A 121,252-nucleotide genomic window follows, 5' to 3' on the forward strand; every position below is an offset into this window, starting at 1 on the left:
GGAGGACAAGTTTGCAGGGCTGTGGGGAGAGAGTGGGGGAGTGGGATTGAATTGGATAGCTCTTTTCAAAGAGCCGGCGCAGACGCGTTGGGCCCCAATGGTCTCCGAGTGGCCTCCGATCGACTGTGGAACGCTACGATTCTGGGCGTTCGCAAAGATGTCCAGAGGATCGGTTGGGAGCGCCATCGCTCTCGCGGCCAAACTGTGATCCGTGGCCACGTTCGGTGCGACATTTTCCCCTATCGCAAGAGGCCGGGGCGGCGGCGGGTGGTGGGCGAGGAAGACACTGGCATCGCCCACGAAATAAATACCCGGTCGGTGCATCCACTTCACACGGTGCATTCTGCGAAGCGCTTTGAGACGTCTCGGAAGACGTGGTCAGGCGGGGAATCGAGCGCCAGGGATCAGGATTATTGCCGTCGTCGTCGGCGGACAACGTCGCACCCCGACTCCTCCACAGCGGAACATAAACAACAACTTTTTAGAAAAAGAAACGCACAGAGGTGGGTGTGGGGGGGAGGGGGGTAACAGGACTTTGTGAACACCCTGCAGAGCCCCTCCTCCTCCACGACCGGTGGCCGCCGCTGGGCGGCAGCACTGAGAGAGGAGGAGGAGGGAGAGGGGGAGGAGCGGGGGGGGGGGAAGGGGGAGGGGCTGTAACCGGAAGTGGCGCTTCCACGCGGACGGTTTCCGGTGTGAGAGAGAGAGAGAGAGAGAGACAAGATGGCGCTGTAGCCGCGGCGGCATGAACCGGGCACAGGAGGAGGAGGAGAAGAAGAAGAAGCAGCAGAAGGAGGAGGAGGAGAAGATTTCTGAGGTGTTTTTTTCCCCCCCCCCCCTCTCCCTTCCCTCCCTGTCTCCCTCCCTCCCGCCCGTTTCGGTATCGCCTCCAGCGCTCGGCCGGTGATCATGTGCGCGTGAGGCGGGCGGGCGAGGACTCGGAGCCCGGACAGTGACCTCGAGCGCCCGGTGTGGAGATTAACTCGAGCGGCCTTTATCCCGGGCCCGGGCCGCTCCGGCCGGCATCGCTTTTTTTATCGGAGATATTTCGCCACATCAGGACCCTTTTTTTTTTCTTCCCCCCCACACACACACACACACACACCTATATATATATAATATATATATATATTGAACTGTTTATATATTCGAGTCATGGCTTCGGCGTCTGGCAACGACGACGATTTGACCATCCCCAGGGCGGCCATCAATAAAATGATCAAAGAGACGCTGCCCAACGTGCGGGTGGCCAACGAAGCCCGGGAGCTGGTGGTGAACTGCTGCACCGAGTTCATTCACCTCATCTCCTCCGAGGCCAACGAGATCTGTAACAAGTCGGAGAAGAAGACCATCTCCCCAGAGCACGTCATCCAAGGTGAGCCGGGCTTCACCAGCGGTGGGGTGGGGGGGTGTGGGATGGGGGATACCTCCCTGTCCATTTAAAAAAAACTTTATAGCGTCTGCTTGGTAGCATTCCCCCTCCTCACCCTCAACCCACTTAGCATGTGGTCTTTGCTTACAGTGGGTTATGTCTTGGCATATCTTGGCAAGAAATAAGAGAAGTTGGTAACCGGTTCCTTTTCAGCGTGTGGGTGGTTTATTATTTGACTGGAATGCTGGAGAGATGAGATCAGATCGCCTTCAAAGGCTGCCTTCTTTGCTGTCGGTTCTCGCATCCTCTCTTCCGAAAGCGTTTTTGACTATTTCTTCCCCCACCCCCCCCTTCAGGGGAATGCCGGCGTCGCTTTCTGTATCGTCCTTTTAAATTTTGCTATTCGAACTTAGCGTCACCGGTTTTAACTCGTGTTTTGATGTTTCAACGTTTCTTTCGAAGCTTTTAAGTTTCATTCAGTCATAAAATTCTCAATTGAGTGTACGTATGGATAGAATTTGTGATCTCTCTGGGCTGGCCCAAAATTAGTTCATGATCATTTTGACTGTGATGGAAGATCTAAGAGAAAGGTTTGTTGGTACCATAATGGCAATTAGCAAAACATTGTTGATGAAAACAGAATTTAAGCCCTTTTATAAATCATAATTAACGAAGGAAAGTAAGCAACGTTGATGCTTCAGATGCACCAAAAATTATGTCAGCTTTGAGGACTCCACTATGAAATGTTGGTAAAGCTGGAGTCAGCCTGTTGATGGAATGTTAGATTTATAAAAATATACATAAATTTTAAGTGTGATTTCGGTTGGCTCTACTTGCCAATACGCATTAATTTTTTATTTAATACTCTACCGTGTAAAGAAAGAGAACATTTTTAGAGTATCTTATTGTGCTAGTCGCTCAAAGCATGACAAGTGTTACTGTTTTGTAGACAAAACAATGTACATACAAGGTTCTACAAACAGACAGCCATGAAGTGAATAGCATATTAATTTAGAATGAATGTTGGCCAAGAAAGTGGGAACAATTCCCTTATATCCCTGAGTACAATTTTATGAGGTATTTTTTCTGCCTCCATTAATAATCATTTACTAGTGGTTCCTTGAAGGTGAGTGTTTTCACAATGCAGGAGGAAGATTTGTTTGTAAAAATGTGCTCAAAATGTGAACTGTGGCGGTTACTGTATACACTATCTGGCAAAACTGGTCAGTCCCTTTTCAGTCTTCAAATGTGGCTGCAAAAAGGTCATGTTGGCCAGATGCAGCAAGAATTGGTAAGGAGTTACAATGACCACATAAATACATTGGTCGTTGATGTAAAAATCCGGCCATTACGTTTATTCTGATTAATCTTCAAACTGCAAAATGCAAGCGCTCAACCAATGATGACTACAAACGTATGTGAGTACATCAGCAATCTTTAGAATAGGACCCAGTGCTCTTGTGTGAGTAGTCATATCTTGTTCGTGTGTGTTAGTTAGTGTGTAAATACAGTAAACTCTGGATAACTCGTCACTCTAAAGGAAAGGGCTCAGTGGTGAGTTATTGTGGAGGTCTGTAGCTTAGTGGTTAGAGTACTTGTCTTGAAAGCGAGAGGTCCTGGGTTTGATTCCTGGGCAGGGTGAAACGTTGGACAAATTTCCTTACCCTACACACCTGTGTTCACCTAGCAGTAAGTAAGTGGTAACCCGGTTGTTAGTCGATTGGTGGATCCAGGGATAATGTGTTCAAAAATGAAATTGGTTCTCACTCAATTCATGACTTTTTGTGGGACACTGCTGTGAGCAATTGTCTGATGCGTTTTGCCCACAAAATATACAGTCAGTTCACTTTACAGGATATTTTGTGAAGCGCTTTGAGACGTCTTGAAGACGTGGTAAGGCGCTATATCAAATGCAAGGATTGTTATTATTATCTGATAGCTAGATCCTCCCTCCGGCCACAAGGAACGGTCTGAGCATGTTTTCACCAACATGTGCTGCAGGGCCTGTGCAGAATGAGCAGCTGTCAGTGTGATGGAGTGGCCCCAACCCCTGCTCCAGGGCCATTTAGAGCTGCTGTCTTTAGCTCAATCAGCCTGCATTCGCTCGTCATGGACACCGCATCTGAGCATGCATGCCCAACCTCCGCTGAGTGCCCACAGCGGTCGCAGCATAGGACAAAGTGCGGCTGTCCTATAGACCAGAGGCCTCTGATGCAACCTCTGACGAGCCCCCACATTGTAATGAGCAATATCAGTTGCTCATTAGACAGCATGTAAATTCTTGGGATCAGGAACTTAAGGAAAGCTTTTGTTTATTGCTGTGTTGGTAGGACTGGTTTGAAGCCTCAATATTTTCTGTTGGGTCTATTTAGCAGAAAGGCACAAGGGGGCTTCTGCTATTCACTGATAACTGCAGAATCGTGATGCTACTTCAAGATATGAAGATTAATAAAACCAAAACAGAGCAGTGTTGATTGAGTACCTGAAGAAGCCAAAGAAGAAAAGGGAAAGTAAACCAAAGTAGAAGTGAACCAGCTGTCCTGGTCAGTTCGTCACTCAAATAAAAGGCCATTTTTGCTAACTTGTCCAGTTATTCAGTTCTTTTTTTAAAAAAAAGTCCTCATCCTGCTAATCGTTAGTTCTGCACAATTCCTCCTCTTTCCCAGAAAGTGGGTGGTCTGGGCTGTCCGACAAAGCAGATGCCATCAATACCACTTAATGAGAGAAGAGATCAGCCTCTCGGGCATGAATGATCCCACTAACTATTACTCTCCCTACATTACTGTGCATCCAAATAAGAGCTGATAAATTATAGCCATTGTAAAGTGGTTACAATGGCCACGATCAGGATATGACATCAGACCTTCTGAATAGGGATTCAATGGCTCTCCTCTGAGTCACATCTTTCCGTGGTTACCTGAACGTTCCCTTATTATTCAGTGATAAACACAAGATTTGGGGCAGTAATGTTGTGGTAAGAGGCAGTTGATGAGTAAAAGACTCCTTTTTTTTATATACATCTTAAACATTTAATATTCTTTGAAAAGTCTGATTCCCATTTGCACATAAAAACCACATGAGGAGAAATTGGCATGTTTTTTCACAGAATGTTTCTTTTTCAGCTGGTTTTAAGCTGAAAGTTGTTGAATATACCAAAGAGCGTGGAAATCCTATAGAAAGACATGATGTGAGCAAGTGCAGCGTTCGTTTCTGATGAAAACAAAGTTGGGTAGGTTTTTTTTAAAAAAAAGAAACTGCCAAAATTATTTGGTTCCTGGTGACCAGGATTTTAAAAAAATGCTTGGGAAAGGCGTAATGAAGAATTGGCTATTCATATTTCTGCTGATTCAGCTGAAATCAAATGTGTTAATGATTACAGTGATTGTTGTGTGAGATTCTTCATTCTAGACAATGATATAAGCGGTAATAACACAACGTACGTAGTGCTATTAGGGACTTGGAAAGATTTGCAATTTTTTGTCGACATAGACAAGTGTTGATATAAATGGGCTCAAGATAAGTAGGTAGCACTGTACTTTCTTACAACTCCTCAAAGGAAGCCATCTATCTCTTTTAGCTTAGGCCCAGGCTTAAACATTTTGTGATTTCCCCCCCATGATTGTAGGTAAAGTTGAAAAATTTCAGCATTTGGGCTTGAAAGAGAAATGTTTGCTTCAGAACTTCCTTCCAGTTCTTTACACAGTGTCTATTATTCAGACTCCTGTTGGGCATAAGTTGCAACATGCTGGCTGCATTTATTTATGGTGGAGAGATTTAAATAAAATGCTCGTCATCTGTTTTGGTTACATTCCTCTTTGTACATCATTTCCTCTTTAACCAAGCATAGGAGAGAGACAACAGATGCCCATCTTTTAATGAGAAAATGATGTTCCCAGATGATGGAAACAGAAGTTTCTTATAGTTTTTCCTAGCATTAAATTATAGAGATTCTGTTGCCCTTGCATAAGTAACAGGTACTGAGTTTTCATTTTCTATCTAGACTACTGCATAGCAGATAAGACGGTACATATTAATTCTAGCGATTAGGTGCTGTAAGGGGAAAACCCGCTGCATATTTTAGATGTTTAGTTTCTGGAAGACTAGATTTAGTTGATTGATTGACCAGCAGAATTCTATATTGTAATGAGTTTTCAGATTGTAGAAGAGTAAACTGTTAATAGTCACATCTTGCTGTGATATTTTTGTTTGAAATCTGTGAAGTACATTGACAATATAAATGTAATATTTTTAATTTTTAGTTTTAAAAAAACGATCTTGCCACCATCAATGAGTATGTATTTAAATATTTAAGTCCCTCACATGTTTATAAATATCATGGAACTTGTATTGCCTTCAACTCAAAGAAGCATGTTAATCTTGTATAACTCTGTTTGAATAAAATTGTTTTTAAGATGAAAGTGCATTAAACTGACATGTGAAGGTTAATGTTAATTCATGTTTTGGTGTTTTTCATATCAGTAAGGACAAACTTGTCATCTCAATTTAAATGTCGTAAATCGCATTACGACAATTAGGTATTACAGCTTTGAGACTTTAGTATATTAACAATTCCATGCCTATTCACATATCTGTATGAAAATGCTGCTACAATATTCTTCAATGGATTTTCAGTGTTTATAGCTCATTACTGCAGTTTCTAGTAATGTAGAATAAAAGCTAGCATGGACGTATAGAACAAATCACTACTGTATTCCTATCAAAATAATGTATATTGACATGGAAGAGGTGCGCTGCCCATATTTTTAATATCTGGCCTTCGGTTCACGATGATAATGAAGCTTTGTAACCTTTAGGCAGTTTGGTAGATGTTGTTTAAAACAGTTGCTGTCCAACCTGCGTAATTCATAATTCCAGTTATTCATGAGTAGCTAAACATATGTTAGTGTAATATACCAAAATTAACATATGTCTGGTACCCAAAGTCTGCCAAGCCTACGGTTCCCTAACATGTATAAAAGTATTATCACAGCAAAAGTAGCCTTTTTTCTATAGTATCAATTCTTTAAAATTGTACCGGTAAGTGATGGGATCTTAATAATGCTTTCATTTGATTATGGTGTCTATAACATTGAAATATTTCAAATTACTTTACAGGTGATTGTGCAGACTGTATTTGTAGCCAAATGTCTATTGATATCAAGGTTATGATGTGAAATGCAATTGAGAATTTTGTTTTCATCTGAATGCAAAAAAGTGATTAAACCACATGTTGTGTTGCTTCTGTGGTTGTGAGATAGATGAAGAGATAAAATAGGTTAAGAAAGGGTCATTTTTCAGGATACAGGAGATATATAAATTGCAATTTCATTACTTGATCCAGGAAATGATCAGAAAACAGTGTCTTGAGCACCTTATGGAAGGAATTGTGAATTGAAACCAAGTGGCTTATCTTTGCAGATTCTAAATTGTTCAGTCCATGAACATAGTAGCAGACATTTTCAGCACAGAAGGGTTGTGCTGGGGAAGAAAAATACTCTGGAACAATAGTTAGATGCGTACTTGAGATAAAGTCTAACCAAATACTGATGCTTATCTGATTTTTTTGTTTTACAGCACTGGAGAGCCTTGGGTTTTGCTCCTATATCAGTGAAGTCAAGGAAGTTTTACAAGAATGCAAAACAGTAGCACTGAAGAGGAGAAAAGCGAGTTCGCGTCTAGAAAACCTTGGCATACCAGAGGAGGAACTATTGCGTCAACAACAGGAATTATTTGCGAAAGTAAGTATAATATTTGAAAATAAGTCTTCCGTACTGGACTACTAAATAGTTGTTGCCACTTATACAATGCAAACTTATCTCCCAGATCAAAATGACTCTCTTGGAACCAGCATGCTCTGATGATTTGTATTATGTGAAAAAATGAAGTAGGAAAGGGAGAGAAGGGGAAGGGGAAAAGCTGAATCTAAACTTAAAGGATTAGAGTTTCAGTTGGTTTCCTTAGATGGACATGGGATGGATGTGTGCATTTGTAAGTGAAGGATGAATGAATGAGGAATTGATCATTCACAAATATGTCTATTTTTACAGGCCAGACAACAGCAAGCAGAATTGGCCCAACAGGAATGGTTACAAATGCAGCAAGCAGCCCAGCAAGCGCAGTTAGCAGCATCAGCAACAACAAATCCAGTCAACAAAGCAGGATCATCACAGGATGAAGATGAAGAGGATGACATGTAAACATCACTGGCACATTTACCTGTGCATAATATTCTTTTACTGCACACTAACAAATAACTGGACCTGTCTGCAGTCTCTGACTTAGTACACAACTTGGCAGGCTGGCTATTGGTGTCATTAGTCAAATCACAACTGTCATGTGGTTCTTTCATGTGTAACAGCCAATCATTATATGTAAGCAAGTGCACAGGATCAGAAGTTTTCATAAAATAACAATTTAATATGTCTGAAACAAACGGGTGTTAAGGATTAGGGGCAACAAATCAGTGCAGTGCTATAAGGCTCCTCAATCTGTTTCTTGTGTGCTCCTGGAAAATCAGTATTGTTACTGCTCATGAATCTGAAGGTTAATGCTTCAGTTTGCATTGCCAGTTGCTTCTTGACTTGTTTCTGAAAGCAAACTTCTTAAGTGGCTTATTTAAGGTTGCAATTGATTTTTTTTTAAAAGTATGTATGAATTGTAACCAGGGGTCAAAAGATCTGCATCCATAGTCCAGATTTTCTTTTTTTTAAAAAAGAGTCTGATTGGGATAGTTGACCTTGTTTTAAAGAGAAACCTTATTCGCTTTGATAAAATGCTCAACAGATCTACAGTAGACTATTTGCGTCTTAGATTTTACATTGTGTACTTTTTAAGGACCATGGGGCTCTGGATCGGTTAGTTTCAACTCTAGGAGGATAATGTAAGCTCTATTTTCTGGACGTCGAGATTAAAAACAACTTGTTTTTATTAGCAGTTACAGTACCAAAGAGTGAATTCAGCAGCGGGAAGCTTAGCAAAAACATGAGGACACTCACATGTATATTAATTGCTCCTTAAATGTTTTAACTGTTTTGTACTGTAATGTTTCCTGTTCTTAAAGAAACCTATAAATGTTGACTTATGTTTAGGGGTTGAGGACAAATTTCACTTTGATTTTTTGGGGACGATTTCTGATGCAGAGGAAGTGATTATTTTTTAAATTGCATTGTGATGTTGATTGTGCTGAGTGATATGTGACTTCCCATGGTGCTTGTTCTCTTGCATTTTTCACGTGCTGGTTTCTCTAGCAATAAAAAGACAGGTTTTATTAAAAATACTAAAACTTGTACACCAGTTTGACTTTTGTCTGTACCCAATTTTTGACTGAATATAGATTTTATTTCCTGTTAAAAATCCATTTAGTGTTGATTGAAAAAAAGTTATTTGTTCTTTTGCACCAGATACCGTTCTGCAGTTGAAGTAGCGGATAAAGAATATGCTTCAGTCTTAACTCTCAATATGGAATTATCCATAATAATAACTTAATCCTTGCATTTGAAATAACGCTTATAATGTCAAATATCTCAAAGCACTTCACGTAGTTTCTGTGAAATGTAGTGATTGTGCATTTGTAAGAGATCGGTGCAGCCAATTTGCGCCCAGCGAAGTGTGAGTAACAGCTGTGAAGTAAATGACCAATTTTATCTGGAGGATTGTGACCAGGACACAGGGAGAAAGTCCTTTCTTTTTTTGAATAGAAGAGGCAGACATAACCTTGGTTGAACTCTTTATGCTAAGGACGGCATCTGTGATAATACGGTGCTCCCCCAGCACTGCATTGGAGTGTCAATGACTGCTTCTTACATTTTACAGCAACTGAACTAAGATAGCTACTCTTCCCATTCTTTTCATACAATTAATTGGATGATTTATTTTGATGTATTCAGTGTTGACTAGAATTATTTAAAGCTGTATAGCAATCTATAACTACAATGTATTTCTGTAAGATTGTTAGAAATCCTGGGAAAACACTTTCAATTGGAGGGTGATGGAATGTGTTGCTATGCTTTTTGAAACTAAGCTGTTAAACAACTTTACGATAAGTATTTAGAGCGTGCCTGGGGGAGAAAAATAGGATATTGGAAAGTTTTTTTTCCACGTACAACTTTTGGAGTAAAATTGTTTCTTTGAACATTGTACTCCTGATTTGAAAGGCGCTCTAGAAATGTATACTGTATGATATTGGTTACATGAAAATGATATTCTTTGTGGACGTACTTGTAGTTTAAAGTACTTTGGTTGAAAAAAGGCATGAAATATTAGAAATGTTTGCAAGAATTGTACCATAGCCTGGGCTCCATGTTATTTGGCATTGGTCGCTTTGGATCAGTATCAAGAACCCGAAAGTGTGTCGATTCTGAATTAATGCAAGCACTCGTTCACTTAGACTGTTAGTGATGACAGCTGAATGTGTATAAAAGTACTTAACTTGGGCATGTTGGCTTCTAGATAAATTGTGATTAATATGCATTGTATTTGATTGATTACTGGCGTTTGCTGTCAGGCATGGACTGAAATTAACCGAATATATTCGAGAGAAGCGATCCTTTTTGCCTGTGTTGGTGAAGCAACTAAACATATATTATGAAGGCTCCATGAAGGAGCCTTTCCAATGGCATTACAGCACATTCCAAAAATAACTGGATTCTGGTAACCACTATCCTCCTCCCCACCACCCCGCCCCCATATTGATACAGAATAAATCTGGGTTAAACGGTATTCGCAACATTTACCTCTACATAAAATGTCACCTTTAACTGTGGAGACTCTTTTCATCCATTTTATGCCTATCCTTGAGAAATGCTTTGATGAATGCATTTCCATCTCCGAAATGGATTGAATTCAAGATTCTTGACCTTGCATTCTAATCTCTCCATGGACTCGCCACAATCTCCCTCTGTACCTGTGATCCTATTGCTTCAGATACTCCCTCCACTCAGCAAACACTGGGCTGCTTCATATCCCCTGCATGCTATGAGGTGGGTGAGCCTTCAGCTGTTCTGCCCATTCGTTCATCTTGGTTCAAGTAGTTAAGGAATGGATTACTCCAGAAACCCATTAAATTGTATAAGTTGCATTAATCTTATCTAATGCAGTTGCAAGTTCATTGTCTTACATTGTTTTTGAAGACGCCTAGATCTGTTTAAAATTACAATATACGAATTGCAGTCGAGTTGATTTTAGAAAACAGTGGGTTTTTTTTGTAAAGGGGGGTATTTATGCTTAATGTGAACTGGTTGGCTATTCACCATGAAGGGAAGGAGCCATCTCAGTCCGGGAAAATCTATCAAGTGATGTTTACACAATCACACCTCCAGCAACGGATTTGGAGTTTCCAGAGTGGGCCATTTGGCTGATTTTCACTTCTTTCACTGGTGCACTGAAGCTAGCTGTAATATAATATTTTATTTTGCATAATATTAATAATTGTAATAATAACAATAATAATTTTGGCTTTTAACTAACAAACAATTTGTGTTCACACCTGTAGGTACTTGGCTTGGGAGAATAAGTTCCACATTGAGGTGCAGAACAGGAGAAAATCATGTATTTTTCACCTCTGGCTTTCAGCCCCCCTCCCCAAGCTGTGGAGTCTTGTCAATTGCTTGAAACTTTATTAAACCAAGAGAAAATCCAAATATTTCCAATGTTTAATAAATGTTTTCACTGCATTATATCCAGATATTTCAGTTCTGAAGTGTGCAAGAGTTACAGCAGTGATCTCCATTCTCAGCTGTTTGAAAGGTGTGTTGGATTGTGTGGAATATCGTTTCTCCATACCAGAGACTCCGAACAGCTCAAAAGAAGGAATTACATGATTGATGTATAGCTCTATATCAAGTAAAATGCCTGGCAATAAGTGAAGGCTGTATGATTAGTAAAATATTCAAATGTTATTGTTTAGCTTTGTGATGGGCTGAATGGCCTGCTCCTGCATTTCCCTGTTTCTATACACAGAGTAGATTCAAAATTGTCCCGGTTCGTTGCATGCTGGCATGCTTGCTAAGTTGTTTTGATCTTCAATAAACGGCTTCCTTTTTTTAAAAAAAACCCTAGAGAATATTGACTGCACTTATTTTTCTCAATTCTGTCTTGTTTAATGCCTTCAAGGATAAAATACCTGGTAAATTGATTGAGATTTTCAATTTCCAACAATCTCGCATCTAATAGCGCTTATTTTTGAAAAGGATGATGAATTGGTGATGTATTTGTTGATTATGTTCTTTTGATAATTCTTGAAAGAAAATTGGAGGAAGTTCCCTCAATACTATATGGTGCTCGGTTTGTGTACTGAGCCTGGGAATTCAATCTGTCTCCGGAGATTATAGCGTCAATCTTGTATCTGACCCATCATTATTCTTTGGATTTCACTATGTGTATGGAAAATAACATTTTGTGTGTTTATTTTGTATATATATTTCGATGACACAATAGGCAGAAATGGAAGCAGTTGTAATGATGATAAATTGTCTGTCGTGAAATTTCCCACGGTGGTTTCTTACGGTAAATGTTCTGGGTTAATATTAGGAAGCAAATTAGCTATTTCACATGATCTAATGAATGCTCCAGTATTTAGTTCAGTATCTGATGAGCAGTCCAAATAAGTTGATAGGACTGAGTCTCCGAATGCCTGTTCATTTCACTGAAATTCTCCACTCGTCCCAAAATACAGTCAGTGTGGAATGAGACATAGAAAATAGCTGTATCAGAAAAAAATCACATCTTCTGAGGCTGCATCAAGAGAAAGTTTCCCAAGTATGGGCCCCTTTCCTGGCCTGGGGCCAGCACCTCAGCAATACTTCCTGCAAAGCCAAAGTATTATGCGAGGGACATGCATCACTGCACCAATTATGGAAACTCACAAACCTGTAATGGCACAGCCAAAGCCTACCATTGTTGCAACTGGCAAATACAGCATTACCTCCCCATATTGCTATTCAACCCCTGTCCAGTTTCCTTCACATAAACATCTCCAGCAGTTCCATTGTGTTCTGGGTAATACAACATGTGTTAATCTCAGTCTCCAACTATCCGTTTACCTCCCATATACTTTCCTACCAGATACTTTCCCGTCTTTCTTTAAATGAATTGTTAATCAAGAATTAACTGGTTTTGAGATCCTGTTTTGTGTATTAATGCTCTGGGAAAACCAAGTTCCTCTCATTTCGCTTAAGGGTTGTTCATTTTAAATCTGTTTTCAGTGGCTATGAGCTTGTGGTCTAAGTTAAATAACCAGTCACTGTAAGCATGGTTGAAGAGGTATGCTTTTAGGCAGATTTTGAAGAGACTGAGGGGTGACGCAGAGGATTGAGGGAAGGTTCCAGAGAGTGGAGAATAATCATTTGCCACTAAGTATTACTGTAATACTGGGAGATTGTATTAAGATAATGCATAATCCATTTTAGAACTCCACAAATGAATGTTGTAACTACATTGTTTACATAAATTGATAACGCTATCAAGATATTACCGAGTTTACATTATAAAATCCTTAAGACTATGAAACTAGTGTTAAATACTTATAAAAAATGACCATCAATCTGCTGGACAGTCACTTAGAAATGACCAGTTTTTCCAAATGGTTTGTAATATAGGTAAAACTTCTAAGATTCAATTATTTATAAATGGTTATTGAGAAAGGGGAATTTCAATTGAAACAAATGAAGACGGATATCAGCTTTAAATGTGTTTTTAGTTTACTTTGAGCATACCAGCTGCAAAGAGTGAATTTAGAAAATTCAATATTATCTATGCCATTAAATCACCTGCTCGTAGCATTCCAGGGTACCATGCCCTCAAACAGATGTTTAAACAATAGAAAGGTGAGTACAAAGTTCACATGTGTGATCTTGTGAATTATTTATCTGAAGACATTTATCACCAGTTGCTTAGTAACAGTAAAGTGAACTTGATAAGCACTGAGTACCCTTTGCAACCTGTAAATTAAGCACTTATTTTCGAACATATAACATTTGTAAATGAATACCATGGTGATTCATTGCTTCGGAGCACAAGAGTATAGAGTAATAGGATGCTGCTTTGTGCCCATGATTCTGTACCCAATGATTTACCAATTTTAGGTCACTTCAGGAGATGTGGCAAAGACCTCTTTAGGTCACAGAGCCCAGAAGCAAAGAAAAGAATGTGCATATCAATTAAGACAGTATTTGGCTTGGCTGGAATGCCCCTCAGGCTGACTCCTGGCCCCAATGATGGAGAAGTTACTTGATTGCGATACTGTAGGGCAAGTGACAATGATGGAATCAGAATGCAATCATGAATTGGTGCCTTTTGGATGACATTAAAAAGAAAATAATAAAATCTAAAAGTAAGTTTCCTTTCAGTGCAATTTACCTCCTTTTTATACCAGTCAACATATGCACTTATTAAATTATTACTCATCTTGCATGAACTTCTATTATCCATTTGCACAAAATTCTCTATCCTGTGTCCCTTCAACTGTTTCACCTTCTGTTTCTATCATCAAAGAATCTGTTTCTTCATGTCTTTTAAGGCCTTATTTGAGTGTAATATTTTGTTCCCTCAAATAAATTATTTGAATTCATTTTCTTAAACAATATGTCTCTTAAGTATTGCCATTTGTTTTGCATGTATCTGTGTTTCTGTTATACATGTCTTAATACAAATAGGAAGCTAATTGGACTATAATTCCGAAGAATTGTGCTCATTTTTTAAAAAATTGGAATAATGTGAGCTGTTTTCCAATGTTTTTATATCATGTAAATCAGCTACATCACTTACACACCATTCTGCTACTTCTATCCTTGTTCTTTAAGTACTTTTGGATGCATTTCATCTAGTCTTTGATGCTCTATGAGTATTCAATTCCTCCAGCTGCTTATTGCCCATTTAATTACTAGATGCATTTCATCCAAATGTCTGTTAACAGAGCTCGAGAACGTTCTCTTTGAAAATGGAATTGCTAAAACATTGTTTAGTGTTACCCAATGTTGGCAGCGTAAACTCTGTATCATATACATTGACCAAAATCAATATTAATCCTTTAAAATTTAAGAAGTTGTGTTTATCCATTTTTAAAATTCAAATTAAAAATCAATGTAGTGATTAAAAAATGTATCTTAATGCTCTTTGTGTGTCAGACTGGCTCAGTCGGTAGTACTCTTACCTCTGAGTCAGAGGTTGTGGGTTCAAGCCCCATGTTAGGATGTGAAACTCATATAGGCACTCCAAAGTAGTGTTATGGGAGTGCTACATTATTGTAGGTCATGTCCTCCGGAGGAGATGTTAAACAGCTGTCCTGCCTGCCACTGTGTTCGTCCACAAAATACACAGTAACCCCACTTTCCAATAACTCCAGTGAAGCGCTTTGAGACATGCTTCCGATGTGAAAGGTACTATATCAAATCAAAGGATTATTATTATTTAATATTATTACTTCATAATCAGCACAATATTTCTTGTGCTGTTGTTTGCCAGGCTTTGTTTGTTTATTTATTAGTGTGCTTTGTCTTTTCCACTAGGGGGCCATCATGCTTTCTGGAAGATCTGCTATTTGTCATAAATAAAGCTCCCTGTTATGAACTTGGACTGAAGCAAAGTACAATTTAAACTGAATCGCTGGTGAATTTTGGTCTTGTAGAAAGGTTTTATCTCTGTATAACTAATATTCTTTGTTCACCTTGTTAGTAATTGCATGATTGTTTTCCTATCCAAGAATGTTTAGGATTAAACTTTCTTAAAAATTAAATTTACTTTCTCAGCTATTCTTGCAAACTGTACCTGTAGAGCATGGATTTCAAAGTGTTAGATGCTGATATTTCAAAGCATAATCTGTGGTTGTTGAATATGTTCACTCATTGCTGAAGATAACATATTATAATAATAACGATCCTTCAATTTGATATAGTGCTTTTCACGTCTTCTAGAAGTCTCAAAGTGCTTCACAGAATATACTGTAAAGTGAATTGACTGCATTTTTGTGAGCGAAATGCAGCAGCCAATTGTGCACAGCAGTGTCCCGCAAACAGTCGTGGATTGAAGTGACCGATTTATTATTGTTTTTTTCTTGAGGGATTATTATCAGGCGTGTGGAGTAAGGAAACTTGCCCATGGTTTTGTCCTGTCGGGAATCGAATCCAGGTCTCTCTCTTGTGAGGCAAGTGCTCTAACCACTGAGCTACAGGACTCCACAATTTGTGTTACTTACAGATCAATCAAGTCCATATTTATGCACCTTCATTTGCAGCATGATTTTTGGGTGGGGAACTGATCATTCTTTAAAGTTGCAAAGGGACGGCCAACAAAAAGACATAACCTGGGAGATGTAATCAAATGAAGATGAATACGTGGAATGATTATTAGGATTTAGTTATGCTCTATGTAGCGTTAACAACAACAAAATGACATTTGTATAGTGCCTTTCACATCAGGAGGACGCCCCAGGTCGTCCCAAGAGGATGTCCAATAAATTAATATTTATTTACAAACTAGGTTTGTCACAAAGATACCATCATGTTACCTCTGACCTGCACCAAATACAATATCAAATTGGCTTAAGCATCTTGTGCAGCTGTCCTATTCAAGGGAGAAATATGAAGTACGTATGAAGTAAGGTATTTGTGTGTGCATGATATTAAATATTTGCTCCGATCCTCATTTTATCATGTATGAACACACCTTTGTTTCTTAAATAACACCGTTTTTAAAGGAAGATTCTATTTAGTTACCGTACAAGATACTATGTTTGTATGTTCCTATCTACTTCGTCGATTTTATATAATTTATATATTTTATATATTTATTTCGGGTCCTGACCCAACTGTACAGCGCCTTGGGACGTCCTCCTGACGTGAAAGGCGCTTTATAAATGGAATCTTGTTGTTGTTGTTGTTGTATAAGATTTGTGCCTTGGGGCACCTTACTAACATGCGTACCGTTTCTAGGTACACCCCCAACAAAAAAGGATACTGCATGTGAACAACTAGTGTATTCCTACACAACATGCACGTTCTTCTTCAGTATACACCTAATGAAACATTGCACATTGCAAGTCATTCTGCCACCCGAATGCCAGTAACTCCGCTCCACCGTTGGCGGTCGTGCTTTCAGCCGCTACACCCCCGAAGCTCTGGAACGCCCTCCCTCGATCCCTCTGCCGTGCCCCCTTCCCACTTCCAAATCCCGTCTTGAGTCCTTCCTTTTTGACCGTGTGCTTACGGTCACTTCACCTCTCCCCTGACTCTGAGTCAGACTTCCACCGCTGTCCGGGACGCTACCTCGGGCGAAGGGCACTGGACGGACTCCGGTTGTGGCGGTGAACGGCGACTGGTTCTGACGACAGGTCACCAACGTGCCCGCCCGACTGACCGCCCGCCCGACTGACCGCCCGCCCGACTGACCGCCCGCCTGACCGCCCGCCTGACCCGCTGCTTGAGTGCTCCCTGTTTTTTTTCTCTCTCTCTCTTAACGTACGCGCCAGTCAATAAAGGTGCGTTGGGGGGTGGGAGTGGGGGGGTTTCGCACAGAGTGAACATTAAGAAGGTGATTTCCCCATTGGTCGCATTCCAGGAGAGAGGTGTGAGTCACAGGGGAATGGGTGGGGGGGGGGATGTGACTCACGTGACACTCCCTCCGCCCCTCCCCTCCCCCCCACCTGGTCCCTCCCCCCCCCCCCGCCACACCTTTACCCACCGGCTCCAGCAGCCCTCCAATCTCAGGCAGACGGGTCCTCCTACATCCCAGCCTCCCCCGCGAATGCAAATGAAGCGTTCGCCTGGAAGGAGGGGGAGGAGGACGAGAAGGACGACGACGATAACGACGACGGACGGACGGACGGAGGGGAAGGAGGGAGTCAGTCAATCGGTCGGTCGGTGAGGGAGGGTTTCGGCGACGGCGGATGAACGTCTCTTTTTTTTTTGAAAAAATTAAATTAAAAAAATATTAATAAAAGCAAATATTTTTTTTTAAAACTCGCCCGTCCGCCCGCCCGCCCCCACCCGCCGACGAAAAAAAAAAGAAAGAGCACGAGAAGAACGAAGCCGCGCAGCCGCCCCCGGGGTCCAGTTTTGAAAGCAAAGCCGAGCGCCATGAGCTGGGGCACGGAGCTTTGGGTGAGTGAGTCGGTGGTAGTTTTTTTTTGGGGTGGTGGGGGGGAGAGGCCGAGCCAACAGCGACGCGGCCGTTGTTGTTCGCCGCCCGGTTTGAGGGGAGATCGGGGCTCTACCTCAGCGCCACCTCACAACGACGAAGGGCGCCCGCACTGCCCTCCTCTCCCCTCCCCTCCCTCCCGCTTGTCTTGTCAGCCCCACAACAATACCAACGGCTCTCCCTTCCTCCCTCCCTCCCTCCCGAGCCGAGCGGCAAATGTGGGGGTGGGATTCGCACCCGGTTTTATTTGTGTCTTTTCAGGGGGTGGGGGAGAGGGAGAGAGAAAGAAGAGGTGGTGGTGGTGGTGGTGTGGGGTGTTCTGTTCTGTTCTGTTCAGTTTCGAGCCCCATTCGACGCAAACCGTCTTCTCAAGTGTCGTGTTTGGTGGGAGGGGGAAGAGTGTGGGGGGTGGGGTGGGGTGGTCGGGGGGGGTTTGTTGTTGGTACATTACACCTGAGGGCAGTGGGGGGGGGGGATTTTTTTTGTCTTTCCTCCCCTCCTCGTTCTTCTCCCCCACTCCCCCCTCTCTCTCTCCTTCCCCCCCCCTCACTCTCTCCGTCCCCTATCTCTCACTCTCTTCCCCCCTCTCTCACTCCCCCTCTCTCTCACTCCCTCCCCCGCCCCCCCTCTCTCACTCTCTTCCCCCCCCCTCTCTCACTCTCCCCTCTCTCTCACTCTCTCCCCCTCTCACTCTCTCCCTCTCACTCTCCCCTCGCCCCCCCTACTCTCTCCCCTCCTCCCTCTCACTCTCTCTCCCCCCCCCACCTCGAACTACCCCCTGTTTTTTTACACACGGGGTGGGTGTGGGGGGGGGGGGGGGGGTGTTCGTTGCTCGAGTGGGAGCTTTTGCTGTGCGTTGCACAGTGTCTTTATTGTGCTCGCCAGGTTGTTGCGAAACCAACCGACCGGCCTTCCCTGGAGGTGTGGGAACAATGCAGTGCTTGGGAGAGAGTAAACACTTGGCTATGGCCACACTGGGAAGAGGAAGAAAGGGAGGGAGAGAGGGAGGGATAGCCAGCGAAAGATTTTATTACAACACCCGTGCTTTTCTGCATGCTTGCCACAAAACCTTTTATGATTTGGTTCAGAACTAAAGGAAGGGTCTGAAATATCCTCGCAGAGCAATTACGAATTTCTCTCTTTCCCCTTCACACGCTGTGATGGCTGCAGCAGAGGGGAGGAGGGTATTTTGTGTCTGTGTAATGAGCTGAAGGTAGTTATTCAGAGACTGGGTGCACCCACCCACCTTTTGTTATTGGCGTGGATTTTTAGTCAGTTGGATGTAGGTTTGCTTTGCCGCTTGCAAAACGATTACAGGAGTGTGATGTGCTCTTCAAGCTGTCACGCTTCTTGATGCATACGTAAAAGATTGGAGAGCTGCAAGAGAACATGTTTATTTGGATTTGGTTCATACTTTTTTTAATGGATTAAACATTTCTTATTTAGTGCAAGGTAGTAATGATTTTTTTTTCCAGTTGGTTCTGTCGAGCGATTAGGCAAAAAACGTTCTTGATAATGTATCAAAGGTCGATTTAACCGCGTTCAATGTTTCGTGCAAACTAGTGTACTGTATACTTCCATCCGATTCAGTCCTTTCCTAGTGTATCCATCAAATTATTGTCGATTGTTTTAAAAATGTTAGCTTTATTTGGTCTTTCTCTTTTTGTACTTTACAAAAGTACAAAATCAGTGGTGAAAGACAGACAAAATATGTCAAGTCAGCTCAAGATATTTACAGAACTGCATTAAGAAGTTGGATCCAAATGTTAGAAAAACGCCAGAGTATTTGAGACATTAGGTGTCAAAACGAGCAGTAACTAAAATATTATTTCAGCTGAAGGTTAAAGAATGACTACAATTTCTTAGTTAACATTTGCAGTAATGCACTACAGAGAGCATTACTCTTGAGAGAACATAAGTGGTAAAGAGAAATATGGGTGAATGTACTTAAATTGCTTTTGAAAGCTAAAATGATTAAGAACTGTATTGTTTGCGAGAAGATGTTGAAAAAATGTGTAGTAATTAAAGAGAAATATCAAGTCTGAAATTCCATGTACTAAAAATATTTTCTTGGCAGACCTGAAGCTCATTCTCAGTATTTATTTTGTCATCCTCATAATGGTGCATTCAATTAGTTTTTGTTAATCGAAATCTTGAGGAAGATATTGCTAATTAATACTAACCAGTATGTACAAAATTAACTGAGCTTAAAAAAAAGCTAGAATTTCACTTTGTTTCGAAAAACATCATAGTGTGTATATAGTAGATGCCAATATTTGAGATATTCTTAACTAACAGTTGATCTATTACAATGTAGGACTCTTAGCCCCTCTGATGGCTTTGGGTAAATGTAATGTGCAGTAAGGCAACATGACATTGTGTAGATAGACCATGATCATGTCTCAATATCTTATTTCAGAAGTGCTACAATTAATGAACAGTATACTATAATAATACTCCTTGGATTTGATACGAGTTTCATGTAAGGAGGACATCTCGAAGTTCTAAACAGCATTTTCTGTAAAGCATAGACTGTATATTTTTGTAGGTGAACAAGTTTTATGGTATACCAGGGAAGAGGAGCTAGATTTGTCAATATTTGTGACCCCAACCACTATCCATTGATCCCTGCTGGTGAGTGCATATGTTTAGATGTTCAGAGAGGGAGGGATTGGGCTTGGCTATGAGGATCCCACACAGCTGTGGTGAAATAACCTGTCAAACACACTGTCAAGACTTGTACATGAAGATTAGCCACTGGAGGGACATAGACACTGAACTAAATCAGTATCAGCTTGGATCTTCTGGGTAGGGGGCATGGACGAAAAATGTAAGAAAAATATCAAACTTGCCAAATTTATTTTAATATAAGTTGGAGATAAGTCAATAATTTAATTGGAAAGCAGGTCTGAGAACTATATGCTAAAATAGTGAATAATAATAATAATAATCCTTGCATTTGATATAGCGCTTTTCACGTTGGGAGGACGTCCCAAAGTGCTTCACAGAACACACTGTAAAGTGAATTGACTGTATATTTGTGGGCGAACGCGGCAGCCAATTGCGCACAGCAATGTCCCACAAACAGTCATAGATTGAAAATGACCAATTTATTATTGTTTTTGGTTTTGGAGGGATTATTATTAGGCTCTGTGTGAAGTAAGGAAACTTGCCCAAGGTTTCGCCCTCTGCCTGGAATTGAACTCAGGTCTCTCGCTTGCAAAGCGAGTGCTCTAACCACTGAGCTACAGGACTCCAAATAGGACTAAAATAGTGAAGGCTTCTACATGCAATATGCTTGAATGGAAAGCATTGGAAGCTATAAATAATGAATAACGTGGCTATACTTAGTCATGATTAAGAATGTTTTGCATTATGTTGGTAGGTTCAGTGTTTCTCTGTTGTATATTTGATTCTGCAAACATTAGTAATTCTGAAAATGTTCTCTTCTTGCTCATATCTGTGGAGTCCTATAGCTCAGTAGTTAGAGTACTCGTCTTGCAAGCGAGAGATCTGGGTTCTATTCCCAGCAGCGCAAAATGTTGTTACTCCACAGGCCTCTGTTTACCTAGCAGTAGGTAGGAACCCAGTTGTTAGTCGATTGTTGGATTGCTTTTCCGGGGATAATAATCCTTCAAAGAAAACAATAATAATTTGGTTACTCAGTCCACGAATGTTTGTGGGACACTGCTGTGCGCAATTGGCTGCTGCGATTCGCCCACAAATATACAGTCACTTCACTTTCCGCTATATTCTGTGAAGCGCTTTGAGACATCTAGAAGACATGAAAAGCGCTATATCAAATGCAAGGGTTATTATTATTATATCTTGTCGTGGTTGTGGAATACCTGAGTAGTGTTTCTATGATCATAAAATTACATAAACTATATAGCACTGAAACAGGTCATTTGACCCAGCTAGTTAGTGCTGGGCTTTATATTCCACATGGGCCTCCACCCATCTTAATCCCCTATGCCCACCTCCCATACTGCTCTGTTCCCTTCTCCGTTATGCATGCAAAACTAAAAAATCCTCATTGACCATGATATTCAGCACCTCAGGCACACATTAATTCCAATAGTAGATGGGAAAATGGTGATCATTTTATTTGACAAATGAGCTTTATAACTTGCAAGTTATGAATGGATTGAATAATCATTTCATTATAGTGGGGAAAAGATCAGACCCTTAAAGTAGTATAAAAATGTTGTTAAAAGTTTGTAGGTGGTGATGTTTTATGTCGTGAAGAATCCTGTATTACTATAACGTAGAGAAAATGTATTTTTGGTGAAATTGTATTAGAAGCAGGAGTAGACCATTCAGCCCCTTGAGCCTGTTCCTCCATTCTATAAAACCATGGCTTATATGTACATTGTCAAATTACCTGCCCTTGCCCCGGATGTCTTAATACCCTGTCCTAACAAATATCTATCCACCTCAATCTTGAATGACATCATATTACAACATAGCTTTACAAAACATTACAACCCGATTAGTTCTGTCTTTCTGCAGATTACTTTTTTTCATTTTCTTTTACTACCGCCACCACTTCTCCACCATTATCACTGCGCATAATACTGGTGTTCCCTGCATGCAAGTGGGTGTTGGAAACATACATTGCTCAACGGACGCATTGGCGTGTGTGAACTTGGATGGTGAGTGTTGATAGGTTATTGCGATCACAGCTAAGTTCAATCTTGTCCTGACTTGATGTCATACACCTATTATCCAGTAGAGATCAGATATAAAAACAGTTTGAATTCCCCTCCCCCTCACCCTTCAAAGGCAGTGAGGACAATTCAGCAAGGACCAGGAATCGAACCTGGGACTATGGTGCATTTTATGAATATCGTTTAAATTGAGCCCTGGTGACATTCTGTGTGCTAGCTTGTAAAGTTACTGATTACAATAGTGTAAAGGAGCTGAATTAACCTTGAGTGATAAATTATTAACCCAGAGTGATTCAGTTTAAGCTCTGTGTGTTGTCTTAGTTTCTCCAGGTTATTATGGCCACAGTTGTGTGAACAGAATCAACTGTTTAGACAAAATATTTACAAATAATCAAGAAATATTATCGGAAAAAAATCAATGTCTTGATTGATGTAAATTCTTTTTAGTTGGTTGATTTTTTTAAAAAAAACGTCCTATTGCAGAAACTGTCTTAATTATAGTGAGAAGGGTAGGGTTATTTTTGAGCTTCAAGCTCTTTAGATCCGGTCTGACTACATATCTGTCTGCCAATGGGTTGTGGCTAGTGTTAACATATTCCGTTTTAGCTATTGTCGGTGATTTTTTCAAAATGTGAAAAAAGAACATCTGTACTATATGAAATGCAAAGATAGGACACTGTATTTGTATATTCAGTACTTGTTTCATGAGTGCAAGATCTACAATTAAGAGAAAGCCACGTGGCCAAGTGAATTATAAGGTTCCTCATAACTGAAATTAAGCCAAGAATGCAATGTTACTGCAGTAGTCTATGTAAGATGTATAACCCTGGGCCAATAGTAATTCTGGAATAATTGTACATTGAAAATCGAATAATTCAACATCTAGCAATTGCAGAACCGTTTTAGCTGTTCGGATCACTCTTCGAGTTCAATATTAATAAGATTACTATATGAAATGCACTATAAGAAATGCAAAGGTAGAGTACTGTATTTGTACATTCAGTACTTGTTTCATGAGCTCAAGATCTACAATTAAGAGAATGCCAAGTGCCCAAGTGAATTATAAGGTTTCTCAAAACTGAAATTAAGCCAAGAATGCAATGTTACTGCAATAGTCTATGTAATATGTAAAACCCTGAGCTAATAGTAATTCTAGAATAATGAAAATTGAAAATGCTGATCACTTGTATTTACTGTAGACATACTGGTTTGCCATTGGGTATTACTGAATTCATTAATTTCTTCTGTCAATGATGAACGTAAATGCTGTTTGTTTGGTTTGGAAAGAATTGCTATGTAGCAGTTTCATGGAATTCAATTGTAGAATGTTAAGCACAAGTGTCTGTACACTTTGAGGTCTTGCCTATCAAACTGAAGAGCTTACAAAACTTATTTTTTCATATCAGTTTGCTGTAATTATGGTTTATTTTTCCACTTTCTGACGTTGTTGAATTGTTTAGAAAAGGAAAGAAGGGGAAGTGATTTGGCCAGAGATTTTTTTTAACATTTATAGGGACAATGTTTAAAACCAAAAAAAATTAACTTGCAGAACTGCACTGAGGAATATAAATATATTCCCTAATCAGCCACATTGATTCCACCAATCTCTTTCTGTTACTCTGACCATGAGACTAAAGCCAAGCATGTTATGAGTATTTGCTGCTTTACTAGTGGCAGCGTTTCCATTTCTTAAATTGCCTATCATGACCTCCATGAACGTGCTGCATTAGAGAGTGACTGTGCTACGAATATGTCCACTGGGAGATGGATTGAGACGGCCCTAGTCCAACTACTGCAGGAGAGACGTTCATCATCCCATCTGTCTCGAATGGATGTAGATCCAAGCTGTCAGTGATGGAAGTATGGGGTTCCAAGCCACTGCACCACCTGCTCTTCTGCATTAACCCATCTCATTCTTGGGTGCTGGAGATCAAATGGTTTAGTAATTTTTGTTTCACCATTTGCTTCCCCCCCCCCCCCCCATTAATTTGTGAAGGCACTGAAGTACAAACTTGAGAGGTACAAGTTCATAATGGTAAGTGGTTGAGTTCTATGGTTGTTGTAAGATTGCTTAATTGATCAATGCTCAGAAAATCCAGCCTGACAGAAGCGCCTCATCTGTTTGTAAAATTAATGTGTCATTGGTTGTTGGAAGTCTGAGGTTCAGATTGTTGTACACTAACAGATTGGTGGGAGAGAAAGCAACTTAAGCAAACTTAGCATAAACCAGCAAAAGTTTGCTCTGTATTAATAAATTTGTTGGTACTGTTATTTGTCTTTCATTGTAGCAGCTAAGCCAAGCACTGCAGGGAGATACATTTCATTTGTCGCAGGAAGAATTAAGCAGTCTGCTTTAGTAGTTCATGTGCAGGTTTTTATGTGGCTAAATGCATAACTGTGAACTCCAGAATGCTCAATGTATGGCACTCATAAGAAAGGCGATTTCAAACTTACTAGTTATGAGTTCTTCCTCATGAGTAATAATGTATAAAAGAAATTATACTGTTCTATGCAACATGTAATTATCACACTATCTTGAGGAGTCTATTGTCTGACATATAAAAGTTATGTAATGTGTCTATTTTACAACCAATATATCAGTAGACAATGAATTTCTCACTTTACATCGGTGCATTATTAGTATTTTGCCAGTAAACCATTACTCAAGTCACAATGCAGACGTTTTGATTAGATCTGAGAAGTCATGGCCATAGTTCTGAATAGAAAGAGATACCTATGATTATACAATATTACTAAATAATTAGTGCAATAAAGACTGTGCAGTGCAAAACGTGGGAGGTTTGTGTACATCATCTGAACATCCGTTTAAGCAATACATTCAGACATCATACAGTTGGTGATCAATAGATCAAATACAAGTAAATACACAAGTATACATCTAATACACAGGTGCATATTTATATACTTGCACTGTCTTTTATGAGGTTTAGGAATAAATTAGGAAAACATTGAGAAATTCTGAAGATGTAAACTGTAAGCAAGTTTTTATGTGAACTGAATCCTGCATGTGAGGCTTTGATTTGTAATAACTTATTTGGGTTGCGTAAAAGCAATTATCCATCTTGTATAATGTAGGATAACGATAAAACCCAATTTTTCAAAAATGTTTAACGTTCTACATCTGAACAAGGTCTTCTAACCACTCTCTTCCAGGTTGATGTAAAGGCTAGTTATCTGATAAGTAATCTTTCCTTCTTGCAATCTTTCCTATATCGGTTGTATTGATGCTACTATACCGTTGACGTCTCATTTCTCTGGAATTTTCCATCTTGATTCTATCGTGCATGATGTTCCTCAGCAGTTTGCTTAGATTCTCAATTTTAAAAAAAATCAGGAGTAATCAAAATTTGATTTGTGTAGAGATGTCAAATCTAAGCCCGGTGGTAGCCAGGACACCATAATTATCAATATTTTTATAGCTAGGAAGGTGAAAAACTGCCTGATATACTCCTGGGTCTGGTTACTGTCCAGTCCTGAAAGTGTTTGTATATGGATGCTAAATGAGGACTAGTTTACTAGTTTGAGCGCAGCTGTGATAACTTCCAGAATTGAATGCATGTAGTGAGTGTACCCTTCTGAAACTCACTTTATGGCGGGTTACTAGTGATGATCAAAGTACACTACCATGAATAATTTCCTTCATGAAAAGCATTAGCTTTAGAATAGCATCTACATCAGTGAACAAGTGAGACATTTTTCTGTCCATACTATACTCTTGATATCAGTGGTGTGGTTAAATTGAATGACATTCACATTGTGATATATAATGTATTTTTCTGAATCACTACTTTGTTTCCTAAATAAGAACATATATATGTTATGTTAGGTGGTTAAAATATTAAGAGTAGAGGAGCAAAGGGACTTGGGCTTAATGCACGTATATCCTTAACAGTGGCAGTTTAGCCTATGAGTGGACACTGGAGGAACTGGGACTTTTTTTTCTGGAATAAAGATGCTTGAGGTGTGACCTAGAGATCTTTCAAATTATCAGGGCTTCTGATAGTTAATAGGGAAAAAATATTTCCACTGGTTGGTGAGGCAGTAACTAGATATTTGTTAGGTAAGGATATCAAGGGATATGGGGAATTGGAGTTGAGTTGAGATACAGATCAGCCATGATCTTATAGAATGGGGGAATAGGTTCGAGGGGCTGAATGGCCTACTCCTGTTCACATGTTCCTAGAGTACATCAATTTAAGATAGTTAGTAAATAAGCAAATGGGAAGGTTAGGAGACTTTTTTTGTGTAGAATATTTAGGACATGGAATGCCTTGCCTGGAGCAGTAGTTAGGTCAAAATCCATATTGATCTTCAAGGGGGAACTAGACTGATTAGCTCAAAAAGAGTTGTTTACAGGGGTGTTGGGGAAAGGGCAGGGAAGTAGGATTGAAAGGATTATTCTTGAGGGAGTTGGCACAGGCACAATAGACCGAACAACCTTCTTCTGCTTTATAAATTTCCATTGTTCTGTATCCAAAAAGGGAATTGAAACACATTATAAACCAAGTGGGCTCTTCAAATTTACCGAGGTTTAAATTGAGGGCAGATTGGAAGTCTTATTTTCAACATGTTGAGATGAGAAGGTTCCAGTGATCGGCTGCCTGCACTGGCTGCCAGATGGGTCTCATGTTTGATGGATGATTCATCAAATCAGCTAACTGTGTCCTACCCATGTGATTAAAATAAATGTAGATCGTTTCTTTAGTCCATCTGAAGGACATTATCTAAAAGCTGTTTTCGAGGTCCAAAACATACTTTATAAGTTTTGCAAAGCTGGTCTAAGTAGTTGTATGAGCTTTGCTATTTTCTCCCATCTTCATTTTTGCCCAGTGATTCTGAAGGCTGTTGGTTTTAATTCTGTACATCTGCCCCAGTATTTGACTAAATGTATGCAAGATCATGACACAAAGAGCTCTTTGTCTGGGCTTACAAAGACATTTTCTGTTTACCATACATAAATCTGGAATGGTTATCTTCAGCTTTTCCTCTTACTCGCTTCCATGTGTGCTGGCCACCTTTTAATCAGTTAAGTGGCATTTGCAAGAGCTCATAATTTTTCCTTCTTTTCTCCCATTTTCCACGTCTTTAAGCAACACCAGTTCTCATAAGGGCGTTTGCAGGAGGACTGACCTGCCTACTGTGATTTTAAAAACATTTGCTATAATGTTGGTGGTGTACAATGTAGCCTGCTGACAACGATCTAAAATTGTTCCGTTTTACACATCTTAATTTACATTTTAAAAATTGCAATTGTCTGGAAGTGTTTGTCCATACCACATATTAGCAGAATTCATAACTCTTAATCAAGTATTCTTTGCAGATTCCTGAAAAGGGTAATTTTCCTTCAGTTTAATTAGCACACTCGCAGTCTTTTGTAACGTTTTGTATTTTTCTGATAAATATTAACCAACTTATCATTTCTACAGTCATTTCACTGAGAGAAGGTATATAGGCAGTTTATATTTAATTACTTTATTCAGAGTGCTGAATTAGAACACTACCTAGAGAAGTGGTGGAGGCAGATAGTCAGATTGTGTCAGGAAATTTAAAAATAGATAGCTATTAATTGAAGAAATTGATTAGAGAAGTATGAAATATAGTATAGATTAGGATAATTTTAATGAATGAGATATAGAGAAGTGTAGGGTTTTTAATGGTTTTAAAATGGCACTGTCTGGATGGGCTTCAATGATCCTTTTGAACCTGTACATTACAATTTTCCAGATTTATCCATAAGAATACTGGAACAATTGTGATAACTTTGTATCAATTAATTTTTTTCATATTCATTCCATGTACAATCCGAAATTACATTTATATAGTGCATTTCTGTAAAATTGAATTCCAGTTTACTGAACCCTTTATTACTTTGAGTTCTGCTTTATTAACCAGCCTAGGCACTTAATATTTGACTTATTTCAGATATTGCAGACTGGCTACTAGAAGTTTTCATTGCTGCATTCAATAAGGAGATAGATGGACAAGGATTATATTCCAATAGTAAAAGTAAAAATCCATCTATAGAATTAGGTCATTGCTCCTACGCTTTCCTGGAAGCTTGGAAAATGCAGTTTTATTTGAAAAGTATGCAGTGGGAATTGGAATTGTTATGGAAGGGTGACAAAGTATATTTAGTGTTGCAAATTGCTTTGTTTTTTTTGTGAATAACAAAGATTCTATATAGTCTTTACTGTTATAAAAGATTAACTCCTGTTTGAATTGTGTTGCTTAATTTTACATTGAATAGATTTTTTTGCAACCTTGGCAGAAATCAAGACCCCATAAAATTACAAGCATATTCTGTGTATTTGTTACATTTTATTGAATATGGAAAATGCTGGTTTGTGTGTATAGAAATCAGAAAATTTTTTTAAATGCTTCAGAGCAATATACTGATGCACATCCAATAGTATCTATTTTAACTATTCATATATACTATATAAATGAAAACCTTGTGAAATTTAATTTTCCAGGTGTTTAGAATGTAAGGTATGCACCATGTACAAGAAATCTGAAGTGCTCACTATCATTTGCAGAATTGGGAGAAGACAGTATTGATTCTCACAGTATAGCTACAATCTTGAATTGGTGAAGGTAGATATAAGATTTCTGTGAGTTTGAAACGTTTATGTATAATTGATGCATATATTTTCTAATAGTAAAGCTTATAATAATAGTTCCAATAGTAAAATTATTCTTATGCTCTAGTGGTATAATTCGGTAGACAAACCTCTCTCTCCTACTGTACTGGCTTATTTGGTAGCACTCATCGCTTGAGTCAGAAGGCTGCAGTTTCATGTCGGGACTTAGAACTCACGTAGTCAACAATGACAGTCTTACGCAGGTGTTTTGTCACCTTGGGACCTTGAAGTATAATCCTTGACGTATAATTTTTTTTAAAACTTCTTCTGACAAATTCTAATATTTACTAGGTCCATTAACTAAGTGAAGCGAGTATCTTTTGAGATGCCTTCTGAAAGTGAAATGTATTCTGTGCATTCCGATTCCCTCTACTGCCCTTTTCTGTTCTGTTGGTTTGCTGAACACTTTGTTGGTTGCTTTCTCGATGACATCGTCTCTGGTAATGGCTTGGAAAAATGATTAAACTTGACAATGTGACAGAACTAAATCCACCAACGAAATTGTTTCTGAAGTACTCTTAAGCTAATGACTATATCTACAGAAGTTCAATCATCTCCCCGACTGGTGAGCCCAATAACTGTTCATTACCCTGACAATGTTCTCAGCAATCATTTTTTACAACAAAAATATAAATGCATCGAACAAAGCAGAAATACTAATAATCAAAAGAAGGATTCCCATCTGCTTATTCTCCTGACCATTCTAGGGATGCTAGGTCAATTTTAGTTGAAGACTATTCTAATGTAATGTCTAGTATTTTAATTTTCTCATAGTGGATTTTTTCAATTAGCTGAAATGCTTCCTTGAATATCTGTATTAAAATTATCCTGATGAGTAGCTTCCAAGGATTGCTTTGGCTGAAGCACCTGGTTCCTATCACCATAAGTATCTTCCTCAAGCATTTAAGGTTTTTACTGTTGGAATTTATTGTAATGCTAAAGTTTGATCCAGGGTCTTGTAAATCTATGAAATTTAACATTTTACCTCGCTGATTTATATAGGACTTCAGTTTTTATGTGTATTAGATGAAAAATATTTATCAGTTTGGGCAATTAATAAACTTGGATGAACTTGAATTACATAATGATAGGGAACTGGGCAGTACAGTATTTTTAACCTTTTCTGTTATTTCAGATTTCCATCATTCAAAGCTTTATTTTTGAGCTGTGTTTTTATTAATCAATGTTGTATTATAAGACAATGTATCGTTCTATTACAGATATGTATTTAATGCTTGTACTAAATCAGTTTCTCCTAATCTTTCAGAATCTATTCTATCTGTTTATGTGTTAGAAATCGAAAATGCTGTGTTGAAGTAAAAGGGTAAAGGAGATTTGGCTCTCATTTACAGAGAGTTTACAGTTCTTTTGAAGGTTTCATTGGCTGATGAACTTTCCTCAATTCTACTTATTTTAAACATGCCATGCTTGGGGGGTGGAATTGCCAGGTTCTTAAAATATTGTATTTACTCCAGTGTTTACATCGTCACCTCAGTAATTTTATCAAAGGTCTTAGGAAATTGATCAGTAAATGAATACCAGTCTTTAACTCTCTTACAGATTCTGTACAGATCCATTTCCCTAATATATAATGTTTACTCTAATACTACACTTGACTTGACAAAGTAGCATTCGGATCAGCATACCTGTCTCCTAGTTTATTCACGTAGTTGTTCCCCCATTATTGTACAAACCAGGAAATGAACAGCCTGAACTCAATGAACCCATTCCTGTCACTCGTGACTTTGCAATAAAATAGTACACTCTCCATGTGATTTTGATGCAATTATTTGTTCAGTTCTTGCATATTCACAAACCTCTTTTTGTATGTGATGAAGCATGATGAAGAGTGAATGAGTCTTGTTGAGCAGCTTGTGTATGGCCTTGATGGTTGGTGAACTGGTGTAATTGTTTGCGTGAGCCTATTGTCACAGTGTTTTATTGATCGCACCATTATGATTTGTGAGCTGCCACTGCATGGATAATCATTGGCCAGACTAACAGTCACAAACCCTCCCTGTCCCGTAAAGAGAACATCAGACTACTATTGTGAGGATATTTATTCTTTACCTCCATGAGCTCAGAAAACATAAACACATTAAAGGAGGGAGCGAGAACTCTAAGCAATGTGCATGTTTTGAACCAGTGTTAAATTTAGATTATATAGCCAGAGAAAGTTCTGCGTTAAACCCAAAAGTATATGCAAGCATCTAATGAACTAGGTCCAGGTCTTTACCCTCTCAGTTGCACCACAGAAATTGTGTGACATCAAGGAGTGGACAAGCTCCTAGGCTTACTCCAAAGAGCATTGCACTAATGCAATCTGCTGAGCTGGTGGCAAGTGAACCTGTTTGATTCAGAGTGAAGCACAATGGGAAATTATCTAAGTCTTAGAGGATCATGTTCAATCTGGAGAAATATTTTAATATTTAGTCATTCATTGGCTGCTGGAAGTGGAACTGACCTCCTTTCCCCCAATGAGGTAATGTATCAGGGGACAGGAGCACACTCCATATTTGAGAATATATTTTTAAGGGTTGGAAGGATAGAGATTATATGAAAAAAAATTGTTCATTTCCAAAGGATTGTAGGGTTGTACAAATGGAAAAATGGAATGTCAAGTTTATTTCAAGTCTGAGGTAGAAGTTTACAACTTCTTTCTCTGTATTGTTCATCTTAGTACCTTATTTTCAGATAATTTGATAGAATTCTATTTTGTTAATAACTCTTCTGCCATGTTTGTGCTGTCTGAGATGTGGTAAGCCAAGACACAATGCAGGTCCCTGGGGTTCTTCTGGATGAGATCATCTCATTCCTTATTTATGAACAGCAAGAGAGTGGCTTCAATATTAAGCTGCTGTGTAATTTCATTCCTGACACAATACGACCTTTGGATTTTGCAATATTTCTACAAATCATCCATGTAAATAAAGTGATAAAGATACAGAAAGGACCTACTCTGAGTGAAGTTAGTTTGGGAACAGCTGGTGATATTTTTATTTTGAAGCCTGTTGTAATAACCAGAAGGTACAATTGTTTAATTGGTCTAATGCAGGATGTTGGTGGCTGCCGCTAATCACAAAATGCATTGCTGAAAATGGTTCATTTTATGGTCAAAGAAAATACATAACTGACTTGTGAGCATAAATAACATTTTAATTTTGTAGTCGTATACCGGTCGGTCCATATGTTTTAATTTGCAAGCTCACTATAAGTGGTGATCAGAATTTTTTTTAATTCGTCACAGATTTTGTGGATTAAATTGAGTTCATGAAGTTTTGAATTTAAAATTGTAGGTGGCTTAAAGTAGTGAGGTATGGTTTTTGAATTGTTTTAATATTAGACTTCTGTTTTTTTCTTTTATCCTCCTCCCTTCCCCCACCTCACCATGCACAGATACTTACTCGCGAGGACAACTAACCATAAATGTTAATGTTGTTCGGCATGTCTCTTCAATTTAAGGCATTTTATATTAAACCAAAATATAGTTGAAACTGGACTAATTCTCAGAAGTGTAAGTGAGGTAACCTTTTGAAGCGGGGCATTAAATTCAATTATCCAGAAATTGCATTTCCACTGAGATTAGAATGATGCTGCCAGACACAATAAAAGCATTAGGTCACATCCATTGCTAATTGAAAGCTTCCATTAGTCAGAAGAAAGAGATACAGTCACGTGATGATTTTAAATCATGTCCATGTTTAATATTTTAATAAAATTAACTTAATCTTTAGCATGTCAGATCTGCTAAGTGTAAGTGTGATTTACATTTCTGTAACCAATACAGTACTTCCTGAAATTTGAGTTTAATCCAATTGGCGAACAAGTCCAATCCTTTGGTAGAAGTTACAAAATGGTGTGGTTTGTGGAGCACTTATGGCGTCTCGTGAGAGAAAAACAGTGCTAGTAAACTCAGTATATTAAATGTTGATCTGAAAAATAAATCATGTGGTATAATGAGTATTGAATAAATTAGTTTAATTGCAAGTAGTTGTGCATCATTCATGAATGAGCTTTACTTTCTACCCCACATCTATTCCTTGAGCAGGATCGCTTTTTTCCACCTCCTTCACATTACCTACCCCTGTCTGTACCTCAAAACCAACGCAGCTGAAACCCTCGTCCATGCCTTTGTCACTTCCCAGCTGGACTTTTCCAATGCTCTCCTCGCTGGTCTCCCCTGCTCCACTATACAGAAAATGCAATTAATCCAAAACTCCGCCTCCCGGATACTCACCCTCACAAAACTCCGGACCCCCATTACACCAGTCCTCACCAGGCTCTACCGACTTCCATTACCGAACCGATCGATTTCAAGATCCTCTCACTTGTTTTCAAATCACTTCATACCCTTGCACCTTCCTACCTATCTGATCTGCTTACTCCACTTCCCACTGCCTCTACTCGGCTCGTTCTGGCCTCCTGTTTGTACCTACTTAGAAACTCTAAATGTTTGACTTAATGTCAAAGCATATTCTTTCCATATTAAAAAAAACTGTCTTGGCCTCCCTGTAATGGTTTGGCCACAAATGGCTATTCTCTAACAGTAATGCCAAGTTAGATACAAGATCTTTAACATAAAAGAACACTGAATTTATATCAAGTTACATAAAGGAACACTGAATCCCTAATTTGTGATCTTTTGAGAAGTGATTCACATTTCTCTTTGTGACTAGTCATTGAGTGGGATTTATAGGAATCTTGGAGTGAATTGATTATAATATTTCTATAGCTTTTGCTGTATTAAATGAATAATAACTTTAATTCACATTTCAAAAAAAATGAGCCTATATTGGTTAAGTATTAAAGTTAATTTGTTCTTCATAATAACTAGGTTAAACATTCCAATTGATTCAGCATTGGCTTTGGTTTCCGGCCATTGATTTGTGAATACTTGGATATAAGACACTTGAGCCAAAATCTGAACACATCTCTGGGATTCAGTGTAATTTTGCTTTGTTCAAATGTTTCAATAGCAACATTGAAAACTGGTTATTGTTGCACTTTCAAAATATTGTATCTCAAAAGCCACTTGTAGCTGCATGTCATCTTATCTGTTTATAAAGCTTTATTTCCAAGTCCTTTTCTGAACAGTGTTCTAGTGATTTGGCACAATCCAAGCATTTGTATTCCTTTATGTCTGATTTTTTTTCTCATTAGCATTACATTGGCATCTTCTTTGAAAAGACTTTATGCTGGAAATCTACAGCAGGCAATTAGCATTTGAANTTTTTTTCCACATGTGGAAATTGAGTTACTCTTCTTCATGCCTATGGTGATTGTCGCTAACTACATGACTTGTGTTCAAACTCTATGTCAAATTTAACTGTTTTGGATAGTTTGTGGATTTTGTTTATTTTGTGGATACAAATTTATGCTTGGACACTGTCTATCACGATTGTGCACTCTGGCCATTTTCGCTTATCTTTAATGCTATCAAAGTCCTAATTCATTGCATTATTTTGGGCATGTCCAATCCGTTCTCCTTCATGGTTTGGAGTTCCTGGACATGCAACGGACGCGTTTACATTAGCACATTTGCAAAGCCCAGCACCAAGCAGTGAAAGTGATTTATTGTAACCAGAAATGGCTATGAAGCGATAGGGATTGATAAGAGATACATTGGCTTATCGCTCACCACCCTGGATGCAGTGGCAATTTCATGACAGGCATGTCTTTAGACAAAGTCCTTTGCGTGAGAACCTAGTTTAAGCAGTTGGTGACTTGTAAATCTGGTACTAACAAGCCAAGACAACTAATATCATTCTGAAACAGAAATGGGTTGTAAACTTCATTCTTGATTGAGACATTGGCTTGTCTTATCACTGAAGGAAAAAGTGCCACATGTTCTCAGGTTGTCCGGTTTTGTCTGCACCTGCCTACAGTCACTCATTCATTCCTTGTTTTATCAGCTGAGTGTTGACTTCTTTGAAAAGGATATTGTCATTTACAGAGAATGAAATGAATAATGGTACTTTTAACTTTGGTTGAAGAAAATGAGTGGCTAAGCATTTTTCTCGAGGTGCACTTCCATAAGTTGTGTAAGTAAGAAGATTAATGTATCTATTTTGATGCATTGGATGTATTCTTAATGAGGTTAGGATGCCCATCCGTTCCTATGCTTTAGGGCTTTGATAATGTCCTGTTAGGAACAGGATAATTGCTCCATTTCTGGGCATTGTAAGTTCCTTCCTGTCACACTTAATGTGGCCCCTTGCTGGTTGCCAAAAAATGACCATTTGTTCATCCTTTTCTAACTAAGATGACTTGGAACAAAAAGAGTTTAAAAATGTACCATTGTGCACATTGACTTGCTACAGAAACAATCCTAGAACAGTGCACTGTTGACTTATTTTAACATCCATAGAGCCATAATACTACACTAAATGAGATTTCCCTTTAAATTGAATGTTAAGTTTCTTAATAGTTTAGCTAAAATCAAACATACAATGTTACCTTTGACTAACATCCCTTTTTATTTTTTTTCTAGGATCAGTTTGACAATATAGAGAAACACACACAATGGGGAATAGATTTCGTGGAAAGATATTCAAAATTTGTGAAGGAGAGACTAGACATAGAACAAAGCTATGCAAAACAGTTAAGGTAAGATATATTGCTGAATATTACTTATTTTTATTCACTACAATGTGAGGATTTTTTTTCATAATAATTCAGATTTTAGTTTTGCAGCACCTATTTCCCATAAAGTATAAAAATCTTTGTCTACATGCCTTTAAGTGTAACTATTCGTAATATAATATGATTTTTCTGCTTAAAATCATATCATGAGATTTAGTCTAGAATTTTTTTAAATTATGAAATTATTTTAAGTGTTTGCCTTTTGGATGGACAGGAACTTTGAAATGACAAGTTTGTACAATGAGCACCCTGATATCAGCTAGAGCAGGTTAATTTAGTAAACCAAATCCATTTTTTAATGTACGATATTAATATCTTAGTGCACCTTAATGCAACAGATTCCTTTTGTTAAATCTGAATTTCATTTTGAAGCTTTTGTAGTCGTCTTCTGCATAAGTTATTTTATTTCTCTCCTCCAATACCACACTATCCATGCTTGTGCAGATGAAAATAAGAACTCATTAGTATGGTGTAGCCTGTCTTCCCCCACAATCTACGTAATGTGTGTTGGCATTGCATAAACATCACAGAGTCCTTCACGGTCAATAAGTTTGACAAAGGTTCACAGATCACTCTCTGTTGGGAAAGGAAAGGGCAATTATTCATGATAAAAGTATTCATAAATATTGTTTAGTGGATTGGTTCTGAGTTAAATGTGTGGCCTTGCAGTGCTTGAATTATCACCAGATTAAGAAAAGTAAAGGGGAAGGGATTGTTAAATTTTCCATAGCAGCATAAAATCATTCATTCTGGAACAATGTGGATAGTTGCCCAGTTCCACAACAGTTCGCACCTTTAGCGACAACACCATAGGAATGATAATGAGTTGAGCTTTGTTTTTGCTGTTGTGATAAAGAAGCTGAGTTCAATAAAATTGTGGGAAAAAGATCACAAATTCTGTTGGGAACAAAAGAGTGTGATTAAAATAACAATCCTTGCATTTGATTTCCCCCAAAATTGTGAATGTTACGGTTCATAGTGGATGAGAGAAACTTATTTTCTGTTTGTTGTAGTGAATTTTAAAGATTAAATAGTATCAACCAGAATCAATTTTAGTTCCTCCCTTCACCTTGGTCTCAAACCAGATAATCTCCCTTTTCCCAAAGCAGGTATCAAAAGTGAACAAAAAGGTTAATTTCAGTCTCAGGGAAAATAATAAAGCTGTCTACTGTACTGGTGAATGTCTGTATTGTAGATCAAGCACAATTTCCCTCGCAGCAGTTTTACTGCTCCAAGGGGAAACCAGAATGATACTTTATATTAATACTGACAGCACTCTGGTTGTTTTGCTTTTGGGTCCAAAGGTGAAGCACAGCTGCACAAGAGGCTGCTGGTATTGGGGGGAAAATGCTTGTTTTCTTGGAATAGTTTCTAGAAGTATTATTTTCAAATTTGTTGGTTTTATAAAGTTGACTAGCTTGAAATGGATTTCCGACTCGTTACAAGCTAGGATTTGCAAGCGTATTTTTCTTCCCTATTTGGCAATAACATCTCGTCAAATTCTGGGGTTCACAGATTTTACCTGTAGTTGATCTATTCAGGCTTGATACAGACTATTAATGCTTTCAACGACTTGATTTGTATAGGTGCATTTCAAGAACGTTTTCAATTTTTTTTGTCTCTACAGAAATCTTTATAAGAAATACTTTCCCAAGCGTTCCAACAAAGATGAGGAACCCAGGTAAAGACCAGACTAATAATGATGACCAAATAATTTTTTTGCAACAAAATCTCATACACAGAAATTTTTTTAATTTTTTGAGGCTAATAGCTTCAAGTAAACTTTTTTTTAACAGTGGAGAACTATATTTCACATTTCAAAGTCACAAATTCAATTCAGTTCTTCACAATTGAATTCACTATTAAATCAGGAGCGTTTCATGTACAGAAAGTGTTGATATCCCCAATTATTTTTGCTAAACCATAATATCGGAAATAGGCTCTATTGGTGAATTGGAACAACGTGCTGAATTTAATTTCAAATAAAAATTAATTGCATGAAATTATTTTCCACAATTTCTCTAGAGAAAATTGCAATATAAGGGATTATGGAACTTATTTATCATTAACAATGACAGAATTATTAAAATTGGGCAAAATTAGTTTTCGATTCTTCTTGATTTTATACAGATCTGTACCAGTTCTGTAATAGAGAATTGCCCTTTTCTTTTAAAATTTAATTATTACTGTTTCTGCAGGTTTACTGCATGTCAAGCCTTCTTTCATGTGCTGAGTGAGCTCAATGACTATGCAGGTCAACGTGAAGTTGTTGCTGAAGAGATAGGCCACAGTGTCTATGGAGAAATCATGAGGTATACTCAGGACCTCAAAACGGAACGGAAAGCAGTAAGTATTCCCCTTTCACTTAATTTTTTCCTTTTTTTGGTTAATGTATTTTGAAGATATAAAGTGCTTACTGAGTTTCCATTCGGCAGCAGTCCAGTCACCATGTTAATGTATTAAAATACAAGTTTTTTTCAACCTGTTTTTAAATAAAAACTATGTTGTACATATTTCAAAAGGAAGTGCAAACTTTGTTTTACACAACATTTAAAGAAGTTTGCATCTTATAGCTACAGAGTTGAAATTATTTACTAGCTGACCAACAATTAAGTTATTGTAAATGGTAGGTTTTTAAGTTCAATTGTTTAGAATGCATTGGTGTTTGAAAAATTATCTGTATGGTGGCTGCACGACTTTGAAAAGTTAAAAAAAACCCAAACCCTAATGGTGAGGAGTATTAGAAAGTCCTTCACATTTACAAAAATCACTGTGAGCGATTGACGAGCACATTTTGATACACAATTGTTCCCTGTCCCGAAAGCAGTAGCTCAAACTGTACGAAAGTCTGATTTTCCCTGCCAGTTGCCATTCTTTAGGTTTGAACCTAATTGCTAAGTGTTGGTAGGCTACTTTATTGTGGGAAATAGCTTCGACCGTTGTGAATACACGCGAACAGTATCTGGGCAAGGGTTATTGGTAGCCATCAGAAATAGGAATTCTCATCTGTTTCTTCCCTTCTAAGGGTGCGCACTCTGAGGCCAATTATAGTGCCCACTGCAGAAGATGTATTTAATTTTAAGCCTGCTGCTAAAGAGATGTTTTTGATTATGAAGGAAAGTGGATTACTCAGTGGAATATCATTTGGTGGCAAAGATTCTAAACCCCTGATTTGAGTCATCAGCATTCCTTATGTGGTTTTGACTCATTCATGGTTAGCTATTGAATATCCTCTTCAGAATGTGCTAATTTTGGTGACTTTTGCCGTTGTGATTTCTGCAAAAAAAACACAGGCAATTCCATTTGACCGCATTTTTCTTCATCTTTCCGGCTCCTGTCCCCAATTCAGATGCCCAGCCTGTTCTGTTAAGCTCTTTTGGATATCCTTGCACTGTGAAAGGCTCTACATAAATGAAAAAAAATTGTGGAGTGTGGAATATCATAATAAATGGCAGGTGAATAGTGTGCTCCAAAAATATTAAATGTTCATTCTGCAGTAAAAACATCCACAACCAAACCATTCAACAGATTGAAAATTAAGCGAACGCATAGCTTATAACCTGCATCAAAACATCTACATCCCAAACTTCTTTGTGTTTTGTGCAAGAGCAACTTAAGCAAGCATGGAAAAAGAAAAAGGCCATTAAGACCATTCTCTCTGCAGACCATGTACAATCTGCTCTATCATGGACTTTGCTCCAACCCCTCAGTCTCTTGAGGTGAGGCAAGCAACCACAGGTAAACGTCCCCAAAACTCTGTGAAACGTCTTCCCTGATTCCCAAGGATAATAAAGCAAAACTCAAGAATATTAATCCAGTTTTTAAACCAACCCTTATAATTCTGACATGTTGTTTCCCACCAGTCCCAGTGGTGCATGAACCATCATATTCCCTACTCAGAGTATTTGATCATTTGTGTCTGTGCTTATCCTTCTAACCTTAAATGTTCTTAAACAGATGCTTATTCAGCTCTTTTGGCAACAGTTAATTGACAGCATTAACTGCTTTTGCTGGCTGTTTATTTCATTCTGTGTGCGTGTGTGTGTGTTTATATGGAGGGAGAAGAAAAGATTGGGGAAAATTAGTTTCTTATAATCTCTTCAATTTGTACTCTTGTTCTCTATTTTTACAGTATAGTTTCAAGGAAAATAGCCTGATATATGTCTTATGTTTGAAAGGTGAATTCAGAATCACTGTATAATTTAGGTGCTCTTAGATTTTTAAAATTTTAAATTTGTGAATGAATTCATACTAGAAAGATTTTCTACTAGAAAGATTTTCCAGTCTTCCTTGTTCATTTTGACTTTACAGAAATTCAAATATGAATTATACATTTATCCAGATAAGTCCACATCCAGTAGATTTAGTGTTCAGTAGCTGTTTTTCCCTTTCTGTGTCTTGAGTTGTTGCTATGAAGTTAGAAAAGGTATTATTGACAGAACAAAAGGAAACTATGATAAAAAGAATGCACTGAATGTTTAATTTAGGTCAGCCTCCTGCTTCATCTCTTGGGTGCATTAAATATTCCTTAAGTAATGATTTTCTGTAGTTCAGTTGAAATCAGTTTTGAAGTGAAGTACGAAAGGTGCAAGAAGGAATATATAATTCTAAAATTTGAAACTTAGTCTAGGTAATCAGAGGTATCATCCCTTGGAAGCAAGGTAGACCTAGAATGAATCACATATAGATGCTAACCTCACTTATTTATTTTTGACAGCATCTTCAGGAAGGACGCAAGGCACAGCAATATCTTGATTCTTGCTGGAAACAGATGGATAATGCAAGTTTAAATTTTTTTCTCGATAATTTGGAGTTTTTGGAGCATCACGTTAAGAAACACAGTCAAGAGACTACTGTGGCTCTAGCACTTGTCATTGTATACAATTCATGTTAAATTATTTGCAATAAATTACTACCTTACACTTCTTACTTTGTACAGGAAGCAAAATAATAATACATTGGATTTTCAAGATGGCTTTAAATTAATACAGGTCAGATTAAGGTAGCCAGCAGGATCAAAATCATGAGACATTGTTTCAGACCATTTTGGCTGAACTCTTAAGCCCCTAATGTTAAATACAAACTTTTGTTATTTGGCTTGTCTTCTATTTTGTAATGATAGAGCATGTGCCAAAACCATGCATAATTTAAATTATTGAGCATTCTTGCTTTATTAAAATATTTTTGCCTAGGCATGTCCTACATTCTTTGCTATTCATTAAGAATTAACCACTACCATGTGTTCACAAGAAGATAGCAAAAAGATCTTAAATGTTGATTTAAAGCCTTAATTTTGAAGAATTTTGTGGTCAAACTTTTCTTTTTCTTTCAGAGTAAAAGGAAGTTTGAACGAGAATGCAAGGAAACGGAAAAGGCACAATTAGGCTATGAAAGACTAGACAGCGATCACAATGCGACAAAGGCAGATGTTGAGAAGGTTGGAATCTTAACAGTTCTACAAATGCTTTATTTCTGTCTGAAATTGTTTCAAAATTGGAATTAGTTTCAGTCTTGTAGATAAACCTTTTTTTGTAGTTTTAACAAAACTGAAATGACAAACGTGTATGTAGAATGTGAGGGTGTGCAATGATTAATTTATTTGACGTATTCCATTTGTGTTCAGTGTGGTTTTGAATCCTGATACCATTTGACCCTTTAATCTGTCATAAGCATGTATTTGAATTTCATTAGTTCATAGCTAATGTAAAACACGGGTGGATCATTTACAAATTGAAGCTATTATTTGGATATGAAAAATCAGGACCTAGATCACATCTCAATAAGTAGGATAAAATTGTTCTGGAAAAGCTTCAGCTACTCCCAACTTGCGATCTCCAGCCGGGAAAAGAGGTCAGTGCCGAGTTAGGCACATGTATAAATAGATAAATCAATGCGGCTAGGATATTGACAGCGTGACAACTTAACCGACAGGGACAAGTTAAGCCAGGGTGAAGTTATCAGGAGTTTACTGTAAATGGATGAGTGACTGACAGCAAAAAAAGGAAAGAATTGTAAGAAATGCAGATTTGAGATGGAAAACAGATGTGAGTATCTTTACTTTTTGAATTCCAAGGCTAAACAACAGTTACACGTGCGTACCCACGCGGCTGATGAATGTAAAAATGAATATGCTGCTCAACTACAAAATTTCAACAATGAACAACAAAAGCATTTCCAATTCATCATGCCTCAGGTTTTTAAGGTAACCTCATTTTAAATTACCTTCCATTAGATTTGCATGGGAAGGGTGGATGGATTTATAAAATATATTAAGTATTTTGACTTGCATGTGTTCTAACTGGTAAGTAAGCCAAGACTGAATTTTAACTGAGTTTGTTTACAGGACATTCTAAACAGACATTGCTATTAATTTTACAGAATCTACAAGCCATGGATGAGCGAAAAACTGAAAAACTAGCTGAGTGTTACAGATACTTTGCTGAGGCTGAACGTAGAGTTATTCCGATCATTAATAAATGTTTAGAAGGAATGATCCATGCAGCAAAATCTGTGGATGAACGGAAAGTAAGTATTGCGTAAGTCTGAGGAGAATGTGATAATCTCTTGGGCGCACAAAATACTGGAGGATATATTTTCCAGCAGAAATAAGCAATACACATTTATTTTCTTAATTTTTCTTATTTTTTTCTTTGTTTCTTGGAGGTAGTGGAGGGAGATGTTAATCTTTGGAATCTTTAAGATGAATGGAAGATTAATATCTCAGAACATTTACAATACTGTACAGAAAATAACTAAATAAAAAGGAAGTGCTATCTTTTCAGTGTAATCTGAACAGCAGGTTTGATGGTTGTTTGACATAGACTGCTTCCCTTTCTTGTTAAAATTGTTTTTTTTTAAAAAGCTACAAAGGGTGGGAAGGTGAAACAGAAAAGGCAAAATTATAATTAAAACATTGACTTTTCAACGGCTATGGTTCAAAAAAAAACATTTTTTAATGCTTTTTTCACTTAAGTCGAGTCCTTTTTTTACTATGGTAATCAGGCAGTAAGGTTATACAATTTACCTCAGCTTAGTGGATTAGTTGGCGAGAAGCCCTTTATCAGGGAGAGACAGATGGGTGAATTTGTATTACCCTCTCCAGTTCAGCAAGGAAAACGAGCAAACAGTCCTCAGTGTCTTTATTATTGACCATTGGGGTGAGATAAGAAGCCATATCCTTTTTACGTTTTACCAGTAGAAATTAAAAGGGTTTTCCTCCCGTTACTGTTGACAAATGTGACCAAAGTTCTATGTTTTATTTACATAGTTTTGCTATTGCAGGAAAAAAGTTCTATATGAGAATGCTTTTTTGTGTTTTCTTTTTTGAAACGATAGGTGGTTAAGATGTATTTAACTTGAACAATTGCCTTCACAGGACAGCCAGATAGTGATAGAATCTTTTAAATCGGGCTTTGAAATTCCTGGAGATTTCCCATTTGAAGATTTCAGTCAGAACATTTATAGGACAGTATCGGATGGCAGTCTGAGTGCGCAAAGAAACGAAATAAAGGCCGACCAGAAACACACTGTGGGGAAATCCAAGGGAAAGCTATGGCTCTTTGGAAAGAAAAACAAGGTAAAGTCATTTGTTTGTGAAAGAAGCGACTCTTTCTACAATTATGGTGGAGTGATGCATCTAAAACCAAATTTCTCACCCGATTCAAATGAATATTGATTTTGATAAATAAGAATACTTTCCATTCAGTCATTTTCTACAGTTAAATTAAGTTCTGATCCATTAGTTTTTCCCTGTTCATTGGAAGTATATTGTTTCTGGTTAAGCTTGAGTTTCAACTCATTTAGAATTTCACTGTGGAACAAGAATTGGTTCATTTTGTTTATCAGCATAAATGATTTAGTGAAGATCTGCATGCTATTCTGACTGGGATTCTTCAAGACATCACGGTGATTTGGGTACAAACAATCCTAAGCAGTTTACCCTCGTCAGTGCAACAATATATGACATACATGTGGTCCTTCGATATTTTAATTTGGTTGATGGTAAGTGCCTAGAAATGTAGGCTGTAAAGGTAGGGGATCATTGTTTTTATTTTGGCCTCACTCTTTATGTCACCCAACACACATCCATCTGAAATATTGCAATTTCGTGAACATATAGCACCATTTACCTTGTGCCTTTTTATCTTCTTCCTTATCTAATTATTTTCTAAATTGTTTAATAGTGATTTTTTTCAGTATAGCCTAGAAACAATTGCATTGTAATCACAGTGCATGTAAACATAACACTGTTGCCAGAGGGATGTGTGCTGAGTGCCAATATCAAAAGTTTAAATTTTTTTTAGTTTTGTTTTTTTACATCATCCACCAATCCCTTTCGTCCCCTACCAGTTCTTGCTCATCATTTGTTTTTTATGGGCTTCAGTCTCCCAAGTTCTATCGGGATCCACTGTCTTACTGTGTGAATGAGATAAAGACAGTGAAACCCAGAATTCCTTCTTTCAAGAACTTCAGAAGGGGGGTAAGTGGTTTATGTGGACAGTTTACATTGCAGCATGTGGCTGATAGATGTGGAGTTTTCTATTGGGGCTTCCATGGTTAGCTCATCAGTAAATAAAACTTTGTATGTGACTATTTTACCACTATCTATTGTATGTTTAAACTCCACTGATCCAAACCATCTGCTTTATACAGTGACTTGATATTTTAGAGTTCAAATACACACTTAGATTTGCAATGCATTTTTTTGTAATGGACAGAGTTGCAGGTGCAACTATTTGCATTTCACTCCTAACCATAAAAGCCCTTTTTTATTGATGGCTTCATTTCAAAACAGTTAAGCGCCGCTCTACTCTGATTGATGCTGTTTTGTGTGTGTTTGTATTTTATGCTACATTAATGGAGTTGCATGATTTGCGACATGAGGAATTTTCTGTTATTGTTAAGAATGTTTTGGTGTGAACAGAATATTATAAAGAATATCTCTTACAACAACAACTTGCACTTATATAGCGCCCTCCATGCAGAGCAGTGTCTCAGAGTGCTAAAGAGTATAAGTATATGGAATCCTTTATTGTCGCACTTCTATGTGCTTGGCGTTCAGATCTATTGTTATTGCAAGGAATTGTAGCATTTTAAGATTAGAAATATATAGAAATAAATGCTCAGAAATAAAGCGGATGACCATTATATTTGCATTTATGTTTAGATAGAGAGATTAACATCTAAATGAGGGGAAATTGACCAGGTCACACATTTTTGAGTTTGGTGACCATATTCTAGACCATATACTGGAACCATATTGATCATGACATCTTCCCCACCACCTCTTTGTGTGTTTAAATAAGAATACAAGAAAAAAATTCTTATCAAGGCCATGACTACCAAATGATTACCATGATTAGCCCCCCCACCCCCCCATTATGGATTCCCAACTTATTAATTGAATGAAAGTTCTGCATAAATACTTAGAGGTTTTTTTATGTTGAATATCTGTGCTGAAGTCTGTGTGTGATTTTGAAACATGTCTGCAGTGTTGAATTTTGTGACATTTAAAGTTGCAGCATTCCTTCTTGCTCCTTGTGGAAAATATTACATAATCAATATTGTGCAGTACTGTGGGTGTACCTTACAAAACTCAAAAGTACAAAAGCAGTCTTAATTCTCATTTCTTGGATATGGTATACTCTCTTAATATCTTTGACTACTACTATTGTTTTGAGTTTCTGATGATGCATGTTGAAGCCAGCTTGCCTTAGCAAGGGAATCGATCCTGCTGAGATATTCTCTGAATGGAAAATCAGCATTCATTGAGTCTGAATGCTATTTATGTACGTTATGATCACTTTAGATACTCTTTGATTAAAGAGTCTTATCATAAAGAACAATACTGTAGTATTTTGCATGAAGCATTGTTTTTAACATTAAAAGGGAAATCAAAAGAACAAGTTTATTTTGGATGTCATAATGCAATAATGTTTGCATCTAAATGACTGAACCTCCTTGTACATTTATAGTGATTAATTTGTCACCTTTCAAAATTCACTGCAGTACACTTAGTGATTATTTAGAAACTGAACTTATGTAGGGATGCAGCAGCTTAAATGTGTTTGATGCTATTTAAATGCTTGCATACTATTTTAATTGGTGTAAGCATAGACAGTTTATAATAATTCCTTTCTTTTTCATATGAACTGAGAAGCTTTCAATAAAGCTGGTAAGCGCCACATTGAACAACATAATCTTTTAAAAACTGTAGTACTCTATAATGAAAATATTTATGGTTGTGCTTTTTTTTAAAAAAAATAACCTTTTGTTTTCTAGGCCGTTGAACCTTTTCTAACTCTTGAATAGTGTGATTTTACTATTTGCAAGAAATGTACTTGTTGAAATGTTTTCTTAGAGCATTTGCTGTACTGTTCTCCATTTCCACTCCAACCCACATACCCTTTGCTAAACAAACAACGCATGCGAATCTTTGGTATTATCCATTTCTGGCAGGTTCTATACACGGTGTTTTTTTTGTAAGTGAAAATTAGTTTTTCACTTTAAACCATTCTCTTATTGGTTTCAGCACCCCCCCTTCCCCCCACCCCCAACACAAAGCCTATATATAGCTTGCCATCCAGTAGGCAGGAAGAACACAGGAAATTTTCAGGATGTCAAACTTCCTGCAAATGATGTCCAACCCTGGAGTTGCATATCATCTTGATTCAGAGTTAAGTAGGTTATCCCATATATTAAATGCTAGGAATTCTAGGAAGTCTAGGAATACCTGCATAACATTAGTCTTGGAAATTTTTTATTTATTTTCCTATTAAATTAACTTTTTTTTAAAATGTGTGTATTGAACTGACATTATTAGGTATGCAGACTTAGCTACCCCTAGCTACCTCCTTTCCAAAGGTTGAGCTAAATTACCCAGCCTCACACTCTGCATTTGCACATTCACCTACTCCCCCTTTCATCCCAGTATATTATAATCCATCTATATTGTGTTTTTTCAATATATAATGTCTCTTAATGTTGGGTCCAGCATATGAGTATGTTTTCTTCGTGCATGTTCGCTCTTATAAAGCAATTTATTGATCCAATAAGACGTACAATGAATGATATACTTTTGCTGCCTTTTTGTGAAATTGAAGATCCCAGATTTGAGCCTTGGTCTCAGCAGATTTTGTCAGCTGGCAGCAAGAGCTTGCAAATTAGCTTTGGTGGAAGAGAGGGAGGGCATCATTAGCTTGGGTCCCACTAATTCTGTGAACTCTGCTTTAAAGTGCACACGTGTGAAAATTTGGTTGAGAACTGGATGGGATCAGGCATGTTGCTCATAGGTTGCATAACCTGTCAACATCTAACCACACCCAGCATGAGAAAAATGGAAAGGAGTCCGAATGTCGAAAGCTAATAGTGAATTGATTGTAGTAAAACTCGAGGAGTTGCTTGTTTAACAAAAGCGTTAACAATTTTATTCAGACATAGAAACTGAATGTGTAAAAAAAAGAGTATTTTTGATTGAATATCTAATGGAATGTTTTTCAATCATAATGCATTAGTATAAGGATTAGAGCAGTCTGTTCTTTCTATTCATACTGATCATTTTGCTCTTAAGATGTGCAATAACTATTACGCTTATTCTGTGTAACCAGAGTAACCATTGATTTCATCTTTGTTTCAGGGTTCTCCGTTGGAAGACTTCAGTCATCTGCCACCAGAACAGAGGCGAAAGAAACTGCAGCAAAGAATTGATGAACTTAATAGGGAGTTGCAGAAAGAAATAGACCAAAGGTATGAGGGCAAATAATGAACTGTTGTGCATATACAGGAGATATCGGCTGCGATTTTAAATTGTAAGGGTGGTGTACAATTCTAAATTATTCAACTTGAGTTTTCTAAACAATAAATAAAATAGTTGTGTGGTAGGTGAAAACTTTGGTGTGAAGTTACCTGGCACGTTCATCTATATATAGTCATGATGTGAATGGATTGTTACCATTGGATAAAGGAAACGTCATCATGTTTTTTTTTCCAGAGATGCATTAAACAAAATGAAAGATGTTTATCAACGAAATCCTCAGATGGGGGATCCTGGCAGCTTGCCACCAAGAATAACAGAGACCATGAGCAACATTGACAGACTGCGTCAGGAGGTTCAGAAGAATGAGGTAATAATGGAAACCAGAGACTTGCTATACATTAAAACAAAGTTATTCTGAGAGTTGAATACTCTGCGATTGGTACATCACTGTCAAGGTATCCTCATTCATGTCTAATCTCATTCACTCTATCTAAAACTATATACTTGCCAACAACTGAAACAGGAGAGTCTTATCAAAAATGTAATGGCAATATAAAACTCAAGGATTTGTTGACGTTCTTTTATCATATCTGCTTGAATATTGGTCCTCGCATTTTGCTCTGGTGATGATGATTGCAAACCGCCTTAATTGCCAAAATGGATCAAGTCAAGTTGTAACATTAAAATGTACATATGAAATTTGTGGTTGGTGGAAGAATCTTGAAGATCTGTTGGCTCTATTGATATTACTGAGCACATTTTACATTTTATTTAATATAATATACTACTGATAGATCCCTTTGGGTCTTAATCTGTTGCTATACTGATATTTTTAAGTCATGGCTGTCTGAAGTTGAAGGCAGAGGAACTGGAAGAACAGATAGAAGGTTAAGTGCTGGCACGTTTGACCATCCTGAGTCTAATCATCATGGAACGCCGGGAAGAGAAAGGTATGTATGCATTCAACAACTTTTGGCATAGGGATGGTTTAAACAAAAGTATATGTGATTGTAGTTGTGTACCTTAATTAAAACTGCTTGTACCTAGTCAACTCCACCTCCCTGCAACCAATGTAAAAAAAAGGAAATTGTATTAATCCAGGTGAAGTCTTTGGTTGCAAAATTCACTACATGTTAAAATTACTATGTAGCACTTTAACAATCTTTGATGTTAGACTCCATAAAAATGCAAGTGCATACTTCCGTGAGTGATTTCTTCTGGTGCACATCCAAGAGTAATTAAAGCTAAATGCCCTCCAATGAGTAATCAATGCCCCTGAATGTAATTAAACCAGTTAATTTAAACCCAGACATTTATAAAAACAAATCTTGACTAAATGTTTTAAAATGTAATTAACCTTTTCATATCACTGGATTACCATCAGCCCCGAAGGGAGTTACACAGATGATGCAAACCAGGAACAAAAAGGGCATCACAGAAATCCAGACCCACGCCAGGCCCCTGAATTTGAGGATGAATTTGAAGATGATGAGCCTCTCCCTGCTATTGGCCACTGCAAATCACTGTACCCATTTGATGGTAAGATTTTCAGTTTACTCTGAACTTTACACATGCTACATAGTATTTTCTTATCCAAATTTCCACAAATGATATAGCATTACCTTTTGATGCTCAGTTTTGTTTCTGAAAATTCTGCAATGAAAACCATATCTGCCAGTCAGCTTATTACAATCAAATGACATCTTGAAAGAGTTTTCTGCATTGGTTTTAACAATATATTTTGCAATTACCATTATGTTAAAATGGAGTACCAGCTAAAGCAATGTGACTTATCAATTTGTTTAATTAGAATTGTTCGTTTTACTGAAATAGTTCAACGTCCATTCAAACTGCTCTTGTTTTCTCCTGACTGGATTGTTTAAAACAAGGCAGCAGAAAAAAAACATTTAATGAAGATATTTTTAAAATCAGCAAATGTAGATTCTTTGCGCACTAGAACAATTTTAGAAAAATGCATTTGGAATTAACATCTAAAAGAAAAAAGATGGGTTAAAATTTTGTAAGAACACAACCTTCTCTTGCATTTCAAGCATTTATTTTAGATTTCCGACCGTTGTGATTTTTTTGTTATCTATTAAACTAAAAACTGAAGAGCATTCCAGAGCATGAACCAGAGTAGCTTTTCTACATGCCTACTGAGAATTGCATCAGACATTTTTGATGATCTTGCTATAGAGCAGCTTAAGCCAAATAAATTCTGCAGCTGTATCTGAAGATTTGTCAAATGTTAGTAGATGTCAATATTTATTTTACCTTCATAGGGCAAAATGAAGGAACATTATTGATGCAAGAAGGAGAGGTAATGTATGTTATTGAAGAAGATAAAGGAGATGGCTGGACAAGAATTCGCAAACAGAATGGAGAAGAAGGATATGTGCCAACGTCGTATATAGATATTACTCTAGAGAAAAACAGTAAAGGTGCAGTGACTTATATATAAATATAACCTGCATGTGGTTAAACGCTTACAGGGGCAGGAAAAATGGATTTCAATAGTTAACTGAAACATTAGGACTATGAATCCTTTTTCTTTCCGTGTTCCTGTTATTAAATTGCTTGTTCACCATGTGAGCCAAACTTAAGTTACTGAATTTTGTATTTGTTTTAGTTATTTGGAATATGGCAGATCTGAGTTATTGTATGTCAAAAGTATTTGAAAACCATTGAATCCTAATATTGTTTGATGCAATAATAATTGTTATCATTCCAGTTGCTTTAAATTGTGTGAATATCTATACAGGTGAAGGTTCTTGGTGTTTTCTAGATATTTTAATTGATTAATGATAGATTTTTCGATGTTTGGAATGTAACGTGTTGGCCACAGAATTTGTATTAATTTCAGTATGTTATCTAATACTGTTCCTTGGCAGTTTTATTGATAAATTTAAATAATTAAATATCTTACTATGTTTTGCAATAAATAACCTTTGAATGCCAGGGGTGCATTGAAGTATTAATGTTCATGATTCATCAAAAGCTAGGCATTTCACCTACATTTTAACTAAGAATGGTCTGGAGATTTTTACCTGAGTAACACTTTATGAATTTCTAACACAAAATCTGCCTTCAGCCAATTTAAACTGCATTGATTTTAAAGCCTGGGTGCCAATCTGATGCTTTCTTTAATTTAAGGGTTATTGGGTCTGTCTAAAATTCTGAAATTTCTATCTTTAGTTTTCTTTTCCTTTGGTCCAAATGAATTTAGTAATGGTGCTTTCTTTTTCTTTCCTCTGGACTGCAGGTTCCTGAATTGGTGTGTGGGTTCTTGAAACATTGGGCGAGGCATTGAAGGAAGTTGCATGCAGCTGCTCTTTTGGGTGGGGAAAGAACACTAGTTGAAAAATTGAGGCTAGTAGGTGAAAAGGGAGGAGGAAATTGCATGTTTGCATCAAGGTTTATTTTGTCACTAACATGATTATCGCCATTCTAAATGTAATTCATGTGCTCTGGTAAATCAGTAATATAGTATTTCATAAGTCTAACCATTGCCAAAGTTCAATCTCTCCAAAGTAAAGTACATACAATATATGGCTTGACCATCAGATGATATTTTTAAAACCTAGTGTTGTCTGCCTGTGCCATCCTACATGCTCACCCTAATTTGCTATTGCATGCCTTGTACGTCAGATTAAATATTCACTTCAGAATTTTTTCTACTGCACTGTTTGGCCTGTTTTACTGATGTTGTCACTGTTAGTCAATGTCACCCCTTGAAAAACATTTCACATCTGTAGTACCATTCCATTTTCATTTGTGCTGCTACCTGTACCCTGTACACTGCATGATTATTGTAGCGTGACGAATGTCAGTCTGCAGTTAAAATCTCCCAAGTGCTAGTGTTCATTGTTGTCTGTATACAGTATATAAGTTCTCCTCCTTCCTTGCTTCTGGCCTGCAATTTTTTTGAGTATTGAATCAATCAACTGAAACCAAGAGTCATTGGAAGCATGAATCAAAAACTACATTTGGCTTCAGGAAAACAGAAAGAGTTCACTAAGACAGAGACAATTTGCCATAGATTGTTTAAAAAAAAAGTGCACCGTGGGCTCTGAAGAAACACCAACTATATAATTTTACCACTATTTCACTGAACATCTGCTGCCTTAAAATCCACTGTTTTAACAGAAGAGTGCCTAAATCTGCTGACTTGTCATTTTTCCAGTCATCTCTCATAGGCTTTCCTGTGTTTCAGGCTCATGACAGCTCATTGGTTTGATTGATTTGTGTATTATTCTCTTGATACTCCAGCTGCTGATGTAGGCATATATAGTAGATAAATGTATTGTAATACTTGAGGAATTGTGCAACTAAATTTCAGTCTATTTATATTGTTTTTAATACTAAAGATTTGTATGGGTTAAAACAAAATTGTTTTTGAAATGAATGTTTTTTTAATTAGAATTTTATAATTTTTTCTCTTACCGGGTTTGACTTTTCGAAATAATATTTTAGTTAATATGACCTTATGATTTAATCGGAATAGCTGTACTGGTGCTGTATTCTGATGTGGCCTCATGTGTCAATATAGGAATATGTTGACTCTTGTGGATATTGTACGTAACCTGAACAATGTGCACTTTTATCTTGTTAAGCAGTAATGCAAATGCAGATGTTTTTTCAGAATACTTAAAACTGCATGAAATGCAAATATTGTCCTCTTACATGCTTGTCGGTATTCATTCTGTGACCCTAATTGTAGATTTTTTCAGTGCTGCAATGAATACATTTCTATTTAAGTAGGAATTTCTATTCCTACCTTTTTCAAACCCAATAACTATAAATATTTCTTACCTTTAAGAATTGTCCACTTTAAATAGATTTTTACCAAATAGATGTATGTGTTGGTGTGCGCGTGAGACAGACGTTCCCATATAGGAGCATGAGGAGATTGTAAAAAGTGTGGCACCTTTTGCAAAGTGCTAAATGATCTTTTGATTTGAAGAAACAACAGTGTATTGTACAAAGAGAAACATTAGTGTTTTGTTTCAAAAAATAATTTAATTAAAACCAGACAAGTTGAGATGGAAATGGCGCAGATAAGGAAGTAACACTTGGAACCTAGCCCAAATATGTGTTCTGGCATTAGATCCAGTAAAAGCAAATAGAAGTTAACAGGAAACTGTTTTCTGTCCATAGCTTTGTATAATTACCTACATGAATAACCCCATGAAACTATTTAACTAAATGAAAAAAATTCATTGGAATTAAAACAATTAAATAATGTCCAACAAAACATTTTTAAGTCTGTTTCACTGTGAATTCCTGGTAAACAAATACAATATTGTGAACAGATTAGTTACACACTTAATTTTCCATATAGTTGAGTAAATGTAACTAATCTGTTTAAATTTTAGGAATATTTGGTTTAAAAGAAATAACTCTTCATAAAAAAATTAAAAACAAAACTGTCTTCATGTTTCTGTATATTCAGTATGTATGTGCTTTCAAAGTGTGAAATCAGTATAAATTGGCAGTTCAAAGTTCACTTAAAAGTGTAGCACACAATTAATTTTGTTGTACTTCACTGAAACAAGCCAGTATAAGAATATTGGTGATGGGATGTAGATTAATCTCTCAAGAAGCCACTACTAAGTACGAATTATCTGATTTTTTGATATTTTCAGAGGTTAACTGTGAAAGTCCTAGAATGTAATAGAAAAGATATTTGCGTAGTTATAAATCTGCGGTTAGACAACTGGAACTGACTAATCTAGTTCATAATGTATGGCTTTTGCTTTGTATGTAATTTTAGACATGCTGCTTTTTGTGAGGAATATTACCAGATACGAGTAAAAAGGAAAACATTAACTCAAAAGATTGTACTTGCACATCGTAACATTTTTCAAGTTGTATACAGTGTGTGAGGATAGGGTTAAAATTGTAATTCAAGTTGTCAGGCAAAGTAGAATATAGGCTGAAAAACAGCTAAGATTTTGAATTAATGTTTATGTATGCCTTGATTTTTGACTTGTTTTTAAAAACACTGTTTAAATTACTTTGTTGAGAACTGTTTAAATAAATTAATGTATTCCACAGAGTTTTGTCCTATTTAACTACCCATTATATTGATTAATTTTTCACTTTGATATTAAACCACTTTGATAATTACTCACAGAAACTGCTAGCATCAATTTCTATGTTGTGTAAAAGACATTCAGTGGTAATGAATGTTCTTGTTGCTTTGTGCTGTTTGCATTTGTGAAATTAGGCACATCTAAAATATTACAGACAAACATATTGGTTTTATTCATAGAAATGCATCATTTGAGGCCATTTGATTTAAACCGAGACTATACAAAAAGGAAAATAGATCTTGCTTTCACTGAGTCCAAGTAGTCTAAGGAAACAAGATTTCACATGAGCGGCACTACCTTTGATCCATATGCATATTAACGTCGACAGCAGTAACATTATCCTAGGATCTTCTTTTGGTAATGAGTAAATGCAGCTCAGCCTCCTGAACTAAACCGACATTTCAGCAAAGGAGGCACTTGTGTCCATTCTATTGCAACCCGCTTTTGTAAGCTGGCCTTTTCAAAGGGCAACCTAATTTATAACCTGGTGATATGGGTACATAAACTGAGCCTGTTTAAAATAAAGCTTGAAAACGTGGTTGACCTCTGAGATGTCAGATTACTGTTGATGTCACTTCCTGCATGCCATATGCAAGAAGCCAATTTTAATTCCTATGCAAAGTGCCTCCCCTGGCCTCACAAGCTGCCACTGCTTAACAGTTTAAATGTTTTGAAAGTTTATTGGACCCTTTAATTGGGTGATATGCTATAGCAAAGTTTAAGAACAACTTTGTTTGCTAATACTGACAAAACAGGCCATTGGTTAGTCAGGGAATCAAAGTTATATTATTTGGAACAAGTTCAATTGACACATGTTGAAGTCTTTTAAACTGGGAGTGGTTGCATTTTTGAATCTTTCAGCCACCATAAATAGAAGTATTACTATAAAGACAATTTTGCCAGCTGTTTCTCCAGACTTGTGTTACAAAAATGTTTGTCTATTTTTATATTTTTCTTTCCTATTTTTACAAGATCTATTCTCAGTGAAGACAGAATACTTTGGCAGCTTTTCTAGCTGAGAGTCTGTACTCGATCATGAACTAGTTATGCTGCCTCTTATTTTAAATCATTTGAATCAATTATTTATTTGATCAATGAAAATGTTTTGTTATAGTCATATTGTCATGCAAAATAAGAAATCATTTGGATTTTGGCATCCATAAGATGTATTCTATGGTAATTGTAATAGTAGCACCAGTCCAAAACTGATTCTCTTCCTAATCAAGAGCAATATGTTGTGTTCATACAATAGGGTTATTTAATAGAATTACAGATATTTTGTGAGAAGAATGCATTGCAGGAGGTGCATTGCATTGTTAGAGTTGTTGATCTTGGTATGGGATGTTAAGCCAAGGTTCCATCTGCCTGTTGAGTTGGTTGTTAAAGATCCAGTGGCACTATTCAAAGAAGGAGTTTTTTCTAGTGTCCCAGCCAGTGATCCTCCCTAAAATTGGTTAAACTCGGCTAAAGACCTTTCTCTTCGACAGCGCCTTTGGGTCACCTTCTTCCTCCTTGGCTCGGCCCCGGGATCCATTATTGTGAAACACTCTTGAGACACCGTCCGGTGTGGAGGGCGCTATTTAAATCCACTTTGTTGTTGTTCATTTCACAATGGTTTGTGGGACATTACCGGATACAGATGTGCTGCCACTTTTAGCTAAAAATGGTCATTACACATACAGTGAGATCCTGTGAAACACTCGGGACATTTTGGTGACTCGATAAAGCGCTAAATCCAGCCTTGTTATTATGGAGATTAAACATCGCCAAGAGCATGCCATTAAGAAAAAAAACAGTATTCAAATTAAAAATTTGGGTTCCCTCCTCAGCTGTCAATAAATGGCCTGTGGGGTGAGGCACAAAGCCACATAGACTGTAAAATCCCTCAGTGTGCTGTTCTCAGCTGGGTGGTGCTACATAAAATTGATTGTGAATTGGGAACCATGATAACATAATCACAGTAGGCTGACCTTGCTTTTATTTGAACAACTTCTGATCAAACTGCAAAGAAGGAGTGGACTTTGTTCAGCATTTCGTAGTCCCCAAGAAGTCTGGTGTCTAGCCTTTTGTGAATCTTACCGACATCTGAGGAAGTTTTTGAGAAATCAAAAAGCTTGAGATGATTACAGTGAATCAAATCATGTATCCAGTATTCTCGGCAACCAGGATAAGTAAAACTGTACAAGTTGAATTCTTCTTTCTGTAAAATATTCTTGTTATAGCAATAGGCAATTATGCATGCATGATTTTAGGGCAAGTAAGATTGTTCATCACTAGCATGCAGCACCAACAAAATCACAGATCAAATCAATTTTGTATTCAAAACAATTATTTTTACTCGGCTGTGTGATGAATATCAGATAATATTCTTGGGTCCTTAATCTGTCTAAGCAGAGATGAAGCATACTTTGAATTTTGAATACATGTTCTGTCATAGTACTTTGTGCAATGTGCTTTTTCACCCAGTACTCTTACTAAAATGAAGTATGTCCAGGCTTGAGTCAACTAATTTATGGAGGCTTAACAAGTTACTTTACCCTGCTATTAATTGAAGTGACAGATCTGGTTTCTTAGGATCTTTATTGCAATCTTTCATGGATTCTTTTATTTGCAAATCTAATTGTCCTACCACCTAATCACACCACTAAAGTGGAACAAAAATCTATTTGGCTGAAGTGCTCTTGATGTCTAGTCCTGAATGTAATGTACAGTAATTAAACTGGATTTCTCTCTGGGAGCTGCTTATTATTAGGCTATTCTTAACCCACCCCAAACTGACTTTACTCTGCTGAAGGCAATGACTTAAGATGGGTATGATACTATGGTGTTGGCCTCTCTCCAGTACGTAACCTAAATGAAAAGTCTTGATAGTTATGGTCAGAAAGTGAATGTTGGGAAACTCCCACATAGTGGGGTAAGGCACAGAAACAGGCCATTGGGTCCAATTGCTCTGCTGGAGTTTATATTCCTATACCCCTCGCCTGTACAACTCTTATTTCCTATTTTGAAGATAAAATACTCCTTCCTCCATCCTCCTTCATTGCTTCCCTTGTATTAATCTGCTGATGTTATTTGATATACTTAGATCTATTTATGTCAGCAAGTAAAATAACAAACGTTTAGTTTTAATCGGACAGCTACAAATAATTCAAATACTTATGGCGGTTTTACGTTATGGGATTCAAATACTGTGCTTATCGACTTTCAATATCAGGCTTCCAGCAAAATAATTTCTTAAGGTTAAATGATTCATTTGGAAATTGCAGCTTGGGTTGTCACTGATACCTGTAAACTAAGGGAGTTCCCAGGTTTAGTTTGTGGTTTATAATGAGTTTAGTCGAGGTAGTGTTGGGTTGTTCCATTTCACCTCTGCATGCCTCGGCTTGAGAGAGAAATATTAGCCAAGATTCCAACTCCTGATTACTATCCACTGCTTCTTGCTGCAAGTACATGTTCCTAGCCTATTTCTCCAAACTATAGGGCCACATAAGGAATTTTATTTAAAAATGACTTGATGGTCGTCAATTTTTTTTTAAAAATCTAGTCTTCCTAATGCTAAGTATAGAGTTACTCTAGTGAACTAAATCTGAGCAACCAAGAATAAAAATGAAACCAATCGCTTGCAATCTTTAGCATTTAGAACTCACCAATGTAGGATGCTGAATATTCAGTAAGATTTTAATGATAGGCAAGCAGCTTATCTTCTGGTTTGGTGGGATTTCTTTACTCTGCTGAGTTTGCCTACTCAGTCGTAGAGGGTATTTCCAGACCAGCATAAATACTGTAATTCTACCTCGATAGTTTAAAATTTCAAACAAATGCCAAAAGGTTGTAGAGTTCTTTGATCAGTCACTGCAGCAATTAAATCCTGAAGTGGGATAGTGGAGGTGGTTTTCATAGTAGTTCTCAAGAGAGAACCAGATAGGCAGGTGGAAGAGGAGCTTGAAGGGGTCTAGGGATAAAGCAGGGTCGTGGGATTGAAGCAAAATTCTCTGAGTCGGTGCAGGTTTGATGGGCCAAATGGCCTCTTTCTCCGCTATAGATTTCTATGTATGTAACCTTGAGTGCAATCTTGTGAAAAGCCAGGGGTGCAAGTTCCATATGAAGAACACAACATATTCAAGCCGCAACCAATAATTGACGTTGAATTCTGCCAGAGAACTCTGCCCGTGTCTGTGAATATATTTTAAGAAGGAATGGTCCATGTAAAGGTAGGACGGCGTTTCTTCCGGCGTATCTCATAAACATTGATAGCGCCTTGTGGCAGAGGACTCGTGCATTGATGAGCTATCACCCTCTATACTGTATCTGCTGTTTGATTCACTCCTTGCTCCTGGTGGTTTTGGAACGGTACCGAATAACTTGCCTGAACACATATGGATTCTATGAAACAAATTCTGGCCACATGATGGAGACAGTGAACAAACTTCAAACTGCGTTTATATTTTTTAGCACATCTAATGCCTATGATAAAACCTAGACTGTATTTAGCGCAATGTTCGTCTGTTTTGTAATATAAATAATGCAATGCCAATGGGGTGGTGGAGAGGATTACCTTATTTGTGTGTGTGTGTGTCCTTTTCTATCTCACACACACATATCATTCTTCACCCTCTTGATTTCGGTGTGTAGTGAATGAGTGCACTGGGGTGCCTTGGGTTCCTGTTTTCTCTCTGGCCCTGTGAAAACTCCAGGCCTGATGATTCCCTTTGGCATCTGGCCCTGGTCGTATGACCCAGATCTGAAGCTTGCCACGTAGGGAGCAGTGTTTTGGACTGCCAATTCAAAGCCTTTGTATTTGAAAGCTCAAGTCTTTTCTCCACTGATTAATTTCTATGGGTGCCTGTTCTCTGAAATGTGTAACATAACACGAAGGAGCATTTTCTTATAGTGTGCAGTAAATTAATGACCCATGTGCCACTTTTATAAATATGTGCACTCTTGTTGATTTTTCACTGGGTTAGGTCACTTTGACATCTTTATTTATTACCACAAGTGTACATGCTATTTTTCAGTTATGTAAACTAATTGCCTGAAGGATCCTGTTACAGTAAGTACTGTATAACGGAAAACTTTCCCAGTATAAACAGTTTTTTGATGGGACTTAAATACATTACATGGGAGCATAACAATTATGTGAAATCAGTGAATTGCTGGCAAGAGATAGGTTTGTAGTTGGTATAATGGGTGAATCGCTGTGGTGAGACATGGCCTGTATTTGTCTTACATGGGGTGCCAGTCATACCTACCTCATCTTTGCCAGCAGTACTGCAAAATAATGTAGTGCTGCTCCATCTGCAGACCTTGAGCACTATCCCGAAAGGAATTTTAGCTCTGTCCTCTGGACGGTCCAAAGCTGAGAGAGGGTGGTATTTTTTTGTCGGGCCCGGTACAAGGAATTAATGCAGAGATGGAAAAGGTTCAGTTAGCCTTGGATAAGTGTGGGCGGACTGCTAGTCAGAGGAAATGTGAACCAGTCGACACTATTGGTTGGACCACATGTTTAAACAAAAGTTTGCGTAAGTAAGTGAGCTCCAAACTGCTGAATGATAGTTCTTAATGATTTACGTTTTTAAAAAAAACTTCTATTAAACATTTAACTTTGTTTTTTAATCACTTTGCAGAGATGCAGGTGAATGCACTTCTTTGTGTGTGGCAGAAGGTTTTTGTGGTTTACTTGGAACTTAAAAGCAAAAACAGTCAGTGTCAAAAAATAAAGTGGAAATGTGAGCCACACAAGGTTTGAAGGCACTACTCAAATTCTGAAGTGTTCAATCAATTCATCTTAGAGCTGACCTCAAGAATGGAGGAAATGGACACACCTTTGATGAGACTTGTAAGGCTGGATTGGTTTCCATGGCATATCTTCTCTGTGTAAAACTTGGCTCTGACTGCTTCCCAGATTCCTTTTAGCATAGGCAAATTGCTGATGTTCTGATGCTTAGGGACTTGTCATTGATTTGACAAATATCTAAAAATAGTTATGTATCTGGATTGAAATTATCTTAAGTGGAGCTCCAGGATGTATACCTTTGCACCTTTAATTAACTGGGGGGGGGATCTAGTTCCTCATTAGTGTGCATTTTGCCATAGCACTATTGTTTGGGAAGGAGGATGTGGTATGAAGTGGGAAATTAAGTACATTGATTCTCCATATTTCTCCCAAAAGCAACTGGAAAATTCCTGCATCAGCACTCCAGTAAATGTACATTGTGCACCACACTACTGTCATGAGTCCTCTACCCTGACTAATCTTAAGTACCCAGTGAATTTAAAATTTGAATTGAGGGTTAAACAAAATTTGGCTAAATACTTGTTGAAAAGCAAATAATTCAGGAGGCATGGGATAATTACTGAATTTCATTTTTTTTTCAAAGAACAAAAGTTTGACAGAGAGAGACGAGGTGATCAAGAGTAATGACCAGAACCGAGTAGGTAGGGGCAGCTTTATTTATGAGAGATTCACAGTGATTGTAAAGGAATAAAACCTGGGTAAGCACAACACAAACCGAGTCCTGTGATTTTATTAGATCACATTAATACAACATCTGGACACTACTGCATAAAATATGTCATTTTTTTTTTACAGAATTGTATTTACATGTTCTTGATTTTACAGTAAGAAAATATATTAAGTGAATGAAGCTTTCTGGCCAAAGTCACACCAAATTTTACTGTTAATATTTACAGCATCCAACATTGATACAAATTTCACCAATCAATTTATATCCACTGGGACATCTAACACCTTCTGGTTAAACTAGGATCTGAGCACAGCTATAAAGTATTCCCCAACGAGACCGAATACATGCTAACACCTCAGCTTCACAACACCTTGTTGAATTGCCTCAAAGATCACAACATATTATAAAATGTCACACAAGAGGACAGTAACAACGCATTTCAGAATTCTAGTTTGCAGATAGTGAGAACTCAATAGGAATGTTAAAACATATGCAAGAAGTCGGTGCTGAAATGCAATGGTAGATGGAGTAGTAGTTAAAACACTGATACTTGGAAACAGTGGTGCTATTGCAATAATGAGGAAGTGTATTAGGAAATCTTTATCACATGTTATGTTCTGACATAATATTTTCACGTCTGTTGGCCTTTCGGTTGTTTCTACTGTGCTCAATGACGGATCGGTGGCTCAAGTTTCCGCGATAAAGCTGTTAAGATCATTATAAATTTTTCATATCGTTCCGTTTGGTTGACTTGTGCTCCTTTGCTTCCCCACAACAGTCTCATTGCAAATTCAGTCTTAAACGTCTCGAGCATTTCTTCATCTGACTGGAAATCTAAGGTTAAAAAAACAAGAGTGAATGGAGTAGATAAATAAACCTCACCCCCACCGCCCCAGCCTTCCATGTGAAATACCATTTTATTTCAAGATCTTAACATTCTGTTCTGGCTGTAAACCAATCTGCAAGAGTGGTTTCAAACTAGAAGTTGTTGCACAGCTTCACTGTGATATGGAATGGTTTAATAACTGGTGCTGAACAGTGGCTCGCAGGGAGGAGGAGAAAGAGTGGATGAAAGTGATGAAAGCGTACATCAATAGTTCACGCCTGTGCGAGTTGCAGATTTCGGCAATGTGGTTTTGATCAGGAAACACAGCTATGATACACCACTTGATGCCAAATGGTAGTTGTCTTGGTTGTCCTTTACACCTTCACTGAACATTTTTCTCATTTTATTCATCCCAAAAAAGTCAGTGCACTTTACAGTATGTCCTGTGAAATGCTTTGGCATGTCCTCCCGACGTGAAAAGGCCTTATACCGAAATGTAAGTATGGTTATTATACTAGGATGCTTACCTTCCAGAATCTTTTCTGTGTTGGCTTTGTGTGTAGCAGCATTCTGTGTGATGGAGCGGGCATTCTCCAGATGTTTGAGCATTATTTCACAGCTCTCATCATTATTTTCCCACAATTCAGTACCTTCAAAGGTGACAGATGGACGCTCTATCAGTGTGATTAGGGGCAAGATAAGTGGTACTGTTGTGTTGCTGAGTGGAATTTCCTCTAGAAGCATAAAGAGAAGTGTCAAGTCTTGAAATATCAACTGCAATATCCTACATATCACAAACTAAGCATTTAAAAAGCTTGCATGTTTTCCTCACATCCTTTTATTCAGTAACTCATGCGACCATTGAGTCATTTTTCATTTATTGGAAAATTGTGAAGTGCTGATACTTATTTTGAGCAAAATTAACATTAATTTTACAAGCCTGACTATGGAATGTGTGATAAAATTATGGGGGGGGGGAGGGGATTGGCAAGGTGAAACTTTCATTGAACTAATCTAAGGGCAGAAATTGAACCTGAGCACATTCTGTTCATACAAAGACACGAGTCAGTGCTGCCCAAACCAGTTTCATTATGAGCCATCACAAATTAAATGTTGCAAAATACCCACCTTTTCCCTCATTTAGAGCTTTTATGAATGGTTTAAGAGTCTTCTCATAGAGGATAGCATTTTGGGTGTATTTGTGCCTCAGTGCGATCCAGGTTTGTTCTAAACGTGCAACCTGGTGGGCAATGAGAAGTGAAGTTAGGCAATGAAGAGTGGATCCCACGACAATAATACTCAGCCTAGGGATAGGAGCACTTATTGATAAAGATTAAACTTATTGTTCCTGCTCTTAAATATTTGTTTCCTAAGGTCACTTTGCTTAGCAGACATCATATAATTAATAATCCTTGCATCTAAAAATCACCCTACAGTTGTAATAGACTGCAAGCAACAGAGGAAATCACAGGAAATACTTGTTTTCCTATGAGAAACCATGATTATACTGAATACAAAGGCTCCGATTACTAACACTGCAAATGACAACACATTACTGGTTCACTCTACTGCTGTGGCTAGTTTCAATGATGTATTCATGTGATTTACAAATTTCCTATTGATGGTTGGTCTGAGCCATGTAATGTTTTCTCCTAGATATGAAAGGTAACATTGACTGGGTTCAGTGTAGAGGAAGAAGCATTTTAACTAATTTCAATAAACTAATAGGATTAATTCTGAATGTACAACTTAGGCGATTATACGATTTATAAAGATGAGACTTTTGAGAGTTTTACTGTATATTATAAAAGTAAAGTAAAATTACCTGTGGCATGTCTAAGGCTTTCATTACAGCCGAGAAAGCGTACAGATCTCCCATGGAATTTTTCAGTTCCAGTGCGAGTTGGATGAACTTGTTTAACACTTCAGCTCTTTCTTCTAAACTTCCTGTGCAGCCAAGGATATCCACTGCAATCCCAATAGCCATTGTATTGTGCCTGAGAAAATGCAGGAAGTTAATTTATTTTCCCCGTGAGTTTTGCAAGCCCTTTGACTGAATGGCGTATCACATATGGCCATTCCTGAAACATAATCAGCCTTTGATTTAAAACATAGGTTTACACCTTACCATCATCCTTTTAAATGTTAGCTTCTTGCACCTCAGTTACAGTTTTAATTTGACACTAACTGGACACCGCTAACTTGACCCAGTAAAAGAGGCAGCGCTCACCCTTGCTAATAACTGGCTCAACCTTGTCCACATCTGCAGCATCTCTGTATCGCCCCTCACTTTGCACAAGTTCCTATTGACAGTCTGGTCTGATGACTGATGAACCTCTGAGCCGTATAATGGTTTCACCTAGGTCTGAGAGGCTAAAATTCACCGGCCTCAGTGTAGAGCCAGAAGTATTTTGACTAACTTTAATACACTGCTCACGATAATTTTGGACTTTTTAGAAATTGGGCACACTAGAATCTGTTTTCTGTGTTGGTACATCTTTTCGGTGCAGCCTTTGAGTGCTGCTATAGTTTACTGTATAAACAGTGCAATCATACTGTTTACCTTTCTATTAGATCCAGACGCAGTTGATGCCCATGAGACAGTGTAATAAGTTCCAGACCTGAGCTCACTCCCATCTTTGCCTCCATTTCTTCAGAAACGTCAAGTATCCTAGCAACCTGGAAAGATCAAAAGTCCCAATTTATTATGAGCAGCCAGGACATTTTTTGGTTTATTAAAAACATTTCAGTTCCTTCACATTCAAACATTAATTAATTAGCTTTACTTGATGGCCAACTGGGTAAAGGCCCCGTCTGGCTTAGTACTAAATTAGACTGGAAGGTCGCAGGTTCAAATCCTGTTCTGTGCTGTTAATTGATCTCAGCCAGAACAGTGGTTGAGGTTTTACAATTGAGGTCTGAACGCTGCTGTTTAGGGAGTGAAAAACAGGCAGCATTCTTTTTCCCAGTTACTTGTCGGTGCCCGTAGTAGCAAATGTTGCATGAGGACACGATCGTTCTTGTCTGTGTTGTCCTGTCGCCTGCGAGGTGAGCCCACTTAATACTGCGCTACAGGATCCAAGAGTCATTTCACGGGGACTTCATGGGTGCAAACTCTCGACTGTCCAGTGCCTTGGGACGTCCTCCCAATGTGAAAGGCGCAATATAAATACAATTTGTTATATGTTGCGCGGAAATTGCTGAATTTACATTTTTTTACGTTATTCTGAATATAATCACGCAATTGGTTTGTACAAAAAAATGCAAGTTGGTCATTCGTTGAATGCATTATTCACTCAAAAACAGTTCTTACCTGGCTGTCCACTTTAAGGATGTGTTTTGCAATAGTTTTGGGGTCAACGTTGGCAAACAGTCCTTTGACGTGCTTGATCACTGATGTTTCCAGGGGCTTGTTGTCAGGAGGAAGCATCTTTGAGTTAAAGTCATTGGGTTTAAAACAGGAAACGGTTTCAAACACTGGTTTAAGGAACACAATGGCTTCCTTCTCTTCCTTCCAGTTTTCATCTGCAACAGGAATCGTGGACTGGAACGAGCTTCCCTCAGACATGCTGAGCATAGATTCCGATTTTTGAAAGAGGGGTTTTACTGGCTCTTCAGTTCTTAGTCTTTCTACATAACCGTTCTGTTCTGTCTTTGGCCCATCTATGGGAGTATTAGGCATTAGTTCAAAGCAGTTGTCTCTCTCGGGGTCATTCGCTAATAAAGGCGAGTTTGGCATTCTCATAGAGGGTACTTTGCTGGGTTTTGGTGGTGGCTTAGGGCAGAGTTGGCTGTCAGAACCTCTAAGTGCTTCACCAGCCTGTGTTTCCAAAGTGAGCCTTCGGACAATCGTTGGGCTAAGTGCAGGCTCGCTGCCGGTCCTGAACACTGTTGATTTGGTGTGAGCATTTCCTTCCATGCATGGTTTTTGATGTTGCTGTGGTAGCTGCTGATGCTGAGCTTTTGACCCTGTGAATAAAGCCAGTCACGTAAGTCATAGAGGATATCATTAAATAAAAAACTTCAGTTAAATAATTTGTTGAGTATTAAGTATTTAGGTCAATCGTGGATTGATGAGTTATTGGAGATGTAATATGAAACTCAGAACAATAAGATTCTTAGGGTTTTTTATTTGGTGGGAGTGTGGAGTTTCAAAAGGCAAATCACAAATTTTTTTCTACTGTTTTTTAAATTCTAAAATTCCTACATTCAAGTTTCCAGCAAGAAATTTAGTAAGTGCTCTACAATAAAGTTTGAGCGTAAATCTAAGCTGGATTCCTCTCTTTAATAAACCCTTTGAAGAGTTCGATATATCTTACGTAGATGTGCCAACTGAAGCTATGACTAATGCAAAACTCACCCAGAGGAAGGTAACTTTCAGACTGATGTGATTTCAGAGGTCGTCGTTTATCTGGAACATAGTCGAGACTTGCAGGTTGGCTGCCACTCTTGTCTTTATTTCTACAGTAACAGTAATAAAGAAAGATTCAAACACTCAATGGCCTTTGCCTTAGAAGTGCTTTAAAACCTGGGTAAAATAGCTCTTGTCCAGCCATCATGTTACATGCAAGCAGTCGAATCATTTAAACTGAGTATAAAAACATAAATCCACTGAGTGGTGGTGATGGGGCTTGAGGAATTCAGAGGAAGGATTTTAAATTACATGGAAAATAAACATGGCTATAGAAAAACAAAATCAATTTAACCTGCCGCATAACCTCACTTGGAACTGCTACGAGATCATTAATCTTTAAAGGTTAAAGGTCGCACAGATAAGCAGCAAAGCTGGAAAAAAGCTCAGAATCAATAATTAACAATGTGTGGCTTCCTTTTAACTGGATAGAGTCCATTACGTCAGCCAGGTTTTGGAGCCGTTTATAGGGCAAAGACGAATTAACAACAAGTACATGAGAAGGCAGCTTTAAAGGGTCAGAGCACAGTCACAATCTGATACCCAATAATAAAGAGCATATAGTAAGTACTCTAATCTTGCAAATACTGGAAAAAGTAGAACACATTTTGCTGCACCTATCAAAAAGTGTATTAATAGTGGTTTGAGTTTACCTGTTCCCACCCACAACAGCTGTGAGGCTGTAAATACGCGAATGAGACAGGGCTTTTATTTTAAAGCTACAGACACACCAGTTTTTTTTTTTCTGTACAGCAAGCTTTTGTCAAAAAAGTACCTTTAAAATGGAACGTTGTCTGTGATCTGTTGTGCTGATGAACTATTTCCTTCCTTATGAGAAACCTACCTTAAAAGACTTCCCGTTGCTAAACTGCGTTCCTGGGAGGGCCCATTCGACATATTCAAGCTCAGTCTCTTCGCTAGGTCCAGCTTTCCATCTGATGAATAGACCTGCTGATGCTGTTTGACACAAGCAGACATTCCATATTTCTCCTCAATGCATCTTAGTGGAAGAGTCCGGTTTATAGGCTGAAAAATGATTGCTCCGGTGTGCTCCGTTAGTGCTTTGCGATTCCCCACGTAGCTACGCACCAGTGCTGGGACACTGTCAAAGCTTTCTCGCTCAAACTGATATTGCACTCGGGAGTAGCCTTCGTTCAGTCTGACGATCACTTTCTTGATTTTAAAATGGTGAGGAATGTTTTTCCACTGGCAAGTCAGCACAAAGTTTCCAGGGCTGGAGAAAGAGTCACGGATCAAGAAGTCTCCATCTCTCTGGATAAGGTTCTCTGCCACCTAGTAATATGAGAGTGTGATTGGGGATATGTAGAATTTGTAACAATAATAATCACAAAGCTCTCGTATCACAGCAGTTTATAACACAACCTAGTTTAAAACACTCCGGAATATTAAAATATCAAAGGAGATCACAATCTTTCATTAATTGGAAATGAGCTACAGATCAGCCATGATCTAACAGAATGGCGGAACATGCTTGAGGGGCTGAATGGCCTACTCCTGTTCCTATGTTCGATTAGTTATAAAATCAGTTCATCTGTGGTCTCTATGGCCTTCACCTCCGATGCAGTTACATTTATGGTTGAGCACACTCAAATCAACTAAAGTGCAATGTGAAGAAGAAAAATAAGTCAGAATTGTGCCGTTATTTGCCTTCACTGCCTTGCTGAAAGTGGCCCGGATAAGTGACATCTGCATATCTGTATTCTAAGTATTAACACATTCTATGTCAACTTTAACCACGGCCACAGTGCACCTTAGTGTTGCTCCTTCTCTTATATTTGCTCTTGCAGTTGGGTTGGTGCAATGCTTCAGCCAACCTATGTGTGGGTGGGTGTGTGGTCTAACACGGTAACACGGTTATTTCCTCTATGTGGAGATGGACACTCTGCTGCATTGTACAGCTCATCATGATCCAGGGAGAGTCTAAACATTTAGATTGCTGACCTCGGATTGAGAGGCCAGTGTTCATTCAACTGAGAAAGTCACCTGATTGTACTGTATTTAACCATCTGCATAGCACTCAAAGCTATAGTGCCCACTTTAATATTCAAATGAAGTGCCTCAACACCGTAAATATTGCAATTTTCACCCGCAAAATATAAAATACAGTCAATTCATTTTACAGTATATTCTGGCGCTTTGAGACGTGATAAGGCGCTATAATCCAATGCGAGGATTATTATAAACCACATAATTTATGGATATTTAATTTATTAATGAGGTCGGCAATCAGGAGCCGACACTGCAAGTGAACAAGCTCTGTTCAGTCTCCACTACACAAGAGGCAGCCCATCTGCAATGAGGCCTGTAAATCTGCCTTTAATTCTGTCTGTCCAGCGTCTTGGGACGTCCTCCCAACGTGAAAGGCATGAAACAAATGTCATTTTGTTGTTTGTAAAGTTAGTGTCAGGTTCTGTTACTTTGAATGCCGGAGACTCACATGTTTGACATTTCAAAGTGTTTCATTGATAATCATAATTCTGGGTACATTCTGGGAGGGGGGGGGGCTTGGCTGCTTTAACATAATCATGATTTTAGTTTAAGATAAGAACAATTAAGTTGCGAGAGGGGCAGCTCTGGGGAGGATGACCTTATCTTCTGTGTAAAGGGATACAGCAATCTTTAAAGTCAGGGCTAGCCCAAGACCATACGGGAACCACCAGGGCGGTGGCTGGAGGACAGCAGTTCTACATTCCTGCAGGATTTCAGCAGGGCCTGTGCACTGATTGACTTGAATGTTTAACAGCCGAAGTGAATGAGAAAGTAAATGCGACCTCAGGATGAACAGTTGGTGCTGAGCGAGAGAGTGCTTACCTGCCCAGGGACTCGGCCATGATACCAGGCATGGCTCCGTGGCTCCTCACTGCTGGACTTTAACTCTTCCTCCAATTCTTTCTTCAGCTTTTCTGGCGTTGAATCCATGATGTATCTTTCCTTTGAAAACTGAAGGAGAAGTCAGACAGATCAGTTGTGCGCACATTAGAGAAAATCTGGCTCCATTCCTGCCAGCCCCGCTCCCACTCTCCACTTTGAAATTACTGATCGAAGTCCCAGAGGATCGCTCAGCTGCAGTTTCCCACTTTGCAGCCTTAAACCACTCTCCACCTTATTAATCTTAAATCAATAACCACAGGATATTGCACTGGGTGACATTGTTAATGATTACCTGTCGGAAATATCCTGGATTCAAACGCTACCAAAGTAGCCAGTAACTGCTCAGTATTCTCTTACAGGGTGGCATCTGTTACTAAGCTACTGATGACTGCTTTATTTGGACTTTGCTGACTCACTTATATAGTTAGAATTCAGTGACAGAAAAAAAATCATTTCCATGACTACATGTTTTGGGCACATTGATATATTCTGTAAGCAAACCTAAGTAATTGCTGTAAAGATACATTTGCTCAGCATCCACTTATCCATGATTTTGAGTTACTTGGAAAAACATATGATAAAATATATTATTTCCATCTTTTTTGTTCCTTTGTTCTTTATGGGATGAAAAGTGCAAGGGGTGAATTATCGTATGGTCGAGAATTATGCTCGAGGCCAGTGAACACTTATCTTGTACTCTCGACCACAATATTCAACCCCGTGATAATTAGCACCAGTGATTAATATCAACATCATCACGAATGACCAACTATGACATTGCACTTTGCACCTGATATTCTCTTCTGTGCATCTAGAACTCGAAAAGCTGATTCTCTGCGATAGCCCCACCTTCTGATCACAGTTCATTTCAGAAGCAATCAGGGAAAAATACACAAATTCGAACCTTGCGGAACAGGTTTCCAGAGTAGACCGACCAATGAAGTCGATGGCATAAATGTTCTTGTACAGTAGCACCCTCAAGTGGTCACATACATTCTCTCACACACACGCGCGGCAGGTATTATGTTCTAGCTCTGGGAGTAGTGTGGGGTTGGTGGCAATTTCTTTTAATATATCCTTGTCTAGCTCTCTCCCTTTGTAATACAAGGTACACATTGAATTACAGCAACCTTGGGAATTTTGAGCAATATATAGAATCAAGGAAGCGGTCCATTGCTTTTCAACACAATTATTACCAGTACACTAGAGGACAGAACAGTGTCCAATATTTTCTAGGGAGTACACACTGAGGATTAACAAATGAGTTTATGTAAGAATGTCATAGCTGCTGGACTGTTAAGGACGTATTATTCAGAATAGTCGATGTTACAGAGGAGAATGGTCAATCCAAGTTATAAATCAACAGAGTAACAAAGGGCATCTTATCAGCTGGTCAGCGCTGTCAGACATACAAACGTGGGCTTTTTTAAAATCTCTAGATATATCCAGTATGCTTTATCAGAAGAAGCTAATTCCAGTTACTAGAATACGAATTCTTAGACTGCTTCTAAGATTACTCTCTGGTGCTGAGGTTTAATGGAACCTGCCCAGTCCTGAAGACAAGCCAAAATGTGACACAGATCTGCTGATCTGCTCCAACATGTGGGTCGACTCAGCCTGTTGGCCAAGTGGATTCTGCGAGTGTATGTTCTCAGAGGTGAGCCAGCTGTAAGGACTGTGTCTGCTTTAGAAAGAAATGACTATTGACTAACAAGAAGCCCAAATATGAAATAATCTAAAGTCAGCAACCTCACTACCGCCCCCACAACATACAAACCAGAGCCTCTATAAGATGAGGAGCCTCCAGAGCACCACCCCACACTGTCCAGTACCTTGGGACGTCCTCCCGACGTGAGAGTCTCTAATACAAATGTAACTTGTTGTTGTATTTAATATATTTACAGGCAATTTGTAGAGTTGCATTGGGATGAATTGTGGTTTGGTCTCCAGGGTTAACATATTAATGGCTTTATTTGGTGGAATTCAATATCAAGTAATCAAAAGGGTCCATTCTGTAATATGACCAAACAACAAGAAATTAGAAACCGTGAGCAGACAGTCACATTGTTTTTTTTAAAAGCAGTGTGATTTCTGTTGCTCTCAGGATATACAGCTAACAAGCAGTGGCAGGACTGTCAACACTCACAGTAAAGAAGGCGAGAGTTCATACTCTTGCTGAAATACAGTTGAGGCACATGACTACCTGGTCACGAAGCAGCAATATATCAGTGCAAACAATGTCAGTTATGCAGTGTCTTCATTTTAAACTATGACAGACATGAGAAACATTTGCTAAGTCTATGATTGCAGAGATTAAAGTCACTGTTTGCTCCTCCCTTTTTTGCATTTCCTAACACTAAAACACAGGTTTAGAACCAATGTATTAGGTCTGGTTGCACTAGGCTCACCACACGCAGGGTTAACTACAAAGTCATTGGAAAAACCTACAGCGAAATCATCAATAAAATAGCATTCAAGGCATCTACAGTCTGACACCCCTTCAAGCGCAGTATGGAGCCCAACTAAACTACTGTGGAACACATCTGCAAAACAGTAACGTTTGACAAGTGTTGAAACTGAAATTCAGTGCACCTGGTGAGCTGGTCTCACAGTGCATCAAAAAATATCAAGGTAATCCCACTGACTTCAAAATATAGTACGAAGGGGAGGGGGTAGGGGGAATCAAAGTTAATCTAAAATAGGTGGCCTGCTGTGGGTCTGAGCAGACACATGCCCAATACGTTCCCCTATTTTTATAATCATCATAACATGTGGTTAGTAGTGCTCACCACACATGGCTTTTTAATAGTGGTTCAGCTGCAGGTAATTGCCACTTTCAATACACAAATACAGGCGGAACTTCGATCCAGACTAGAAAGTCAGACACAATAGAAGTCAGCAGCGCAGAATCGAGTGTCTGGCATTCTTGTTTCAGCAGTTGAATGTTTCCAACGTGATGTATGTTCAAAACTCCATTAAAAATCTTACCATCCTTGAACCAGGCAGTGACAGTGCATTTGCACGTACGTTAACCTGACACACTCGTCACTGTGCCAAGGTTACATTTTAGTTTGCCTTGTTCCTGTTTGGGACATCCTCCCGACGTGCAAGGCGCTCTATAAATGGAATGGTGTTGTTAGGAAGCTATGGCATTCAGTAAGTACTCTGTATCTTGCTAACCCTCATTTCAGCTTTGGTTTCTACGTCATCACATAGAAGATACATTTGCTTTAATTCAATCTGTACATTGTGGCTTTGATGCACAACTGACATTGTCAACATAACCTCACTCTTCAAGGTGAACAACAGCTCATCTTTCTAAATCATGCCCTCACCCTCAGTTTCCCCACCGTATCAGACCAAATTAACCCTCAGGCAAATCCTTTATTTCAATATTGGCAGGACGGTAAAGAAATGAACATTCCTCAGTTAATACTTTTGCCTGGAGACTGAGGGCCCTATAAAAACACATGGACTTCAGATTAGCTTAAAGTCTGCGCTTAGGAGTTCCACCCTGAGACTCTATCATTACATCTGACCACTGATGGGTTCTCTGGGTCTCGCCCTTCCTGTGCATACGAAGCTAAACTTCACAGAGATTTTCCTTTTGCTGCCATACAACGTCTTTTACTCTCGTATAAAGTCTTCAAGCTCCAGTTGGCATGAGGGAAGTCATTTAAAACTAGCTATTTTTCTGCATCACTGAGAGATGTTTCTGTTAACCTTATGGAACACAATAGTGTCCCAGGCAGCATGTACATACTTCCCAACTTTAAATTCACTCCATCTGGGATTTAAGACTCGGATATGTTTTTAGCTCAATCACACTTGGCTTTCAGATCTAAAGCCCAGATAACAGAGATGAAACGACCAGAGTTTACCACAATAGCAGCAAGGTCAAAAGATGGAACGTAGAGGAGCAGTTTTACACGTTACTGGCCACAACATGCAAGCTGTCAGCAATAATCTTTCTCCTGGATGATGGCACTGATTACAGAAGCTTAATGTGGTCCAATTTTGCTGCTGAACCATAATGCCAACTGCACAGAGCCTTGCTGACTCAGGTCACGCTGTTGAGCTATTGATTTCCTTTAAAAAGGTCCCTTGCTCTCTGTTTGCTGGATCCCCTTTAAAAGCCCAGCAATGTGCTAGCATTTACTTTTAGTTCCCAAGTCATACACTAAAAGTGCTGCCAACGCAAAGCCTCGAGGCCATTCCTTTCCACATAAATCACAGAACCTTATTTTCAGTGCAAGACTGGTTCAGTGCAATGTGCATGGATAAAACTCACTGACCAACACAGCGTGAAACTCTTAATCAAACGCGGTGTGAATTGTCATTATTTGTCAGTGTTTTGTTACTTGTGGATGACAGTAAGTCATATGCTTTTTTTTGATATTTTCATAGTTCACCAGGGGTCACTCCTAAGCAAACACTCTTCTAACCCCAGACAGAGCCCATCCAACACTAAACACTCTTGCTCTCACCCATGAGAACAGCTGGCTCAAAGTAAATGGAAAATTCCCATGACAACAACTCAGTTATTTTAAGTATTAAACATTCATGCCAAACTAAGCATTGTACATTGCCTAATATTATACAGCTAAACAAACTTTCTAACCCCAGACACGCAGAACAACAAAGCCTGTGTTCGTTCAAATTAAATTGAACATTTAATCGAGCTTTAAACATCCAAACATGTAAAAATATATATATTTTTTAAAAAATCAATGATTTTCAAGGTGTGAGTACATGCTGAGCAGATACGAATTTCTATCAAAAAATCTAACAACAAATTACATTTGTATAGAAACTTCCACTTCGGGAGGATGCCGGATAACAAACTGTCAAAAGATATTTCTGACATTAAAATGTTCCTGTCTTTAAAATATTGCCCTCCCTCCTCAAAACATATGGCTGGTTGTTGAATGTTAACTGCTGACAAGATTCTAAGTGCATTAAGGGAAAAGAGACATGTCTGTATCATAATAGCACTGTTAACGTTACACAAGGTACATTTTATCTTACTGAACTTCTAATGCATCATTAATTATACTAACATGTGCATCACGGTTACAGGCTACGTCTAAAATGGAAAACACATTTAAGTACGTACCTTGACTCCAATGAAGGAGCTTCTGTAAAAGCAGCACAAAGCTGCAGAAAGGGTTCTTAAAATACTGCATCTCTCCGTCATGTTAGAATACAATCAACTCCGTAGTAAAAGGAAAAAAGCTTTTCGGTTTTACAGCAGGACTGATACAATACAGAGTGTTTCACACATAAAGGCCAGATGTGTGCTTCATGGTGTGCTTCTTAGCTCTTCTGTCCACATGCCTGCCTCGACTGCCTCTTAAAGAACACAATCTGTCAGTTCCCACTATATCCTGGCATGCTATCCCAAACACTCCATGTATGGAAAGCTGGAATCCTCATGTGATCTTACACTCTGACAAACACAGTCTCTCAACCATCTGGGACCAGCCTAAGCCCAGAAAATTTCCAGCCCCTTGTAATTATGGTTCAGAGACCTCAGCTGCCACACATTTGCTTACTTACTTTATAATGGTTGTAGCTTACCTGAAAGATCTTCATTAAAGGGGGTTTCATTCCCTCTCTACTCACAAATCCTTACACCAGCCAGAATAGCCTGCTGTTAAATGCTATGCAAAGGGGAACAGCTTTTATATGTGGGATTCAACGAAGACAGATACCTCAGCATTCTAAAAGATTTACTCATCTGAAAATATTTAGAGAACGCCTTCAACATACCAACTCCCAATTAAATAATCACTGATATGATGTCCTGTATAAGATTTTTAGGATCCAGTTAACAAGGTCATTAGATAAAGCAAAAAAAGAATTGTGTTGCAGATATTTATGGCCACATTTCATGCGATAGTAGTTACTTAAAAAGATGATTTGTTACACCAAATAGTGTCTGTAGGAGAGACAACCCTTTGTTACATGGGGCCCCTATGGAATGCAATGATCTCCTGCCAAAAGAGTGGGCAGGCAACCAAATCTCTCAGGTACTTGAGCGAGCAGGTAAAAGGTGTGCTCAGATCCTTTCCATCTCCCCCCCAACACCCCCCACACATACTTGCACAACATATTTTAATGTGTCTCAGCAAAAATTATCGTTCGTGGGCATTTTAGTTGCTCTTCTTCTGTACTTTAATCTTCTGTGCTAAGGACCGCGAGAGCCCCCCGAGAGCAATAAATAAAGGTAGTTTCCAAAAATTCTCTATTGTGGGGATTTGCCATTCAGGTGGAAATTGCTCAATTGACAAGAGATTGCTGCGGGGAAGGTATTAGGTGAAATATTTTCAGATGAGTCAGACTTTTAGAATGTTATGGTGTCACATATTCCTACATATCAACTGGATCATGGACGTTTATATCTACTGTATATATAGATGTGTGTATATATATATATGGGCAACATCTGCAACTTGTCATTGGATGGCTTGGCTCAGTTGGTAGCACTCATCTCAGAAGGTTGTTGGTTCAAACCCAATGTCGGGGCTTTGAACTCACGTAGACTAGGCTGACACTTCAGTGCAATGTTGGGGATGCACTTTGTTGTCAGACATGCTGTCCTTAGGATGAGAAGTTGAACTGAGATCCCGTCAGCCTGACTGACATCAAAAGAAGTGAGTTTACTAAATGCAAGGATTATTATTGGTTTCTCCTGAGCAACAATCCTCCAGATAAAAATTAGTCACTCACTTTGTGGCTGTTTGTACTAGAAACAGGAGCAGGCCATTCAACCCCTCGAGCCTGTTCTGCCATTCTAGAAAATCATGGCTGATGTGTAGGATATTGCTGTGCAAGTTGGTGATCAAGTTTGTCTACAAATACACAGTTGCAGTAAATCCAGTGAGTGCTTTGAGACATTTCAATAACTCGATAAGGCACTGAATCAAATGTAAGGATAATTATATTGTTGGTAAAATATGGGTGTGCGCTGACTATATTGTCCAGGCCTTTCAAATGCTGAGGCCAGGATGAGGTAGATACATGCAGTGCACTTGACTTAGACCTTGAGCGCAGACCTGGAGGGCAGAGATTTAAAAATAAAAAAACCTCAAGTGACTCTCGAGATAAAATAGTTCTTCCTCCTCCTACTACTCCTCCGCTTCTCCCCCATCACATCATACAGATTCCTGACACAGGCAGCCGATGCTACATCAATTAATAACTTTAAAAAGTAAATGGATAAGCATATCTGCTTGAAAAACCAAAATTAACAAACACTGTGTGAGACAAAGTATTTCTGTGATGGTCTGGCCAGGAGGAGAGAAGGAGAATGTTACTGACTATTATGACAAACTTCTCAACATTGCTTTGTTGACATCAACCTTTTCAAGCACCGGTGATCAACAGTGATCAAGGATATGAAGGGACATAGATGTGACAAAGGGGCACAGAGGTGTTGAAGGGACGTGGAGGCAGACACTACAAATGAAACAACAGCTCCTGATTTTCTAGCTTTTCACAGAAAGTCAAGTGTTAATAAGTGCCAATATATTTAAAATTCATTCCACTCGCTCATCAATGATCACCAGGACTGACCATCTCTGTTTTGTTCTGACCAGATATGAACTTGACAATTATTTATAAATCTTAATAAAGATCATCTGAAATTCACAACACAAATATTTGATTATCTAAGATGGATTCTATTCAGCTACAGAGAACCGAGGCATGATTTCAGAAAAATTCCCTCTTAAGTACAAGATGAGACAAAAACCTCACGAAAATACTGTTCATTTTGTGAGATCCTGNAAAAAAAGGACATTTATGGCTTACTGCCATGGTAACATTGAAATGTTTATTCCACACACCATACTAGTGGTTACTGTTCCTAAACACACTGGGGATCATACTGCTCATCAAGAGCTGATAAAAGGGTCGTTTGAAAGTGGATCAGATCAAGATCTGAGCTTGGATCGCTCTGCAGTTTGCTTAATTAGTCCTCTTTCACTTCATTTCAGTTACCAAAGTAAACTGTGATAACCGAATAGATGGACACACCCTTATCATTACACAGGCATGCGTGATGGGTGTAACAGGAAGTCTGATGAATTTGAGGATGAAGTACGCTCTATCTTGTGTCCAGCTCCAGGAGCCTCTGTTGGGACCTGCCTCCTGCTTTGACAGAATTCCTAAAATGCATGGAAATAAATGAAGGGGCAATTCTCTTCCTTCAATCATTCGTTACTAACTTATTCAAACAATGTCTAAAGTACTCAATGCTCTTTCTTAAAAAAAATTGTACTGAGAGTGTCATTAATTTAACGAAATGTTAAATTAACAAGACAGACCCGTCCAATGGCTAATGTCTGGCAGCAAAAGTGTAAACAAATGATCAGACATATGATTCCCTGCAACTGCAGTTTTCTTCATTACTGGCACAAAAGAGACCAGTTAAAATATATACATAAATTTAAAGTGGAAAAACATGGTCGCAGTGATTGACTGCAATTACAGTGTTCTTGGGCTACGTCTCTGACTCATTAGCTCACAAGGGAACACTGCTGACATTAACCCAGGTTATTTGACACAGCCCTTTCAGCAATGCGTCTCAGGTTTGACAGGAAACTAAAAGATCTAATTAAAAAACAAAGCAGCTGATTTGTGTCCAGATATCGAGAGGAACTGATGGAACATTAAACAAGATCAGGATTGACCAGCGAGTAGTATTAGGCCATTCATTGAGTCCCAATGTAACTGCTACATGGATTTGCTATTTATTTCAACGGATTACAACAACAACAACAAGATTCTATTTATTGAGCGCCTTTCACGTCGGGAGGACGTCCCAAGGCGCTGGAGTAAGAGTCAAGATTTGGTGAAGTGAGCACTGAATTCTGCAACAGTCTCTTCCCTCAAATAATGCTCAAGCTTGCTGCGTTCTCTTCGTGTACAATGCTTCCTCCCGCTCTGTTCAGTACAGATGTAATTCTGTTTAATCTGGGAGGAACATTCTAATCCCAGTTAAGGGATAAATGCAAGAGGGGAAGCGAGGCTGATGCAAGTCAGTGCTGACTCCACTATTAAATGCTGGAAAGTGCACTTACTGTGTGTGGAAACACACAGTACATGCACTTTCGCTCACAAATTCGCTCACAAAATACAGTCAATGTTCTGTGAATATACAGATATATTCTGTGAAGAGCTTCGAGACGTCATGATGACATGAAAGGTGCTATATCAAATGCAAGGATTATTATCATTAATATAACTGAATAGTTCTCAGATACTCAGAGGCTAAGAATTGTCTTTGGGTTAAGGAACTCTCTAAGTCCAGTTCCATTGAATTGTGCAATGCAACATTCGCATCAACATTGCCTTGAAGATGTGGTAAATGTTGTCCAACCCGTTGGCTCCTCCAAACTGAAATGGACTCTCCGAGCTGTTTCACTGCACTGAGGACATTCTATCTTACATAAGTAAGGGAGTTTCTCCCTGTGTCCCTGGCCAACGATTACCCAATAAGATTAGTCATTCACATCATGGCTGCTTGTGGGACATTGCTGCGTGCAAAACTGGTTGCTACATTTGTTTGCAAAAAACAGTCACTCCACTTTACAGTATATATTCCTATGAAGTGCTTTGGAATGACCTCCAGATGTGAAAGGCATTATATCAAATGTAAGGATTATTATTATTATGCGCTCATTGGATAGTGGGAATGGCAATGTATTAGCGCAGGCACCACAAACCCATTGCTCGTGCCTATGAAACTAGTGCTCAAACAGCCTTCAGAAGCACAGCAGCAATGAAGTTAGTGTGTGCTTGTGGATAGGAAGTAACTGTGACATGTAAGGAAGGCACATCAGTATTCGGACTCTCCGGACAGATTGAGCATTGGTGGTTTTGATCAAGCAGTTTAGCAAGCCGTTCCTCCCTCTGGTTAACTCCTCTCCACGTGTCCTCCAACAGTTTCTCTTCTGGTTTGTTGAACGACGGTTATATTTTTCTTGGATTTTTTTTAACAAAATATCATTAAACCCTCGGCCGACAATGTGCCAGTTTTTTTTTAATATTCTTGAAGACCGTGTTCAAACCCTGCGTATCCTCTTTCCAAGCTTCCTTTCTGGTGCTTGGCTGCAGTGCATTTATTCCTATTTTAAAGTCTAAATGTGGAATCATCACCAATATAGACAACGTGTGTCGCCAGTGTCCGTCTGTCCTGCTTCGTGCCAATCAGTCAGTCAGGACTGGGTGCCAACAGGATCTAACGTTTTCATGGGGTTTCTCTTAATGTGGTTTTAAAGAGTGAAAAATAGATATAAACAGCTGTGCATCTGCCAACATGGAGCATGTGGGCATCACACATTGGCACATGCACGGGTTGTTTTTTTCAATTAGTGTTTGTTTCACTTCCTTTGCACTGCTGCTCAACCCCAAGAATATAATAATAATAATCCTTGCATTTGATATAGCGCTTTTCATGTCTTCTAGACGTCCCAAAGCGCTTCACAGAATATACTGTAAAGTGAATTGACTGTATATTTGTGGGCGAATGCAGCAGCCAATTGCGCACAGCAATATCCCACAAACAGTCATGTGTTGAAAATGACCAATTTATTATTGTTTTTGTGGAGGGATTCTTATTAGGCTCTGTGTGGAGTAAGGAAACTTGGTCAAGGTTTCGCCCTCTGCCTGGAATTGAACTCGGGTCTCTCGCTTGCAAAGCGAGTGCTCTAACCACTGAGCTACAGGACTCCACAGAAGCTAATTTAGTGAGACATGGCACGGTGGCTGATTGCACAAACAAGTCCTCCCTATAATTGTACGTATGTTTGTGCCAGACTGAGGATGTCAAAAGCAAGTCATATTATGGCAATTATCCTTACGTGCCAGTTAGCAATCAATTATCAACAGAGGAAATATATGTAAACGTGGCTTTGGGTTCAAGAAAGTTCTTATCTGAAAATCCCACAGAAATGTTCTCTGTGGCTATCGCCCAGTGGCTGAGTGCCAGTTCCTTTCTGCTTCACTGCACTGCTGAAAACAGGCAGTGGGATAAGGCAAAAAGTATCACGCATGCTTATCCAGCACCAAAAACAGCCACTGTAAGGCTCTTACCTTCTCGAAAACGCTTTGATATCCTAGAACGTAATCAGTACAATAACCTCAAAGGAGAACTGAACCGCCAGCTGATAGATTATATCCCACCAACCGTAGATTAGATCTCAATAATCTTTACTATAAAATCACAATGAAATGACATGCCAACTACACACTGTAGATTATCAAATATTTCTCCTCAATTAAATTCCTGATATCAAAAAACGACACTGAAAAGCGCTGAATGTTTAAATCTCTACTAAGTCCAAACTGTTCACGATTGTTCAATGTTTCAGAAGACCCGCCTAGGTTATCGGCCCCATCAGTAAAGTAAACAGACATTTTTGGTCTGTAATTGTAACGTTATCTCTCATTTCAATCGTTCATATCGTAAGCTGTGCTGATAATGGGTAAACCAAAGGACACACCTTTTTGTGGGAATAACTCCAAAATCAGCAAAGCAGTGAACATTCCCCAGGTAAGAGTTTATTGATGTGAAGGTGCCAATAGCACTGCACTATTATTATTAGTGAGCCTGCTTGTCAAGTGGAGAGGGTGAGCAGTGGAATGGGATAGGAGAAGATCAGAGCGATAAAAAGGTATTTGGCTAATTTGTAGGCAAATGCAACAATCAATTTGTATGTAGGAAGTTCCCACAAGAGCCATGAAGTGAGTGACCAATTTATTTGGAGGATATGTGGAGAAACTCTTCTTTGGATGATCAAACTTTCAAACCTTTCAAATTTTTCCAGTGAGTCAGAGTGCTAGCAATAATATTAGATCTATGACTGGAAGTAAAATACCTTCATTTAAAATAGTTTTTGAAATAAATCACTGTATATGGTACAGAACGCCAACCCTTCCTACCTTTTCTAATCTGTAGCACAAACTGTGCTAAATGCCTGGCTGGAAGGAACTCAAAGTCAGGATGAGAAATACTTAGGAAACATCAAACCATATAATGTGTAAAAATTAACAACAAAAGCTTTGTGTAATTTGTCCTCTTGTCGGTAGAATTAATAATTGATGTGTGCTTATGTACTCAAACAGAACATCTGCTTCATTCATTGATTAGGGAGAACAAAGAGAACCCATGACAGCAAAGCACACCAAACACAGACAGCACTACCACTGCACAACAGCATAGAACGTATTCCCTGTGTCGACATCTCACAGTCTATCATTGTGCAGTCATCACATCTTGCAGTCCCTTCGTTGTGCAGATACAAAACGAAAACTCTCTCTGTGTATTTCCAACGCCTGTTGTGGAAGGGCCAGGATAAATCTATTGCTGCTTTTATCCATCATTCTAACACCCTTTTTCGTCAGGCTTTGCAACCAGATGAATATCAACCCCATATTTTGACTGTGGTGTTCATACTGCAGTGGACTTATTTTACTGCTTGCAAACTGTAAATCTTTACAGCATATTTATAGTCAGATTCCTGCAGACTAATAAGATTCCCCAAGATCCTTAATGGTGATTTTCGATGCTAAGTAAAAGACAACACACGGCCACTAATAAAAACAGCTAGTTTTCCCCATATGCACAGTATTTGCTACTCATTTCATGTTGGTGCTAATTTAAGATACCAGTGTTTTAAACTGAAGGAATGCTTGCATTCTTTTAGGAACCATGAATCACTGTTTTACAGTTCACCTGTTGTCAAAAATGTTGTGATAATAAACAGCAGCACATAGTGTATACTGAAATAAGGACTAAGCCGATTAAAGTGTGGGATGCCACTTCCCTGCTCAAAATAACACATGTACTGGGAGTGAGAAGTGAGTCTGAAGGTTTATCTGATCTTAAGTCACTTGGGGACTAAGGACCCATCTACAAGAAAGCATCTACACACGAGCCCCACTCAACAGTCCAGAGCATCAGGTAATCTTTTAATATCATTAAAGAGACGGGAATGCTAATAGCCCTCTAATAACATTAGTAACTACAGACCGATCCTGTGGTCCGTTAATAAACACAAGCCCTGCATTGCATTATAGTATAAGGAAGTCCATGGTTCATTGGAACAATCAATTGCTGCTGTAGATTTCCAATCATCAATAGAATCAAACTGATTTTATCTTGACATCACCGGCTGCTTCTCCAACGCTGCACAGTTTACGAATATCAATACAGGGCTTCAAAATGAATTGGTGCAATTGTGCAATCGCACTTCACAAATGTAACCATAAATCAAAGCGAGTGTACCAGTTATAATCACTAGAGGCCCCCATCTCTCAGTTTATGAGCACCACACGCTCATTTCCCAAGCGGAAAAATCTGGTGCATCATTCATAGAATCCCGGAAAATTTGCAGCACAGAAGGAGGTCATTCTTGTGTCTGCTCCCCTATGGTATTTCTGCACAACATCAACTGATCTACTAAAATTAGTAAAAAGAGAATGGTAGGAAGAAGGAGTGAAGGGTGGAAAGCGGGTGGAAAGTTTAGACGCAATGCTATTTTCTCTTTATGGTGAGGTACTGACCAAGCAGAACAGACGCAATCCATTGCATGTGTTGTTTACAGGCTGGAGAAATCAAACGTAGGATTGCCAGTGGAAATGTTGTAACCACCTTCCTTCAGACTTGCTCTCAGGATTAACTGATCTAAGTGAACTTTTTAGCCTTGTCCTCTGACTCATTTGTAACAAGTAATTAGACCCCTTTAATACAGTAATTAGAAGTCTTCAAAATCATCTTTATGTGGTTTCAGAGCAGCTACAATGCAATACCCTGGACTGACTGCCTGGCCACTCAAGCTGTTGGATATTCAGTAGTCACCATAAATAAAACTCCTCACAAATTCTTGCTCATTTTTCTCAAGTTACTAACATCAAAGGAGCCAGTTAAGGGTAACTGGAGAGATTTTTTAAAACTTCTTAGAAAAGCTTTGCTCTCCAGATTTCTGGCATGTTGGAGCTGGCAGCTACAAAGGCCCCTGTGAAGGGTACGCTCAGGCAGCTGTGATACAGTGCAGCTACACATCGACTCTGAAACAGCAGTGCAATCGCAGGCCTAGGTTTGTTCAGCAGATTCAATGGCTATGGGCTCAAAGTGGAAAGCCATCCAGTCTGTCTATTATATACTGTAGTTCATGATGCTCAGGAAAACAAAGTGTCCTTGTTTTCTTAAATCCGTCACAATGAGCTTAATCCTGTGTAGAATGAACATTTTCTTTGCTGTTAAGTGCATTTTCCAAAATAATTTCGCAAAAGACTTTTTAAAATGCCATGGCTCAAGTGTAGAAATACGACTTAATTAAAATGTTTTTACGGATCATGGATGTGCAGGACAGTGAAATATTCAGGAAGGAAGCTGCGTTTTTATAGCTCAGTATCACATTGAAACATTTCAAATATTTTACTCTAATTACTGTAAACTGTAGTGACTATTTTACAGTGCCTTTCTGCAGCTTGAAGCCAATGGTGCATTCCAAATGTGACCCAGCCTTCAAGATCATTCTATTTTAGTACATTCATTTTGTCTGATTAATAGAATCAGTTCTAAGAGTTACGCTCCCAGAATCCATGAATTACAAGGCAAACTATCAAATGAAGATGGTTTAGTCAGTTCTAAGAACCCATGTATAATGAACCCAATGTATAATGAGGAATTGCACAGTGGTAAATGTGACACATCATGTGCAGTGTATAATTTACACTGGGAGGTTTAGTTTCAGAATGGTAAAAGGCTCAACAGCCAAAAATAAACCAGTCACAAATAAATCTAAGCGACATCAAGTTGATCAGTATTGAATGAAAGTAAATCAGATAACTGTGGAGTGTTCAGAAACAGAATGCTTACCTTGACATATTCAAGGGCAAAGTCCACTATGTGCTTGTTCCTGTGGAGAAGAACAGAAGCGTTGGTGTAATTTACTGGATTAATCTTAGTTACTGTTAAAATGATTTAAAGGAAACAGAAACCGCTCACACAGTGATTGAATGGACACGTGATTTGACCTCAGTGCACTCACTGATGGTAACTCATTTTCAAATGGATACGATGGCCCAGCTTTACAGCAACAACCTGCATTTATATAGCATCCTTCACGAGGATAGCATCCCAGAGTGCTTCACAATGGCGGAGTCTGACAACGAGCTGGGGGGAGAGGGAGGGGAGGGAAGATGACCGTAACCAAGATCAAAAATGAAAGTCTTCAGGCGGGATTTGAAGGTGGGGAGGGAAGGGACAAGGCGGAGGGATTGAGGGAGAGAGTTCCAGAGCTTTGGAGCGTAGTAGCCTGTCCTCATCTTTATCTGGAGACATCAAGTGAAGGAGATATGTATCATCAAGACAGGAATCGTCAAGACTCAAACATTAAAGAATTTACACTTAGGAGAGAAAGCAGAGGATGCCCAGTACCTGTGGAGCCATCACGCAGTGGAAGGAAATGCCTTTGGGAGAGGAGGAGGAAAGAAAACTGGAGAAAAAACATTCAATGTTGCAAAAGTGACCATGCAATAAATCTGAGTCTAATAAAAATACATGTCATAGACCATCCACCCACATTTGTTCCATAAACAGAAGTAAACGCCCGTATTTATTTGTTCAAAGTCTTCATAAACAGATGAAAAGGGAATCGAGGGAGTGGTTGTTCCCTTTAGACTTTCAGCTTCTATATTACTGGGGTGATTAATGCTGCACGGCTGATAATTGCATCTGCTTTGTGTGGGACTACGGTTTCAGAAGTCCAGACTCCAGGACTGAAAGTGCCTTCAGGCGTTGTCTATGCTGATACTGTCCTCCTTTATTTCCCCATTCTATAACAAAGATCAAACGTACCTGCAGTGCTTTTCACAGGAACTCAGTTTTATGTTTTGAAGTTTCACTTTGAGAAGCTTCCTGTGATTATGTGCTATTGTGTCTGAAATGCCAAAGCCACTAATGCAGCACAATGCTTTGTGTTTCTTTCGATCTTACACGTGTCTAATTAGCAGCTGATTTTTTCATTTTAGCCTCAGTTCTGTGGACTTGAACACACAAATTTGATCTTACTTCAGTTGGTCTTCGTATTTTTGCAATTTGGGATTGATTTTGGTGACGCTGTAATCCAGCAATGTTAGGCTTTTCCCCTTTGTGGAGTCCTGTGGCTCAGTGGTTAGAGCACTCGCTTTGCAAGTGAGAGACCTGAGTTCAATTCCAGGCAGGGCGAAACCTTGGGCAAGTTTCTTTACTCCACACGCCTAATAATAATCCCTCCAAAACTAAAAACAATAATAAATTGGTCATTTTCAATCTACGACTGTTTGTGGGACATTGCTGTGCGCAATTGGCTGCCGCGTTTGCCCACAAATATACAGTCAATTCACTTTACAGTGTACTCTGTGAAGCGCTTTGGGACGTCCTCCCGATGTGAAAAGCGCTATATCAAAATGCAAGGATTATTATTATTTTTATTATTATTATTATTATTATTATTTCACCTCCCTCCTTGACTGAGTGGGTTGAGCAGATGAGCCACTTTGTCCCAGGTCCCCTCCTATGCTGCTCTGAAAACAGCCAGTAGGAGGTGTGTTGAAAGGTCCCTAATGATGACTTTTTTTTCATCTCGGAATGGGGAAAATTTCTTTCTTTCTGCCCTCAGCTGAATTTAACACAAGATCCTGTGGGCAAACTCCTGCATTTTTTTCTCTTTCTCTCTCCCCCCCCCCCACCCCTTGAGACACACACTTAAAGCTGTAGCCTTGTTAAATAATTTTAGAACTTAATATTAAGTAAATGACAGCCATTATTCAAATCAGATTTTTTTTTAAAAAATGAAACACACAGCTGTTGCAGTGAAATGTGTCTCTCTCGCTCTCTCTTTCTCATGGGCTTTGCTTTGTGTGGATTACATCGACAATGAGAGATGGAGACCGAAGAGGTCATGTGGAATAACTCCATGTCTACATTTCACTTAGCATCACAATGCGAGCAATACTTCTGTGTGTAGCGCGGTGATCAGTTTTACACTTGGAGCTCATCTCCCACAACAGGCTGAATAAACAAACAATAATTAACCAAGTCACAGGAATACCCTTCCTCACATCGCACTGCAGCATTGCTTTGAGCTTTCGCCAACTTGCCGATCGCTAATGTTGGCTTCGCACGCCAAAGCGGCTTTTCATCTGGCTAATAATGTGGGAAGTGTTTTCAAAGGAATTTGATCAGAGCGTTGCTGGTTTAGAACGGGCTGGTTGATGAAATTCAAATCAGATTAATATATTTTCTCAACCTTTGTCTTTGACCTTTCGGATGCTAATCGACTGCGAGGGGAGAGATTTCATTGTAGTTTCAGATATCCAGCTTTTGCAGTTTATATTTATCTCGAGAATACACTTTCTGAGCAGCTTATTTTAGATGAGTTCTATAGCATTTAGATTCCTTCTCTGATCTTGTTTAGCCAACCAGATTCCAGCTCTGGTAAACTTTGGCTATTTGCATCAGACATAGGTAAGACTATATCTCCTAATTTGACTGTTCAATGATGGTGAGCAAATTTTAACATTTTATCTTATAAACCTTGCATTTGATGGTACACGTATATGTAATTAACCATGTTATCAATACTGTGCGCTGTCCCAAACTACCAAATAAACATTTAGTATCACTGGACTACATTACAAGTTAGTTGAAAGTGCTCTGGCTTCTCCCCAGCACTGGTACAGAATATTGTTTAATGATCTACTGAAAATGTAATAGGTGTCCCAGCTGTCCTCTATTTATAATTTTGTGTCAGTCATAGGAGAAACACAACAACCTGTTGTGTAAATGTTGAACTGACAACAGTGTTTCCATCCAATGTTTACCAAAGGTGCTGACAGAAGTTAGCATTGCCAACACCTGTCCAACTGAGAATGGAAACTCATTAAAGTTCAACATCACTCAACTTAGAAATGCAGAACCTGTCACAGGAGAAACACAAAGCGACTCAGTCTTTAATGGAAAACTGGGTTGAGTGAACATCTGACAATAAACACTGAATCACACACTTAGTGAAGGTGCAACTGATACACAAGACTGGTGTATATAATAATAATCCTTGCATTTGATATAGCGCCTAATTACATCTTTGAGACGTCTCAAAGCACTTCACAGAATATACTGCAAAGTGAATCGACTGTATATTTTGTGGGCGAAACCCAGTGGCCAATTGTATACCGCAGTGTCCCACAAACAGTTGTGGATTGAGTGACCAAATTATTATTATTATTATATATATATATGACTCACGGTAAGCTTTACAAATGCGATTTTGTGGTTGTTTTGTTGTAGAAACTGGTTCAGTCACATGTAATGTCCAGGAAGGACTCCACATGTATCTCCTCCTAATAATTAAGGTATTACTGCCAAACCCGAGGCAGGCAGGCAGGCCTGATCCTCACACCACAACTCTCTGAGCTCAGCTGCCTTGTGGAGAACACGGGAGAGGAGGGGGGGAATAATGATCCTCACTGATGTCACTCTGAGCCAACCACTGGAAGGTATATAACACCGGCACAGGAACGACTGTGTCCAATTGTCCCTCTGGAGGAAGAGGGGAATGACACACAGGATCTCTTGGGAGATTGGATCCCAACTGATGAGATTGGATTCCAGCCATGTGCCACTGTGTCTTTAAGAGACTGTGCTCATTCAAAGTAAAAACCTTTTCACTTGTCAGAAAAATGCTTAGCTTGGGCAATTTAGTACACGTATATTACATTTTTTATAAAGAACACTCCTTGAGAATGCTAGAAAGCAGTTCTCCCCCCCTCCCCACCTCAGGCATCTGAAAGCTAATCCATCTTGCCTTGTGGTGGGGTTATCTGCAGAGCAGCAATTTACTCCTAAGTCACCACAACATTCCCCTTCCATGATAACATCTGCACCTACTGCTCGCAAGTCAGAAAGGCACGGAATAAAACACAGTCTTAAACATTTTACAACAAGCAATTGTTTTTAAAACAGGAACAGGCTAAAACAAACGTGCAGCCTGGGACTCGTTTATAACTCACTTTCTGACATACTCAATTACGTTTTGGGTTCTGTTGTGATCTTCCCACGACAGACCCTTGACCACATCATCACAAGGAAAATTTATTACGTAAAGAAGGCAATCATTAATCAAGCTTAGCATTGAATATTCTTCTCTGTCCCTTGTGCTATTTCCCAACAGAGGTCAGACAGGTAATTTTCCTTCCCTTCCCTTGACCTCTGGCAATACATTTACTGTATATGACTGAACACTAGGAGGCTTATGAGACAAGTCCAGTATGATCTGTCCCCCCTTTCTCTGGGGAAGAGGCACTGGAATTGAGTTAGGGAACTAACTGTGCCATCATTGGTGTGAATAAGAATATCTCCTCTATTCTATGACACAGTGTGTTAATACCAGCATCCTGCATTCCTGCACTGAACACTGTTTCACTCTTCGTTGCGTGCGGGAATGGACAGCAAGTTAGCACAAGGTCTTACTGAACTGCCAAGGGCATAAATAGAGAAATCATCTCTCTGCCATACTCAGTGAAGAAAATTTTACTTTCTGTTCATTAAAATATTTTCGGCCAAACTGACACTATTTTACAATGATAATAATAATATTTGCATTTGAAAATCTGCCTGCGACATAAAACGTGTTTCAAAATAATTGCTGTCAAGTGTTGTGACTATGTGTTGCACTATGTAAGGCCCACAAACATGCATGAAGTAATTGAGCAATTTATCTTGTCCACAACACTAAATATACCAATACACAAAGTATAATCATACCACAACTGTTTGTGGAACGCTGCTGTGCGCAATTGGCTGCCGTGTTTCTCCCACAAAATATACAGTCAATTCACGTTACAGTATATTCTGTGAAGCGCTTTGTGACGCATCAACAACATGATAAGGCGTTATATCAAATTCAAGTATTATTATATAAGCTTTTAAATTTAACTATACATGTATTTGCAAGTGACAGGAGCTAGTGGGCTACTAAAGAGTCAAGGTAAACAGTTGGGCAGTACGTTAAAAAATTTACTGATTTTTCAAGGGTTACTTTAATGTGCTTTTCATGCTTTAAAAATTGCAAATAGATTTTCCAAAAATGTTATTGCATAACACTCACTGTCAGACTAACACAAGCCTCTAAAGACCTGCAAGTGGCCGGGAGGTAAAAGCCAGAACAAGCAAAGACTCAGATGTCAAGTTGTCAATGAGCTTCTGCACAAGTAAACAGGCAGATTTACCTCTGGTGAAGACAGTCTCAGATATAAAGACTGGAATAAATTATTTTTATTTTATATGGGTAAAGGTTTTAACAAAGTTATTACACTGCAACCAGTATCCTGAGTAAGAGAATGTCCATTATTACAAAAAAAAATTGGTCATTCAATCCACGGCTGTTTGTCGGACACCACTGTACGCGATTGGCTGCCGAGTTTCGCCCACAAAATACAGTCAATTCGCTTTACAGTTTATTCTGTGCTTTGAGACAACTCGAAGACGCTATATAAGAAGCTGTATCAAATCCAGAACAGAAGCCCAGGAACTGGTGAGATGGATGTAGTGGCCAGGAACTAAGAACGAGTAAACTGAATGGGGATCAGCAGCCTTGGCTAACAGACTTGTGAAGCCATCATCGAGTACTGGTTACAATCAAGATCAATATGTACACGCTAAATAAAGGATGCTGTGCTGGGCGCAGTATTGCAACAGAGCATTTGGAGCATTGACAGACTGAGCCATGCAGCAACACAGTGGGGGGCTTACGCCCCAGGGTCCTTTAGGTGCTGGGCTGCTGAACTCAGCTGGGTGTCAGGCATCTGCGGTGACAGTGAAGGCTTTTCAATGCAGGGAGTGAAGTCAGGTGCCAACATAACCAAACATGGCAGCCCAAAGTCATTGCCAAACTGGTAGCAATGTTATTGTGTTATATTCTATTATTGACGGCGCTGATTTCATGACGCGGTGACCAACCCCTTACCTGGATGGGAAGTCTTGTCTCTTTCCTTGTGGCGCTGGGTGTTCTTCAATGATGTCATAGGACACCGAGGCATTGCGCAGGCGAGGCTGGGGCGGGAGCTGGGCTTGGGGTCCTCGGGGGTTGTACATGTCGTGTGACACGATGGGGATCTTTCCATTTTTCTTCCTGGGGAGGGTGCCGTGGATAGAGATACTCTGGAAGGGGCTGGAGTGCTGTTTGACGGGAGGGTTTCCGCTGTTGTGCAGGTCCATGGCAGACGCCAGTGAGCACGGATGGCTGATGTGGATATTCCGAGGGAGGCTGGCATACTTCCCCGCTGCCATCATCTTTAATTCTGCACGCACAGGGGGGTGGGGGAGGGGGTAAAAAAAAGACTCAAATAAGAAAATTAAAGGCCAATTAATCATTACACAAAAGGGCTCTTCCCCCCCACTTTTAAAACAGAGTCCATTCATCCACATGATAGTTCACAGCAATGACCGACTGCTCGCTCGACAAAACAATCTTCAAACGTCCAAAGGATCCTGCAAAACCCAACTGACATCAGCCTCTGCCTGAGCTGCCTGTCATCACTTGGCTCCATTCACTTCTGACGGCCTTGGTCTTTCTGGTCAGGTCAAAATACAAACCCCCTTCTTTTCCTCAGTTGCTGGATTCAAACATTTTTTAAGCTGTGTAGGAGGGAAAGGGTTAAACAACGGAAACCTTGATGTAGACTTCAAAACGTTGGTTTCATTTTGTGTACTGAGAAGGGTCAAAGGTTGGGATTTGTCATTGTAGTTATTTAAATAAATGTAATGCCCGACATTAAATGAATGATGCATTCATTTAATGTCGGGCATTACAATATACATGAGGGTCACTATACATTTCTACAGTTGTTGCAAAATCAGCCAAAACACTAACATTATACTAATACCTGGAGCTTCTATGCCTCTCAGCTCTGCCATTTGATTAGATATGTTCATTTCGAGTCACATTTATACTTGCTGGCAGAATTTGGCACTTAGATGGTTCTGTCAGTCTAAAAAGCAACAGCCAATGTTTTTAAAAATGTAATGACTGTACATCACCCGTTCTGTTGGTTTAACCAAACCCAAACCAATAGGGACAGCCAAGAGTACTCTTCACTTTTCATTTAAATTCTAACGTTGACAAGATAACAGTAAGAATAATATAGATTTTAAATGGGCACATTATTAGTGCCAATGCAGAAGGACAAGAGATCACAGGTTCTCGCTTGTGAAGGGCTGGTTTCAGGCAGAAAGAAGTATTTCTTTATGCAATGACTATTCATCAGCTGGAATAGGCTAGCAGGAATGGTTAAGGACAGGACACTGGACTCATTTAAGAAAGAACTTGATGCTTTAATGGGAAGCCGGTTTGGTTGATATTTTGCAAGATGATGGTGCTGATGTACACACCAGGTCGAATGCTGCACTGATTAAATTTTGCATCCCGAATGAAAATCTTAGCCTTGCATTGTATTACAGTTACTTCAGATTTTGTTGACCCAAACTGCTATAATAATCCTAGCATTTGATAAAGTGCCTTATCGTTTTGTCAAGACAAGTTGTGGCTCTCCTACTGTTGGGTTGATAAAGGTACTTACTGCCCAGTAAGTGTGGAAATGAACCATAAAGATCAAAAAGGTCCCCAACTTGATCCACAGCTGGATGGTTCCAGAGTATTGGCCATCAAGCAATGCCACTGGGTATTGCAGTCGCTGCTAATCAGTATCCAGTGCTTACTGCTGCACTTGTATGGATGTTAATTGAGGACAGAATCAATTGGCCTGTAATCGCACAGCATTCATTGCCAAGGCTCACACTTGAAGAATGGCCATTTGGATGAGGTATCAGGGACAACTAGTGTCTGGAGAATTATATCCAATGCGAGTCAGTGCCTCCAGGAGAAGAGGCCAGCAAACAAGAGCAGCAAAAAAAAAACACACAAGCAAAAGGACATATACGATAAAGTTATTATTGTGAAGCTTTGAGTCTCACTCACTGGGGAATTTAAACCAACGATTAAAAAATACATTTAAACATTGTCTATCTGAGAATATAAAACTGTTAAGCATATCTTCCCATCTGCATCTTTTGTCCCTTTCTCCAGTGCCGCGTGTACATTTAGTGGAGGTAGGGGTAAGAGTATGGGAGAATAGTGCCAGTCTTATGGCCATCGGACTCAGCACTTTGCTGACATGAACTAATGCAAATTTCAGCATAGCTTCTTTTTAATCTTTCTCCATCTTTTAATAGAAGTTGAAAGGCTTCCTGCACCAAACACAGACTTATTTTGGAACGGCCTCACAGCAAAAATTTGTTCTTAAAATAAGAGATTTTAGAGACAGTCACTTCAAAGTGCACTGCTTACTTTTTCTAACAGCGCACACCTTTCCAATTCTAGAGCAAGGGAAATATTTAAAAGTTACTGACCTGTAGCTTAAATCACTCGCCTAATGCTTTGATCCACAACAGAAGTAATTTCCAGACGATGAGTACAGACATAAGCAACATCCTGAGTAAATCAAACACTTGCTATTTAACCGGGAAATGTGCTGAATCCACCCAAAAAATCTTTTTACAGAATCCCAGATACGTAATAAAACTGGGGGAGAAATTCCCACCATCTTGTGAGTTCAAGACAAACTTCAGATTCTCAGGCACTCCAGCCCACACAAAGAACCCTAACAAAAAAGCAATTCATTCTGAGTGGGACAATGCTGAAAAGAACAATGTTTCCTATAGTGTGCTGCTGCATCCTACACTACTGCCTTTCATACTGAAATATCTCGCAATCTTTGCCATCCCAAATGCTTTTATTTTTTAAATTATTCCTTTTCACAAGGTTTCCGAAGACGTGGAGCGATTATGGAGTTTCTTTTAAAAAAAAATCCGCAGTTAAAACATAATTCTGCACCATCTCCAGGAAACGTCTGCTACCCCCAAAGAGATCTTCCGCAAGCGAAAAATATTGGGAGAAAAGTCCAAAAAATTATTTTTACACAAGAGTTGACAAAAAGCACAGGGTTGCTTGGTGATTTCAATCCTCACAGAAAAGTGTCGGTCATGAATTGAGCGCACAAGAGAGATTACAGCCAGGCCAAGCTAACAGAATGTAGCAGTCACTACAAAGAATTGTACACTACAATTGCAATTATCAAACAAAGATACTTGCGAAAGTACCCATTCTACACTGACTAGAGTTAAAACTCACGCACGTTACCTCCCCAAAACAAATCTTTCGACTCTCATTTACACAGCTGAACATTTATAAAATGACAGAAACTGAGAATTGAGAGATTAAGATGAACCCTTTATTTCCACCAGTTTCAAAGGCACAGCTGGCAATCACTTCCACATGGGGGCTTATGTTTAAAAAAAATATTTCTATCAGATAGAGCAAATGCTAGTTTCAAACATTTCATTCTCCCACATAATCAAAAGAAACAAGAACATACTATCTGGAGCTGATGTGCTGTTTGTGTAAAATATGGGCCAATTACAGATAAGGCTTTGCACTTAAAACCTAAGAAGGAACAAAAGAGAATACAATGAACTTGAAATGAAAACACTTGTGGCTTAAAATAGTAAGAATTAATGCATCTTCTCTCACCAGCCATCAACTGTAACGAAATGTTTCTTAAATACAGTAGTCACTTAAGGAGAAGCAGGTGGATTCTTCCTAGGCAGAAATACTGGAGAAAACAAACACAGAGGAAACTTGGAGAGTAGCATCTACCTACCTCTAATAAACAGAGATTTTTTTTAAAAAGACGTCTCCAAACACTGATCGCACTGTCCTTCACCGACTACGCTGAATATGCAAAGCACGCTCACAAACTCTGGGCCTAAGGCTGTCTGTCTGCCAAGTTACACATCAAAGCACCAAATAGTTATTTATGAAGTTTCACTTTTTTTTCCCCCCACCCCTTTCCCACACTTGCAGTCTCAAAGAGTGCTGCTAATTACTATCCAGAGCACAGCTCCCAACTCTGAGTTACACTGCAACTCAGCCCCACCCCTGTTTGACCACTGGGCAATCCAGACTGAACTTCACATTTGACCAATAACCATTAAATCCATTAGTGTGTCACTCCACTTGCTGAAACATAGTCACAGAAACACATTTCTGTTTACTTTTGGATGTGGATCATGCAATTCTGGGTGGAATGCAAAGGCCAAAATGCACTTGTATTTCAGAATCTGTTATTTGTACAGGGTCGTTTTCAGTTCTGCTGGTATATCATGTATGATATACGTAAACTTCCTTTGTAGAGACCGAGCAAAGCGTTTGCTATTTTTTTAATGATCAGCATACACGAGACTCATCTATTTACTAGAATTAGAACCTGAAAGGTAAACTGAGTTTAGGTTAAGAATTCTTTCAAAGCTGCAGCAATCATTTAAGGTGCCTTCTGGGCAGTGTTAGAAATCAATGCTGACAGTACTTTGTGCTCAGTGTACTTCCCTATTGAACAAAATCACAAATTCTTCCAAGATTAAGTTACTGATCCTTGAATGATGTGCTTTTGAGGCTATATTATATTAGCATTCCATTGTTACAACAAGTTTATCACATTGTCACATTAAATAGTGGAGCTGGACAATAAGGAACTCCTTAGCACTGGTATGCACCAAATATGCATATTGTAGTTGCTGCAGATAGAGAACAGAATTACCTCTTTAAAATGCTGTATTCTCAGCAAACCAGAAGTTGCAAGCTGTATACAAACTTAACTACGAACGCTCCTAAGTTACCCCAATGGCGAGAGTGAGGAAATACACCAGGTAATTTGGAAGTTCACATGTGTGTAAACCATTTCATTTTTTTAGTGTGCCTCATAATTGGGGTCTGAGTTTGAGGACCCAAACTACCAGGTAACTGAATGATAGCTACTACAAACAGCACAGTGACCAGAACAACGTATTCTGCTTTGGGATCATAAAATTCCACCCAGCAAGTAGCATCTGTTGCTAAAGCCACCGCAATCTTCTTAGTTCTCTTTGTCCAAATTATATTGGCTGCTACACTGTAGGCTATTGTGCACATATGAATGCCAGTTATATTCGCCATCAGACAGAACAGAGTCAGATTGATTTCAGCTAATTGATCCTTAATAGTGCCATCTTTTTATAACATCAAAACATTTTTCAGCAAAGCCTAAAGATGTTGAGGCAGCACAGTCTTTGGGTAAGAACAGTAAACTGCTCTGTTGTGCGCTGGGCCAGAGAGCAATAAAAAATGCTTTGTCACCCAACTGAACAAGCCTGCAAATTCAAGCACCTGACTTTTCCTCTGTCCTCTCCTTCTCTCACCCTCAGAGCTGTAACCAAATAGAAATTCAGCGAATGTAACATGGGGTGAAAAGTCCGATAAGTGACGTGACACAATTGCCACAAGTGATAATTATCATATCATGCAAAATTAAATTTCTGGAGATATCCAGTTGATAATTCAACTGTTTGCAGGAACTCCTCTCATCGCAACCCCCCCCCCCACCCCACCCCCAGCCCCAAAATCTTTGTCCAAGAAAAAATAGTCATTGATCCATATTGGCTGGATACACCATTGATCCTGACCAATATTTCTGTGCCAGTTTCAGCATTATCTCGACTTAACTCAAGTTTAAAAGTTGTGCTTTTTATGCCAAACTTTAACTCTAACTGGACTATTATCAGGAGCAAAACAACAATCGACATGGACCTGAAACCTTTAAGCACTTTGAGACATCTCGGAGATGTGATAAGGCAGTATCTCAAATGCAAGGATCATTATTGTTGTCTGATGATATTCACTGGCGGAGAGTTGAATGAAATCGGATTAATTTTCAGCCAGAGTGGGGAAAGGAGGGGGAAGAGAGAGAGAGAGAGTGAGAAAAAGCACAAAGTTATTTTGTTAATGATAATGTTTACCCTTGAAAAACCTCAAAATAAAGCTTGATCACTTGGTGGAGTACCTTTTCGTCTCTCTCGCTCCTGAAGCAGAAGGATGCTGGAAGCGATGTCTGCTCTGTGCATCCGGTTCTCAATTCCCATCTGCCTTAGATCAGCCTCTTTCAAATGGAGTAAGTCCTGCAGAGGAACACGAACAGTCAATGACAAGTCAAATGAAGTGGCGGGTGAATCAGAGTAGATTCTTTCCAATACTTTTATCACAGTGTATATCCTTCTACCTTAATCTTTACCCTGCTGAATAAACTGAACCCACATGACAAATGCATTGATCAGGACTTCCAAAGGAATACTGGACTTTCATATGTTTTTAATTATATTTGGTTTTAATGTTGAATTCTGACGAATTTCACAATTATTGTATTTTCTCAGTTTATCACCACACCCCGCTGAATTGGACACATAGTTAATAATCTTGCTTCCACCATAAAACTGTTGAGAATTAGGTCATGTTGATGCATTTATAATCTGAATATTAATCCATATTCTGCTAAAACATGCTCAGTCTTCCTGTATAATCATACATTGCTCCAGTAAATCTTCAATCATTTCATGTAATGACACATGAAAGTGAGAAAGGGCGCTTGGAGGAAAGAAATTATGTTATAATTAGCTTTTATGGTAACATTTTACAGGACACCCTCTGCACAAGTTCTTTTATCTGAAATAAAGCTGTAAATTTTCAATTATTTCATGTAGTGACACATGAAAATAAAACAAGGCACGTGGAAGAAGAGAAATTGCATTTTAATAAATTTTGCAATCGGCTTTTAAACATAAAATTTACAGCACACCCTCATCACAAGTTTTGTTATTTGGAGTTAAACCCACCCTATTCTAACCCACTGTGCAAACAGTTTCATATTCAATTAATTGATCTTAAAGGAGTTTTATACTTAAAGCTCTTCAGTGTATCTCCAGTAAGTGAGTGCATCATCCATTTGAGTAAAGTTACCGTGTAATCTGTGGATTTCAACTCGACTGTGATAGCCCAGCTCCTCATGTAAACCCTCTCTAGGATCAGATGGCCAGGCCCTTTGTCCAGCTTTGTATTTGTTGTAAGTGAACAGAGAACAAAAGGAGGCCGAGTGATTTAATCATTGTTACTTTATGTTAAGATGAATGGTACGGAGTCATTTCTTTTAGGATCCTAGCTGTATCCTGGTAGCTCTTTGTCTTTCTTATCTTATTGCAAATGTTATGGCTGTTCAAACACTTTTCTATTATTTGAAAAGTCTCTGCTGGTCTGATAACTTGTGTTTTGACACTGTTTTTCTATGCAGGTGTTTTCTTATAATAAGGCCATGTGTGTGTCTCTGATCAGCTCTGAGGTTATGCACCTGATTCCATAAACCCTCCTGATGAACACATGGCATCTGTAAACATACACATACTCCCCTCATCCAGGATCCAGCTTTCCACCAAAAAACAATTTGTCTGATCAAAAGCTATTTCCATCAGTAATTTTCCAGTGGCATGTTTCCTCACAGTATCGTAACCTCTCAGGCTTCCCACCCGCACATTTCAAAGGCAGTCTTGCTAAGTGTTTGCAGGATTATATAGTCATTACTTTCAGCAGAAATAATATAGGTATCATGCAGTCAGAAATGCAGTGACCTTTGACCAAACATTAGAGCTGTAAAACACAACAGCTCTAAATGCTCGGTGCCCTGAATAGGATGACTGGCTTTTACTTGTTAGCAATTTCTTGTCCTATAGTGTATGTTTAGGCCCCATGTGTATTGCTCATGCTCTGGGTATCGCCACCGAACAAAGTTGCATATTTACCGCACCTCATAATACTGAAATGACATTTCCAGCAAAGCAGCTCTTCCCTGGTAATTCACTGGATGAGCTCAAGTCCTGACACGAGGCTTGAACCTTCTGTTCCAGAGGCAAGAAAGCCTATTGCTTACATATCATTTGAACTACACACACACACACCCACAGCTGTTTCAGCTGAAAGTTGCTGACTGGCTTTATGTCAAACCTAAAATCTCTACTAACAGACGGCAAGTCACTGACAGAAGTAGATATCAGTAATACCAGTGCTGACATGTGCCTTGAGTGAGGGCTTCCACACTCCCCATGTCTGGAGTCAGTGCCTGCTGCAACAGGCACTTTTTCAGTAGCTGGTTAGCTTTGCTCGGCTTGAGGCTGCTTTTGTTTGCGATCAAAAACAAAAACTGAATGAACTCCGGGTAAAGAATTGTAACCACCTTTTACTGCAGCATATTTAAGTTATAAAACATATTTTCAAAAGGCTAATGTGGATATAATTCCAACCTATTGTTTCATGTGTTAGAGTGAATGACCCGGGAGTCAGTAATCGTAACTGTTGCACTTCCCACTACAACATGCGTGCTCCAAAAATAAGGAAACCCCATCCTGTGTACAGATGTATGAGGATTGTGAACAGTCTTGTGCTCTTACCGTTAGACACTGTTACAGAGAGATTTCTGCTCTGCTTGTTATTCTGGTCAGGATTTTCTGTTCAATCGTTTTCTTGCTGATTGAATGTATATGGGTCCAGTGTCAGATCTCATCTCCTTAAATGGAGTTACTGAGCAAAGGCTTGGAAATGAGCTCATGCCTCACTTAGTACACAGACAAAAGAACCTCTCTCAATGGCTGTCTGACCGTAAAGAACGATGGCAGTTTACGCTGGCAGGAGTCACACTCACACTGGGTTTAGGCTGTGATTCCCGCAGCACAATGATCCACACTCAGGTGGTCACACAGACATTTGAGCGGTGATACCTTCTGTCCAGCCACCACTGTATTTACAAAATCCCAGTTGATTTGGGGGGCACAGTTCCACATGTTCACACACGTATGTATCTGGATGTATTTGACACAGTGTGATTCACCTACAACATACAGTCACCACGTTTTACGGTAAATCCTGTGAAAACCCTTTGAGATGTCCTCCTCATGTCAAAGCCTCTGCATCAAATGTGAGGATTATTATTATTATTATAATGTCTCTTGAGAAAGCATAGAACTCAGTCGACCCTTTGATGCTGTGATTGTTACACAGCCACAGGGCTCTTCGCTTTAAAGCTCCACCAAGTTTTTGTGCAAGCAAAAACGACACAACACATCATTGTGCCACACATGCAAATGTTAGAATATTTTTAGAATAACCATAAAGATCAATCAGAACAATTCTGTCCGGAAGGTGAACAAGTGGGGAGGAAACAAGCGTCAGCATCTTTGAGGCATGCATTTGAAAAGGCACCTTTCTTTGGAAAGAAGTCATTTCCCTGCCAGAGGTTATCAATGGAACATGCGCTAGGACATCTGACCTTCAGATGAGACATTAAACTGAGGTCCTGTCTGCCTGTTCATAATAATAATCCTTGCATTTGATAAAGCACCTTATCACGTTGTTGAGATGTCCTAAAGCGCTTCACAGAATATATTGTAAAGTGTAGTGACTGTGTATTTTGTGGCGAAACATGGCAGTCAATTGCTGACAGCAGTTTTCCCATAAACAGTCGTGGATTGAGTGATTTTTTTTGGAGGTATTATTACCCCTGGAAAGCAATCCATCAATTGACTAACAACCAAATTTCTACTTACTTCTAGATAAACAGAGACAAGTGGAGTAAGGAAACTTGTCTAAGGTTTTGCCCCACCCAAGAATCGAACCCGGGTACTCTCGTTTGCGAGGCGAGTGCGCTAACCACCACGCTACAGGACTCCGTTGTGGACGTTAAAGATCCGACAGCACTATTCGAAAAGAGAAGAGAGTTTCTCCTGGTGTCCTAGCCAACAACTCCCCCAAATAAAATGGCTCACTTGTTTCATGGCTGTTTGCGTGACATTGCTGTGCGCAACTGTGCTGCCGTGTTTGGCTACAAAGACAGTCACTCCATTTCACAGTAAATCCTGTGAAGCGCCTTGAGACGTCCTTCCGATGTGATAAGATGCCATACAAAATGCAAGGATGTGGTAGAGGTTAGCAGGTCATCTGGTACCTATCCAAACTGGCAGCGGATGTTTGAAACCTACACCTCTGCTGCTAGGTGTGGTAATCCTGTTAAACACATGCACAAACCTATCTGTCAACACATAGCGGGTTATGGTTCAAACAAGGCAGGAACACTGTACTTCAGAATTGTGTTTTGTTTCAAAAATAATAAAAATACACAGCATTTTAAGGGCCCACCTACAAATCCTTTTCATAGATCCTTCCCAATTCTAGTGCATCGCATTTAAAAAAGAAAAGAAACACACCCATACGCATTGAATGGAAACCCCACACTGCATAGACCCAGGCTTTGCTATAGAGAGTGCAGAATTCACTGGAGGAGGCTGAATAACAGTGTCTCTGTACTGCAGTATCCTTGGCCAAATGTATGCGTTTCAGCAATCTGACCAGGAATTGTATTGTAAGTGAACTATTTAAAAGTAGTTACTTTCTCCCTCTAATTTAAGCAAGCCGTACATTGAGAATAGTTCCAGTGGATTGAGAGAAACTGTGATTATTATTCTGGTGTATTTGTCCTGATCAAAGTATCTAGTATTAAACATTTCAGGATAGTTTGTTGCATCTGCCCACAGTAATAACAGGTCAAAACTCAAGAACTTTACCAACTAAACCTAAAAATATATGCTACTTTAAATACAAGCAAACATGTCAGAGCTTTATGATGAAGTGGTGTTATGAATAAACCCTGCAAAACTGATAGTTTGTTTTACTTGTTCTGAAAACATTTACATAGATTCACAGCTTCTGAATTTGGGGCACTGCACAGCATGACCCGATTACCCGACTTATTAGCTTTTGATGGCCGAGTGAGTGGAATTTCAGATAACGTGTATTTTGAGCTGAGGCTTTTATAGTGTTATTATCATTGTGAGATCAGCTGTCTATTGCCAGTAATCAGGGCCTATCTGCCATCTCTGAAATAAAAAGGAAAATTCCTCCTTTCAATGCCAATTCCATTGGATTCCTGTTACATACATTCAATCCAGATGGCAAGTGTGGCAAATAGGATTATATACACAACAGGAACAGCTTTAGAACACAAACAGGCAGAATAAGAACAGTTAACCCACTGTGTAATGCAGTACTGTCTGCTTCTTCCCCTGTCTGTCTCCAATGCGGTGACTCATGCTAGGATATAGCTCAATGGATAATAATCCTTACACTTTGGATCTTGTCAGCCTTCCAATACCTCACCCAAGAAATCATGAATCTGCCATTTCAGGTGGAAACTGTAGAGAGTGGGGAGGAGGCAGGATAAAATGTCCGAAAGCGCAGTCAGACAATTAAGTAGTTCTTTATGAAATACAGTACTGTAAACTAGACCTTTACATGTTAATAATCATCTTACATAATACTCTATGAAATTGGAGTTAACTGGGATACATTTGTCCATTCAGGATTACTCACCTCCACTCCGTCAAACATTTCATCAAAGAGTTTGAAGTATTCCGGAAGCCCCAGCTGCCCCAGCCACTTGGAAATGGACAGATGCTTCATTGCAAACCTGTGCAACTCGGGTCTCTGTTAAGGGGAAAAAAGACGGGACATTCAATGATCTGGCAAACTGCATTCGAGCGATACAAGAATCGCACCCATCACTCTAGGAACTTCTAACACCAATTAATTGGCTTTTATATTTAAACATTTAATGATTTATAGCTTTCCTTCAGTCCTCGACTCTCTCAAGGTCTCTGTTCACTTGTGGTGTTTACCGAACACTCTGACCTTACTTACCAATCACTTCTTTACTGCGTTAAGGAAGACCTAATGTACAAACTTAAAATACAGCAAAGCTTCAAATAATGTTTGTTTGAAATATTAGGGGTGTTTTGGTCTTTTGGAATACAGTGCCAACCCCTTGTGCTCCAGTATATATTTATCTAAGGGAGGAAATGACGTCTGCTGTACACAAACCACTTTCTGCCTAACTAAGCATTTCACTAACATATCGGAGAGGGAAGGGACCAGTCTTCCTAATCTGGTATTATAGAGACAATATGATTAAACACTCCCGAGTCAGAAACCAAATTACAATTAACACTTCATACTATTCAGAGATTTGGTAATTACAGTGATATGCTAACACATACTTCCAACTCCTTCCTTGTTATTTTTACATGCATTGTAACTGGACTCATTCGCCCACAAAATATACAGTTAATTCACTTTAAAGTATATTCTGTGAAGCACTTTGAGACGTCTTGAAGATGTGATAAGGCGCTATAGGATTATTATTATATTACTCCAAATGCTGATCAGAAATCACTGAGAATGTTTTGTTGTCCATCCTAGTGTAAGCGGGAAGTTCTTACGCACATTATAAAAGATTATTTAGAGAAAACTTTTGAAAGAAAACATTGAAAAGTAAATGAAGACAACTGTCTTTCATTTCAGCAGACTCTTTACGATAAAGCATCAATGTTGTTCCCAAGAATGGACTCAATTTCTTCCCCTTTTCCATAGGAGCTGTTTGGCTTGCCTCAGTTATAACCTCTTTAAACTGGGGAGAAGGGAAGTCAAGAGCCCGGTGTGATGAGCAGCAAAAGCAGGGCAAGGTCTATTAGCTTTTCCTCATTAGCCCCTGTTGAGAAAGATGTTCTTCTTAGTGGAAACTTTAAAAGAGAGGTTCAGATTAAGATAACCCTGTGGTGCTTTAATTGTCAACCTTCCATAACTCACCCAGCCACACGCTGACAAGAGCTACTGACAAAAAGCAACTTTTTTTCTATGTAAACCATGTGAAGATTAAAAGGACTTGAAGGTTATTAGGTAACAAGGCAGATGTGCAGATGGAACCTTCTGGGAAGTTAGATGGGTTCAACGGTCTGCTCCTGTTTCAAGCTATTACTATGTAACCTTTACAGAAATGTAATAATAAGAATCCTTGCATTTGACAAAGCGCCTTATCACGTCTTCGAGACGTCTCAAAGAGCTTCACAGAATATACTGTGAAGCGAATTGACTGTATTCTGTGAGCCAAACGCGGAATCCGAAAAGCTCACAGCTTCCTGAAGGTTACCCGACACCAAGGCAGCTAAATCATACAGCACTGGGCTACACCAGCAATCTGACCAAGCACATTCACCAGGCTCACTGTACTAAAGCTGATGTATTATTACTCTGAAGCTGCTGAGCTTCAGCAGGCTCGCTCGCAACTCCTTTCCAGGTACAATTTGTCAGCTGGGTCATCAAAATTACAAAATGTTAGTCTATTGAGCGCTGTTTGATAAGCAGACATCTGCCAAGGCTGCTGCCATAGTACGGACCTTGAAATGAAAGCAGGCCTGGTGCAAAAAAAAACAACAAAAACAAAAACCAGGACAGGCTGTCTCCCTGTTTACACACAGTTACATGTATGACTGGACTCAGTTTTCTTAACATAATTTTTTTTTCTTTCAACTCTCCCACTATTATCAACTCTGTGCAGTAGGGTTACAAATCCATGAGAATTAGCAGCGAAGATCAGAGATGACATGTTTTTTTAACTCCTTGTCTCACTTCCACAAGAGGAAGCCACAATTTATGCTTTATATATACTTCATTCACTGGTTATGAAGACACACACAACACACAATATACATCAATCTGGAATAGCAAGATGTTAAACGTATCAATGGCAACACAGCTGCTTACCACTCACGTGTTCATAGTTACTACTTCGTCGAACACTGGAACAGTGTTTTTCTCACAAAATATACAGTTAATTCACTTTAAAAGTATTCTATGAAGCGCTTTGAGACGACTCAACGACGTGATAAGGCGTGATACCAAATGAAAGGATTATTAATTACATTCATTCTTCCTTTGCTTAAAATAAAGACTTTATCATTTCAATGAAATACAAGCTTCAATTTTTAAAGCTTACCTCATCAAACTACTTCTTCCAAGAATGCTCTCTGCTGAAACTCTCTTTGAGTGTGTGCCACAGCACAAACATCCCTGCAAACCAACTATCTGTGTGATTACCATCTGAATGAATTACCTGTGTTTACCGGGATGGTTTATCCTGTTTGACTAGCATAGCCTCAAACAGAACTAGCTGAGAGAGACATCATTACACATTACACGCAGTGCTGAAAGGAGGCTGAACAACTGCTGCCTCACAGCTCTGAGGCTGGAAGAGAAGGGATTAGAAGATGAAGGTCATAGAACTCTATCTTTTAACACAGGAAGATTACAAATTACATTTTTATGACAGAACAAAGCTTGAAATTCCCTGAAGTGATGACTAATTTCTCAATCTTCTCTTTGACTCCGGCTTTTCTCAAATTTGGAAGCCCTAACAACACATAAAGTAACTTTAAACCTGTCAAATAGACCAGTGTCAAAGTCTACTTTAGGCACTTTTACTGTCAATTTAAACACTAAATAACAATGCGTAATGATGCAAATAACCAAACTATTACTATGGTTCTTATGGGATTTGCTATAAAGCTTGTCACTAAATTTGTTTTATTATCTCTTACATTCCGATCTGAGTTTACCTGCGGATTACCTGTAACCTTCAATTGGTTAAAACTGGCATTTTCACAAAAGAAGATAGGCTTTTGAAAGAAGGGGGATTGTGAGGGGCAAAGGCTTATTTTATTGATTATGGAAGTCTTGTCATCGAGTTTCGGTCAATTCAGAATCAACAGAGTAATTATTAAGAGAAACAGAACACATTGAGAGCACAGGTAGCCAGTCAATCAGCAAGTTACAGCATCTAATATCAGACAGGTTAAAGTAGTTGGACCAGAACTCCACTAAGTGCTGAATTACTCATTCATCTCTCCTTTTGCTCCTTGAAATGCTGATCATTTTTTCTTATTTCTCTGGTCCAAGCTTAGCCAGGTGACCCATTGAGTCATTAAGAGGATTACAAGTAGCCTTGACTTTCATTTTATATGAGAAAACAAAGTTACTCTTGTTGAATCCACAAATGATCCCAGAAATTATAACCCGTAAGAAAGCCACTTAACCATTTAGGGTTAACTTGAGTTGTGTGGGAAGAATTCCTGCCCCCCCAATGACTGGTCAGCCCTTCCAAGTGCTAGCGATAAGCCAGCCTGTCATCAGCAGTGCCCTGGAGTACTCCAGGACCTGGACTCCCGAGACCACGACAGAGGGTGAGCTCAATTCTGACGTTCTGTTGCCAAACATGTCACTTTGGAGCTAGTTTAGGTCCAAGGAGATCCCACCTAACTGCCCTCTGAGAAGGGTCATTTGACATCCACAACAAGCGTGGGTTTGAGCCCTCACTAAGTGGATGGCAAGAGGTACCAGGAACTCCGGGCAAGCTACCCGGTGGGCAGCACAGCCTAGCATAAAATCTGTGGGAGAATTGCCACTATCTTCCTGTCCGCAACTGAACTATCAGGGTAAAACAAGTGGTGGAAAGAGACACTCAGAGAAGGTGGGAGAGACAACTTTGGCAACGTACCAGAGGAATGACTGCTTAGTACTCTAATTAGGTTGTTATCAGAGACAGAGTTTTCTAAAAATACTTTAGATTGAGTGAAGAGTGATTGTCAGAATGGTTACGAGAAATCATAAAACAGATACGATTTGAACAATAATGTGGTATCTGATTTCAGTTTCTTTACTGGGCACAGTAAAAATTAAATACGAATGCTAAGATGGAAAGAATGATGAATCAGATTCAAGCTTCAAAAGCTGGTATTACTCAGGTATGATTTCTTGTAAGAACAACAATTAATAGTCATGGCAACAGAGAGAGAGAGAGAGAGTTATAAGCCTGTGACTCACTGTTCAGTTTGTTTATTCTCATTCAGGTAAGTGGGCTGAAGCCTCCTGCATGAAATGCAGTGACAGAGTGTTGCTCTATGGATTGACATTTCAATTCACTGCGTAGACAATCACAAGACAGACATATATTCCTGAACCTTAAACTGTCTTCTCCAACTTTTCTGTTCCCTCCCCTACACCCAGTGATCGTTTCCTATCAAAAAAATGCTTGAAAGGATTGGGATTTACCCACATTCACCCTCAGTTTAGTAATGTAATATAATAATAATTCTTGCATTTGATATAGCGCTTTTCACGTCTTCTCGACATCTCAAAGCGCTTCACAGAATAGACTGTAAAGTGAATTGATCATATTTGTGGGCGAAACGCGGCAGCCAATTGCGCACAGCAGTGTCCCACAAACAGTCGTGGATTGAAAATGACCAATTTATTATTGTTTTGTTTTCTGTTTTTAGTACTGGTTCACACAAGCCAAGGAGATCCCAGATTTAGTCCCTTGCTGCTAGCTGTTAGCTTCACTCATAAGAACATAAGAATTTGCTAGGTGAAAGAAGACCAAGGTCCATCTAGTTTGCCTTCCACCATCCTGGCAGTCACTTGACATGTTGTGTCCCAGTCAAGAGAACCCTATGGGTACCTGACTTCAGCGCTTTCCAGTCTAGGGAGAGAAGCGGTCATGATTCCTGATTCTAATCACTATCCAGCTACTTTCTATCTGGCTGCAAAATTGACATTATATAAGGTCACGATGGGGCTCAGTTGTCCCATCCTCCTTGATCACCAGAATTAGAGGCTGATTGAATTCTTTGCCAGCAGGTGTTGCCAGCAATCTTCAACAATTCACACACAAACATTGTATTCACTGCCAACGTAAACTCTTGAGAAGGATTCAGACTCAGCAATTCTGTGGGAGTTCCAAAAGCCGATCTCAGAAATCCAACAGGTGGGTTTTAATGAAGTTAACTTATCCTCAATTCTCTCAGGCTCTCTCTCAGTTGTGTTTCAGGAACTCAAAACTCCCCTAGTAGATCTTTGTCGGTTTGGCATGACAGAAACTGAATGTGCAATCCAACAGAGTTAAGTAACAGCATTACAGTGTCACGTTGCATGAAGTCAACCTTTGGGAAGAGCAAAGGAACTTCTGAGAAATCATTTCTCACTACATCACATCCCACATTCCTTATCCCTTTCTCCGCTCATCAAAGACAGTACCTCTACTGACAAAAACAAAATGGCTTTGTCTTCGCTCAGTCAACAGGACCGGTTACATGATAAATAAGGAGCCAGATAATAACAAAAGCTTTTAACATTTGTATGGCTTGTCTCCTCCTGCTTATTCAGAGTCCTGCTGCTGTTCGTTGGTTGCAGTGTGGAAACTGTGAGCTACATTGTGTATCTCCCTTGTACAAACTCCTGAAAGACTGTAAAATCCCCACGACATTTTGTGTAGAAGTAACAGCTGTTCAAAAACTTTTAGTCAAGAAGCAATTTAATGTTAAAACAAATTTTTTTTTTTAAACACACCTATTCAAGCTAGATTTGAATACCTGTTCACACATTGGATCAGGTCAGTGTGTGTTTGAGGTGCAATTTGACATGGATTTATTCACCACTATGCCCTTTGTTGAACAAGAGGAAGGAACCGGGTGACCTCAAGCACCTGGTATTAACACATTTGTTAAACCACCTGTAAGAAAGAAGGGGAAGAGGGGAGGAGAACTCAATTCCTTCACTAAAGGCTTATCCCATTGGGACTCTCCTCTGTTATACAATACTCCTCTGTTATATTGTTATGCTCGTACCAATGCTAGTTCCAGCTTTAGCAGCAGAGCTATAATATAAATGAAGTGGCACTGACATCTCCCAGCGGTGGTTAACACACCGGGAATAGTGGTCACCAAGATGCAAAGGGGGCACCTTAAACCCAAAAGCAATGTAGAAGAGAACAATGAGGTGTTATCCCAAGGTTTTGAAGAAGTCACTTGGGGATGCACAGGAGTGCAAATAGTGCCTATGGCTCTGTAATCCAGCAAAGAGTCAGTATTTCTGGGAGCAGAGGGTTCAAAAAGGGGAGAGAATTTTGTATAGAAGTAACATCTGTTGTAAAACGTCCGGCCATCCTTAAAATTAATGTGTATGGCTCGCTTTATTCTCCAATAAGTGATTTGTGACATATCCACTCCTTTTGATAAGCACTCTCTCAAATCACTAAAAAGAATCATCGCCCTGATTTGAAAGAATTCACACGTTACGATATGAAACACTTATTCTGATTAACTTCCTGACCTTCTCTCCTGGAGGCAGTTATTTATGTGGGGGCAAAGTGACTCATAGCAGGGGAGGGATGGGCAGCTCTCTTCATGTGTGTCTAACAACAAAGCTATTCCCGACAGCAGCCACTTCCAGTGGGGAATGGTTGGCAATGCGGTGCAATTTGTCCCACATGCTTTCACCCTTTGCCTTAGCTACATATTCAGAGACCAATTGAGTTCTCCTCATCTGAGGTCAGCTAACTCTGTACGGCGTGGTGATCAAGACCTGATATCTTACTAACTTTCCCTATGGGGGTTTGCTCATTGTTAACAGGCTTTCCTTGCGAGATACGCACAATTAACCTTCAGAAATCATCCACAAACTCCCATAGATAGCATTCAGATGTGTGGCGTCTGAGGGACAAGCTGCTGGTGTTCACAGCATGGCTTGAACACATTAGATCCAGCTCTTCTTCAATCAAATGTGACCTGTCTAAAGATTGTTAGATTTCTTCTACACACTGAAACAAGACAACCTATTTCAGCCGGTTCGTCAATGCAGGTTGATATGAAGGAGGCCTTTCTAACCTGTATTTAACCTTATTTCTGAATACACTATCCTGTATTGGCCCAAGGACGATGTTGTGCAACAAACGATGCTGCACAATTTCAACACCAAAGGGCAACACACATCAGCAGCCTTAACAAGTCTTAGCAAACAGCAGCCCACCTGCAGCAAAGCTCGTATGTAAGATAGGTTCTAACATGAAAAGCAGCTCCAAAAGCTTACATTGCATCTCAGGAAAAAAAAAGTGAAGATATTCACATCTACAATCACTTTTAATTTACAGACAAGGGAACCCGGGCAGGTAACTAGCTCAGGCGGTCACTCTCTTCAGGAAAAATGACGTGACACGTTATTCCTAAACTACTGCATCCAGCTACCTCAATTCCAGGTTATAATTTTCTTGATAGTTTAAGAGCATCCAAATTGCACACAGTTTCTCTGTGGCTTCACCGTATTGTGAAGGCACACAGCAAAACCAAGGAAGAATCAGGCCGTCTTTAATCGGAGCTGAGCTAACTGAACAGCCAGCAGCAGGGGAGGTACAATTGGACTCAGTGTCATTGGTAGGAAAGGAACAAATCATTAATTTCTAATCCAGAGACCCCTGCTGGAATGTGTGGGTGTTGGACTGAATCAAGTTTGGCGATGATACCCTTCCTCCCAGGAGACAGCTTAACAATGCCTGTCGTTTGGGGCAAACCCACGGGACAGTGACTTGGCAAAGGAAATGGAGAGCTGTTGCTAAAATGAAACCATTTTCCAGCATGTTTCAGAAGGAATAGAATCTTTTGAGGGTCGGAGGGCGTTGCACTAATATATATCTAGGAGCAGGTCAACTGTTGGAAATAACAGAAAATGAATTGCTTGGAAATGTAGTTTGTCCATGGGGTGGGGGAGAGCCTTCAGCCACTCTGCCGCTATACAAATGTAATCTTGTTGTTGTTATCGTTAATTAGCTAGCTTTTCAAAATTGAACTGTTAGTCTAGGCTGACAAATTGACTATCCCGTTCACCTACAAATTGCACAATCACTGCAGCTCACATTATATCCTGTGAAGCGCTGTGAGATGTCCACCTGATGTGAAAGGGGCTAACTCAAAACGCAAGCATTATTATTAAATCAATCTCCAGTTCTTCAAAAGCAAAACACCCTCTTCATAAGAAAGTCATAACGTGGGTGCAAAACTATTCCTTCTGTGTCTTCACAGATTGGTTACCTCACCCCAGTGAGCATTCATTCCTTTCTACCTGTACCTGGTTTAACTAGCTTGAAGAGACGCATTCCAAAGTAAAGAAAAACAGATGTTTTGCACTTTTCAAGGATAGTAAAATTCTAGGCATGAGACGGGGGGGGGGGGGGGTGCGCGGTGGAGAAGAGGTTAAACTTTTATCAGCAATTAAAGTCAAAAGCAGAATACTTTCTCAGTAAGCTTCGCACCACAAAGGTTGCTTCCTTTTCTTTTCCAAATCTTTGTGTTCGACTTTCCTAAGCCTTGACAAAATACCACTTAAACTTGAAGGCACTTTAAACAATCTTCATGTCAGCGATTTTTAAGGAGTGTTGCACATATTAGACTGTTATCCATACACTTTTCTCAGCCGTTTGTTCAACACTGAAATCTGTTTCACAACATCCACCCCAATGTCCAAAGGTTTAATGTATTTCCTTTGACTGAAATGCCCCATTCATCTCAAAGTCCAAAATCAATCAACGAACAAGTCAGCAGTTTGGTTAACATTCACCAGCAAACTCCTGGAAATGTGACAATACAGTACTTGATTTTTTTTTAAAAAAACAGTAATTCTATGTGAAGATTTTAATTTGAAGCAATACAAAACAAGAGTTTAAACCTACCTTCCACACAGCTGTCAAGATTCCTTTCCACACCAGTTCAAGAAGAGTCTAGCAAGCAATACTAAAATCTTTGGCATTCCTGCATACTTACAAGATAACACAGGCAGGCAGCTGTACTCGGTGCAGGTATTAGTTCAGCTTTGTCAGATAAAATAGCAGCAACATTTTAGCAGTCATAATCATTTTCTTCAACTGTGGTCTGAATACAGTATATTTGGAGCTCAGTGACTGCTGGGATCCTCCTATTTCAGAATGACGTGGGCTGAAAGAATCAACACCTTATTTTGCAAAAGACACACCTTAGGAGCTGCATTCAACACCAATCACAGGAACTTTCTGCCCACTTGCCATCAGCAGTTTAGTCACACTAAGTCGAGCTAACTCATGATGTTATCAAAATCCCTGAACATTTTGAGAGGAATGTTGCAACTTGCTCCACGGTACCTTGCATTCCATTCATTCTAGTGGAGATGGTCAGACAGCTGGAAGTGAAGAAACACTCCAGTCAGCAGAGGCTAAAACCATGGAGTGAGAATTACATTGCAGCAGATCCCAACCCCATTTGGTAAACCACTCCTCCAATATCAGTACACCTCCCATAGTAGGCTTCTTGGAGGCTGCAGTGTATTTGCAATGTAGGTTTCGCCCACACAATGCACAGTCAATTCACTGTACAGTTTATTCTGTGAAGAGCATTGAGACGTCTCGAAGACATGTTAAGGCGCTATCTCAAATGCAAGGATTATTATTATTTGTTCAGGAAGGAACTCTAGGAAGGTGTGGGGCTGACCGATTTTGGAGCAGAAGAATACATTAGCTTTAGGTACCTTTTTTTCAACATTATACAAAATTGCATCACGATGGCATTTATACCCACTGGAGTCCAACGTGAGCTTCACTAACAATGAGGAATAACAGAACAAAGCCATTAGCACAGATGTGTAGGAGGCAGCTGTTATAGAGATGGAGGATATGTTTGTCAGTGCTGTCTGGAGCGCTTGGTTGAGACGATTCAGTATCAGATAGTGAAACAACATTGATTAAAGAACCATATGTAACTGTACCTGAACTATTTGCCAAGTTAGAACGCAAAACAAATATTACTTGCACTTGTGGAATATGCCGCAACTTATAACACTTACATTCTGACACGATTGGGAATTTTTGTGGGCTGAACAAGTCTATTCCTGTTTCTCTTTAACCGAGGCAAGCTTGCTTAACATAAGTTTGTACTTCTGTTAGGGTACACAATACCCTCTCCAAATATAAATATACATATATACTGTATAGATATATATAATATATATATCCCCTCTGAGTTTCAGCCTATCCTAAAGTTGCTGATTTGTTTTGGAATAAAGTTTTGTGTTCCCCCTCCAATAGCTGTCTCAAGTATCCATGCTTCATATGAATCTTAGATAGTGAGTATTACCACATTGTTCAACTGTGAAGGCATCAATGCAGATTGTGGTCCTATCCTCCCTGAAATCCATGTCTACACACTTTACGGCAAGAAGCATTGGATAGCGATCAAGAGCAGGAGCCCCGGTTGCTTTTCTCATCCTAGGCTCAGAAGCACTGAGGCCAATCCCTTTTTCATGGAATCCAACCAGTAACTTTTCCGTATGTCACAGTTCTAGCTAGAGTGGACAGTGCTGTGACCGACTGAACGTATGGGCAGCCCATTGCGTATGGGCAGCCCATTGCCAACCATTTCAAACAAAAACAAATCCTTACACCTTCAAATGCTGTACATTGAGCGGTGAGTAAAACACAAACAGTTAATCTGGCCTGACTTAAGTGACAAATATCTAATTGAGTAAGTTATACCAAAATGTGTAATGTGCATTCCATAACAAAACTCAAGAGGAAAAACAGTTACTAGAAACATACTATCCCAATGTTATTAAATAACTTGAGTTTATAAACAGGTTGAAACTTGTACAGAAACAATTTTGAAGTCCTGTGAGTAAATAGATTTTTCTCACACATAGGATATAAAACAACTTTTGAAAGATAGAACAACTACATAGTTAAATTAAATAATGTGACGTTAAATTAGGTGAGTGACGGAACTCTAGTTTCAAAACATCTCCTACAGCATTGCATTGTATATTTTTCTGCTCGTTTTGTATCCTGTTCATAGCCTAGTTTTGTACAAATAAAGACTACGGTTTCTGCTATCTTGTTATTACAGAGCATGACAGCTCTCATGACTGTTCAATGGCCAATTTTTGGTGGAGTTCTTATAACAAGCACACCTCTAATATATATTTAAATACAAATTATTTATAATATTTTAGTGTACAATGCTTTTCGATCTGTGCTTTGAAAGGGTGCTTTTCCACCTTCTCTGGCCTGGTGAGTGAAGACATTGGCCAATTTAGTACTAAGCCATACAAGGCCACAATATCCAGCTCCTTTTAGCTCCTTCGCCTCTTCTTTTAGCTGAGTTGGCTAATCTCAGCTGAAACAATCATAGGGTCACCTCATTGGTAGTGCCTCTGACCCCCAATGGCGCATACAACGTACTGTGGGAATGGGATGGAGGGGCGAATGCCTGTGGGAATTAGGGAGAAAGAGAAGCGGCAGCAAAAGGGAGTGTGCAAAATAATACAATTAATATACCATTAATCACTTAGCACAAATGCTGTGCATCATAGGACAAGTCATGAATTATAATGGCTGAGGTTGTGCAGCTGAATAGTGGCCTAAGGAAAAAAAATGAAACTCACTAACAATCATCTGACCTCCATTCATTAAACAGGTTACTAGTCGGGTCAACACATAAACATATTACTTTTTCCTAGGAAAAGAAAGGCCAAGGCAAGCATGGAAACATCTTTTCCACTAATCTTGCTTTCTATTACGATCACTGACCCCACTGTTAGTTATTTAAGCATCTCACTACAATACTAAGCACAACCTAGTTTCCTGTTGCTTGTCAGAATGTTTCTTTTAATTGAGGATGAAGAAAACAAACTAGAGTCAGGAAACGATGGCTGTGCGGATTCCCACGTAAAATTTTCACATGGCTGTGGCTCAGTTCTAGGTTTTCTGAAGCTGATGGACCAATTGGTGAAGTCAATGCACAATACGAAAGTGAACTATACTGACCTGGAAAGTCCCCGGTTGACTAATCTCAGTGAGGGCAATGGTAGGGACTGCAATTGACATCAATATCATATGGTAGACATTATTTATGTATATATGGCATAAAAACAGGAATTAGCTCAGTTGTGATCACATAACCTTTTGACAACCTTTATCTAGGATCACAAGGGGGATATGGCTATTGGGAATGGCATGCGAAGCAAAGAGTCATCATGTTCAAGAAAGGAGGGGGTGGGGGCATTGACTCAACACAAGGGTAGATGCCATAGTTTTTCTCTATTTTTACTTGAGTATTTGTTATTTATGTGTACAGCCTCGTTTAACATATTACATGTGGTAGATTTTACAAAGGAACAAACGTAGAATGTCTAAAATAAACCAACTTCCTTTGGTTATATATCATCCAAGTATTGGTAACATGTACGGAATGAAAACATTGCAGCACACTTCATCATTATGCAATTATTTAGCAACTGCTTCTGTGCATTTGGTTAGGTGTAAAGCAAATGTCAGAGATGCACCCATTACAAGAGCACACACCCCAAAGTCATTAAATAAAATCACACAGACTAGAACACTAATCATTACCACAAAGCTTGATAAACACATGACAGAGTGAAAAACATTGGGATTGCGTGATTTATAATAATCTATAGGACAAATTGCCTCATCGACTGTAGAATTAATCAATACAGGTTGGTTATTAGAAAAGTCTATTCACTGTTGGTTTCTGTTTGTCTCCCTACGATAAATACTAAATGTATTTCAATTATCAATGCTAAATGCAATACAACTATCAGTGCTAAATATTATACAACTAACAAATGCTAAATTAACACTGTACAACTATAAATGTAAATGTAATACTGTACGATTCTCAATGCCAAATGTAATTTGGCTATCAGTGCTAAATGTACAACTAATTGTCTTGCATTTATCCTCGTCTACTCAAACAGAGTGAAAAGGAAACAGCATCCGACAATGCTCAAAGCACTCCAGAAGCATGTTCCTTTAAAATAAACTTTGGACTTTCGTTTGCTGTAAAACGGTGCGTCAGTCTGGACTTGCTCTGTGCTGATTCCCATAAACATGCCCACATAACAGGTAACTCATTCACAATCAGACAGTTAATGAAAGTCCCCTATCAGAAATGCTCATTAACAACAGACAGCACAGGAAATATCCCATCGCTCATTGTAAAATTAATTGGACTAACCCACCTTTAAGAGTGGAGTTTACTACATCCAACCCTTCCTCTGTTCATTTGTATCCTTGCTTATCTTTCCTACATGACATCCTATTTCAACACATAGGTTATATGTCATAGCTCCCCAGGTTCCTCCAACCCGACGCTTCCAGTTAAATAATAACTGTGAGCGTAGAAATGAATTCAACAACAACAACAACTTGTATTTATATAGTGCCTTTCAAGTCGATGGGACGTCCCAACTCACAAGTATGGAAAAAATGCAATAAGGAGAAGATAACATTGGGAAAGACTGCACTGGGCTAGAAAGGGTGAATGGTCTCCTCCTGTTACTATTTTCTGCTAGAAAAAGCCGCAATGAGATGTGCAGGAAGTGTCGGATAAGAAAGGGGAAGGTGTGAATGGCATTTGCTTGTGTGCAGATCAGACTACAGATGAAATCATTAACTTAGGAGCCAAGGAATAATAGGTGAAAATATCTGTTTGTCTGAATTGATGAGGCATTGAGACAATTACAGGATCTGGTTTCCGTAATATAAAGTTGAAATATAGAAATAAAAATCTGAAATGTAATAAAGGAAAAACAGACCAGTCAGCCAGCCAATCTGTTCCGTCTCCACTCACAAAGCACCTCCACTATTAATTCAGTATCACCCAATGCTATATAGTATCACCCAATACTATATTCCATTTAAAGTACAAGAATCATATCTTGTCAGGTGTAATATGAGTATAATGCTATTAAAAGATGAAAACAAATTAGTACTTTATTTCTTCAGCAAGGGTGACATTGGGGCATTACAATTGGGCTCAATATGCCTTGTATTTAGTAAAGCCCAGTATTGCCACTTCCATTATTGGTGACCCATGTTAAAAATAATTTTGCCCTCAAAATACACAGTCAATCAACTTTGCAATATATGCTGTGAAGTGCTATGAGACATCTCAATGACATGATAAAATGTTACATCAAATGCAAAGATGATTATTATTATCATTATAATAACAATCAGCCTTTATTATTATTACTTCTAACCTGATATTTTTCATAGCCCTGGGTTTAAGACCACCATCGTAAAATTTTAAACTGTGCGCAAATTTGAGAAACTCATGATTTGGGAGACAATATTCTGTAGCTCTTAAAATGGTTTATGATTTTAGCCACACCTTAAATGGGTTACTTCTACTTTCGGACTGAGTAGCACCTTTACAGCAATATCAGTTTACTGATATTTTGCAATCAACAGGCAACAAGGAAATTGCACCATGAAACCATAGAAATATATTGCATGCAATTCAGTCCATCGTACAAGTCTATCAAACCATTCAAGCCAGTACACTCACTGACTAGTCATCTGTGGAGCCTGTGGAAAATGAGCTGGTTTCTGTGGCACGCATCACTGCCATCATGATATGATGATTGAAGTCAGATACATCGTGGTCCAGCAAGGTCCTATTAATAATCTTATTGTCCTGTGAGAGCTGCTTCTGCAGCCAAAGGAATGAATGCATAACAACAATGAACAGACATAATTTGCTGTGACTGTACAGTGCTTGTCACTGATTATGCATACCATTCCACCACTGCTAGTAACACGTTTTACAGTATTTATATTGCAGGAAGCTAAAAGTGACTGAAACACATTGAGATGTCCTCCTGATGCGTAAGCCACTCTATAAATGTAAAGTTGTTGTTGTGGAGTGGGAGGGGGGAATTGGAACCAAACCCGATCATGTCCTCACCCAACACTTAGACACTTATAGTTTTCAGGAGCTGCTGGACATTGTGACTGATATGTTTTCCTTATCCATGGTTCAGGAACACTGAGGTTAGTTATCAAACCATCCATTCCCTCCTCCCATCAGCTAACTGAACACAGAACAAAGATTGCACCTTGTGAAATCTGCTGTAGCAACTGCAGGAACAGCCAGGCTAGGCAGCCTCCCTTCCCACAGCAACCGGAGTAGAGGAAGGATGGCAACTTCAGCAAGAACGTTGTCGAGCTAGAACAAGGTCTCTCCACAAAAGCAGTGAGTCTGAGATTATAGGATTGGTTTGGATGAACAAGGCCCTTTGGCCCACCTGATCTCATCCCTCCAGAATATCCTACCTGCCTTCCCCCGTCACAGCAACAAACTGCTTTGTAAATGGGTCACGGTTCTTGCCCTCAAACAGCCTTCCTGGCAACCTGTTGCAGCTGTTAAAGTGCCCTCTGAGTAAAAAAAACCACTCTCTGCTCTATGTCCTGAAATTGGCCTTTGCATCTCAAAACCTGTTTCTTCTTGTTTTACTGTCCATGGCTGCTGAAGTACTTGGGAGTAACGCCAATCATTCCCATCCTATCCCTTCTTATCTTCGGTAGATGATAAGAAACAGAACAAATAAAGAACAAATGGAATGTGTACAGATTCTATGTTGAGTTGATTCAATCTGTTCTTTACAAATTCCATCGGTCCTTTGTCACAAACAGCTCTATGTTTGGGTGTCCCCACACTCTCAATACCTGGTTCAGATGTACTTGGTGAAAAGCCAACTGAGAAGATCCCAACTGGATCAGGCAGCTGCTCAAAATATCTGCTGGATGTCTTTGCTCTCCTACAATACATTATACTGCAAAGTGAATTTACTTGCAAACCTATCAATGCCACATGAGTATGATGTCTTTGTCTAGTGCATAGTTCTTTTTGCTTGTTCTAAAGAACAAACAGTACTACTGATGCATTTTGTGACAATTCACCATGGTTGTCAACATAATACATATATATTAAATGCATTCATATATTGATAAGTATAAATGAACCCTTCAGCTCACATCCAAGAACAGCCTGAGCAAGATTCATTGCTTCCACTGCTTGCCAGTCCTGACCCGAGGCTTAACCCACAAAAGTCAGTTAAATTTATAGTCAATTTACACATTTTGAAGGGAAAAGAATAGTAGAATTGTATGAAATCTTACATTAAGCTTTTATAACAATGACAATGCTCTGGTTCACTTAGACCATACAAAACGGAACAAATGAATGATTTTCCTTGAAAGATCTGAGTATTTGATATGACTCACACTGATGACATCTGAACGGATGTGCTTAAAACATCTACATGGATGGAAGAGTTGCCCTTTGGCTCGCCTGAACCATAAATCCCTTATTTCACCTCGGCAAAGTAAATCTAGGAATCTACTGAGAGCCCAGTAACATGTTGATATACGTCTGTAGCTCATCTCATTATAAAGGGAGTAAATTGAGCGTAGAAGCAAGTAAACAAACCTTTGCGTCTGTGATGAACTACTTTTCATCGGGCACTGGAGGAAATGATCAGCACTGCAGACAACAGTGAAAGTGAATTCCACCTCTCACACCACAGCCCTGACATAGTTACAACGTTATTCACCAGGAATGACTCCTCACCTGAATGCAGCTCTGTAAAATGAAGCCGAGACAGATTGGAGCTGTGATCTTGGTGACGGCTCAAAGCCAAACAAGTCTGGGAGAGACAGAACTGATACTTTGACAAAACTATTTCTTTGATGGTGACCAACCCTAAGGCTAAGGTTTGGCACATCCTGAAACCTTCATTTATTGTAAAATAAATGGTGACTAAGATGCCTTTTTTATATTTATTATTCCAGAAAATCTCATGAGTTTTAAGATCAATTTTTGACCCTAGTTACACATACTCCACAGACAGCTGGACAGTTTGTCTTAACAAATTTATTGAAGAATTAAGTATTCTTCCCATCCTCTATGTAATTTTATTACCAGAGATACAAGAACTTTTAAAAAATAGAATTCACTACAAAATGTGTGTGCACAAACCTTTGCTCAATGTTTCCACTTACCAGTTTCTGGGATTTTCTGTTGTCTCGGAAAACAGAAAAGAATCCCAAACCTGATTAATGATCTTACATACGGTCGGAGCAAAAATATACTTCGTTTCAAAATAAAGAAAAGATAGCAAATGTTACCAGCAGAATGGGGGTCTATTGATTACTCTGACCATGAGAACTTAGGGTTAAAAAAAATCTTTTCTCAGTTTTCATGCACTGTATGACCTGAAAACCTTTGTCACAAATCTCTAACTCAGCTCACAGAAAAACTATTGCTTAAGGCCTCATAACAAAGTGCATTAATTCAATAAAATAAGCTTAGCTAATACATAGGCTGAATGGCTTGACAGCCTCTACAAAGCTCCAGGGAGGATCAAGTTAAAAAGTGTCTTTTGAGACTTGGATCATATTTTACATTGAGACGTATTTTTGCTGCCTAAGAATTAACTCTCAGAATTAGTGTAGGATCCATCACTGTCCAACATATTACCTACTTATCCCAATTGAAAAATGGAGTTTGAGGACAGCGAGTAAGCCCTGAAGCGAATCTATGCATGTTAATAAAGCCTGGAGTTCTTTGAAACAAAGTACCACTTAAATTCTTTGCTTCATAGATACTGTACTATTCACTCTCCTTTGGTGAATGGAAGTCATGAATATCACTGTCAGATCAGGCCATTGTCTGCTCTGCTGTTATTTAGGGATTGTACACAATGAAATCTAACGATTGATTGTTAAGTTGTCGAAAATAATAAAAAATAATTAACTCCTATCGGTTTACCCGACCCCTATTGCTGGACATCAATCATCACAGATCTAATGATTCACAACAAAAAGAATGGATTTGGCTTATATTTTCTCGCCATTCCCGGTCTGTGCTGATCTCAAATGGATCAGTAAAGGTGCTACAATTAGCCTCAATGCCTGAGGCAAAGTTCTCAATTCCTAATCACTATCCAGTGATTCCCTATGGGATCTTCCAGGTTTGTAAAGCTCAGCTTCTTACTTGCTACTAGCTTTACTAGTTGTATCACTGCTGTTGTCACCTTGTCTTAGACCTGCTGATTTAACAAACACCCAGGATCAAACCAGGGCCCTTCCTGGTCTTTATCGGTCAACAATGGCAAGTGGTCTTTCAAACTGAACTACCAGTTTAGTCCAAAAATAATATTCTTGTTTCCCCTTTATTTTTCTCACCTTCTCTTCAGAAGGTTATTAACTCATTTTGGGATACGGTTTCTCAGACGTTCTCCTTGTCTCATCCAAATGAGTATTCTTCAATTGTGACCCAAGATATTGGGGGAGTACAGTAACCAAAGTCAATACAGTGAACACCCACACAGACACACATTTTCCTGCACGTTGTTACAAGACTGATCAAAAGCAGGAACCCCTGCCTGATTATTTCCCTTCTTGACCCTGAAATGCTGCTGATGTTTGTATTTCCCTACTGCTTCCTCAGCAGAGATCAACCAACTCAGCAAATATCAAGAAACAAACCCAGGGCGAGGCCTAGACACTAAACAGTGACTTGACAAATTTATATCACTTTAAATCAAATCAATATTATCGGTACATTTCTTTATTAAAACCACCGCATCATCCAAACAAAGCTGTTTTGATTGTATCCCACCATTGTATCCTGTCCCACCATTGGTGGGAGAGCCTTCAGCCACTCTGGCCCCAACATCTGGAATTCCATCCCCCAATCACTCCGCCTCATCCCCTCCTTATCCTCCTTCAAGTCCCGCCTCAAGACCCTCCTCTTTGACCATGCCATCGGCCACCCCCCTTCCCCTCCCCTCCCTCCCCCCCACCACCCGACCCCAGCTCGGGTCTGAAATGCTGTACACTGTCCAGTACCTTGAGACGTCCTTCCGACGTGAAAGGCGCTATACAAATGTAATCTTGTTGTCGTTGTATCCGTAAAAAAGAAGCTAATTTCAAAACTAAGCCAAATGAAATGGTGCAGAGAGTAGAGTAGACGTGACACAAACTGTGCAGCTGACACCTTTAATGCACGACAAGATTACCTTCCTTCCTTTTTCATTTGGATTCTCAGCACAATGATGAAATACAGAAAATGATGTGAAAGCAAGTGTGCTACCGCAGTTCATTACATATTGTTTCAATACAGCACCAGGCAATGAATCCAGCAGTTTATTTCCACTTTTCGCCCACCAACTATAGTCAATGCACTTTACAGTATATTCTGTGAAGCGCTTTGAGATGTCTAAAAGACGTGAAAAGTGCTATATCAAAATGCAAGGATTATTATTATTATTATTAAGTTGCAGACAAGAAGATTGGTTGTCTAGTGACCTCCGGTGGACAAACGTGGAGAAATAATGGACCCAAATTAAAGCGACGTCTAATTTCTGCAGTACCAACTTTTAAAGACTGCAAGTCAGGCTTTGTGATAATCAAGCAATTTAGAAAAATACAGAAAAGCTCTCTTCATTTAGCCAATGTACAGCTAGTGTTGAGTGTAAAAAGGAGCTTGCAGTTTTGGAAGGTTATATCCAGGTGTGTATTAAGTCAGCTAATCATAGCCATTAAAAGCTCTAAAAATGGTTTCAATGCCAAGGAAGAAAAAAAACATGTGCTGCGGTTTCTGTACCTGATCTCTATTCAGTGAATCCTGCTCTGTGGATTGATGTGTATCCAGGAGGACAGGCCTGGGGTCAGAATGATACCCGTGAAAACCAGATTGTGTCCTATTGCAGTATTCACTGGCTAGATTCTCACTCGAGAAAAAAACATTTTGAGGAGGTATCAAAGAGATTGCAATGCTCATCTCAACTGTGAGTTGACACTTTGAAAGGACACAGATGGCAAATTGTAATGGGGCATTAATTAAAATACTTACAAGCTGAACAAGACTATAAAAATATCTCACTTGATAATTTACATTACACTGTATTGGATTATTTCCAGTGTTTACATCGGTGAATAGCATATACTGGAGCTAGTTATGGCATTCATCAGAGCTGTGTGTGTGGTTTACCAGAGAGTAAACACAAGCGGACTACATAACCCACTTATCGTTCAGCCTGGTGGACTATAAAATGCTTATGTAGCTCACTGATTTATTCTTCAGTAAACTACTGCTCATCATCATTTATCTTCTCTGAAAATATAAAGCCAAACATACTCACTCGTTTTAGATTCGTAAGACATGATGACAGAAACCAAGTGAAATCTAATTGAAATCGGCTCATACCTGGTTAAAAAATTATCTAAGACTTTTGCCCACAAATATACAGTCAATTCACCTTACAGTTTATTTTGTGAAGGGCTTTGAGACATCAAAAAGATGTGACAAGGCATTACATCAAATGCAAGGATTATTATAATACTGTATCTAAATAATACCAGACGGCTAACGGGCTCTGTAATTGGCCTCTGTGTTCCTGATTTAGGTTCCTGGCACCAATCCGCCGCTCGGAGTCGGGCTCCACCACCGTTAAGCGCTCTGAGACTCTATCCTGCGTGGAGGGTGCTATATAAATGCAAGTTGTTGTTGTTGTTGTTGTTGTTGGGGGGGTCGCAAACTGTGCGTTTATTTTGATTTGGGTTTCAACCGGACGACCTTCAGGTGACGCCTACATCCGAAACCAGAGTGATTTGGATGTCAAGGGAGAGGCAATCAATCAAAGGCTCTGGTTAAACATTATTTAAGAGGAAGGGGAATAGAGAAGAGGAATATAAAACAGGTACATTGCAGGAAAGAGGGACGTTACTGTGCTTTGTCGCTGTACTCAGGACTCCCAATTGCAATACTGGG

The 121,252-nt window shown here is 39.0% G+C and overlaps 3 protein-coding genes across 8 annotated transcripts; 2 read left to right on the top strand and 1 right to left on the bottom strand.

Annotated features, from left to right (window-relative positions):
• Nucleotides 1–645: 645 nt before the first annotated feature.
• dr1 (down-regulator of transcription 1) lies at nucleotides 646–8,665 on the top strand. Of its 2 annotated transcripts, XM_042334822.1 has the most exons (4): nucleotides 646–817; nucleotides 1,154–1,375; nucleotides 6,947–7,110; nucleotides 7,420–8,665. In XM_042334822.1, the coding sequence occupies exons 2-4, from the start codon at nucleotides 1,156–1,158 to the stop codon at nucleotides 7,567–7,569; spliced, it is 534 nt and encodes a 177-aa protein (XP_042190756.1). In that variant the 5' UTR covers nucleotides 646–817; nucleotides 1,154–1,155; the 3' UTR covers nucleotides 7,570–8,665. The 2 variants fall into 2 exon arrangements, with proteins under 2 accessions (XP_042190756.1, XP_007885330.1); XM_007887139.2 differs by lacking the exon at nucleotides 646–817 and having other exon boundaries at nucleotides 862–1,375.
• An 8,668-nt stretch (nucleotides 8,666–17,333) lies between these two features.
• Nucleotides 17,334–53,283, top strand: fnbp1l (formin binding protein 1-like). Of its 2 annotated transcripts, XM_007887138.2 has the most exons (15): nucleotides 17,335–17,463; nucleotides 35,323–35,438; nucleotides 37,102–37,155; nucleotides 37,673–37,820; nucleotides 40,192–40,254; nucleotides 40,807–40,911; nucleotides 41,548–41,676; nucleotides 41,853–41,999; nucleotides 42,850–43,050; nucleotides 47,110–47,219; nucleotides 47,464–47,596; nucleotides 48,067–48,179; nucleotides 48,614–48,768; nucleotides 49,512–49,670; nucleotides 50,492–53,283. In XM_007887138.2, the coding sequence occupies exons 1-15, from the start codon at nucleotides 17,440–17,442 to the stop codon at nucleotides 50,497–50,499; spliced, it is 1,665 nt and encodes a 554-aa protein (XP_007885329.1). In that variant the 5' UTR covers nucleotides 17,335–17,439; the 3' UTR covers nucleotides 50,500–53,283. The 2 variants fall into 2 exon arrangements, with proteins under 2 accessions (XP_042190757.1, XP_007885329.1); XM_042334823.1 differs by having other exon boundaries at nucleotides 17,334–17,463; nucleotides 49,512–53,283.
• Nucleotides 53,284–59,732: 6,449 nt separating this feature from the next.
• On the bottom strand, nucleotides 59,733–109,530 carry bcar3 (BCAR3 adaptor protein, NSP family member). 4 transcript variants are annotated; one of them, XM_007887135.2, is made up of 14 exons: nucleotides 109,409–109,530; nucleotides 100,302–100,415; nucleotides 94,903–95,017; nucleotides 88,938–89,271; nucleotides 82,808–82,847; nucleotides 67,858–67,986; nucleotides 65,870–66,318; nucleotides 64,975–65,075; nucleotides 63,928–64,583; nucleotides 63,178–63,293; nucleotides 62,440–62,611; nucleotides 61,743–61,854; nucleotides 61,142–61,348; nucleotides 59,733–60,622 (listed from the first exon to the last, which is right to left on the bottom strand). In XM_007887135.2, exons 2-14 carry the CDS (start codon nucleotides 100,389–100,391, stop codon nucleotides 60,456–60,458), a joined length of 2,688 nt encoding a protein of 895 aa, XP_007885326.1. In that variant the 5' UTR covers nucleotides 100,392–100,415; nucleotides 109,409–109,530; the 3' UTR covers nucleotides 59,733–60,455. The 4 variants fall into 4 exon arrangements, with proteins under 4 accessions (XP_007885326.1, XP_007885325.1, XP_042191342.1 ...); XM_007887134.2 differs by having other exon boundaries at nucleotides 109,318–109,530; XM_042335408.1 differs by lacking the exons at nucleotides 82,808–82,847; nucleotides 88,938–89,271; nucleotides 94,903–95,017; nucleotides 100,302–100,415; nucleotides 109,409–109,530 and adding an exon at nucleotides 73,498–73,561.
• Between the last annotated feature and the right edge of the window lie 11,722 nt (nucleotides 109,531–121,252).

This window comes from Callorhinchus milii, unplaced genomic scaffold (assembly GCF_018977255.1).
Source record: "Callorhinchus milii isolate IMCB2004 unplaced genomic scaffold, IMCB_Cmil_1.0 Scaffold5, whole genome shotgun sequence".
In the NCBI taxonomy this organism is placed as follows: Eukaryota; Metazoa; Chordata; class Chondrichthyes; order Chimaeriformes; family Callorhinchidae; genus Callorhinchus; species Callorhinchus milii.

What these genes read in the sequence shown, in the direction of transcription:
- dr1 (XM_042334822.1), top strand. Translation starts at nt 1,156, where the DNA reads ATGGCTTCGGCGTCTGGCAACGACGACGATTTGACCATCCCCAGGGCG. An exon ending in CCCAGAGCACGTCATCCAAG is followed by an intron (nt 1,376 to 6,946) that starts GTGAGCCGGGCT and finishes TTTGTTTTACAG; the next exon opens with CACTGGAGAGCCTTGGGTTT. An exon ending in AACAGGAATTATTTGCGAAA is followed by an intron (nt 7,111 to 7,419) that starts GTAAGTATAATA and finishes CTATTTTTACAG; the next exon opens with GCCAGACAACAGCAAGCAGA.
- bcar3 (XM_007887135.2), bottom strand. Translation starts at nt 100,391, where the DNA reads ATGAAGCATCTGTCCATTTCCAAGTGGCTGGGGCAGCTGGGGCTTCCG. An exon ending in AGACAAGACTTCCCATCCAG is followed by an intron (nt 82,848 to 88,937) that starts GTAAGGGGTTGG and finishes TCTTCTCCACAG; the next exon opens with GAACAAGCACATAGTGGACT. An exon ending in TGAAAGTTACCTTCCTCTGG is followed by an intron (nt 64,584 to 64,974) that starts GTGAGTTTTGCA and finishes CTTTATTCACAG; the next exon opens with GGTCAAAAGCTCAGCATCAG.
- fnbp1l (XM_042334823.1), top strand. Translation starts at nt 17,440, where the DNA reads ATGAGCTGGGGCACGGAGCTTTGG. An exon ending in GCTGGAAACAGATGGATAAT is followed by an intron (nt 40,255 to 40,806) that starts GCAAGTTTAAAT and finishes TTTTTCTTTCAG; the next exon opens with AGTAAAAGGAAGTTTGAACG. An exon ending in AATCTGTGGATGAACGGAAA is followed by an intron (nt 42,000 to 42,849) that starts GTAAGTATTGCG and finishes TTGCCTTCACAG; the next exon opens with GACAGCCAGATAGTGATAGA.